The sequence below is a fragment of the Hippichthys cyanospilos genome, chromosome 13, assembly GCF_059441005.1.
Source record: "Hippichthys cyanospilos isolate Australia breed blue-spotted pipefish chromosome 13, RoL_Hcya_1.0, whole genome shotgun sequence".
NCBI classification, from domain to species: Eukaryota; Metazoa; Chordata; class Actinopteri; order Syngnathiformes; family Syngnathidae; genus Hippichthys; species Hippichthys cyanospilos.
The window spans coordinates 19,450,694-19,594,872 of record NC_142381.1 but is presented as its reverse complement, the minus strand read 5'-3'; the positions used below and the strand labels follow the sequence as shown (position 1 = coordinate 19,594,872).

General features: G+C 40.4%; 4 protein-coding genes and 1 pseudogene across 13 annotated transcripts; 2 read left to right on the top strand and 3 right to left on the bottom strand.

The window, feature by feature from the left end:
- The first annotated feature begins 3,621 nt into the window (after positions 1-3,621).
- Positions 3,622-21,270, top strand: atoh8 (atonal bHLH transcription factor 8). 6 transcript variants are annotated; one of them, XM_088431590.1, is made up of 5 exons: positions 3,622-3,919; positions 4,368-5,216; positions 5,329-5,484; positions 7,171-7,362; positions 21,006-21,270. In XM_088431590.1, the coding sequence occupies exons 2-5, from the start codon at positions 4,575-4,577 to the stop codon at positions 21,162-21,164; spliced, it is 1,149 nt and encodes a 382-aa protein (XP_088287716.1). In that variant the 5' UTR covers positions 3,622-3,919; positions 4,368-4,574; the 3' UTR covers positions 21,165-21,270. The 6 variants fall into 6 exon arrangements, with proteins under 6 accessions (XP_088287716.1, XP_088287715.1, XP_088287712.1 ...); XM_088431589.1 differs by having other exon boundaries at positions 4,143-5,216; XM_088431586.1 differs by having other exon boundaries at positions 3,622-4,271.
- A 13,472-nt stretch (positions 21,271-34,742) lies between these two features.
- Positions 34,743-46,327, bottom strand: tmem129 (transmembrane protein 129, E3 ubiquitin protein ligase). Of its 2 annotated transcripts, none has more exons than XM_088431531.1 (7): positions 46,074-46,327; positions 45,242-45,300; positions 42,551-42,808; positions 39,257-39,417; positions 39,003-39,162; positions 38,844-38,916; positions 34,743-35,000 (listed from the first exon to the last, which is right to left on the bottom strand). In XM_088431531.1, the coding sequence occupies exons 1-7, from the start codon at positions 46,276-46,278 to the stop codon at positions 34,816-34,818; spliced, it is 1,101 nt and encodes a 366-aa protein (XP_088287657.1). In that variant the 5' UTR covers positions 46,279-46,327; the 3' UTR covers positions 34,743-34,815. The 2 variants fall into 2 exon arrangements, with proteins under 2 accessions (XP_088287657.1, XP_088287658.1); XM_088431532.1 differs by having other exon boundaries at positions 34,743-34,960.
- Positions 46,328-55,818: 9,491 nt separating this feature from the next.
- magt1 (magnesium transporter 1) lies at positions 55,819-68,960 on the bottom strand. The gene is made up of 10 exons (XM_088431147.1): positions 68,813-68,960; positions 68,318-68,487; positions 68,065-68,182; positions 65,803-65,943; positions 61,088-61,228; positions 60,904-60,993; positions 59,669-59,732; positions 59,052-59,126; positions 57,982-58,072; positions 55,819-56,011 (listed from the first exon to the last, which is right to left on the bottom strand). Exons 1-10 carry the CDS (start codon positions 68,891-68,893, stop codon positions 55,996-55,998), a joined length of 987 nt encoding a protein of 328 aa, XP_088287273.1. The 5' UTR covers positions 68,894-68,960; the 3' UTR covers positions 55,819-55,995.
- On the top strand, positions 68,442-115,510 carry fbxo38 (F-box protein 38). Of its 4 annotated transcripts, none has more exons than XM_088431141.1 (21): positions 68,442-68,539; positions 70,994-71,225; positions 71,630-71,763; positions 72,087-72,250; positions 76,486-76,651; positions 76,893-77,168; positions 80,953-81,046; positions 81,266-81,396; positions 85,896-86,066; positions 86,166-86,308; positions 86,896-87,118; positions 92,992-93,147; positions 93,330-93,473; positions 94,731-95,366; positions 95,553-95,653; positions 102,707-102,809; positions 102,933-103,099; positions 104,490-104,635; positions 105,231-105,334; positions 113,926-114,039; positions 114,131-115,510. In XM_088431141.1, exons 2-21 carry the CDS (start codon positions 71,092-71,094, stop codon positions 114,307-114,309), a joined length of 3,486 nt encoding a protein of 1,161 aa, XP_088287267.1. In that variant the 5' UTR covers positions 68,442-68,539; positions 70,994-71,091; the 3' UTR covers positions 114,310-115,510. The 4 variants fall into 4 exon arrangements, with proteins under 4 accessions (XP_088287267.1, XP_088287268.1, XP_088287266.1 ...); XM_088431142.1 differs by lacking the exon at positions 68,442-68,539 and adding an exon at positions 69,048-69,073; XM_088431140.1 differs by lacking the exon at positions 68,442-68,539 and adding an exon at positions 69,801-69,923.
- Positions 115,511-134,435: 18,925 nt separating this feature from the next.
- Positions 134,436-136,480, bottom strand: LOC148414164 (uncharacterized; annotated as a pseudogene).
- Between the last annotated feature and the right edge of the window lie 7,699 nt (positions 136,481-144,179).

The following is a 144,179-nucleotide window of genomic DNA, read 5'->3' as shown; positions in this document are numbered from 1 at the left end:
TATCCCCTGCCTTTGCTCGACGACGCGTTCTCTGCACTGCATCAGGCCCACATATTCACCAAATTGGACCTTCGCAGCGCTTACCATCTTGTCTGCATCAGAGAGGGAGATGAGTGGAAAATCGCATTCAACACGCCACTCGGGCACTTTGAGTATCTAGTCTTGCCATTCGGACTCACCAACGCGCCCGCTGTGTTCCAGAACATGGTTAATGACATCTTGCGCGACATGATCAACCTGTTCTGCTTCGTGTATTTAGATGACATATTGATCTTCTCCAAAACCCTGCAGGGTCCTACAACGCCCGGTTGTCCTCTGTCCCGTTCCTCGAGTTCATTGTGGAGAAGGGCCAGCTGCGAACCGATCCAGCCAAAAACCAGGCTGCGGTCGAATGGCCCTCTCCTACATCAAGAAAATAACTCCAAAGATTCCTGGGGTTCGCCAATTTCTATAGGCGATTAATTCACAACTATAGTATGCTGGCTGAACCCCTGACAAAACTCACTTCGAGCAAAGTACCCTTCACGTGCTGCTCCGGGGCCGAGGACGCTTTTCGTCACCTTAAGACTAGAATCACGAGCTCCCCTGTTCTCTTGCGCCCGAATCCCAAACTCCCATTGAGGTTGACACGTCCAACTCGGGAGCACGCGCGATTCTGTCCCAGCCATCCCCTGAGGATGGCAAGTTACATCCATGTTCATCTTCTCATGTCGTCTCTCGTTCGTACAACAAAACTATGATGTTGGCAACCGAGAACTCTTGGCGGTTGTCCTGGCATTGGAGGATATGGAGGCACTAGCTGCAGGGCACACCCCAACCTTACAACCATCTACTCGGATCACAAGAATCTCGCCCACCTCCAAACAGCACGCTGTCTAAACCCACGCCAAGCCAGGTGGGCTTTGTTACTCACTCGGTTCAACTGTCATCACCTTCAAAACAGGCTCCAAGAATGGCAAACCAGACACTCTGACTCGGGTATACGAGGATGAAGCCTGTGAGAACCCCCAGAGACCATCTTTTCGGGTGAGCAAGTCATTTAGGCCCTCCAGTGGGAGCTGGAGGAAGAAATGCAGCAGGTAGTCGGATCCGGGCATGCAGATTGTCTGGTCGTCTAAACCCACACCAAGACAGGTGGGCTTTTTTACACACTCAGCATCACCTTCAGACCAGGTTCCAAGAATGGCAAACCAGACGCTCTGACTCGGGTATACGAGAACGAAGCCTGTGAGAACCCCCCAGAGACAATCATTCTGGGCAAGCGAGTCATTGGGGTCCGACGGGAGCTGGAGTCCAGCAGGCAGTCCGGCCGGCAAGTTATTTGTGACCCTGGGTCTCCAAACTATGGTGTTGCACTGAGAACACAGTTCCAAACTGGCATGCCATCATGGGATCAGCCGGACGGTCTACCTGGTCAATCAGCAGTTCTGGTGACCGGGCTGGTGAAGAGACGGTACCGCCTGTACCACTTGTGCTCGAGGCAAAGCAACCACTAGCTGGGCTGCTACACCCGCTACCGGTCTAGTACCGACCATGGTCGCACATAGCACTGGACTTTGTCACAGTCCTGCCAGTATCACAGGATAAGTCCACCATCATGCCAGTGGTAGACAGGTTCTCCAATACGGTACTTTTCGTGGCCCTCAAGGGCCTCACCTCTGCCCTGGTGACAGCACAACTCATGATCCAGTATGTGATCCGCCTGCATGGCATTCCCACCAACATTCTCTCAGACCGAGGACCAGTTTGTTTCCCGGCTGTGGAAAGCTTTTGGGCGATCCATGGGGGCATCCATGAGTCTGACATAGGGCTACCACCCTCAGTCCAATGGACAGGTCGAGCTCACTAATCAAGCACTTGAAGCCTCACTCTCGTCGTGCCTCCTCCTCCTCCTTGCCTGGTCGACAGGGATCCAGTTTACGCAGTGAGAGCTGTCCTGGAATCCCAGCACAGAGGGAGAGGGTTTCAATATCTTGTAGATTGGGAGGGGTATGGACCGGAGGAGCGCTCGTGGGTCCCGCAGTCGTGGGTCTTGGATCTGGGGTTGTTGGCCAATTTTCATAGGGATCACCCTGATAAACCTGGGGTCCACCAGGGGGTGTCTGTTGGGGGGGGGGGGGGGGGGGGGGGGGGTACTGTTGTCTTTTCTGCTTTTAAGTTGTGCTTGTTGTGTTTTCTGCTTTTATGTTTTACTTTTTGTTTAGGCTGAGTTCACAGTCCTCTTTTCATAAAGGATGCCTTTTAGGCTGACTTCACAGTCCACCGCGAAGGCTTTTGTAACCGGCTGGCGCAGGAGAGTTTGTTGCCGGGTTATTGCTTTGCAACGCTCCAAGTATCCACGCCATGTCCCTTGTTTTATCATCCCGCGTTCTTCTTCGTCGAGACACTTTAGATTTGTATGTGACTTTGATTTGATACTTTACCTTTTGGGACTGTTTTTGTTTCCACGCCTGGCGTGCACTTTCAGTGAATAAACTATCATTGACTATTCATGTCCTTGTTTGGTTAGCTGGGGTCCTGAATCAGCTCGGGTTCCACGGTTATTCATAACACTAATGAACAAAGTAATGGGCATATGTCCATCTTGTGTACATGTTGTCCATATTTAACCTGCTGTCCGCTGCTGGGAGGGGGCATTGTAATGCATTGTGTTACTCTCATTTGTAACAAGAACATTATTACTTTTTTTTGTGTGTTTAACATATTACATTACGTTCCAGCAAAAGTAATGCATTACGTTACTTTTGTAATGCATAACAGTAATTACATTACCTTCGTAATGCATTACTCACACATATATGTGTACAAATATACTTGGGCCCCCGTGTTACGAGATTAATCCGTTCCGCTGTTGGGCTCGTAAGGCAAATTCACCGTATGGTGGGTAATCCAAACCTATGTTAAATAGCTAATGCGTTTACAACCCAGGTAAAAACATTAAAATTGTACATATTAAAAATTGGTACCAAAATAGTATAGTAAGTGTATACACTGTAATATACATGTATACAAATAGTGGCCTAGGCTATGCTAGCTTCGTATTTCTTGATTATCTCCAGCATTGTTTCCAAATAAATCATGTTCTTACTTCTCTCTTTAAGCAATCATCTCTCTTAAGCAATCTTGGGACCCATGGCTACCCCTTTCAAGTTGGAATTAAGCAGTAAAATGCACTATAAATACAGTTTTATAACCACTCACGACAGAACAAAGCTTTACCATTCCGCAGTTTTGAAATGAGTGAGGCAGACCAATAGCAGACCAGCATCTTCGTCATGTGGCGGCAACAGAAAATAAGTGCAATTACCTAAATACGCCTGCAGGAGACAAAACAACAAAAATACAGGGAAACTCGTAGGGTCATTAAAGTTGTTTTTGTCTCAAAGCCTGGAAAATGCAGTAAAGTGGGGATGAAAAAAATCAGTATTCCACATCACAACATGAAAAAAACGTAAGCCAGGGACGCTGTAACACAGGGGTCCATTGTATTCTCAAAAAATTTATATTCATTTTTTAGAGAGAGAGAGACAGAAAGACAGACAGACAGACAAGAGAGAGAGAGAGAGAGCAAGAGAGAGCAAGAGAGAGAGAGAGAGAGAGAGAGAGTGAGAGAGAGGGATGGAGCCAGCCAGCCATTCAGACGCCAAGCAGGGAGCTTCAGGTTCAATGTTTGCGTGACTGCTCCTCGCATTGCTCTTTTCCGGATGGGCTTTTTCTTCCATAGAGATCCCGGACACTTGGATTCAACGCAGAAGCGCTATTAATGGATTTGTTGTCTTTCAGCATCTACATGGGACATAACGATACCTGCCGAATGGGGGAACTTAGTGCATTTTACTGATGTCACCCCATTCTGACCTGTCACTGATGACACTGTAAAATGCTCATCACCCGTCACATCTTCTCTGGATGTATTATGGTATAATTCATTTCTAACATCAGACTTGTGTTATTGATAACATCTAACTTTCATGAGAAGTTTGTCTTGCACTACTTTAGTTTCGGACCAGCAGCTGCAGCTTGACTACTGTTCCTGTGCGTGCGTGTGTGTGTGTGTGTGTGTGTGTGTGTGTGTGTGTGTGTGTGTGTGTGTGTGTGTGTGTGTGTGTGTGTGTGTGTGTGGGTGCGCGCGCACTCAACAGTGTGGGTTATTCACAGTCCTGCTATGCAGACTGGCTGGAGCCACACTCCGACAGTCACAGCTTCATTGTAGCGTGTGCGTGTGTGTGTGTATGCACGTGTGCTCGCCCGCACCGCTTCCCAGAGAAAAAGTAAGAGAAAGGCCGCCGCATACTGAAGAGAAAGCTGTCTCTCTTCACGCTGTGATCGTGGGGAACGACTCATGCGGACTCACATATGTTCCACAGCTTTGTGCACGAGTGCGGCTTGTTCAGGGTGCTGCTATGCAGACAGAGCGGAGCCACACCAAACCTGCTGCTAAAGTTCAAGTAGCACATGACGGTGCAGCCGCTGTCAGCTCAGCACAGCGATCAAAGTTACGTTTGCAGTTTCAACAAATCACAACATTGTTTTCATATGATTTCTATTGACTAATTACAGTAATTTCTTGAAAAATGAAGGACCCCCATCCGCTAACCAATAACTGGATTAAATCCCCCTGCAAAGACTCACTGATTATTCCAATGCAAGGCTCTCACAAGAAGTTCAAGAGAAAGTCTCGTGAGCCTAAAAAAAATGTCATCGGCTTTGATTCAGACATGATGAAAACATACACAATGGATCCATCGGAAGGGGACTCGGTGGAGGACATGCACATGGAGCCTTGCAAAGTTGACATGTTGGCGCCACTCCAAAGACACCTAACAGTGTCACACAAGGCCAGCACTACCGGGGTTCTATCAGGAGTAGCCACCGTCATGATTGCGCCACCGCAGAGCGGTGCTCTGGACATGAGGATCGGGAGTGGTGTCAGTTCCAAATTATCACAGTTTCCCAGCTCTCCGTTCACCAATCCAGAGATTATCCACTGGCCCGCTGCCATATCACAGCCACTCTCAAACAGATTCAAGCCAGGGCCCCACTCCGCTTTCCCCGTAACGACCTCGCCCGGCAACATTTGCAGCCTTTCACAAAATCACCAAACCTTCTCCAAGGAATCATCCATGCCGGGCCAAACTAGAGCTCGGTCCGTCTCCCAAACCGCTTTGAGCACACAAGGCCATGAGTGTTTCGAACATCAAAGCCAGTCCTCCAAGGTACAGTGAAAATGCTCAATTTCTAATGGCTGCACTTTTGACCAAATGATGCTAAGTCTTGACCACATGATAACTGGTGGATATGACATATTCTTTCGTCCTTTGCTTCTAGGAGTCTTCAAGAAAGCGAGTCAGACCGAGCGGTGATGCAACCGGACATCTTCCGGAGGTCAAAGCTATCCAACAGACGAGGAGGCTCTTAGCTAACGCCCGTGAGAGAACCCGAGTCCATACCATCAGTGCTGCTTTTGAGGCCCTAAGGAAACAAGTGAGATTGAATGCACACAAACATGAATGGCTACAGTACTACGCCCCAAAAAATGTTTTGTCATCGCAGTTGGCCTTTGCAAATTCAGCATTTTGCGCCACATTATTGAAAACCCATTGAATAGCAACATCACAATCACAGAGTTACATTTTTTTGTGAACCATGGAGACTGGACCAAAAAGCTTTGCTGGGCCGCATGCATTCATGTTAACAATGCCCCAACTCGCTAAAGTCGTCTACACACGGGATGTAGGCTGTAAAGCATGTCGTGCATTTTTTTGTAACAAACAACTAGATAGCAACAAGCTTTTTCAGCTACTAGTGTTGCTAAACAGACTCAGTCCTGAGTCAGTAATCATCACCTCCATAGCGGCAAACAAGCTACACCTGACAAGTGTGGTTTTCACACAGGAATGAGAAGACATGCTCATTGTAAGCAAGCATAAGACAGATAACTAGCCAGACACTGGAATTATAGGTGGTCCAGTCCACTTTTCACAGACATCTGTCTGGAACTACATTACAGCAGAAAAAAACAACAACTTTCCAGTTTATGTGAAGAGACCGATTATGTATGTTCATGATCTCTCAAATAATTAAGGAACAGCTGTAGTAAATATGTAAATCAAGTGAAAAATTTTATGTACATGTAATATATGTATAATTGTTATACATATATCTTCCAAGAAAATCACACTTATCTATCACTTGTGAGCAACAGTATTTGCAAAACAGGCCTGCGGGCTACTCATTTGATCCTCACAGGCTATTTGGTGACTGTGGTCACCACGATGGTGACCCCTGGACTATAACTTGAAAAATATATTCATTTACTCACATTCATATTCCTAATATCTTTAATATTATTTGTTTGTTTTCACCATTGAGTTGTTTTGCACAAATATCAAAAGTTGTTCTTAATGTGGAGAAATTAATTCGAAAAACTGCTCCTCAAGAATAACAAATTAGTTGGAGTCTCGCAGGGTCTGAAACTTACAAACTAATTTTACTAGGGTAAAAGTAATCGAGCAACACTTCTTTTTGTGTATAATAGTTTACCTTTGCTGAAGGGGCCTTTTTTCCAAATCGAATGTCCATGGCTTGGGAGCTATGCTGGGCAAAAAGCCGCCATTTAATAAAAACAACGTCCAGGTTACACTGAAGTACTATTATATTGAAGCAAAGCAGTGCAGTATTGATTCAAATGCTCAGTAATAGACTTGGTGGGCCATGTTTTACTTGTGTTTGTTTGCTAAGTGATCTGAGCAATTTGGATGCTTGGTTGTTTAATTAGGAAACACATGGCCAATTGTGTTTGTGCCTCCTGCTCTGACTGAGGTTTGGAAGGAGTCTCGAAAAAGGATGATCCATTTTGTCTCTGGTCACTTTCTGGAAATATAGTCACTTGCAAAAAGGTCTAAATACTTTGGAAATAGACCAACAGAGTATGTTGGCAACACTGATGAATCTTGAATGAGACAGGACCACTCACATAAAATCGTTTGGTTTCATAAGTAATTTGAGTGAACGTTTTTAGATTGGACGAATGATGTAGTGTTTTAGATTCATTTCATGTTGATCAGCAAACAGTAAACTTTTCCTTTTTGCCTAAGAGCAAATGAAACCTCGTACAATTATAAATTTGTAAATGACTTACACTACTGCTCTGGCATAATTGAATCGCAGGTGCCTTGCTATTCCTATGGACAGAAGCTATCCAAGTTGGCAATATTACGGATTGCGTGCAACTACATCCTGTCCCTGGCTCAGTTGGCTGAGCTGGACTACAGTCCTGACCATGGCAGTCAAAGCTTCACTCAGTGTGTTGAGCAGTGCACCACGACCCTGCAGGCTGAGGGCCGGAGCAAGAAGAGGAAGGTGAGGTTTCATTTTCACAGTTTTGTCGAGTCTCACATCCTGCTAAATAATTGTTGGCCACACTCGTTTCATACATTTCCATGAGCATGGAGTAATGAGAGAATCAACACTGTGCCACATACAAATCAGCAATTTTCTTTTCTTAATGATTACTCTTGTTGAAAAAATATATATGGTAGATGAATTTATAAGAATGGGCAAAAACCTCTACTTATGCGGCCCAAAATAAGCCCCTTTGAATTTGCTCTTCTGCCTGTCCATCTTGCAACATTCCCAACATGGTGCTGACTCATCTTCCTTGATTAGCCCTTGTTCCTCATCCTGTATAGCAATCTTTTGACTGCAGTTGAGTGTCTTTTTGTCACACTTAGCAGGTCCACTGCATCACACTCACCTTATCTCCTGATGTATTTCATTTAGAAATAAAAATAGAGGTCTGTTTCATCTTTATGGCAGTACTATAACACTTTTCACACACGTGAAGCTGAAGTGACATGAAGCTGCACCGTTTGATTCATTTCAGATGGTCTACATCTTTCTTGGTTTCTATTGAAACGTTTGCCACTCTTCAGCTAAATGTTATTAGGCTACAGCTTGATAGTAGAGTAAATAGGATTCACAAGGGTGAAGTGAGAGACACTGCTACCTGTTACAGTATAAGAGAACAGACACCTCTCTGTTAATTAAATATATTTGTGGAACAGAAAGGAAAAAAAAATCTGAATTACGATTACCAATTTAATATTATTTAGACATGGGTGTCGCCATGTAGCATTTGACATTATCTTTTTGCTGCTTTTCCGGCTGCCATGTAATGGTTTAGTTTACTTAGCTGACACTGTAGTGGGAACGCAAACCTGATCGAGAGTTGCAAAAACATACTGTGCTAAACAGAAATGAACGGCTGGGCAGAAACGCGGTTGAAGCCCATTTTATCACTATATTTACTCACACCACACTTCTGCTCACTTTTTGGTTGGCTTGTAAGTAATCCATTTGGAAATGTTAATTGACTGCCAGGCTCCCTGTAGAACTTTTTGGAACGTTTATGGACTGGCCAAAATTGGCGCACCCTGGATTCACCCTGGATTGTTTTCAGTCAGCTGAACCTCTTAAAGAGCAGGGAGGGCCTATCTCATTTATATTTCTTTAATGAGCACTATAGCTTACCTTCATTGAAGTGTTCAGAATGAACAGAGATATATGGACTGGGTTTTTGGTTGAAGTGTCATCAGCTCTGCTGATTTTTGATATCCGCAATTTGTAAATGCTCAATCTTCTCACTCTGACTGATACCGGTAAAAAGTGTTGGGAGCAGTGGTTGGCCGTCAGGGTTACCAAGGCCTTCTCTGCTGGCCTAACATAACCTGACATTATTATCATAATTAACTATAATAATTATAATATCTATAATGAAAGTCAATTCCATTTTAAATTCATGTTTACGAAATATATATATTACAGTGGACTCCTGTGTTACAGCGTTCCTGGTTTACATTTTTTTCATGTTGCGATGTGGAATACTGAGTTTTTTCGTCCCCTCTTTACGGTATTTTCCTGGTTTTGCGACAAAAACAACTGTCATGACCTTAGGGACTTGGCTGTTTTTAAGTAATTGCACTTAGTTTTCTGTTGCTGTTAATGCATCCATGCAACGCGTCATTACAATGCTGGTCTGCTATTGGTCGGCACCTCCTCGCGGAGATGGTGGTCCTCACTTGTTTCAAAATGGTGGAATGGTAAAACGTTCTATTGTGAGTGGTTACAAAACCGTATTTATAGTGTATTTTACTGCTTAATTCAACCCATGGTTTAACCATGGGTCCCAAGATTGCTAATGATGTTAAAGAGAGAAGTAAGAAGATGATTTATATGGAAACGAGGCTGAAGATAATCAAGAAATATGAAGCTGGCCTAGCCTAGTCTACCCTTATTAGGGAACATGGGCATAACAAGCACCATTCAAAGGTAAATAAATCCAACCGAGTCATAAGATCGCCATCTAGAGGCCTCACGTTGAACGTGATGTGAGTGGATGCTCAACAAGCAAGCTATGCGGTGTTGGCTTTGCCTGAATACGTCAGAGGTAGTGTAGCTATTAGCTAACCTGTCCCGACTTGGCCATATTTCTGACTGGGCGTGAGCTAACCCTAGCAAATAGTTCTGCTGGGAATGCCTTTTGTTTGCAAAGGATTGATTTGGTGTTTGGAGCTACACTGGATTTGCAAACTTCAATTGTTTAACCAAGGCAGCAACGAGACACCAAAGCACGGCCGGACACACGCGCTACGGTGCTTTTAAAAGCTTCTTGGGACGCCCGAGGATTGCTCTCTCTCACGAGTGTTTCCACTTCCACCTCAAGAGATTAGGAGATTCGTTAGGAGTGTGCTGTACGTAGAAGACATGGTGCCGCTTCCCATAATGGTTTCACCAGCGTTTGGAAACCATGTCAGCAAGATCCCTGTCGCAACTAACATTATGACAAGGTAAACTAACGCTTATCATCATTGTACAATTGCTATCAATAATAGTCTATAAATGGTTGTGGTCAATGTGTATCAAGATGAAGCACACAAAAACTCTCTTTAAACAGTACGTTAAACACAATAAAGATGATGAAGGCTAGCTGCTAACGTTAGCCCCACCGAAACCATCTATTTTTGAAACGTCTGTCCCTAACTTAGCCGACTGAACTTGAATTTGAATATTAACATTGAAATTGTGGAATGCACTAACAGTTTTTTCGAAAATATAAACAAATAACTATGCAGTGAAGCTATGTAATAGGGATTCAAATATATAAAAAAGATTCTGTATCGTGTCATGTCTTTAAAGGTTGACTTTTATTCTTTTTAGGCTTAAACCAACCTTCCACTGAATGTGTAATCTGCGTAAGGAGCTACCTTTAGAATGCCAAATCCGTATTTCCAGTTATGTTGGTGAGAGTAATATAAAATAATGCAATAGTACTGTAATGCATTAATTTCAAATACAGTAATATTTTGATGTAACTAATTACTTTGAAATTACAGTATTAAGTAATTTAGTGTTGAAAGGACTTGTCCAACACTGCCATTAAACGGGATATGTTACATTGCCGCTCCTACCTTGAATATGGCCAAACACCTGACTTGGGCTGCAACAGTTCAGGTGTTGTACTCGATTACAACATGTTTTCATTCAACTCCAGCGGCATCCTTTTTTCTGACATTTTTGGTCATATTCTGAACTGTATTCCTCAAAGGTAGTTTAACTACGGCGGTTCCAAAGTACAGTATATGCAATTATTCTCTTTTAATTCAAATGTAATCAAACATACATATAGCAGATGCTCAAGAAAATCTGTAGACTTGCCAATATGGAATAAACATTCTTGACTGGCGTACTTGCAAGTACCAGTAAATTCAACCACATTTGCAAGTACTTGTAACTATAGTATATTTGAAAGAATTCAAATATGTTCGAGCATACTTGCAAAAACAATACACTCAAATGCATTTTCAAATACATTTGAAAGTATTTTTAAGGCATGTGCAAGTTCACACATTAACATTTGGCCTACATTATACTTACAGGTTTGAAAATTAACTTCGCAAATATTGTTCATTAGACATTTTTAAGATGTCACTATTATGTCTGTTAGGCATTTTTTTTTTCCCACAATGCCACAGCATATGTGCATGTTCAAGTCAGTACAATGGACCCTCGGTTTACGAGATCCTTGCCTTACGTTTGTTTCACCTTATCCTCTTTATGCCATTTATTTTAGCCTTACAACATCAAAAACAATAACTTTTTTCTCAAACATGGCGGTCAGTGTGTGTGCGTGACCGCACTCTTACGTCACTACACGTGTCACTGCTTAGGTCACTAGAATGCTGGTCAGTCTTGACTATCTTTATTTGTTTCTCACCCCCAAATACACACCACTCATTTACCGTGTGAAGCCATCAGTGAAAACCATCAAAGTGTGGCCAGAGGTTGCGGACTCGGCACTCCAGGACAGGTTTATTGACATGGACTGGGGCGGGTTTTCTTCTCAGGCTAACATTGGCTTACACGCAGACATTGACTCCTTCAACCACTCAGTACTAGAGTACATAAACACCACAATTGACAGTGTTACTATGGAGAAACAGATCACCACGTACCCTAACCAGAAGCCATGGATGAACAGAGACGTGCATTTGCTGCTGAGAGCACGGGACCGTGCATTCAGATCGATGATGCTCAGGTCTAAAACTTGTCGAGAGTCAAGCCCAAAGAGGGGCATCACAAAAGCCAAGCGCGAACAAAAGCTGAAGGTGGAGGAGCATCTTTCTCATTCTGACCTCCGACGCATATGGCAGGGCATCCAGGCCATCACTGATAATAAGACCAGGGTTTCCACCGCCATTACACTGTCCACCGGCGTGCCACAGAGCCCATTCCTGTACTCCATTCCTGTACTCTTCACCCATGACTGCAAGCCTGTGTATGGATCCAACTCCATCGTCAAGTTTGCAGATGACACTACAGTGATCGGACTCATCACCAGCAATGATGAGTCAGACTATAGGGCAGAGGTTCAGTGCGTAGCTGTGTGGTGCACTGACAACAATCTGCTCCTCAACACCAGCAAAACCAAGGAGCTCATTTTGGACTTTAGGGAAAAAGGAAGGAGACACACACATACCCATCCACATCAATGGCATAGCAGTTGAACGTGTCTCCAGCTTCAAGTTCCTGGGGATTTACATTTCCAAGAACCTCTCCTGGACTACAAACACGTCCAGCTTGGTCAAGAAGGCTCACCGATAACTCTTCTTCCTAAGGACACGTAAAAAGAACCACCAGTCTGCCGACATCCTGAACAACTTCTAGAAGTGTGCGATTGAAAGCATCCTAACCAACTGTATGGAAAATGCTCAGTCGCTGAGCGCAGGCAATACAAAGGATGGTGAAACCCGCACAATGCATCACAGGGACTCCACAACCTGCCATTGAGGATTTCCAGAGGAAGGGATGCCTACACAGGGCTCGCAGCATCCTAAAGGACCCCTCACATCCCTACCACAGTCTCTTCCAACGCCTGTCCTCCAGAGGGTGCTTCTGGAGCCTCCAGCCGGTTCATGAACAGCTTCTTCCCAACAGCTGTTCCACTCCTCAACTCTACGCCAATGCTGAAATAACATATCTTGTACATATTGTCCATACATATATTTATTCATCTATATACTAATAGCACACCTGTATAACGTTCATAGCACATCATATATTCTATATACTGACAGCAAACTGATAGCACGCCTGTATACTGTTTACACATGTATACTGTTGAAAGAACATTACATATTCTAATAGTTCTACTGCATATTTGTTTACACTTTATCTGTAAAAATTCAAACAATCATTCTGTCTATACTGTGTAAACTGTACATAGGGCACCTGCTGCTCCTTGCACTTCTGATTAGATGCTACACTACATTTCATTGCTGGTATTTATGCATGTGTAATGACAATAAAGTTGAATCCAACCTAATCTAATTTATTGTGCGTTTTAGTGCTTAATTCAAACGTTAATTGGTTAGCCATGGATTCCAAGATTGCTAGTGATGTTAAAGAGAGAAGGAAGAAGATGATGAGAAGATGATTATGGAAACGAAGCTGGAGATAATCAAGAAATACGAAGAAGGCTAGACGAGGCTAGGCAAGGCTACCCTCACTTGGGAATATGGCCATAACAAGCTTGTCACGTCACTCAAAGGTAAATAAATCCTTTATATATTTTTTTCTTTATGATGTTATTTAATTGTATACATGACTATTATATATAAATAGCACTTACTATATATAAAGTTTTATTACTAATTTTTTAGTATGCATTTACAATTTTTATGTTTTTTGCCTGCGGTTTTACACACATTAGCTAATTAACAATACATTGGATTGGTTTGGATTGCCCGCCATATGGCGAATTCGCGTTACGATCCCAACCGTGGAAGAGATTAATCTCATAAACCAGGGGCCTTTGTACTTCGTAGCATGATGGGGAAAAACAATGCATTTTGTTTAGAATTTGGTCCACAAGAATGTTTGAACACATTTGCATGTATTTGAACATATTTGCAATTGCAAATACAGTGGCATGAAAAAAAAAAATCTGAACCCATTGGAATTTCTCATATTGCTGCAGAAAATCACCTGCAAACAGGATCTCATCTTTTCCAAAGTCACATAGATAAATAAAACAGTGTCTGCTTTATTTAAAACCACCTAAACTTTCAAAGGTTTTCCAATTAGAATAACATACAAACAATAAAAAAGGGGAGAAATAATGGTTTGGGCCTGTTTTGCTGCCTTGGTATCTGGACAGCTTGCGCTCACAAATACAGCCAACCCCCTAGGGTCATGACAGTTGTTTTTGTCGCAAAGCCGGGAAAATATCGTAAAGAGGGTACGAAAAAACTCAGTATTCCACATCGCAACATGAATATGATGTAAGCCAGGGTTGCTGTTACATGGGGGTCCATTGTACACGTTTACAGTTTGGCCTGATAAAAATCCTGACTCGAACCCCATTGAAATGCTGTGGGATGGACTGAAGCAATTTCCGAGAGAGGAACGGTCCAACATTGATCCTGATTGATGTGGCAAACTGATCTGCAACTTTACAAAGCATCAGGTTGAAACAACCAGCTATTCAATGTGATACAGTTACTTATTCCTCTCCATTGTGACACTGTTTTTGTGATATCATCATTAAAAATATCAAAACTAATAAATATCTTGGTGATTTTAGTTCAAGCAGACACCGTTTTTTTTCATCTAGGGAGCTGAAATTTCAATTCGATACGGCACAGCCACTTACTAGCTCTCACACTGGTAGAAGTGTGCCATCCCTCAAGTAAAATGAAAATTGTAAAAATACTGCATTAGGGTTAAAGCTGATTTAATGCAGAAATGTGAGAAATCATAAAATGTTCAGTTATTTTTTATGCCACTGAATGATCCAATAGTATAATTAAGCTCAACATTGTTAGTCCTTTAGATGAAAAGTCTTGGAGGCCTTTCCCCCCGCTAGCAGGCTGTCTCTGTGTGCATGCCAGTGTGTACGCGAGCACGTGTGCGTTCTCCCAGACACCAGATGTTTAGAGTGGAAGGGAAGTGGAGCTGGCGCCATGAAGGGCAGAGGGCAGTGAAAAGGCACACAAACTTACCATACACACACGTATGCACACCCATGCACACACACACCCGCACACACGTCTTCCTCCTCTTAACCCCCCCCTCCCGGGTCTTTTGACCAGCTGCTGCTGCCTGACAAACTGATGATGACTATGTTTTTCCTTCCCTTGTTTTAAAGTATGCTGAAGCAGATGGCTTGGAGAGGTAGAGTGGGGGAATCTGTTGGAAAAGCTGCTGGGGAATGTGCCAAGTGTGTGTGCGTGTTTGTGTGTGATGAGGAACTGAGTGCATGTCTGGCAAGAATGACGTGTTTTTTCATTAATTTTCTCAGAGACGCTAAGTTTGAGTGCACAGCTCAAAAGGAAAATCATATTTTGGTTTCTTTTTTTTTCCCTTGTCATACCGTCATAGGCTCAAGGAACTTTAACATCTTTAAGTATATACTGAAGAGCCTATATTGATTGTGTGTGTCTGTTTTTTTTCTCCTAATAAAAAGCAACACAGGTCTCCTCGGCTGAATTACGAGCCAATGTGCTTTATTCAACAGCCCTTCACTTATTTTTGCCCATCTTCATCCTTCAAATAACAGTATAAAACCTTTGCTGCTCAGTATCAAGCATGAAACATACAGTTTAATTGATCATAAGCAGCTTCTTAATATTTAGCAGCGGTAACGTTTAGCAGTGAAATGTCGTCACTTTAGAAACGGTAACGTTTAGCAGTGAAATGTCGTCACTTTAGAAACGGTATTTCTGGTCACACGCACTGTAATTATCATCTGATAATAAATATACCAATGTTTGCTCTATTTATCATGTTGCCCATACAGAACCTCATCAGACCACAAAAAAAATGACACCATCTCTTCACAAAACTATTAATTCACAAAATAAATACTGTAATTCCCCAAATATGATACACACTTTTTTTTACCCAAAAATATGAGTACATCTTATGAACAGTAACTTAAGTGAGCTTGCTGTGCACTTAACAGTAGATCTGTAAAGGAGAGCATTGCTGAGAACTTTCACTTTTCCGGGATGTGGCAGAGCCAATATTTTCTCCGACAGCACCTTTATTTCTTCTTTTCGACACTGCGTGTCCCTCGCTTTGCGGCAATACTTGCTGCCAAAATAAATAAATAAATAAAAGTTTTAATGTCGCAATCAAGTGGCCGATACCGTGCTAAACACTGTGCTGTCGGTTCTGCACTATCATTATCTTAGCACAGTAACTACGATTCAACAGCTGTTAAAAATGAAGCAACCAGTTGTCCCAAATTCTCCCTTCCGCCTTGGTTCCATTTTTGTATTGAAAGCTCAGCTGTGTTGGGTAGCTCCGGGTGACCACAAAGCAGCCGCCATGATTCATTGCTGCCCCCTGTGTGAGCCGTTGAACGTTCCCAAAGCTGATTGGCTGATGCGATGCGACACGCGACAAGTTAAAAATGTTTAACTTCTCGCATCACGCGTAATTGCATGCCTGTCGTGCAATGCCGCGCGTCGCTCCATTGCATCCATCGAGTCGCCCGTCGCGTCATTGCGCCCGTCGCGCAAACTCTATTGACTACAATACAAAACCATCCACTCATCGGGCTCCATCTGAACGCAGAATAAGATATTTCCATTCGGTGTGTCGCTGCTTCTGTTATTTGCGTGAATGCAAATGCATTGATTATTGCTTGAAATGCTACAGTAAGTGGCCCTGAAAGGGAGTTCATGTGAATATTGAAGTCACCCATTGTTAAAATATTACCCGCATGAGGTATTAAATCAGCCATAAATTCAGGGAATTCATCTAAGAACCTAGAATATGGACCGGGAGTAGGCTAAACAGCTACTAAATAGATTAGTGGCGAGGAGCTGGATAGCATAACAAGAACCTCAAATGTCTTGAAGGTGTGATTAGTGCTCGGATTAAGTTTGAGACCCAATTCTGAACACCCCTTTTTTACAAAGACGAGGAACTTGTGACCCCACAAAGTTTGGGGTTGAGGCCTCATTTATCGGTAAGTATTCATTTGGTTTTAAGCAGGTATGGCAGAGACCAAACACTTTAAGATTGCGATCTCCAATAAAGTCATATACAAGAAGGGCTTTTGAGGAGAGTGACCTAAAATTTATAAAACCGATTTTAAACAGAGAAAGTTTTTGAAGTCATACTATTTGAACTATTTGAAGTCATAGAGTTAGTAGTTCTAATATTAATAAGATTATGGTGCCTGGGTCTCAGTTTGTATTTTGAGTAAGTAAAACCTCATCGCGATGTTAATAATATGGGAATCAGGTTGTTAATGACTACTGCGCAAGTATTAATACTTCGACCTGGTACTATGTCACTAATCCAACCGATTGTGGAAGCATGACTACATTCCTCATTTAGCACCACCTCAGCAGAAATCTTATCACTCGGTGCTTCAGCATTAAGTGATGAAACAGTGTGTGGATTGCAGTGACCTAGACTAAGTATACAATATGTGTTGTAACAGTCCAGCCTAGTGCCGGTTAACTCTAGCCTTAACGACTCCACACCCATTCTAGAAGGCTCGCTACTCACCTGCGACCCGACATGCTCAAATGTGACATGTCATGGAAGGCTCAAACAGTAATGTTGGTTCCAGAAAGAGTGATGGCGCCTTCCAAGTTAGGGTGAAAGCCGTGCTTCTTCAGCTGGTTAGGCCGGCCCCAGAAAGAGGGCCAATTATCTACAAACTGGAAACCTTGCTCTCTACAGAAACCAGCCATAGACAGATTAAGCGAGAATAATCTGTAAAATTTCTTTACATTGCCTCTCGCAGGCAGCAGGCCAGAGACAATTACTCGATGCCAGCTACTTTTTCTAGCGAGATTACAAGTCCTAGCTATGTTCTTTTTCGTAATTTCAGACTGCCTCAATCTCGTATCATTAGAGACGACATATATCACTATATCTGAGTTACTAGTGTTATTTTCACAACGCTGGTGTCTAAGCCTCTTCGTATCAGCTCCCTAAGACTAGCTTCAATGTCGGGTGCTCTGGCCCGTGGAATACACATTACTGTGGCTGGCGTTTTAAGCTTAATGTCACGGGTGATGCAGTCCCCTATAAATAATGTGCAGGAGCCAGTAGACTGAGATGGAGTCTAAAATGGTTATGTGTCTGAATAGGCTCACCGTGGCTAGCAGGCTGCTTAGGGCTAACGGTAGCTGGACTAGCGGGTAGGAAACCCGCCACATACATGCAGGAATATCACTAAAACCGTCAAATGTCAAAGTTATAATATCTTCAGCTGATTCAATTAAGTGTGCACAGGTTAGAGAACACAGAAAGGTAATCCATTTGACTTGCCTAATTGTGTTTTTTAGCATGAACAACCAATCATAAACTTGGTAAAACAGGGATGCTGCTTGACAGGGTATTTATGGGGGGCCGTGGCTCAGGCAGTAGAGCGAGGGGTCGTCTAGTAACCGAAGGGTCGGCTGTTCGATCCCCGCTCTGTCAGTGTCACGTGCTGTTGTGTCTTGGGCCAGACACTTCACCCACCCTGCCTCCAGTGGTTGGTTGGTATGGCACGGTATGGCAGCCTTACTTCTGTCAGTATGACCCAAGGCAGTTGTGGCTACGCAATGTAGTTTACCACCACTGGTCTCACTGTGTGATAGTGCTGTGCTTTGTAAGGCGCATTTGGTTTCATGAAAGGCGCTATATAAATGTAAGCATTATTATTATTATTATTATTATTATTATTATTATTATTATTATTATTATTATTATTGTTATTACTATTATTATTATTATTATTATTATTATTATTATTATTATTATTATTATTATTATTATTATTATTATGGTAAAGCTAACTCAAACCACATCCACAAGTTATAAATTTGTTGCACGTTAAATTAAGTGTGTTTCAGATTTCCCACATTGTGAGCGGTCGTGAATGTATCGCCACTCTAATGTTAAACGTACTCGAAGCTGTTGTTTTTCCTTCTCCTTGCGATGCAGTTCATGTTCATTTTACCATAAAAACCCAAAGCTGAGCAGCATCAGCATTTCACCAAGTTTATGATTGCATGCATATGCCAAAAGACTGCGATTAACAGTTTGAAAGCGAGGGACATAGTCTCACTTTTTTTTTAAGAGTCTGGACATTCAATCCCAGATACTAAAGTACGAATTTAATTAAGTGTCAGTAAATTAATGTCCTTAATGCACTTAATTATTGATTTAAGACTTAAGTATCTGGGGTGTAATAAATGAGTCAAACGGTTTACCTTTCCGTGTTCTCCAACTGGTACACTCCTAACAGAATCAGCTGGAGACATCATAACTTTTTCCTCTTGGATTTAGTAATATTCCTGTGTGTGAACAAGGATGGACTTGGAAGGTGGTTCAGCCTGCTCGCCTTTTATTGAAAATAATGCTAAAATAACCTCAGCTAAATTAGCTGGAACAGGCACATGCTGCTAACAGCCAACTGATGTCCCCCTCCTCTGGCTCATCCCATTACGGCAGTGCTTCTCAAATAGTGGGGCGGGCCCCCCTAGAGGGTGATGAGAGTGATGCCGGGGGAGGGGGGGGGCGTGGACGACCCAAGGGAAAAGGCATTGTTTTTGTCCTGTTAAGTATAATTGCAATATAATAACATGTTTTCCTTTTTTTCAGGCACTTTGATGTACAGTGGGCCCCCGTGTTACAAGCTTAATCCGTTCAGCGGCTATGCTCGTAACTCCAATTGCTCGTATGACAGGCAATCCAAACCTATATTAATTAGTGAATGCGTGCAACGCGTGCAAAAACCTTAGGTAAAAACCTCACGACTTTATACACATATTAAAAATTAGTAACATAATCTACTGTACAGTTAAATAACATAAATACACAAAGGAAAAATGACATTTACCTTTGGGGCGTCGTGACTTGAGCTGAGGTAGATGGAGGCAGAGTGGAACAGAGACGAACCCGCAGAATTTTTTTTTTTTCTTAAACGAGAACTTTTCTTAAATGAGAACATATCACCGGCGATTTCCTTCTCTTGAATCCATAATAGAAGAAGTCTCTCCATTTTGTTGTTGACCAAGGTCCGTCCCCTGACAAGGAAAGTCTTGCCCTTAGAAGATTGCCGAGCGGTTACGGCCATACTCACTAGAAAGGTTAACGATGCGTGCGCCTCCGTCGTATTTTTTTATTATCTCCTGCTTGTTTCTGTTGTCATCATTCTCTTACTTCTTCCTTTACCGCCACTTGCAATTTTAGAAGCCATGTCTAACAGATAAAGTTTGCAAAGTCTTCACTACACACCGACCAGCTGTGCCATCAAGCTAGATGAAGGCGTTCGGCCAATAGCATATCGGTGTTTCTGTGATTGACGTGACGCCGGCCAATAGCATATCGGCATCTCCGTGACTGAGACCGTGACTGTTACCTTATAAGACCAATAGCATATCGGCGTTTCCGTGACATTCGAGAATAGTTATTTTTGTTGACGCAGCAAAGCAAAAAAAATAGTGCGGACACACTGACCGGCATGTTGGATTGTTCGTAAGACGAAAGGTTTGTGCGTAAGAGGGGGACAAAAAACGCCACGGTCCACGTTCATAAGATAAAAAATACGTAAAACAGGGAGTTCAAAAACCGGGGGCCCACTGCACTTGTTTTTTTTTTTTTCGGTTTTAGACCAAGCTGCAACCCATAAATACTGTAAAAAATAATTAACAGTTGTTGAAAGTTTGAAATGTACTAAAGGTTACAGGTTTAGGTATACTTATTCAATTTTTTAGATAATAATGTTATTTATAGATAGCGCGTCAAGTGGGGGGGGCGCAAAAAGTTTATTGTTTCATAGGCGGTCTTGGTAAAATATAAATGAGAAGCACTGCAGTATAGTAATATTTTCAAGTAAGAATATGGCTGATATAAAAATGCACATCTGGGCGTCAAAACTCGACTTCTGTGGCTGACAGATTGAATGGTTTTGATAATTTATAAATTACTCACACAACCCTACTTTTGACCTAAATTTTTGTAGAAAAAAAAAGTGTCTTATATTTGCTTAGTTACGGTAATGGATATAAACATCCATTTGAACAATTCAAACCAAATACCTGTATATCCTGAACTTTGTTCTGGCTGTTCTGATGTTAAAGGCATTTCAAACATTACTTCACATCTACAAGTACAGTAGGCAAATATCCTTATGTAATGGTTTTCCTATGGTGCAAATATCCTTATGTAATGGTTTTCCTATGGTGCCCTGCATGGTAAACGACATCTTCCTTACATGAACTTCTGTTTTTGCTGCTTTATGTGTATAATGAGTTTATTTTAGATTTTATTGTATTGGGGTTAATGAGTTAAATTTACTGCTGGAGGCTATTTGCAGCACCAATGTTAATGCACAGACCTTTTTGTCTAGGTTGCTTTTTTCTAGGTTGTTGTTTTTAAATGTGTGGAACAATTCAGTTAATCCCAGTCATTTTCTCTCGACAGCTTAGGAGGATGCCAGAAGATATTTGAAGACTTTTTCAAGAAGCTTCACTCCTGTACTCCTAATGCTGACTGTAAGAGGCATCACCATTTCATTGCCATTTGAAGAGCCATCTATCGCACCATTTGACAGTTTTAATAATGAAATAGAATTAACAAATGTTTGAATTGAATATTTAGAAAGCATTTTTTATTCAAGTATGCTCTAGATGAAAAAAAAAGGACTACAGTGTTTTACATTTTACGATTAAATAAAATGCCTGTGTGTTCTGATATCTAGTGATGAACATGATGGTAACTTTTTATCGGTGGGAAATTTAATTCCAACATATTTTGGATTACAATACTTTAGCTAGCAATTTCAACATAAAATATGTTCTATATAAAGGATTTTGACTGTGTTTACATTAAAATACACTTAGTGTGTTATTGTTGTTTTCCCTTTTGTTATGCACTAAATGACAAGGTCCTGATTCCTATCAAAATAAATGTGAATTTTAAAATCAGAATTGATCCTCACAACGGAAGGCCGTATTTTACAACATAAAAATTCAAAGCAAACAATAAAAATGCATCATACATGTGTTTGTTGCCATGGAAATTATTGCCCATTAGTGTTGAAATCATTCACTAAACAGATGTACAGTTGTGTTCTAAATAATAGCAGTCCAACATGAATGACCTGTTTTTCGTAAAAATTACATTGTTGTGTGGCAAATAATTTACCAGTTGCTGTTGTAAGGTCATACAAAACAAAAACAGCCAACATTCATGATATGCATGCTACTGAATCTGTGTAATTGCATATTGAATTGAAGGGGCGTGTTAAAAAAATAAGAAAATAGCAATGTGGTTCATTTAGTGCTGTCATTCATTCTGTGAAAAAACAGGTGTGAATCAGGTGGCCCTTATTTAAGAATGAAGCCAGGCCATGTTGTGCATGCATTTCTCTCTGAAAACCTGAGAAAAATGGGTTACCTTTACTAAAATGTTGATTAATGAAGGTAAAATGTGTAAAGAAGTGCAGAAAATGATGGGCTGCTTGGCTAAAATGATTTCCAATGCTTTAAAATGGAACGCAAACCCAGAGAGACAAGGAAGAAAACGGAAAATTGCCATTTGAGTGGATCAAAGGATAGCCAGAATGGTGAAAACTCATCCAATGAACAGCTCCAGGATGATCAAAGAGAGTCTGGAGTTACCTGTTAGTACTGTGATAATTAGTAGACGCCTGTGTGAAGCTAATCTATCGGCAAGAAGCCCCTGCCAAATCCCACTGTTAAAAAAAAGACATGTACAATTTGCTAAGGAACACATTGGCTGGCCAAAAGAGAAATGGAGACAAATTTTGCATATGGATGAGAGTAAGATTGTTCTCTTTGGGTCTAAGGGCCATAGACAGTTTGTCAGACAACCCCCAAACACTGAATTTAAGCCACCTACAACTAGAAGCATCATGATATGGGGATGTTTCTCTTACTATGGTGTTGGACCTATTTATCGCATACCAGGGATCATGGATCAGTTTGGATACATTAAAATACTTGAAGGTCATGTTTCCTGATGCTGAAGAGTGTTTCAACAAGACAGTGACCCCAAACACACCAGTAAGTGAGCAGCTTCTTGGTTACAGACCAACAAAATTAAAATTATGCTATAACCAGCCCAATCCCCAGTACTTAATCCAATAGAAAACTTGTGGGGTGACATTAAAAGTGCTGTTTCTGAGTCAAAACCAAGAAATGCGGAGGAATTATGGAACGTTGTCAAATCATCCTGAGTTGGAATATCTGTTTCACAGATGCCAGAAATTGGTCGACTCCATGCAACACAGATGTGAAGTGGTTCTCTGAAACAGTGGCTATACGACTAAATATTAGTTTAGTGATTCATAGGAATGCCGAATCCTGGATATTTTTCAATTTATACAGTAAATATTTGAGTTTGTACAGTAAAGTGCAGACACTGCTATTTTTTTGAACAGCACAATGTTCATTTTTCTTCTTTTTCTGTAATTGGAGAATTTCTGCTTTTTTCTGCGTGTTTTGATTTAGAATATAATGTGCAGTGTTCCCAATGCATGGAAATAAAAAAAAAAAAACTATTAAGTCTTTCGGGCTTTACTCAATTTTTTTAAACAGACTGATATAATTTTGAACACAACTGTACTGACATGTTTGGTTGGGTTTTGTTGTTTTTAGGGTTGTGTGGGGTTTAGTTCATTTTCTTAGGTGCATGTTGGTTTCCCTTGCGGCTGCATTCCTCTCTGTGTCTTGTTAGCCTTATCTTGTCCATCTGCCTGTTTGCCTGCCCCCCTGCCTTTCATTTCCCCCCAGCTGCTACGTGTTCCCTCGTCAGGTGTGAAGTTTATTTAAGTCCCCAGTTTGCAGTGAGTTCTTGTCAAGTCATTGATTGCTTCGTTATTCATATGTCATTCTGCTAGAGTTTCTGCCTACCCCATTCGGATTTCCGTAAGTTCATTTCCATTTGGTTGTACTTTGTATGGATTTGCTTCAGTTATTCCTTTTCTTAGTTTGTTATTAAACCTTCATTTTTTTTTAGCCACAACCTCCCAGCCTTCCTGGCTTTTTGGGTCCCCATTCCACACACTCCTCCACTCGCCATGCCCAGTCGCGCCAAACGTGACTTGTACAGTATTACATGAAAATGATCACTAATTTGTCTTATTAGTACTTACTGTAGTGCACAAGTGTCAAACTCCAGTCTGGGAGGACTGGTATCCTGCATATTTTCCATGCGTCTTTTTCAAACACACCTGATTAAAATAATTAGGATCATTTTCAAGCCTCTGCAGCGCTTGTCAATAATCTCATTTAAATCAGGTGTGGTGGAGATGGAAAACCGTAAAATAAGCAGGCTTGCGGCCCTTGAGGACTTGAGTTTTACACCTTAGTTTTAGGTCATAGGTGTCAAACTCCGATCCTGGAGAGCCGGTATCCTGCATGTTTTCCATGCGACTATCTCAAAACATTACCTTATTCAAATGATAAGGATCTTTGTCAAGCTCCTGCAGAGCTTGCTGATTAACTAATCATTTGGATAAGATATGTTGGGGAGAGAAAACCGGAAAACATCCGGGATACCTGCACTCCAGGACTGGAGTTTGACACATGACCTAAAGCAAAGGTGTCAAACATGTCCTCGAGGGCCACAATTCCTGTATGTTTTCCAGGTTTCTTCCCAACACACCTGACTCAAATCATTAGTTCATCAGCAAGGATGAGCACAACCTTTAAACACAGCTTTCAAATTTGACCTTTGCTCAGAGCCCATCTACATGAAAACACGCCGAAGCAAACTTTCCGAATGCCCAAATTGCTCAGCTCTTCTACTCTCCAGGCAGTTATGTTCATATTTGTTAAAAACTCACTGTTGATCATTCTTTTTCAATTCCGCAGTGCGTAAACAGAGGAAATAAATGAATAAATAGCTCCACCCCTCTTCTTGTTCGGTGTTACTGTTACTGAGTCACATTCGGCATGCTGAAGCCAGCGCCGATTTGGACAACTACTTTTCTCTTTTTATCTAAATGTGTTCTTTTTTGTATCCATGGACTTCTAAATGGTTCATAATTTTTTTCACTCTCTAGATTACTTTACTTTATGAGCAAGAGGGAAGAGCAAAACTCTCTCTTTAGCGCGCAAACAAAGCACCGTAATTTCCCCAAATATGAAGGTCAGAAGTATGGGTGCATTCTATAAACAGTAACTTAACTTTTTTTCGACACCATCTTAGGAAACTTATCAGCCACATATCTTGACGCACAGATGTGTATTTCTATATCAACCATATTAATACTTGTGACTGTAAATGACTCTAAAGAGACGAGCTAGAGCATGGGTGTCAAACTGTGGCCCGCGGGCCACATTTGGCCCACCGTGTAATTCCATTTAGAGCTGGCCTGCCGGTATTATAAAGCGGTGGAGCTGCTTTAACACCGCATTCACCGCTAATACTACAAATCCCATAATGCTCTGCTGTTTTGGCGCACCAGCCATGCCCTCTCCTTTGTGTCAGTAGCGATCCATGTTCTGCGCAACGTTTCGACTGAAAGCCGGCCGGCTCACCCCGTCTCACCGTGCCTCTCTCCCAGACGTGCTGCGCCCTCATACTACAACAGTGCCACTGTGTTACCCCTACCAAAAATGGCAATAAGGAAGGGAGAAAACAGAACTTTTTTGGACAGGTGGGAGACAGAATACCTGTTCACATATGTAAATGACAAATCTGTTTGTCTCGTGTGTGGAGCCAGCATGTCGATAATTAAGGAGTATAATATGAGGCGACACTATAAAACAAAACACCAGGACAAGTACAAAGACCTGGACACGACTCAAAGAAGCCAAAAAGTAGAGAAGATGAAAAAAGGTTTGGATTCACAACAGAATATGTACAAAAAAGCCACAGCACAAAGTGAGGCTGCTGTAAAAGCAAGTTATATCGTAGCATAAGAAATCTCCAAATCAACCGGACCATTTAATGAGGGAGAGTTTGTTAAAAAGTGCATGCTGAAAGTTTGTGACCAAGTGTGCCCAGAGAAAAAAGCAGGCCTTTTCAAATGTAAGCCTGAGCAGGAACACAATAGCTGAGCGCACATGCGATCTTGCCACCAATCTACATGGATGGAAAAGGGAAAAGATCTTGTTGCTTTTTCCCTTGCTGTGGACGAGAGCACTGACGCGTCAGATACTGCCCAGCTGTTAGTCTTCATCCGCGGGGTCGACTCAGATATGTGCGTTACGGAGGAACTTTTGGGGTTTAAATCAATGCATGGCACAACCACGGGGAAGGAAATCTTTGAGGTGGTATAAAAATGTGTAACTGAAATAAACCTGCCGTGGGATAAACTCGTGGGATTAACCACTGATGGTGCGCCACTGATGAGAGGAAAAAAGAATGGACTGGTGGGCAGGATTCGTGAAAAGATGCGGGAAGAGAATTGTGCAGGTGAGGTATCTGTTTAGCACTGCATCATACATCAGGAATCACTGTGTGCTGAAGCCCTTCAGATTGGCGGTCCCCAACCCCCGGTCCGCGGACCAGTACCGGTCCGTGGATCAACTGGTACGGGGCCGCGTGGGCTGCACCCGAAATAATGTTTTGGAGATGATTGAGTTTAATGTACATGCACACCAAACGCAAACGAGGCGAAAAAGCGGAGAGTTTTGTATTGTAGTCAATGGAGTTCGCGCGACTGGGTGCGAATGTGCGTCGGGCGACGCAAATGGAGCGACACGAATGGCCGCGCGCGGTCATGAGAAGCGAAATTTTGCCTTTCACTTGAAGTTAATTTTTTTTTACTTTTTTCGCGTTACGCGTCGCGACAGCCAATCAACTTCGGGAACATTCAACGGCTCACGTAGAGAGAAGGAATGAATCATGGTGGTCACCCGGAGCGATCCAACACAGCCAGCTGAGCTTTCAGTACAAAACAGAGCCAAGCAAGAGCACTCACCTGGCTTGTAGATAGGCAGAAGCGAGAACTTGGGACAACTGGTATGTGCAGTGTTTGCTTCACTTAACAGCTGTTGAATCGTAGTTACTGCGCTAAGCTAACGATAGCGCAGCATTGTCAGCACGATATTTAGCACGGTCTCGGACACTTGATTGTGACATTGAAACTTTTATTTTTTGTCAGGCAAGTATTGCCGCAAAGCGAGGGACACGCAGCGTAAAAAAAAAAGAAGAATAAAGGTGTTGTCCGGTGAAAATATTGGCTCTGTCACATCCCAGAAAAGTGAAAGTTCTCAGCAATGCTCTTCTTTACGGATCTACCGTAAAGTGCACAGCAAGCTCGCTCCACCCCTCTCCCCTCTCCTCACGCGACAAAAAAGTGGACAAAAAGTACAGTGACAGAAAGCCCCGCGAATGAGCGTAGCGGCGCAAATTTTTGCGTTCGGTGTGTTCATACGTTTGTGCTTGATTTTTTTTTTTTTTGGCGCCGCCTCTGGCAGCTCGGTGTACTCGGCACTGAGTTTAGTCAGCGATTTGGCGACTTTGATGGTCAGAAATGTAGATTTGAACTGCTTAATAATCCCTTCACAGTTGATGTGGAAAAAGCACCAACTAACCTCCAAATGGAAATAATAGAACTCCAGTGTGATGACACGCTGAAGTCAAAGTACGATGCTGTTGGCGCCGTGCAGTTTCCACAATTCATGCCTGACACAATGCCTCAGCTCCGCAGCCAAGCTGCTCAATTGCGCTCCATGTTCGGCAGCACTTATCTATGTGAGCAACTTTTCTCCTCAATGAAGATGACGAAAACGTCTCACAGATACATCTGACTGATGAAGACCTTCGTTCGATAATGAAGGTTGCCTCAGCTCAAAGCCTGAGCCCCGACATTCATGAACTAGCATCCAAGAAAAGATGCCAGGTATCTGGCTTGGGCACATCAGATTAGATCAGTGTGTCGCAAACTGAGCAGTAAAAAAGGTCTGGTTGATTTATTCATTGTTATTTTATTTTCAGATTTATTAACTTGTGGAAAATGTTAATATAGTTAATATACAGTGATCCCTCCTACCTCGCGGTCTCAGATATCGCGGTCTCAGTACTTCACGGTTTTTTCCAGGAAAAAAAATATTTCAAAATAAAAAATCATTTAAAAAATGTGCAAAAATGTAGAAAAATTGAAAAAAGCACAAAAGTACATTATACCGTACTGTATTAACCAAATAACGAAGTAATATCAGGTAATAACTAAGTTAAGAATTGTGCTGGAACTATACGTGTTTCATTTACACAGTTTGATTGTTCTGTTTCACATTATGGGTTGATGGGGTTATTGTTTTGTCCTTTAGTGCCACCCTGTGTTCATTTACATTATATGCCCAAGAGGCTCTGCCGTACGTCAGTTGAAGATCGCCGTTCTATAGTTAAACACCTCGTTCGTGGCAAAGTTGAGAAATTATATGTCTGTGAGTACATGTTGTCATCCTTGTGTTGTTTATGTATCCAAACGATGATAGCGTGTATATGTTCAAGTTCTGTTTAGATTTGCTTCCTCTAGATAGTTAGAACAGTTGCCAAATGTATTAGCTTGTTAGTAGTGTATGTGTGTGTGCAAAAGCTAACTTCTCAGATGTTGCTAGTCGAACGAGTGTTGTAAGTATGTTATGGTGTGTAACGAATGTTTGATCAATGTGAATATTGTAGTTAGAAAGTAATTATATTTCATTTCCATGTTTATTGCAGTTTTACAGAAAGAGAAAGAGAGAAAGAAACGAAAATGAGTATTGGTTGTAATTAGCTGTACAAGCCAGGAAAACACGTAAAGGACTTAAACTTCAAGCTTTCATTGGACCAACTCAACTCTTGTTAGCTATCTGTCTAGTTTGACAGCGACGTCAAACGAGGACAGAATAAGAATTCTTCAAGCGTTAGAGTTCGTGACGTTTTTTTATCTTATTTTGAAATACATGCTTTTAATTTGTCGGGTCGCGTTGCATTTTCGTTTCCTGTTTTATATTCTCTGTGCGTCATTCGGCTCGTTACGGTGACGTAGTGAATGACAATGTAAACTCATATTTATAGTTTATTATCATTTATGTTGCTAGCGCACGCGACTGCCTATGTTTAGTAAGTGATGAGAGTTTATTCTGTTTATGTGTTCGTTTGTGTAGAGGTTGTACTTTATAGTTAGTAGTTGTTGGTTGTTGCTAACCCGCTAATGTCGGCTAAAAATACAGTAAATTCATAGATTAAGTGTTTATATGTTAGTTTACTGACTTTGATTGTTGTTGATTTGTTATTCAACAGATACTAAATGATACACCATACATGAGCCTAAATAAATGTGAAGTTCAACGTGATGACTTGCGTACTCTTTCACCGGAGTCTTGGTGCAGATAATCTCTCTCGAGTCAATTTGGTTAGTTGCCTTTTTGGAATTTTTGCTCACTTACAATGTATGTTGTCACTGTTTCAGTCGTTCTCCTGCAGAATCCGCTCTCTCGTTGTCTTGCCTCAAGGCAATGAGGCGTTATGGAGTTTGTCGGCACACGGGCACATTGTGTTGATGTTGTGTCATCAAATACTGACACTTGCTGGACGTTAAAAATCCCTGCAGGCAACCGACTTGAAAAAATGAACTGGCCTAGTGTATATGAGGGGTTTCACTAGACCTAAAAAATTGGGAATTATGACAGATTATTATAAAGTATTAAATATAATGAATGATCTTATGTCAAATTTAATAAACTGTTTTTAGGTTAAATGTCTTTAGTAAAATGTCATTTCGCCCAATGTAAATCGATGGGATTTTTTGCAATGCAAAATGAGGATTTGTGGGAAAAGGATATCATTTAGAAAACAGGTGTCAAAGTGAAGGCCCGGGGCTGATTTGCTGATTTGACTTCAGGTTTCTGACTAAAATACCAAAATTGCAAGTTGTCTTTAACTTTTAAAAATTTGGGGGAAGAAAAACAAACATTATCTTATTCTCCAAATCTCTTTTGAACAGTTTTTGCCGGCTTCTGATATCAAATCTTGGTAAATGTGTGATCAACACACTTAAAATGTATTTGAATTCAAAGTCATTCCGGCCCTCTGAAAGAAACTATCACCATTAATGCGGCCCAAAATAAAAATGTGTTTGACACCACTGATTTAGAATAAGAAATATACATGCAGTCCTCTCATGAATATGCAGAATAATATGAAATTGGAAGTATCAAACTAGAAAAACAATTATTTATCTGAGAAGTGAGGAAAGTGCAAATCCCGCAAACTCTTTCCAGATTGTTCCGGTACTTTAAAGTCAAAGTCAAGTTTATTGTCAATTTCTTCACATGTGCTTAACATACAAAGGAATTGCGTTTCTCACTATCCTTTGCGTTTTACATGTACAATAACAAAGTGCAGGTGCGCAAGACGAGACAATCCTAAAAACTAAATTCTTATCTATAGTAATGTGCAGTATGTTAGGGCTACTTTGCCTAGTTTTGCTGAACTAATAACTGAAACTAAAAACTAAATACAAAAAAACAGGTATGGCAAGGGTACCGCAAGACAAGACATAAGTAGCAGCATACGACAAGACAATCCAACAGTACGAGACAAATTGCAAGGTAGTTGTTATAATTCTAAGTGTAATCGCTAGTGCAATAGAAGTATAATTATAAATAAATATGGCAGCAGCAAGTCAGCACATTTTGCAAGTACATGAGCAAAGTTTGAGTTTAGGTGTGTGTGTGTGTGGGGGGGGTCCGATGACCTAAACTTCGCCTGCCAGCTAGGTGTTTCTTCTGGCTGGCCTTCCTGTTATAGTCAGTGCAGCTCCCGCCCCACACGGTGATGCAGCTGGGGAGAATGCTTTCGATGGTTCCTCTGTAGAATGTGGTCATGATGGGTGGCGTGGCACTTGCCCGCTTCAGTTTGCGCAGGAAGTAGAGACACCGCTGTGCTTTCTTGGCCAGAGATGCAGTGTTGGTGGTCCAGGAGAGTTCATCGCTGATGTGCACCCCCAGGAACTCTCCACTGCAGCACCATTGATGGTCAGTGGGGGGTGTTGGGTGTGGCCTCCCTGGAAGCTGACGACCATCTCTTTGGTCTTGCTGATGTTTAGCAGGAGGTTGTTGTCTTTGGACCATCTGGTCAGAAGCTCCACTTCTTTCCTGTAGTGGGTCTCATGGCCGTTGGAGATGAGGCGCACCAGTGTTGTGTCGTCAGCAAACTTCACGAGGTGGTTGGAGCTGTGGGTTGCTGTGCAGTCGTGTGTCAATAGGGTGAAGAGGAGGGGGCTGAGCACACAGCCTTGTGGGGCCCCCGTGCTCAGGGTGATCTGCCTGAGATGTTGTTGCCAACACGCACCACCTGGCTGAGGAAATCCAGCAGCCAGTTGCAGAGTGAGGAGCTGAGGCCCAGTTTGTCCAGTTTGCAGGTGAGTTGTTGTGGTATTATGGTGTTGAACGTTGAGCTGAAGTCTATGAACAACATTCTCACATATGAGTCTTTCTTGTCCAGGTTGGTGAGTAACGGGTGGAGGGCAGAGCAGATTGCGTCGTCTGTGGATCGCTTTGCCCTGTAGGCAAACTGATACGGGTCCAGGCTGGGGGGCAGTATGGATTTTATGTGTGACAGGACTAGTCATTCAAAGCATTTCATGATGATGGGTGTCAGCGCCACCGGACGATAGTCGTTGAAGCAGGATGGGAAGGATTTCTTTGGCACAGGTATGATGGTGGCAGCTTTGAAGCCTGATGGCACAATGGCGTGCCTCAGGGAGGTGTTAAAAATGTCTGTAAAAACATCTTTCAGCTCCTCTGCACAGTCTTTCAGCACCCTGCCAGGGATGTTGTCTGGACCTGCTGCTTTCTGGGTGTTGGTGGCGGAGAGTGTCCTCCTCACGCTGGCAGCAGACAGGCACAGAGGCTGGTCGTGCGAAGGTGGTGGTGTTTTCTGTGGGCGGGTGATGTTCTCTTCCTCAAAGCGTGCAAAGAAACTGTTTAGGTTGTTGAGCAGAGTGATGTCGCTCTCACAGCTTTGTGGTGCAGGTTTGTAGTCTGTGATAGCCTGAATGCCCTGCCATTGGCTGTGTGCATTCTTGCTGTCCTTGAAGTGAGAAGTTATCTTGTTTGTGTATTCTTGTTTGGTTTTCCTGATGCCACGGGACAGGTTGGCTCTCGCTGTTCTCAGGGCTGATTTATCCCTAGCTTTGAAGGCCTTGTCTCTGGCTCTCAACAGCCTGTGGACGTCTCCTGTTAGCCATGGCTTCTGGTTGGCCCGTGTGGTGATCCTCTTGACGTGGGTCACGTCGTCCATGCATTTGGTGATGTAGGAGGTCACTGTGTCTGTGTACTCCTCAATATCTGTGATGCCGTTGTAGGTGGCTACTTCCTTAAAAATGTCCCAGTCTGTTGACTCAAAGCAGTCCTGTAGGGCTGAGGTCGCCTCCTGTGGCCACACCCTTACTTCTTTCAGTGCAGGTTTGATGACTTCACTCTTGGTCTGTATGCAGGCATTAGCATAATAGTGAGGTGGTCAGAGGTGCCAATGTGGGGGAGTGGGGTGGCTTTGTACGCTCCTTCGTGATGAGTGAAACACAGTCCAAAATGTTATGTCCTCTTGTTGCAAAGTGGATTTGTTGATGAAACATGGGGAGAACAGTTTTGAGATCAGCATGGTTGAAATCCCCAACAAAGATGATGAAGCCGTTTGGGTCTGCTGATACTGTAAAGATAGCCTGGTACAGTTCTTTCAGTGCTGCACTTCTGTTGCTGTTGTTAGTTGGGGGGATATAGGTAGCGACCAGCAGGATTGAACTTATCTCCCTTGGCGAGTAGAAGGGGCGACACTTCACGATCATGAATTCCTCCAGAGGTGAGCAGTGTTTGTATACTACAGTGGCATCCCGGCACCACGCTTCGCGGATGTAAACACACACGCCGCCACCGTGCGACTTCAACCTCTCTGAGAGAGTCCTGTTGGATCTGTAGCATGTTAGCTGCTCTAGTTGTATAGCGGTGTCTGAAATGTTACTATTTATCCATGTTTCAGTGAAAACTAACACACAACAGTCACTCTTCGGTTTGCTGATCTCAGAAGTCGGATATCGTCCATTTTGTTGTCCAATGAACGAATGCTCACCAAAAGGATAGATGGTATGGCCGGACGAGTTGGGTTAGCCTCTAGCCTAGCTCGGATACCTCCGCGCTTGCCCTGCTTCCTCGTCCTGGCGCACCGCTTCCGGCGCCTCCTTTCCAGGGGAGGGGTAGCAGGCGAGTCCAGTGAATTAGCAGGGCGGCGTAGCATCCCCAGTTCCCTTAGCGAATTCTCCAGTTCTGTGTTTAAAATTTGGCAAATTTTGCAAGTGCATGAGCAAAGTTGGGGGGGGGTCCCATCGTACCAAGCAGTCATTTGTTGTCTGACAGGTAAATTTGAATTGGAACGAATGGGACTGTCTCCCATTAGGAATGCCTGATAAAATTCCAACTGACAACAAATGGGACCCCTACAAATCATGGGGGTTGGTCTTTGTGTTCCTGACAAAGAAGATCACAGCATGCAAGCACACCTACACCCTCCACTATCACAAACTGATTGTTTGAATTGTTGCCAAGACCTCTCCAAAACCCTAGGAGAGCAATGGCTTTTGTATCAAGTGCCACCCCAAATGAATAAATAGGGAGCAGAAAGGATCTGTAACCAGACCGAAAGGAGATCTGACAAGGTCAGGTTCCTGTCCGCTCTTCTTGCAAGTTTGTTCCGAGAATTGCCACAAGAGGATGACCTCAAGACTTGAATGCACTGGTTAAAATGGGTGATCAACATCACTGTTCTCAATCAAAAGTCTATGTTATTACATTAATACTTAAGCTATGTTTGTTTGGTATGTACTGTTAACAAATGCAGTTTTTATTTTTTTATTTATTTTAATATGTATTGTATCTTGTTGCAGCCTGGCTGTCAAATGTCAAAAGTCAATGTGGGCCCCCTGTTTGCCCACTTCTTTTGTAATTTGCCCTTTTGGTCTCTTTTTGTTCCCATGCTTGCTGTGCGCTTGTCAAATAAAGTGACATCGACTGAACTCTCCTCGTGTGTCTGGTTGGGGTCTTTAACCTGCTCGTTCACTATGGCAAAAATAAGCTTGCAGGAAAAGTCTAGCTTGGTTTATACCTGACGTGCCGACCGGCACGCATTATGCAGCACTTAATACTCTGAGCAGTTCTCCCCTGTAGTCAGATGATATTCTTCCATACTATAGGTGGCAGTAAATTGATTCCGCAGTATACAAACAACACTACTCTATAACAGAGGTAGAGAATCTTAATCGATTCAAACTATCTAAACAAACCCCTCATCTCTCCCCAAATGGTTCTCGTCAGGAGTTGTTCACGGTATTTAGAACAGGATATTCATTATCAGACTAATCATGAAGGTGTTTTTACCGACGAACTTCCATAAGCAATAGTTCATCTGCCATTTGTTCTTTAAAAAAAAAAAAAAAAAAAACTCCGGAAGATTTGCCTTGCTTAAAATTTGTTCCGCGTGGACTCCGCAGGGAGGGGCGTGGTTGCCAAAATTATTTTTATTTTATTATGTTATTATTGCTATTTATTTATTGCTCAATTATGGAATGTAGTCTATTTCTCTGGGAAGTAAACAGACTAAGAATTTCATTGTATGATATAACTATACAAAGGACAATCTCTTGAAATAACGTCATTTTGAGGTGTGCATCTTAAACCAACAATTGAAGACAGAATAAAAGTGATACAAATGAAAGATGGATAAAGCAAAGTAAAATACATTATGCAAGAAATTGATGTAAGTATGAAAATGAATGCTTATTTTAGATTTGGTAATTTCTTTTTTTTGTTTTTAACTTTGGATGGTTTGTTTTTAACTTCGGTCAGATTGTAAATTGCACAACACGTTTTTTATGTTTATGTCCAAGACACAGTTTTGCTATGGTGAAAAGCCCCCTGTTGTGAAAAATTTCTGGCTGCAAATATGATTTAATTGTAGCGGTGTTCTAGTATATCAGAAATTAACATTACTCACCAAATACTCATGTCATGTCATGTCTCATGTCATGTACTCACCAAATATTGTAGTATTTGTGTTAATTAGACTAATCAAACATTCCTTACAAAATGTCAGACTCAAGTCATTTCTGCATCACTCCACATATCACATAATTAATGTTCTTTTGACTGAGAGTGTGCATATTCAATGTACGTACGGGACCAAACAAACATCCAGTACACAGAACCAAGTGCAGTCATTGAATAAGTTATTATTCCTTCATTACTGTTCTCTCAACTGAGATAGTACATTTGCTGTGCATGTTCAATGTATCAGACAAACATCCAGTACACAGAATTTGGCTCGACATGTGGGGCAGGGGACTCGACTGGACAACCAGGTCTCGGGTCTTTGCTGGTCTTGTCGGCTGATGAACCATCGACCCAGACAGGACAAACACCACATGGGTCTGCAGAAACATTGCTCGCATTCAGGCTCAATGTCAGCTCCTACCATAAAACAGCAGTTTCTGAGTTAGTCTCACGGAAAAACACATAGGTTATTTTTATCAAACAGAGTATGAAACAATGTCAAATGTCAACCCGAAAGGAGAAAAGCATTGAAATAAAAAACAATCAACCATTGTGTCTCTGCCTCGACAATATGTGTGAGCGTGTGTGCCAACTGCCTTGACAACAACTGCGTTTGCCCTGTGTGCGTTTCATGACTGACATGGCACGTCCCTGTGGGTGTTAAAGCAGGAGTTGGGGTGGAAATAGATTACAATTCCACAGGGATGTGCTGTGTAACTTATTAGACGCACCCCGTCACAAGTTGTCAACAGACAGGCAGAGGAGCAGACGTTCACCAGACTGTTGGAAATCTCTTACCTAAATTTCTTTTATAATAGAATGGCATTTCAAGTATAAACTCTCCAGGGTTATCATGTTCGATCATGTACAGATTAGACTTTAATTCAACGTCTGGGCTGCTTCTAATGTGACCGCAGCTGCTCGAGACTTCAAAGGGAAGTCACTTACTGTACAGTGTATGAGGTGTAATCATTTAAGACTTAAGTAAATGTGTGTACTGCAGTAGTTCCATGTCCGAGGAGGGCCCGTGGCAAGTGCATTTATAGTTACATCGTCTGTGTGGCATGCAAGAAACCGTCACAGCATGTCACTCCGCAATACAGTACTGATAGCTTTTCTTTTTTCCCCTAAAAAGTCTGAGAAAGATCGAGGGCGCGAAAATCAAAGCGCGAAGTAGCAAGGGATCACTGTACATATGTGTACATGTACGTGTGTGTGTGTGTGTATATTTGTGTGTATATTTGTGTGTATATACAGTTTTTTCTTGAGTTACTCACATGAGTACCAGGACGTAGTGTTTGGTGCTCACCCTTTCTTTCATTAGAAAGTCTGCCTCAATGTCATTTTTGAGGTCTTTTCCCTGCTTTGCGACAAAAACAACTGTCATGACCCTAAGGGGGTTGTCTGTATTTGTGATGCTTTGTCTCCATCTGCAGGTGTTTTTGGTTAATTGCACTTATTTTCTTTCGGCTTTCGGCTTTAAGAGCCGTGATATTAACTCATCAACCACAGCTGCACTTTTTGAACTACTGCCTTTCGCAACAGCTGCCTTTCCGTCTTTCATTAGTTCAGTCGATAAGCTCACAAATGATTTTAATACGGTGCTTTTAAATTCCCTAAACTCTCTAGCGCCGTTGAGACTTAAAACTCGGCCGAAGAGACACACTCCGTGGTTTACAGATGAAACGCGTTCGTTTAAATTGTTAAGTAGAACTTGAGCGTAAATGGCGAACAACTAAACTCGAGGTTTTCCGTCAGGCCTGGTGCGATAGCTTGCTGAAGTATAAAGAGGTTCTTAAGTTAGCAAAAACAAATTACTTTTCCAAAATGATTGGTCTTAATAAATACAACCCAAAATATTTATTTGATACGGTAGCAAAGCAGCAACACAACAGCAGCAGATTAATCATTGTTCCCTCCATTCAGCACACGATTTCATGTGATTCTTTACTTAGCGGATTCAGCTAATAAGGGACAAAATAAAAATGGCAGCGCCACTTACCCCCTGGGCTGTGATTGCTGATGCTAGTTCGGACAATCAGGTTCATGAAAGTCTGGTAACCCTGTCCCAGTTTGATTTAGTATCCCTGGAGTGTTTTACACACCTGGTTAATGCAGCAAAGCCGACAAACTGCATGCTCGACCTGCTTCCAGGCAAACTCGTTAAAGACTTATTCCCGATCTTAGGGTCATCTGTCTTGAATATTATGTGTCGGAGTTATCAATAATGAGAGGCTGGAGAAAAGCCAAAACTCTGAGTCAAACACGATCTTTTGCAAACGAGGGAGAGAGCACCAGGGTCTTCCGGTGTTCAGGGGCTCTCCTTCTCGTTTTATTACAAAGATTACAAAGAAGGCGGTTACAAGTTTCAAAATAATACCATATAAGGGATTGTTTATGTCTAGTGTGAGTGTGTGTGTATATGAGAGTGAGTGGGTTGAGGTGTGCAAGTAATGTGTTTTTATATGATAATATTTATACATATATACAATTATTCCATCATTATAAATCTGTCGCTCTCTTCTGGCATTGTACCTGAAGCTTTTAAGACTGCTGTCATTCAACCATTACTTAAGAAACCTCACCTAGATCCTGAAAATCTCTCTTATAGATCAGTGTCACATCTACCGTTTATTGCAAAAATTCATGACAAAGTTGTATCACAACAGCTTAGCGATTTCATGATAGATAACAATAGATTTGAACTCCTTCAGTCAGGTTTTAGGGCCAACCACTCAACTGAGACAGCCCTTGTAAAAGTGACGAATGATCTTAGCGATGGATTCCAATGTCGAATGCCCTATATTCATCAGCAAGACATTTCTTTATTTAAAAACATTTTAAAAAGCAAAATTACACGAAAAAAATCTTTTAACACTCAATTCTAAACATTACTTTTATCTTTTTGTCAGCGAGATTGTGTACAGTATGATTCTGGATTTTATAAACCCAGAAGTTAAAAATGGTGTAACTCCAAATAAGCCTCTGGTAAAAATGGCCTAGTATGATCAGTGTTGAATTGATACAACGCTGGTAAATCACTCAGCTGAGTATGGTTCTTCACCACTTGGTGGTGCTGTTACTTGACCATTATTGGTTGACATTAGACTTTTTGAAGTAGCACAATAAAATGCAACTGCAAAAAGGGGCAGTGATGGGCTGACAGCGGTCTGACGGACATCTGACCTCATGGCAGTCTTGACAATTACGACGACGGATGAAAATTGCACTTCAGACATATTTAAAATTTGGGGTATTCCCGTCATAAATCGGTCCGTCACCTAACTAGGCGTACATCGGTGATAGTACTACCCAATACTGTTGTAATACTACCACAAAAATTATTAATTTATTAAAGATATAATAATATTATATTATTGTATTTATTATTTTTAATAATAATAATGTCATATAAGTACAGTGGGCCCCCGGTTTACGAGATTAATCCATTCCGCGGATGGGATCGTAACGCCAATTCGCCGTATGGCAGGCAATCCAAACCTATGTTAATTCACTAATACATGTCAAACCCCAGGTAAAAACATCAAAATTGTATATACATATTAAAAATTGGTCACAAAATACTATAGTAAGTGCTACCTATTCATAATATACACGTATACAATTTAATAACATCATAAATAAAAAATATATAAAGGATGTATTTACCTTTGAGTGGCATAGGGAGGTTGTTTTGGTCATGTTCCCTAGTGAGGGTAGCCTCAGCTAGGTTAGCTTAGCCTTAGTATTTCTTGATTATCTCCAGCTTCGTTTACATATAAATGATCTTCTTACTTCTCCCTTTAACATCACTAGCAATCTTGAGACCCATGGCTAACCCATTGAAGTTTGAATTAAGCAGTAAAATGCACAATAAATATGCTATTTTAAGCAATAGAAGCAATGCCGTCCGTAGCATGCCACCATTTTGACCGTGACGCCGACCAATAGCAGACCAGTATCTTCAGGAGTCGTGACGCAGACCAATAGCAGACCAGCATCTGAGTGACGCGTTGTGACGTGTTGCAGCGCAGTAGTTTGATGGTACCAGAAAATAAGAGCAATTACCTGAAAATGCCTGCTAATGGAGACAAAACAACACAAATACAGCCAATCCCTAGGGTCATAACAGTTGTATTTTCGTAAAGTGGGAAAAAAGTAGACTGGGGGTCCACTGTTTTGATAAAAACAGTTACTTCAGGTCCCTGGGATAAACCTGCTCAGCAAAAAAAGTAAAAAATATTTCAAGCCTTAACTTACCATCTACATGACAGAGTCTGACCAGCTTGGTGGTTGCTGGCACCTGCAAACAGCCAATACATGGCTCCACCTCCTGTGCATGCAGAGCAAACACAAAATATGCCTTGTTTATGTTTTTGAGCTTGGCAAACCTCCACTAGCAGTGGTGAAATAGTGTACCTGTCCACTGGGGAGTGAGTAAGGCTGGTTGAGGTCCACGTGAATTCGGAAGGTTTCCAGGAAAAGTTCACTAAGTGTTTGGTGAATCACTACGTTAGCAGAGTTCCTGATGGGGGCATGAAGTTTTTCCCTGAGCTCAGTGTACTCAGTAGATTTCAACCTGGAGGGAGGGGGTGCATAAAATGAAATGTGAGTATCCTTTATGTATGGTACATGTAGTGGTCTATCCAGTAAATGGTTAGCACTAGTCGTACCTGATATCAAATGGTCTAACAGCAGAGTTGATGCTGTGCACTCTGAGAGTGAGCAGCTGTATGGAAGAGGCTGAGTCCGGACTCAGTTGGTGTTGCCTAGACTCAATCACAGTAACATGACAGTCACTTTGTGCAGCTATGCAGATGTTGTATGTAGTCACCTGTTCAAAACAAAAGTTATACAGTACAGTGAACGCTCGTTTATCGCAGTAGATACAAGCCTGCCGCGATAATTGAAAATCCGCGAAGTAGTGCCCCCACTTTTCATAATAAAAAGAAAAATTGATTTTTTTTTTAACGTGAAAAGTCGTCATGCTATACATATTAACACAGATATTACTTCAGTACACATATTTACTTAAACCTTAAATTATAAAACCTTATACACTGTACAGTAGTGAACTTGTTGGAGTGAGAGTGAGAGAGAGAGAGAGAGAGCGAGAGAGAGACTGTTCCGCTGTGCTGGAGCACCTCATCCACAAAGCAGCTCAGATCAAACAGCGTCGGACTCATATGGCTCAACAATGTGGATTTTATTTTTCTTACAACTCCACAACTGATCGTGGCAACTCCAAAACTATAAACTGAACAGTATTTCTATTAATGCGCCGTCGAAGCCTGCCAAAACAATGTAAATAAGCAGTCCGCTCAATGTTGTAGGTGTCCCATGACATGCCCGCTCCAACCAGAGCGCACAAGGGACCTCCCGCTGCTTATACACGCATGGATGCAATGCACTCTTATGCACATCAACCCAGCGGCAACAAGGAATTTGCAACAAAACTGTTCCCCTTTTCTTTTGAAGTCTCGCGGAGCTACGGTCATATTATCAGCAGCCTGAACGTTGTATTAAAGTCTAATCTGTACAGAATTAAAGATTATTACAAAAGAGAGTTTACTCTTGAAATACCATTTCAAGAGAAGTGCAGATGCGGGCATACCTATTGCCGCCCCAGCTCAGCACAAGTACATTGGAGTTCAACCCGAGTGGACGAGAAGGGAACCACCCTTCACCTTTGTGTATAAGGATGGGTCCTGACTGTTGTTTGTGCTTATGCACAAAACAGCAGTTCAGAGCACGCTCCTCCGACTTATCTGCTCACACAGACAAACAATGACCACCCCCCCCCTACCCCCCCCCCCCCCCCCCCCTCGATCTCAACTCAAGCGTTATTGGACTTCTGTGCTTGTCATGGATATTCTATAACAAACACCTTGTTCAATCATAGGGGTGTCCATATGTGCATCTGGCACCAGGACACCCTAGGCCGCTGTTCGATGCTCAACTTTTGGTCGTTCTATCATGTTTTGGAAACTCGGGTGAAGAGTGGGGCGGAGCTGTCAACTGATCACCACCTGGTGGGGTGTTGGCTCTGATGGTGGGGGAGAATGCCAGTCAGACTCAGCAGACACAAATGAATAGTGAGGGCCTGCTGGGAATGTCTGGCAGAGTCCAATGTCAGAAGGAGTTTCAGCCCCCACCTCCGGCATAATTTCTCCCACTTCCCTGGGGAAGGTGGGGGACATTGAGTCTAAGTGGACCATGTTGTGCGCCTCCATTGTCAAAGCGGCTGACCAGAATTGTGGCCATAAGGTGGTCGGTGCCTGTGGTGGCGGCAATCCTCGAACTCACAGTTAGACCCGCTGGTCTAACCTTGGGCACTGTCCCCGATGTCCACGCAATGTTGTAGAGGCCTAACTAATTCACAGTTAGACCCGCTGGTCTAACTGGAAGTGGGAAAAATTATGCCGGAGGTGGGATGCCATCAAGTTGAAGAAAGAGTCCTATCAGGCCTTTTTGGCCTGTGGCACTCCAGAGGCAGCTGATAGGTACCGGCTGGTCAAGCAGAGTGCAGCTACAGCGTTCATTGAGGCAAAATTCCGGGTGTGGGAGGAGTTCGATGAGGCCATGGAAAGCGACTTCTGTCAGCATCAACTAAATTCTTCATCCAACGTCTCAGAAGGGGGAAGCAGTGCACCATTTACATGGTGTATAGTGGAGATGGACCGCTGCTGACTTCACCTCAGGACATTGTGAGATGGTGGGCAGAATACTTCAAAGACCTCTGATGTGGGCTGTCCCATCTCTGGGAATGAGGTCACTGAAGTGGTCAAAAACCTCTGTGGTGGCAAGGCCCCAGAGTGGATGATATTAGCCCAGAGTTCCTAAAGGTTCTGGATGTTGCGGGACTGTCCTGGTTGACAGGCCTTTACAACATTGTGTGGACATCGGGGACAGTGCCCAAGGATTGGCAGACCAGGGTGGTGGTTCCCCTTTCTAAGAAGGGGGACCGGAGGGTGTTTTCCAACTATAGAGGGAACACACTCCTCTGCTTCCGCAGTAAAGTTTATTCAGGGGTGCTGGAGAGGAGGGTCTGTCAGGAAATCAAAACTCGGATGGATGAATGGATGGAGGGATGGATGAAACTCAGTGGAGGTATGGAGTGGAGGCATGGCTTATGGAAAAATTTGAGTTGTCTTTGTTTATAAAGAGCATTAGGGCAGGAAACCCTACTTCTGTTTACAGAAAATTCAGATTCATTAATTGCCGTTTATGTCAAAAACATAGAGGAGAGTGTTTCAGCATTACCACAAAACAAACAACAGTTGGATGAGATGCAATAGTGGTGCTGAGTAAGTACAGGTGCAGGTAGGTGTAGTGCAAATCAGTCCTGAAACATCTCCCTTGGCAGGGGGAAGGGACCACCTCGGTCTGAATACAGTCGTCTGCCAATTTAAATAGTTAACAAAACACTTAAGAGTTAACAAAAAAAAAAAAAACACTCCACAAAAATGACAAAGGACTTCAAGGAAAATAAGTGAAGTACCGTCATAAGTTAAAACAGTGGCATCCCTGCTATCAATTCATGCAAAACCTCTCGTAGAAAATCGTAGCAATTACAAGTGTTTTGGTAATAACAATTTTGTTTGCATTGGAACGAAATAAAAAGTAAAGACAATAAAAGCCAAATGTGGTCATTCCCCACAAGACTCCAAAATCTGAATGAACAAAATTATTGGCATCTCATTCAGTTTTTAAGAAAATCAAATTGCAAGCCCGCCATATGCCTTTAATTTGCCTGAGGCAAGTGGCAACTAGCAGGTGCTTGGCAATTTAGAATTCACACTTGTATTCAGTAAAATTGAGAAAAAGAACAAATACTGTAGGTGTTGGCTTTTTTTCCTCATATTTTTTTCTTCTGTTATTTTTATGTACCAATACTTGAATTCTAACAGATTTAACTATCACTTTTTTTCAGTCTGTGTTTCACAAGGAAAGATAAGGAAACAGACCTTTAAAACCCAGCTGTCAGTGACAATAAATCTTGCACCGGGTGCCCCCGTTGCAAACTTGTCTGTGCGTCTGAACTCTGTATTGATGCTACTAGCCACTGAAGCCCAGTTGGAATGAGGAGGCTGCACATGGGCCTGCAGGGTTCTGCTGATGGGGTGGTTGTTCCAGTGTCTGCAGCACCAAAAGAAGATGAGTATACAGCTGGCCAACAGGACGCAGAGAGAGAGGACAACAAACACCTTCCAGTTGTCACTCATCTAGTGGGAAATAACGTCACAACACAGGGTGTAGTTTATCAACAATTGTTTTGTACAAATTAAAAGCTGGGATAGGCTGCAGCTCATCGTAATCCTTGTGAAGATAGATGGGATTGCTAATAGTTAGGAGAGTGACCTAGTGCAATGATTACCAACCAAAGTCCCACGGGAATTTATCCAATTTCATGTAATTTTCAGTATTGAACAGGTTGGGTATGCTTTCTCTAATCTTATGTTAAAAGGTTTGATTTATTGCGGATATAAACAGATAACTGTATTTTCCACACAATAAGGCGCACCTAAAAGTAACAGGGTAATAGTAGGGCTGCACGATAATGGCCAAAATAATAATCATGATTATTAATCATGATTATTCATCATGTTTGGTCAAACATATGACCATAATGCTAATTTTTTAAACAAGCAGTAAATAAACAAGTTTTCAAGACTTAATACTTACAAATAATAATAATATAAAATAAATAAAGTAAATAATTACCTTCGGAGTGCAAACCAATGGAAAAATGAAGCCTACTTAGATCCAAGCACATCATTTACTTTTAAGCGAATTTTAGTCATTTAGCAGTCAAAATGTAATTTTCAGTCATTTCAATCCAATTTTTCTCAATTGACAGCTAGCTCTGCAGAAATTAGGAATCATGCAAACATGTGGGAAACATTGTCCCCTGGTGGTAGGGTGACAATGTGTTTGATTTGACAAGTAAGGTAGTCGGCTTTTTAAATGTTAATATCACCGAGGATCAGCTCAATTAATTGTGGCAGCCAATATCGTGATCGCGATTAAAATTCCATTAATCATTCGCAGGGCTTTCTGTCGCTGTTGTACTTTTTGTCCACTTTTTTGTCTTGCGAGGAGAGGGGAGGGGAGTGGAGCGAGCTTGCTGTCCACTTTACAGTAGATCCGGAAAGAAGAGCATTGCTGAGAATTTTCCCTTTTCTAGAATGTGACAGAGCCAATATTTTCACCGACAGCACCTTTATTCTTTGCGGCAATACTCGCCTGCCAAAAAATAAAAGTTCCAATGTCGCAATCAAGTGGCCGAGACCGTGCTAAATATCGTGCTGACAATGCTGCGCTATCATTAGCTTAGCGCAGTAACTACGGTTCAACAGCTGTTAAGTGAAGCAAACGCTGCACATACCAGTTGTCCCAAGTTCTCGCTTCCGCCTTTCTACAAGCCAGGTGAGTGCTCTTGCTTGGCTCTGTTTTGTATTGAAAGCTCAGCTGGCCGTGTTGGATTGCTCCCAGTGACCGCAAAGAGGCCGCCATGATTCATTCCTGCCCCCTGCGTGAGCCGTTGAATGTTCCCGAAGTTGATTGGCTGTCGCGACACGAAATGCCGAAAAAGTAAAAAAAATTTAACTTCACGCAAAAGGCAAAATTTCGCTTCTCGTGACCGCTCGAGGCCATTCGCGTCCATCGCGTCGCCCGACGTGCATTCGCGCCCAGACACGTGAACTCCATTGACTACAATACAAAACTCTCCGCTTTTTCGCCTCATTCCAGTTCGGTGTGCACGTACCATTAAACTAAATCATCTCCAAAACATTATTTTGGGTGCAGCCCACGCGGCCCGGTACCAGTTGATCCACGGACCACCAGGGGTTGGGGACCACTGCCTTAGAACAAACGCAAAAAAAAAAAAAAAAAAACCAAACCTGCATGTACAGCACTGCTCACTGCTTTAGTACCATGGAAGGGGAGAGGTTAGGACATAAATGCACAGAGCCATGGACGTAGAGGAGGAATAAACAACCCGTTTGAACATCTCAAGTGCAGTCAACACACGTATGCTAGCCAATACATTTAAAGTTTTCTTAAATATAATTGCTCAGTGAGTTCCATTTATTATTTTTATTTTATTTTTAAACTTTTCTTTGTCAAAATGAAGCAAAAACACTTAATGCACTACCTCCGACATGAATTCAGCCATCATTAATTTTTTTTATTTTTAGAAGAAAATTATATTTACTGTCCCAATACTGAAATGCTTTAACTATGACATCATTTGTAATGTATCGCCAATCCCAGTTTTTATTTTATGAGTAAAACAGTAATGTTTAAAAATATGGGAAGGAAAAGGCTCTAATATAGCCAGCCTATTTTTAGCTCCTTTTAGTGGACGGTTCCTGAATGTATGGTTCCTAAAAAGACTAAAGTCCTATCACTACAAAGAATCACTCGCCACAACGATTCATGTATTAAAGCTATATTTACATCAACCTTTGTTTGCAATAAAACTATTATCATGAAATGCAGGCAGCCTGTGTTGCCACAGCTTTTGGTATTTCATAAACCAGTGTGAGTGAATACGGTAGTTTAATTTAAATGGTTGTCATGTGTTAAATATTAGAACCAAAAATACAGACTTTCTTTCTGACACAATATCAAATGTTCATAAGTCGGTCTACCTGGTGAAAGGGTTTCAGATATTTCTCCGGAGCAGCAATACTGATTCCGATGTAGTAACCTGCAGATAGACAATAGTGGACAACACAGACACATAATGAAAACATTACAGTATTTTTCATGTGCTCCCCCAATCACTATATATGCACGATCAATGTGATATACACTTAACAAAAATATGAAAGCAATTTCTTGCTTTAGGTCCCATTTTTAAGAGATGAACTCAAAGATCTAAAACTTTTTTCTAAATGCACAACATAACAACGCCCCTCAAATATAAATAAATATAAATCTCTGACACTGAACACAAGATAATCCATCCCACCTAACAGGTGTGCCACACCAAGATGCAGATTTGACAGCATGAGTAGTGCACAGGTATGACAGGCCACAATCACAGTTATCTCTGGAATATTCAGTTTTATCACACAGCACAATGCAACAGATGTCCTGAATCTGACATCACGGTTTCTCAGCGTTCTGACATCACGGTTTCTCAGCGTTATCGACAAATGACCCATCCCAGCGGGTTGACCATATGACGTTTACAAGCTGGGCCGTGATTGGTTATGAACCCTGCGCATGTCCTGTCAATTTCACTAGACAGCAAGAGGAAAATACGACTGGGTTATCGACTTATGATTTAAAAAAAATAAATAAATAAAATTCAAATGGCGAAGTAAGTAAGGTATACCACCAGCAGTCAAACTGAGCAAAGCATGTATTGTATACGTCAAGAGTAGAAGTAGTAAGTATAGGCTGACTTAGAGTTACGGCAGCGCAGCAGTGACAATATCTTTATAATAACGTTTTTAAGCGTGTAATAAACGGTACCGAATGGTACTGCAGAGTGAACCAGCAGGGTAGTGCTACTCCTCCTGATGTGGTAATGTACGAAATCCATGTCTTCACTTCCCAACCAAGACGAAAACAAGTTTTGGATAGTCAAACCGGCCGAACGAAACTCATTGGGCGTAAATATGAAGCACAGAGAGAAAGCTATGTAAGCTAAAGTGAACGTTAACTCTGGGTTTTGCATATTAAGGGTAGTTGAGCGATTCCAAACAACTGGGGTGATCGTCGCCGCTCTTACGTCACATCCGCTTATGTCGCAGCAACTTTTCGCTATTCCGCCTCTGCTTGCTTGTATGCATGTATTAGTACAAGCATGACTGTGTATGTATGTAGTTTTGTTGCCTACTGTTTTACTTAAGTATTTTGACTCTTATCTCAAATTTACCTAGATTGATCAGGTGAGGATGAAGTCGTCCATAGAATTATTTAGTCGTTTCTATCTATCTATCTATCTATCTATCTATCTATCTATCTATCTATCTATCTATCTATCTATCTATCTATATATATATATATATATATATATATATATATATATATATATATATATATATATATATATATATATATATATATATATATATATATATATATATGAGGTTAAACAACACATTAAAACAAGCAACTATTCTCCTCATTTATTAAAACTTGTGATTTGTGTGCTTTAATATTTTTGTTCAACACAACGTTTTATTGTACTCACTGAATGCATACGCCTGGCGGTTGTTCTTATATGCACTGTCCTGCTTTGTATTTGTAAGAAAGAATAATAAATTTGAAGTTGTCTTTTAAAAGTTATTTAAATCCATCCATCCACCCATTTTCAAGAGCTGCTTATCCTTACAATGGTGCATGCTTACTGATGCCTATCCCAGGTGACTTTAGGCAGCAGGTGGGGTGACACCCTGAACTGGTTGCCAGCCAACTGCAGGGCAAACAGAGATAACAACCATCCACACACCCATTTACTCCTAAGTACAATTTAGTACGTCCGATAGACCTGCCATGCATGTTTTTGGAGTGTGGGAGGAAGTCGGAGAGAACCCACACAGGCTTCGTGGAGAACATGTATGATACATTCATGACAAAAATTGCAGACAGAGAATTTCTGTTTGAATGGTTTTAATCACCGAGTCCTGCAGACACTTTTAAACCTCTTACATCCCGCATATTTTTGAGAAAATACTCAATGTCATTATTTTTTTCAAATTTGAATACAAACTTATCTAACCGGCCATAGTCATGGTCTCCACTCATTCTCATTTCTTTGACAAGTCTTTTTCATTCTTCCTCATCCATGGAGAGAATTTCGGGGTATACGAGCCTTCCTTCAAACTTCCTGGTTCGACACCATTCAGCAGCTGCCATGCAATCTTTTATTACCTTGTCCTGCAAGAAACATGGTGAAAACACTCTTTGAAAATTGATCTCGTCATTGTATGATAAACACTTTCTCATCTTCACATCTGGACAATGTGCAACTGTGAATAACATTGAAGGCAAAATAAATAAATTAAAAAAAAAATAATTACATATGGATTTTAATTTGTATGAATTTGAATAAATATGATAATAATTTCCCTATTTTTCCCAAATGTTTTCAATTTGATCCCTATGATGGTAATGCAGTTCGTCATTCTGCTGTTGTCTTTACTGACTTGTTCTCAACATTACTGTTAATTGTCTCTTTTCATTTGATAGCTGCTCAGCCCAACTCCGAAGATGGGGCTATGAGGTACATTGACGGGGTTTTGAGGGGGAAAGAGGAAAAACTCTGGTAGCATGACTTGTATATATGACCTTTGACCTTGTGGTGTATTTTGTATGATGTATTACAAATAAGAAAAATTATAAAAAAATAAAATAAAAATATTCAACTAATGAAAGAAAACTATTTTCAATATGTAACTTTGATGATATCTCGTGAATGATAATATTTGAAGTTAATTTTTACAATAAACTGCCACCTTGCCTAAAACAGAATTAGCTGGACTACAAACTAAACGTGTAAAGTTGTCTGCGTGCCAACAGTAATAAATGTTATTTTCTGATTATATTAATCCTTTTGAATAGTAGATATTCTGAATGCTAAAATGTATCAATTGCCTTATTGTACTTAGCTGTGGGAAGATAGTTTTTTTTTTTTTGTGATATAAAAATCTGACCTCGACCATGCCTTCTGTGGATGTGATCTCTCCAGGTCTGTAAAAAAATGAGAACCACAACTCAAATGTTCACATGTCTGAGCCAAGACTAAAGCAATGTAGTAAGATGTACACTTGGTCCAGACTTATGGTTCTCAAATGATCTGGACTTCAGAAGTACACATTCAGCCTGGTACCATGACATATTGAACTCCTGAAGCCACGGAATCAGTACCTAAAAAAAATGTTCCATGGATAACCTGTCAAGTACAATTCTATGGATTCTTGATGCCTTATATGTTTGTGTATTTTCCCTAAAAATGCCAAAGCACACAGGTTATTAAATGCAAATGTATGTAATTTCATAAGTGTGTAGCTACGTGTAGCTGCCTGCTAGAAAACATGCTGCATTAACTGTGGGAAAAGTAGGTACTGTACATGTGGCACCTTCAAATGTCTGCTGTGGTGCTGTAACTACATTTTATATGTGTAGCCATGGACAGTAGAACCACTATTGATTTTAATGTACTGTATATGAGCAGTTGTATGATCCATATTTTTCTCTGTAGCTCACCTCAGGCAAAAGTACTTCAGTGAGGTAGAGCTGATTTTCAGCAGGACCTCTGGCAGGTGACAGGATTTTGTCCAATCTTTGTATAATATCTTCCGTCTGGGTTAACAAGGTAATATGGGACATAGGAAAATAGTTTATACCATCACACATAAGGTAAGTGAGAATGGAACGAACACCTAATACCTGTTGCAGTGTCACATTTTGATCTGGAATGGCCATCACACTTTAACGATATACATACATATCAAAATCTGTACCTATGATGTGGAGGTAAAATTGTTTCAAGATTTCAAATAAAAAACACAATTTCAGTCATTGTTTTTAAACTACTGCATTCCTCCTTTGGTTGCATGGTTGTAGATGTTGATAACACAAACTAACATTATATTTTAAATGACAAAATGACACTATTTTATAGGCGGTACCTTTATGTCATCAAAGCAGGTGACATGTTGACTGTAATATTTTCTCAGCGCAGCATCAACTCCCCTCCATTTCCACAGATACATTCGGTTTGGATAAGATTTTGCCATCCAGAAGTTTTCTTTCCAAATCCTGCAATAATATATAAATATAATAGTATGGGGATTTTGACTGCTTAAAAAAATTGTTAAGAAAATATATATCTTTTATCAAGAAAATACTTGTGCAGATCACAGAACACCCTAACATACCTTTATTTCGTCATCTGTCAGAATGTCCTCTGCATTTGCATTTTCCAGGATTTCATCTCTGTCAGAAGAGTCAACAAGATTGGACCAATATAATACATGTCTGTCTTGGCAAGCTAAATAAATGGAACTCATGGAAATGTATACAGTTTTTGTTGTTGTAGTTGACTACCTACAACCACACTGAAATAGTAAAGGCATTAGTGATAACCATCGACATACTCCGTAAAAAAACATAACTACCACAAACTTAGACGAGAATGTGATGTGCTTACATGTTGTAGGTGGTGGTGCATCCACAAAAGAAATTCTTAGTCGTCCAATCCCCTTCCCCTTCCCCCTTTTCGCTATAGAGAGATTTTACTCTGTTGAGTGAAGTTGAATATTTTTTCATAAAAAAAGGAAAATGCTGGAGCGGCATTAAAAAAATCAATTTGTCCATCCATCCATCCATCCATCCATCCATCCATCCATCCATCCATCCATCCCACCACCAACTTAAAAAAAAACTTTATTTTTAACAAAGCAGTAATATACAAATTTGGCAACAAACAGTCTTCACATAAAAATTGGAAACGATCAAACAGTCCTCACGGCATTGCGATTAATAAATAAACAAATAAATAAATACATTTTTAAAAATTAATCAATAAATAAAGGAAGTCAGTTATAAACATGCTCTCCTGCTGTGGTGAGGACGATACCGGCGTCAGCAGGTGGAATGAGGAATGAAACAATATCTCCTGGGGAAAAAAAAGAGGAAATGAAAATAACAGCTTAAAAAGTACACTGTATTATGTCTTTTGCTCAGTCAAGTCCAATGTAAGAAATTGTCCATGATGATAAAGTTTTGTCATTTGTTTTGATTTAGGAAGACATTTGTTAAGAGATTACATTGAAGGGACCAGAATTCTACATCAGCAATAACAGTCATACCAGTACAAATGAAAAAAAAAATACCAAAGATAAAATAACTCCAAAATCAAAATATGTACAGTGTACAATAGTGGCGTGTGACAGAAAAAAATAATGCCAGGGAAATCGCAAATCTAAACAAATAAATTGCAAAACTTAAGCTTGAAACTATTAACTATAAACTTGAAACTAGAAATGTGCAATTCCAGAAGAAATTGCGTGTGAAGGCGAAAACACTGAGGGGAGAGGCGTTGAATGGTGAAATGATGTGGAATTTTTGAATGGCTTGATTCTGTGAAGTGTTTTCAATATTACAAAGTTGGAACGGTTTGAATAGGCCGAAAAATGTAGAAGATACCAAAAAAAAAAAACTGAAAAAAAGTGGAATTGGGGGATATTTTTGAATTGTAGGAAATGGAAAATGGAATTCATGAAATGGTGGGAATCGTGGTGTAAATTGGCGAAGTCATGGCGAAGAAAAAAGGTTACAAAGTTTTGGTGAGAAGGGTGAGAAGATTGGGAATGAATGAGGAATTATTGGTAATAATATTAAAATAGTAACAAATTATTGGAATGTGTGAATATTAGTAAAGGAATATAAGAGTTTGAGCTTAAAGTAGTTCATTAGATGTTGCTACATTCTGTGTATGAGAGTGTGAGACTGTAAAGTGAACAAAACAATATGGGGTGCAAGGGAGTGTAAGAATGGAATGTTTCAGAGCAAGCGGAGCTTGTCGCGGGCACGAGATGACCTTGGCACCTGGTGGGAAACAACTTTGAGGAAAACTACAACCAGGAGGAGTAAGCAAGCGATTCTGCAGGGGAAGAAAGACCAATGAAAGCAAGCTAAAGTTAACTGCAGTATACACATAGCCAATAAAATAATGCCAGGATGCCTTTGTTGATGTGCCATTTGCATATTGTGTAGTATAACTCATTGCTGGGCAACTCGGATGAGAGTACGTCTGCTGATGGCAACAGCGGTGTACAGGGCTGTATTGAGAGGGACCCGAGACCCAGGTGCTTGTATTAGATCTGCGTGTTAGGAATAAATCCACTCGTGTGTGAAAATGCCAGCTTCCTGATACCTTTCTATTGCAGAACGAGCGCGCAAATTGTTGGATGAGTGACAGTTGGGTAAGGTCACAAATTGGAGTCAGATTACTAACTTGAGTTCATGTTAATTTAGAAATAAAATTCCAACAATACTCAAGTACACATTAGAAACATTCTTCTTTTTACACGATTATATAGCCCTGACTTTTATTGTTACATTAATCTGATCCTTTAACTTCTACATCGTAAGGTACAATATTTCAGTATTTTTATTTTTGCCCGTATGTGTGTGTGTGTGTGTGTGTGTGTGTGTGTGTGTGTGTGTGTGTGTGTGTGTGTGTGTGTGTGTGTGCCCCGAACGTCCCAGATGTCACGTTCTGCCTGAGTTACGTTCTGCTATGGGTTTTGTTGTAGAGATTTTGGGTTGTTTCTTTAGCCATTTAGTTGTATAGTTTCTTCCCCGCGTCTGCCTCACCTTTCTGTCCATTAGTTTTATCTTGTCCACCTGTTGCCTGTGCTTTCCTGCCCTTCCGTGTCACCCAATCAGCTTCCCTTGCCTCTTGTCTCTCCCAGCTGTTTCGCGTTGTCTTCTTAGTAGCCTCGTGTATTTAAGTTGCAGCCTTTTTTTATGTTAGTCGTCGGATTATTGTACCTCGTCAATTCGTGTTCCCTGTGCCTGTGTACTCGCCCTCCATTCTTCCCCGTGGTCCCATTAAGACTCGTGAGTTATATTTCGTTCCTCTTTTATTTTGCTACTTTGTCTAGTTTTTGTCTTCTGCCTTGTTTTATTATTAAAAGAGCATTTTTGTTTGAGCACACCCTCTCCTGCGTTTTTGCGTCCCTTTCCCTCCACCGCCTCACGTCGCCATGCCACGACGTGACACCAGACCTCTGGACACCAATCACACCTGTGTGTTCGAGGTTGAGCATCGAACAATGCGTTCTGGAGGACTTTACCCCCACTCCTATCTTCGATGGCGCTTTTGTTATTGCCCCGAGTAAGTCCCTGACTGTCTAATCCTCAATAGTACGTATTATAATTTGTGCCCTATTGATACTTTGTCTTTGTTTTACTGACTATCACAAAAACAAATGATTGCATTAGGTGTTGACCTCCCGGGCTGGCTCTACAGAAAGTTGCTCTGAATTTTACTTGCCAATCAACCTATGTGAAACTACATTCCTTCATGATAGACAACAATAGATTTGAACTCCTTCAGTCAGGTTTTAGGGCCAACCACTCAACTGAGACAACCCTTGTAAAAGTGACGAATGGTCTTCTCTTAGCCATGGATTCCAACATCTCATCAATATTTTTATTGCTTGATTTTAGTGCCACATTTGACACTATTGATCATCATATTCTTATAAAACGTCTTAAATCATGTGTTGGTATCTCGGGATCAGCACTTTCTTGGTTCAGATCTTACATCCTGGGAAGGATGCATAGTGTCTCTTATGGCAATGCGATTGTTGCAGGTACCAGGTCGCCACTGGACCAACAGATATATGTATATTTTCCTGTAAACAGGTTACAACTGTTAGAGAAATGGAGACAGCGAAATGCACACTGCTGTTTTCACCGAATCTCCGGCAATTAAAGGAGACCGGCTGCACATGCGTATAGGGCCTCTCACACACCATCAGGATTAGAAACAGGTAAACATTACTGCCACCTGGTGCACAAACATGTACTGCTCTTGGAGAGAACACAAAAGAAATTTACTGAGACTGATTCTCAAAAGAAGATAAAAAAAAAATGGACACACTTTCAAAATACTGAAACCAAATAAAACAATCACAACTAATGTGATGACGCTTTAGTGGGCATCACACGATCTCTGAATCTTTCTCCGTCTCAGGTGGTGTCCCGCAGGGGTCAGTACTTGGTCCCTTACTGTTCAACATGTACATGATTCCTCTTGGCGATATAATACGTAAACATGCTATTAGTTTTCATCGCTATGCTGATGAGACCCAACTCTATATGCCCTTAGAAATAACAGAGCCGTGCAAGTGCAGTAAACTGGAGGCCTGCCTTGCCGAGATTGAACAATGGATGTCTTCCAATTTTCTGCTTCTCAACCCTAGTAAAACAGATGTTAATTATTGACCCTCCTTATCATCAGTAGTTCTGCAAAAAATCTCGGCATGATATTTGACTCAACTCTCTCCTTTTGAACACATATCAATAACATGACAAGAACGGCGTTTTTTCACCTCCGCAATATAGCTAAAATTCACCCTATTCTTTCACTTAGCGATGCATAAACATTAATTCATGCATTTATGTCGCGCCTAGACTATTGTAACATTTTGTTTTCTGGACTTCTCATGTCCTACATTAAAAGCCTGCAGTCTGTACAGAATGCAGCAGCAAGACTATTGACAAGGACGAGAAAGTTCGATCATATTACTCCGATTCTAGCCGACCTGCATTGGCTTCCAATACACGTGAGATGTGATTTTAAGGTGCTGTTAATTACTTATAAAAATTGTACAGTTTAGCTCCTTCCTATCTCGTCGACTTAGTATCACCATGTGTTCCGTCCCAACAACTTAGATCACAAAATGCCGGTTTGCTATCGACCCCACGGGCTAAAAAGAAGTCCGCGGGATCAAGGGCATTTTCCATTCGCGCGCCAGTCCTATGGAATGCCCTACCTATGGAAGTTTGCGCAGCCACCTCAGTAGAAATCTTTAAATCCTGACTAAAAACACATTTGTATTCAAAAGCATTTAGTTAATTGAGCCTGTCTGCAGCTTTCCTTTTTCCTTGTTCCTGCCCCCCTCTTCCGGCTGGGAGAGGGGGCTAGCTAGATGGTGAGGGTTGACTTTACCGCCTCCATTTGGTCCTGCGCTGATCGACCATCGCGGGTTAGGAGATCGGCCGTCTGCGGTCCACTTGGTTGGAATGTGGGATGGTTCCTGCCCAATGGCTTTGCCTGATATCAAGACATCACTGCACTATATAGCACAATGTTTTCTATAATCTATATTGTTTATGTGTATGTCTGTATTTGGTACATGCAGCATCCACTTCAACCTGTGGGCCTGGAAGGGGGCTCCTCCCACATGTGGTCCCTTCTGGAGGTTTCTGATTTTCTCCTAATTGGGGTTTTTGAGTTTTTCCTTCCCCTTCTGGGAGCTTTGACAGGGGATGCTGTTGTGTACCTTACACTGAAAAGATGTCTCTGTACGACCTCTTTTTTCGAAAGAGGTCTCCACATGACCTCTTTTCATCTGTGAAGCCCTTTGAGATATTGGTGATTTAGGGCTATACTAATAAAATTTGATTGATACATTTTGATAGGTTTCATTTTACATCTAGTTTGTATCAACTAGTTTAAATATGTATCTATATCTGCTGCTAAGAAGAAATTAATACTGTAAACCTATATTCTAATAATTCTGAACATCAAACAAAACTCAAAAGAGCTCTGTTGACATTTTAGCTTTGACATGATGTTACCAGATATCACTCTGGCCATGGCATGAAAGTAATTGTGCATATTGGTCTGATATCATACTAAAAAAAACGTATTGGATTATGTAGGCCTACTTCCAAAATCTCTGATATTTCTCTCATTTACAAGGTCTTCAATGTATTTTGTATTTATTTTATTCACCTGCAGTACATTCTTATGTTTGAGGTTGAATTTATATGACCCAAAACTTTACTACTACTACTACTACTTTACTACTTTAAGTCACTTGTTAAAATTTCATACTAAAAAAGCTGAACTATCCTGATATAAATACTATTGGACATACAGTATGTGAATATGGTCAAAATCGTTGAGACACACGTTAAAGATTTCAAGATAGACAAGATTTGCATGTTTGCCTAGATTTCTCACAAGGTTCTGCAACCCAAAAGGTTAAAGTTTAAGGACTATATTATGTTAACGAAAAGCTTTTTATTTTTTTTGTGGATTAACAAAAGTTAAGCACACAAAGCATTTTTAGTACAATGTAAGAAAATTCATCAACTAAAACGATTCACAGATTGAGACCCACATTTGTTTATTTAAATTTATATATGTATCTTTTAATGTATCTTGTATAATTTTAATTATCTGTAATGTTGGTTTTTAACAGGGAAATACATTCCATTTATGTGAATAATTTCACGTTCAAAACCCCATTTTTGCAAACTTCTTGCTTCTATGCTTTGTATACGTTAGATTCCATACATAATGATGATTAGTTATCAAGAATTTTTTTTTTAATCAAAATCTCCAAATTAGCAAAGTACTTTAAGGAACTGGAATATGAGGCATTAAAAAAAGAGTAACTGTGATGACTGCTTCCTCCTTTTTACAGTATAATCACCACTTTTAGTCAGACAATAACAAAGAAAGTCAAGGTTTCTGGAAAGCACTTTATATGTGTGAACAGTGTACATATACACATCCTTGGCTGAACGGATCAGATTAGAGGAGGAAAAAGTCTGACAGAACCAACACTGACATTACTCCAAAGGTAAATAAAATGTATAGTGGAGGCACTTAAGGTCAAGAAGAGGACGCTGTTCAGTTTTAACTCATCAGGAAGCTGGAAAGGAAGCATAGAGATTTTCACTAAACTGTATAGCACAAAGGACATTTTTAATTCCCAACTTATAGAAGAAGGATGGCATTGTGGCTCATTTTGGCTCATGGGCTGCATAGAGATCTATCTTCAAGAGTGCAGAGGAATTAAAATCATGCTATATAACTCAAAAATAATTAGTGTTAATTATATGTAGATTTTTGCTCTGCATGCTGGCCTGGTCCCAATTGGCCCCTAAATAGCAAGGGTAAATATATAGTTAAAATGTAATTTAAAAAAAAATTAAATCAAGATAATGTTCAAATATCAGTGACTTCCTTTTGGGTCCCCTATTTATCACAATATAGCATTTTCCCCTAAATTGTTCAAGAAATACATATTTTGTAAATAACACATAATAAATGAACAATTAAATACAATGAAAGACAAATATCCAGAGGAAGGAACATGCCCCAATCAAAATCTGCAGCTGTGCAACTTCTTTGCAAGGATTGCAGTAAAATGCCAAGATTTCAACATAATAAAATGGTGCTTGTAATGTCTCAGTGTTAAAAAAGTTTGATGTCATGTTAAATACATTGGTGCTGTGTGCTAACAGCGAGCTTCAAAAAAAGTACATTTAAAAGGAAATATGAGACTGTTCGATTACATTACAACAGGGAAGCTGAATTTGTAGTTGTAGTGGGGAAGATGGCGACCCCCCGCCCATTGGGAATCTTCGGGGCGATGGAAGGACTTTACCTGCACTGAGCAGTCGCAAGACGAAGCTAGATGCTAATGCTAACGTGAATGTTCTGCTTAGTCACTGAAGCAGTCATTAAGCTTTTTGGCAGAAGTGTGGCAACTGGTGACTTCGGCTTGAAAGTTGCAGTGCTGAGCTTTGCATTGTTTGTAAAAGCTACAATGTTTACTTACAGTAATGTTCTTTGCAAGGCACTTCCTCGTCTGTAGGGGAGGCCTGAGTCAGCTACCGAGCATTAGCCTGAGTTGTGGCTGACAGCTTGGGACAACATGCTTGTTAACCATTCTTTCTATTTTGTTGCAGTGCTGAACTTCGCATTGTTTGTCAAAGGGCATTACAGTATTATAAGCAGCAGACTAATGGGTTTGGTCCGATTCAGTTTTTCAAATGCTTCACGGAATCATCTTGCAAACTGGATTAATCCTCCTCGAGGGCAGCATGTTTGACACCCCTGGTATGTGTGTGTTTTTGTTTTATTTCTTCCTTTATAATTTGCTCAATTATGGAATGTAATCTGCTTGGAGAAGTGAACAGAATAAGAATTTCATTGTGTGGTATTACGATGCTTATGACAATAAAAGGATTTTGAATCCTTTAATGTCATGATCTGTGTTTTGTTGTGGGTTTTGGGTTGTTTAGTTTGTTATAGGTTCTCTGTGTTTTCTCCCGCGTGTCATTACTGTAGATTAACCTCACCTGTCGCCCGTGTGTGTCCTCCAGGCAGCTACCCCGCCCCTTGTTGTTCCCAGGTGTCTCGCGTTTTCATTAGTTCTGTTAGTATTTAAGCCCCAGTGTTTTGCCTCATCCCTTGTCGGGACTTTGTAAGTCTTACCCTCGCCGTCTTGCCTCGCGCTGCCCTGATCCCGTCCTTCCCGTGCTGCCTCCCGTTCTTTGTTGCCCCCAGTAAGCTTCAGTTTAGCGTTTTTTGTTTGTACTTTGTATTTTTCGGTTCTTTCAACCCTGCCTTTGTTATTAAATTGCCCTCTCTAGAGCCTACCCCAGTCAGTCCTGCTTTTTATTGGTTCCGCCTTTCCCGCATCCCGCACCTCCTCAAAATGGCATGCCCCACCGTGACATTTACAGTAAATGGGGAGCTACAGCTCTTTTGTACTGTTTTCATGTTGGTTAGTGAGAATAATATACACTTGATACACAAAATTGAATCAAAGTACAACAACGGGCAGTACATTTGACACCCCTGGTACAGAAGCCAAACAATAAAAATGCCTACCTATATGGATAGCCATGATACTTTGCCCTGAAAATAGACAGCAGCCAGCTGAAGAACAGCACCACCAGAGTAATACCTGTAACACATATAACTGACAAACACAAATGAATGAGACGATTGTGTTTATAGACTAAAACACACTACAGTGAACATAGAAATGTAACAAAATACACTTGTCATGATACAGTAATTATCACGGCACTATGAGGAGGTCAGCAATATAAAAAGGTCACAATACTGTATAAAAATACACAATGTTGTATGATGAATATTGTGTGATGTCTCAATGAAACGCAGTGTATGCATTATTCTGAAGAGTGGAAGCCATACGACAGACATTTGTTTTCATTAAAATATAAAGAACACACAAAAGAAACTTGCAAAAGAAGCAAGTAACCACTGGCATTTGGCAGTACATCTGAGGTGCGTTCAATGACCTCACTGTACAAAATCTAATACACACATGGAAAACCACCTTCAAAGGGGAAAAAAATGCAAACTGGTATTCAAACACATTCCAAGAGGGATGTGGCAATAGTTCTTAATTTATTTGATGAACCAAAATTAGAACAGACACATGTAAACTCAGGTTGCAGGGAAAACAATTTTTTATGGGGGTAACTACATGAGCACAACATCGGTGCTGTACTCGCCGCTCTGACTGGGGAAATGGTGCACCAGTTCGTCAAATAGTACAGATGGAAGCAGTTTACGAGCTGCTGCACAACGCCGCTCCTAACACACACACTCTCAGAGTATTGCACAGGTGTTGCAGTGAATTTTTTTGAGCAACCACTAGTTGTTATTGTCGCTGTCACAATTATATGACGTCAAACAATACAGTGCCGCCGCATTTTTGCCAACATTGGTACAGTAACACTGACGGGTCTGTAATGTGGGCCAGTCTGAACAAGGCCAGATTGGATTTGGAAACGTCGTATAAACACTGTGGAAAGTCAGCTCTACAAAATCAAATTTGAGGAAGAACCTCAATTGGAATCAGATATGCCTGAAATCTAAGACAGCCTAAAGAGCTGCAGAGGCAGTTAACTAAAAAAGCATGTACATACTCTTCCTTTTTCCAATGTCAATGTCAGAGGTAGCGGCTTCACACAACAGCACTATTCCCACGGTAACTGCAGCATCTAGCAAAAAGGATGGAGGTCAAGGTTTGGTCACTTTAATCAATGGGTGGGCAATTAACTTCCCAAGCAGCCATGTGAGAATGGTTGTTGAGGCCCACACAACAACACAAACATCAATTTTGCCTCTTTCTTAAGCTTTTTATCTAGTACTGTAATTTAAATTACATTGTTATGTTTTAACAGGCTGCTACTTTAGTATATAAGGTACTCAGCATGTTGTTATAATTAGGAATCAAATTGTGGACACAATTTTGAAAGGGAAGTCAACCCAAAAAGGTTCCTAACTATAATGTGTAATGGGTTCTTTGCAGGCCCACTTGTCTGAACACATATTAGACCACTGTTCTGACTGATAGTGTTTGAGGAATATACATTTAGCAGCATTCTTTTTTAATCTATCGCAGGGGGCAGCTATTTTGAAAATGGCATCAAAAATGCCATGTGAATTTGTCAAACTACCAAAACTGAGAACACAGGTGACCGTGATTACCTGAAAGATGATATCACACTAAAAACAGAGAATGCACACAGGTAAAGGATACTGAAGAGTAAGACGATGTGTGTCTCGGCCACAAACTGGGCCTGACTACTGCCATGGATATAACTCTGGGATGGAAAAAACAGCATCATTTCAACAACTTGAATCATTTAAGCTTACTAATCATGACTACTCATACCTCATTCACTGCCAGCCATTAGAAAGACTTTCGACAGTTTCAATTTTCCACACAATACTATGTTCAATGATTACATATGTACTGGATCTACCAAATGAAAGGACAGACTCTTTCTAATCAGTGGTTTCAAAAAAGTATATGAAGTACAGCCGTTTCTTTCTCCCCGTGGACTCACAAACTGTGGTGACCTCATATATAAAATGGAGCATTGTTGTCTTTTAACTGGTGGTTTGGCATCATTTAAGTTGTTTTGACAATAGACATAGGAAAAGAAGATTCAGATACAGTGGTGGCTCAAAGAATTAAATAAATTAATTCCATGAAAGTTTCCATAGCGTGACTTTTTTTTAAATCTTGTGTCCAGTTTGACATGTAAATGATCTATTTCAAGCCAAGCAAAAAAAGTACAAAATCATGGACCCTATCATTTTAAGTGAGTCAGCATCCCAAAGCATAAGAGGAAGAAGAGAACAAATGGCAGAAAACCATCATGTACCAACGAAACAGCAGAAAACCATATGAAGTAAATGAGATAAGACCTTACTATACAGCTTCTTAAAGTATGAAATACACTTGCTGGTCCATGGACTAGCGAAGGTGGTCCTCGAGGCTAGGAGGGTGATCGGGGACGTTATCCAGCACCAGCAGACATTTCAAAGGGAGTCACTTCTCTAGCAGATATTTCTTCATGGCCAGACCAAAACAAAGGTTGACCCACTCTTTGAAAAACTACGTTGTTACAAATGTTTCCGCATAAACCCTCCACATTACAGGAGGATAAATGAATAGCATCGGGGAAGGCACTAACCAAGCGCAGGAGAGCAGGACAATGAGATGAATACAGTCACCGGCGAGCAAATATAAAAAAATTTTCATACCTACAAATTTTTTCAGATCATAGGTAAAAAAAAAAAAAAAAACCTCATTAGACGTCATTTTATATATTGAGTTTTTTTTTCTAAACTAGGACTTCCATGTACCGAGATACCATCGGATACCAAGAAACCACTGTACTCCCCTACCAATTTCAGTTGAAAAAGTACTGACAAGTACACTTGTCAATAGCAGTGAATGAGTTGAGAAATTTGTAGTCATCTTACGATCTGGCCAGTATTGGGGTTCTTGTGTGCATATGGGGGTCCTCTGATGTGGTTCCACATCTGGCCAGAAGTCATGATCAGGACAAAGCACTGAAAGAACGATTTTTGTGGTCAACAGGCCTGAGTACACTTATTAAAAAATAAATATGAGTTCTGTGTACAAGAGACATTTATTTATAGTTACCAGTGCAGAGAAAGCCCAAACATTGTTGTTGAGGAGAAACTCCAAATTGTTCCTTCGGAGATATGCCAGCCCACCAATAACAGCAAGGAGAAAACCAAGAAGGAGAGGCCCAGCATAGTTGGGAGGACGAATGACTCTTATCTGAAAACATACATTTAACATTGAAAATGCAGACAAATGTGGCAATGCTACAGTACAGTAAATACATTTATATTATATGTATAATGTGGAGCCCCAGTTTACGACGTACCTGCCTTATGTTTTTTCACATTACTATGTGGACCGCAACATTTCTTTGTCCCCTCTCTGCGCCATTTTTTTTCGCATTACGACATAAAAAAAAGAAAAATTATCTTCTCAAACATGGCGGTCAGTGTGCGCACGTGTCTACTCGGGGAAACACGCTCATAAGTCACTAAACGCGTCACTGCTTACATCACAACAATGCTGGTCCGCTATTGGTTGATGTCACCACTCCCCAAGATACTGGTCTACTATTGGTCAGTGTCACGGGTCACAAAGGTGCTGGTCTGCTATTGGTCAGCACACAGGAGTGAGTGTGCTTTCATTATTGTATTTATTGTGGATTTTAGGGCTTAATTCAACCTTGAATTGGTAAACAATGGGTCCCAAGATTGCTAGTGATGTTAAAGAGAGACGTAAGAAGATGATTAATAAGGAAACGAAGCTGGAGATCATCAAGAAAAACGAAAAAGGCTGAACTAGCCTAGGCTAGGAAACCCTCACTAGGGAATATGGCTATATCAAGCTTGTCACGTCACTTTGAAGCTAAATAAATCCTTTATATATTTTTTATTTATTATGTTATTTAATTGTATACATGTATATTTTATATAAGTAGCACTTACTATACTATTATACCAATTTTTAATATGTATATACAATTTTGATGTTTTTACCTGGGATTTTACACACAATCCAAACGCATAGGTTGGATTGCACGCCATACGGCGAATTCACATTACGATCCCAACTGCAGATTGATCTTGTAAACCATAATACAGTGGGCCCCCGGGTTACGAACTTAATCCGTTCAGCGGCTACGCTCGTATCTCGAATTGCTCGTATAGCGGGCAATCCAAACCCATGTTAATTCGTGAATGCGTGCAACGCGCGCCGAAGCCTTAGGTAAAAAGACACACTGTATACGTATATTAAAATTGAGTGACATAATCTGCTGTACACTTACATTATATAATAAATACAATGGATAAATAGCTTTTACCTTTGAAACGACAAGACGTGAGCTGGGTGTAAGCAGAGGGGGGCAGAGTCCAACGCTCAAAGTTAACACAGCGATAGATAGGCTATTGGTCTTACAGTGTTACAGTAACTCTTTCAGTCAGGGTGCAAATCACGCAGATACTAAAACATCATCCTCTTATTTCTTTCTTTACCGCTGCTAGTAATTTTAGAAGCTATGTCTAACAGATAAAGTTTGCAAAGTCTTCACAACATTCCGTTTTTCACTAATTTTCTCTCCTTCCTTCCATCCTGTCCCATCAAGCTAGATAAAGGCGTTCGGCCAATAGCATATCGGCATTTCTGTGATTGACGTGTGACGCCGGCCAATAGCATCTCCGTGAGTGAGACCGGGTGACCTTAATCGACCAATAGCATATTCGCATCTCCGTGACTGACTGATAATTATTCGCACTTTTTTTTTAAACGGTTGGAATGTATTGACAATTAATTTAAAAAAAAACACACATTTAAACCAATGACAATTCTTTGTCCTGCAATCGGCACATTTAATTTCATGTCAGCTGTTTTTCCCTTTAGCTGTACAAACACTACACTTAAATGGTAATATATTTAGACACCGTGAGTGAGACAGTCAGTGTGACGTTGTAAGACCAATAGCGTTCACGTTACTGCCACAAGTATCTACTGATGATTGAAGATGTCGCTACTGTTGATTTTATTGACGCAATTAAACGAGAACATTTATACATACTCAATGGCCGGCCTGACGAATTGCTCGTAAGGCGAGAGGTTTGTTCGTAAGCGGAAGACAAAAATTATATATAATATATATAATATATATATATATATATATTATATATAATATATATATATATATTATATATAATATATATATATATATATATATATATATATATATTATATATAATATATATAATATATATATATATATATATAATATATATATATATATTATATATAATATATATATATATATTATATAATATATATATATATATATAATTGTACAGGAATATGTTGATTCCTGCTAAACATCGCTGCCTGTCACACCTCCTCTAGTGCCCATTGGTCAGCTGCAGGGTCATCAGCCAGAAACAACCATTCACCAACGTTTCGCTCCTTTAATTCTGGAATGTCTCCTGGTGGAAGAGCAGTGACGGGGACGTCTCCCTGTCACCCCCTTCAGCTGATGGATGTTGTCCCCTGCGGCTGTTGTCCGGGGTTAGGTGTTTTTTCCCCAAGTTTTCTCATTCCTCCTGAGCTAAAAGCTCCCTCTCTCAGCCTCCTCTGCCAGGTCCTCAGTTGCCTTTTGGATTCTACTTCCAGTGAGTCCCATATCCCTCAGAAGGCATGTGGTTGATGACCCCATGAAGCCACGACATCAGACCTCCACTGGGCAGACAGGAGCCCTTCAGGCCGCCTCCTGGCACTCAGCAGCCAGCTCTGTGTATTTGGCCTTCTTGCGCTCGAAGGCGACTTCGATCCTCTCCTCCATGGGTACTGTGAGCTCAATGAGGATCATCGCTCTTGCCTTGGCTGACCACATGACTATGTCTCGCCGCAGGAATATGGTGGTGATCTCCTTGGGGAGCTGAAGCTTCTTGTTAAGGTCAACCCTCATGCTCCATCCCTGGTCAGGGGAGTTGTTGTTTTCCTTGTTGTTTTCCTTGACCTGAAGCTTCTCTGTACCCACCCCTTCCGCAACAAAGATGGTTGAGTCCTCTGCAGGTAGTGGTCCTCTGCTTCCCTGCCGACACTCCACCAGCACTTCGGCTAGCTTCCTCAGGACTTGGTCATGGCGCCACTTGTAGCGGCTCTGTGAGAGTGCGGTCTTACAGCCTGATAAGATGTGCTGTAGGCTTATGCCACGTTCAGATGGAGCGCGAAGAGCAGACAGTTTTGTATTGTAGTAAATGGAGTTCGCACGACGGGCGCGATGACGCGTCGAGCAACGCGATGGGCGCGATGACGCGTCGAGCAACGCGATGGAGCGACGCGCGGCGCGTAATTACGTGTGACGTGAGAAGTTTTTGAACTTTTTTGTCGCGTCGCATCAGCCAGTCAGCTTCGGGAACGTTCAACGTCTCAAGCAGGGGGCAGGGAACGAATCATGGCGGCTGCTTTGCGGTCACCGGGAGCGATTCAACACGGCCAGCTGAGCTTTTAATCCAAAATGGAGCCAAACAAGAGCACTCGCCTGGCTTGTAGAAAGCCGTAAGGGAGAACTTGGGACAACTGGTATGTGCAGCGTTTGCTTCCTTTTTTTTAACAGCTGTCGAACCGTAGTTACTGGGCTAAGCTAACAATAGTGCAGCAGTGACAGTACAGTATTTCGCACGGTATTGGCCACTTGATTGGGACATTGAAACTTTTTTTTTTTGGCAGACGAGTATTGCCGTGAAGCGAGGGACACGCAGTGAAAAAAAGATTAATAAAGGTGCTGTTGGAGAAAATATTGGCTCTGCCATATCCCGGAAAAGTGAACGTTCTCAGCAATGCTCTCCTTTCCGGATCCACTGTAAAGTGCACAGCAAGCTCACTCCCCTCCCCTCGCGTGGTACTGTTGTGTGAAAAGGGAACTTCATCTTGACCTCGCAACAAAACGCCTCGCGTAGAGTGTAAAAGACGCGCTCCATCTGAACGCAGCATTACGTTGGGAGCACTGCAAAGCGTACAACATTCCTCCTTTCTGAAGGTGGAGGTTCCGAGGGCAGGGGAGCGTGTCGTAGGTTGCACGGATGATGAAGCTGAGTCTTGCCTGTGGGATCTTCCACATGTCTGACCAGCTGATGTTCCTGCTTGCGACTCCCTCCCAGGTTGTCCAGCTTGAGGGTAACTCAGACCAACCAAGATTGACTTTTCTCTGCCGGCAAAGGAAGGCTTGGCGTACATTCACATGCTTGCAAACAGCGTTCGCAACTCAAGCGTCCCCGCCTGCTTTTTATTCATTCAGCAAAGCATTGCACATTGCAAGATATGACAAAAAGAACCAGCCGCGCGCCACCAACAGCTGGGCCAAGGACCCAGCTCACACTTTCCTGTGTCAACATCTTTATCTAAAGAATGGGGCGAGATGAACTAGGACTGCATAGATGGATAGCAATGCACACTATTCTAGACAAGAAATAAACACGTAATGATAACAACCTAATATATGATTCCTTTCACAGACAGCCAGGCCAAGCTTTTATTTTTATGTCTATTAAAAACACTTGAAACGCTTGAAAGCATTACTGTGTTTTGCCCTGATCCTGGAAAGATTTTGTCTTCTTTTCATCTTAAATTTTAATGGAGTTAGCTTGATGACCCCAACTTAAATCGCCTCACTTGTTCATAGTGTAAGAGGACAGCTGCACTAGAGATATGCTTTTGTAAGGTGTTCAATTTTTCTGTTTTACTTTCAGCTATTAAAACATAGTTTGACATGAATAACAGTTAGCTCAATAAGATTTTAGTTTTTCACATACCTGCACATTAGTTCGGTCCGCCACCCACCTTGCTAGCTGTTCAGCTGCAAAGCCTTTCACCTGGAGCTCATAGTTATCGGACTTACGGGGCTTCCCTTTAGCAGGGAAATGGAGAAACGTCGGCGCAGAGTTCAGATTAAGCTGCAACAAAACCACAAATTTATCTATTCAACACCTATTTCTGCATACGCTTTTCAATTATCATGCACTTTTCAACAGTGATCTCATTCAAACATTCATGCCACAATGGGTTTTGTTTAACTTATCACACAAGTGCACCTGGGAATCTGAACACTCAAGCAGCATTTGGCAACTTCAGGTTTGCTGCCATTTAGGTAAATCACACATTACAACACACAGAATTTCCTCTTGGACTTTTTTTCAGCGGCAGGGAACCGTGTTCCGGAGCTTGATGTGTTTGACAACAGCGACACCAAACAAGTGAGGGATTTACTTGATGTAAATGCAAATGAGCATGTGCATGTACTATTTTGTTAATGTCAAATAATGGCGGCATGGTGAAAAACTGGTTGGCACATCCACCTCACGTGTTTAATGAATCAAACATCAGTTTGATTCGGGCTCCAGCTTTTCTGTGTGGAGCTTGCATGTTCCTCCTGTACCTGAATGTTTTCTCCGTGTACATTAAATACTCTTAACTTTTCCCTATGCTGTGTGTGAATGGATAGTTGTTTGTTTTTGTGTGCCCTGCGATTAGCTGGAAACCTACCAGCACTGCGTCTAATGAATGAATGTCTGACTGTCTGTATGGATGGATGGATGATCTTACATGCAGTCAAACACTTCTTCTCGTGATAGAATAATTGTAGATATAGTGATTATACATTTGCTATAAAATATTAATGCGTGCAATGAAGAAATGCTTTGCTGTGTGAATGATTGTGGTTAGGATTATAATTATTATAGTGACTATGAATTTACTATAAAACTGCTGTGGTATGTTCATGGTATGCTGTGAGAATGAGTGCACTGCTTGTGGGAAAAAAAAAACCTGCCTTGGTATTGTTTTGTCTCAAGCAGAAGGAAGGCCGCTCAAGCCTGCCAGTTGGAGCGGTCCCGCAGCTGTGACTCTTATTGATGTCTCGCGACGCATATTTCATCAGAATGTCTCACTACGCAAAATATTTTATCAGAATGACTTGCTATGTATAATATTTTATCATACACGCATTAGTTTCTCACCCACATGCTCACACATAGAATGACAAGTACACAAGGTTCCGGCCATAGACTTGCATTTTTTCCTGCCCCTTGAGGCTGACAAAAGCATGCTGGACAGTGGCCTTTGAGGACGGGATTTGGACACCCCTGTTCTAAGTGTTCATGAAGGGCCCCTCTATTCTGTCAAAGGCTTTGGCTGCTTGTATGGCCAAGAACGTTGCTCGAGTATTATATGAATGATCAGTGCATACTGTAAGTCGTCAAGTAACCGCCGTATATTACAAAACAAAAACCTGCTTGCCCAGTCAGACTTTTGGTGATGGATTTTTGGTCAAAGCTGAGAAGGGAGTTGACAACGGGCCTTTAACTCCCAGGCTCTGTATTCTCTTTGCCCTTTTTTAATAAGAGGCATATGTTTGCTTGATAAGAATTTACAATGGAGGTCTGTTATCATTCTGAGCATAAGCGGGGAAATAAATTTATGATTACAGCATTATATTATATTATATTATATTATATTATATTATATTATATTATATTATATTATATTATATTATATTATATTATATTATATTATATTATATTATAGATTAAAACTGTTATGGTCACGTTGCCTTCTGGAAAAACCTCTGGGTTTTAAGGTGATTATTTAATATTGTAAAATTGTTAAAAGCTCTAGAAAGTTGGCTTTTCATTATACAGGCCCTTTTGGTGGAATTAAAAACATTAGAATTAGAAAGTAAAGCAAGTAAAAGATGATAGGTAGCATGGACCAAGTTCAAAGCCCAATTACCACTAGAAGGTCCAGCATTTGTCTCTTTACCTATAAAGACCACCGGGTGCCAATTGACACCAAGGATTTTAGCTTTAAGATGCATGCGTGATGCTCCCCCCCCAGCAAGACAAAGTTGGTATCCAACTTCTCTTCTGTTCAATTTACATAACAAAGTTTGCCATTCACAGGTGATTCAGGATGTGAGCTATAATCCTTGGTGCCATTTGGCACTCCGGTGGTCTTTATGGGTAGACGTGCCAAATGGCACCTCTTTGGTCTTTCTATAGTGTTAACTCTCGTCTTACCATCTGAAAGACATCCGATCCTTCATCGAAATCGACAGATGCAAAGAAGATCTTGTTTGTGAAGGCAGAGGAATAACGCCAGGAGTTAGCGAGTACTTGAAATTCTTCATCTGCTTGTCTGAAATGAAACACACATTAGAATTCCTATTCCACATTTACCTTATTTGGGAGTGTTCAGAGTTTGTCATGGATTAATATGCAATTGCATTTTTGACACGTGGCTGAAAAAAACGAGAAAGAATATATAACATACCTGCAGACACCGCACTGCCTTTGGGGTTGCAACGCTGTAAACATGATGACAACAGAGTAGTTTCTGGGAGGAGCCTTTACATAGCGGCGAAATTTATCGCCGTTCATTCGAATGATTGAACGTTTGGAAGTCCACTCCATCATCTGGGACACTTTCTCCGAAAGGAGTGTCTACACAGAAGATAGACAACATCAAATAGTCAGCCAATAATTATAGACAAAGGTAAGTTACTGTCTGGGATTTGTCTTCCAGATCAAAGAGTCTAGTACAATCGCAAAAGGTTGGAAACATGATCAAATCCTTTGTTTAAGATCAGTTAAAGAGCGGTCCATTGTGATTTATGCTGCAATGTAATCCGGATTTTCCGCTGAATGATCGTTAGCCTAACTGCTAAATACAGTAAGAACACCAGATACGTTATTAAAAGCATTAAAACTGGCCCATGGATTGTATATATATTTCCCACTCAGTCTTCATGAGAAACGAACCACAAACCTCTTTCTTCTTCTGTGTATCAACTGAGTCATAATAGATTATGACAAGAATAAACAATGAAAATAAAAGTTTTGGACGCATTCTGTCAAACTATGCCCAAAAGCCCCCTGTCAACTTTCTATTGGTCCTCCTTCTTCTTCTATTCTCGAGCTTCTTCTATGGTGGTTAACGGCTGTTAATACAGATGAGGACATACGATAGCTAGTGGTTATCTATGCCTATGTGACGGCCATGTTGGTTGGGGCGACTTTCCCCCAAAAGGTATTGATAATGACATTGACAACAATTTGTAAAGTGGTAATTTTCTCATTAGATTTTCTAAAGATGTTTTTAGCCTGGACCGAAATGTATGCTAACGCTACCATATTTTTTAAAGTTCTTTATTTTATTACATTAAAACATTAAAAATGGCCGTCGTCTATGACGGCCGAAACCTACCATTCGATTGATTTGCGATGTATACACTGTGGATTCGGAGCATTTGCTTCCTATGAAGTTCCTGTTTAACGTGCTTCTAGCAGCAACCGGATGCAATGGCCAAAAAAGAAATGGGAATCATTTTAGGCCGTTTTATCTGAAATATCCACGCTCTTCATTCACTGGTTTTAGATAAAACATCTAACTATCATCATCATCATTTATTTTAAAATGTTACTTTTAATTATGGGTTTACATAATTAAGTGTTGTATGGACTAATTCAAACAATGTATATAAAGAAAAATAGGATAAAAATCAGTTGATACCTCCAAGGACTAACAAAGTAGTAACAATCACTTGTCAGTAATAAATGATAGTTTATTAAAGAATAATAGAACTCGTCGTTATATGTGTGATTGCAATGTTTTGAAGGAGGCAGTTTCTTTGAAGCAATGTTTTCTATATATACGTAATGCCACTTTGCAGAACAATAACTACACACATTTAGCGTGCGTATCGAAGAGATAAACAAAGGGGCGGGGCAAAATGCGACCCACATCCCGGAAATGACTACAGTTCACAGTGAGATGGGAAGTGAAGTTGTGTTCGTATTCGATCAGTGATACGAGCATCTCCGATATGCTTACGCGATGACTGAACAATATAATCGTGAAGTGAATAGCAATAAATCAGGTATGTCGTTAAATTAACGTCAACGTGACACCGTTCAGATCACTTTTTCTTGTGTATACATTTTAAACTATTGGTATGCTAACTAGAAGCTAGCTTCGACGAAACTCAGATTTTTATCTATAAAATTAATCAGACAGTTGAAAATAGCGCTACTTACTCTTTTGTCCCCACACCACGAATTGTTCTTTAAAATCTGCGTTCGTCTAACGTAACTGTTCTTTATTCAGTCGGCAGTTTCAAGCAATACTTGAGAATTTCTGGGGCGCACCTCATGCTATGATGCTCGCACATCTGTTTACATTTGCGAGAGAGGACCCTGGTCGTCAACCACCCACGAATAAAATTTCCTCATGCGTTTACTTGGTTTTATTTGTTGTTGTTTGTTTTATATTTGTTGGATTAAGCAACCTAACACCCCAACTATCTCGGAATACGCCTTTAAAGTATGTGACGATAACAAAAACAGAACAAAACATCAGTTAATCATTACATACTCGGTAACGAAAGACTTACAAAACCTACTGTATAGCAGATGGAAAGAATATAGAACGTGAAGCCCAACTATATCTAGTCCCACTAAACGTATTCGGCAGATAAATAAAATAAACAGACAAATCGCTAATCATGACAACACTCAAAAGAAAACTATGCCACAGGGAAAACGCTGTGTACCCTTTTAGAGGACCTTAATTTCTGCTTTTAGTAAAGGCGTACTACAGGTAATTTTTATTTGTTGAAAAGATTTTTGCAAAGAGCACGTTGCAAAATTTACTGTAAATGTATCCATGTTTGCTAACTAGAACATTGACAAGCACGGTGATAAATATAAGACAGCAGGCCACATACAGAAACTGGAAGTATGCTGTTGAGTTCTCTTTTGCATTTGTAACTTTTGCTTGCATAAACACATGAATTGTAACACGTCAAATCATGCTACTCATTTTGTGAACCTATCCTACCAAACCTAATGACTTTTTGAAGTTGTTCATTTATGAGTTCAAAATAAATGCACTTTCATCACGGTCGCTAATCTTACCCTCTTCGCATTTTATTCTTCTGTAATTTTGTAGTTCAAACTTTGAGTGCTGTCTGAGAAGTAATCTTCAGGCCGTGCAAGTGAGCAAATTGATTGCCTCCGAAATTGAGGCTTACAAGTAAAATTAAAGCAATGGGTCCAAGAAGAAAAGCCTCGAAACTTCAACCATTAGGGGCCAACTGTGGACTGGAAGTGCCTCTGAGGCCAATTGAGCCCAAAGATTATATCAATGAACTTTCTCATGAAGTTCTCTGTCATGTATTCAGGTAGGCTTCCTTTTTAGTTATACTTTTTATTTATTGTGTTATACCTAATATATTTCCAACTGCTGCATTTTATAGAGTAAGTTAATATATTTTCAAACAATTTTTTTCTTGACAGAAATTATGAATTCGTTCTGTACAAATACCTATTGCTTCTTTGTTGGATCAAGCTAAACAACTTGCCCACATTATACTTAAAAACAAGGTTTAAATGTCATGCATGCAAAAATCTTTTTATTACTGCTCCTCGGGAACTATTACTAAATCTCTCAGGCAAAGATAAGCGTGTAGTTTTCCACATTTAACAAATAATACTTGGTGAAAATCAGAACCCTTGCCAGTCATTTCTGATCTTGTTAAAGCTTTGAAAATTGTATTACAGTTGAAGGACATGATCTTATTTTTAGGTATCTTCCTATGAAGGACATCATATGCATGGAGTGTTTGTCGAGAAAGCTAAGAGAAGCTGTCACCCTCTACTTGCGAGTGATCAAAGTCGTGGATCTTTGTGCTGGTCACTGGTGGGAATATATGCCTTCAGGTAAAACCTATCTATGCCAAGTCACAAAGGCATGCTCAATTGTGTCTTGATCGGTGTGGTATTTTTCAACATGCAAAAAAAGTTTTTTCAAATGTATCTGTCCTGGGAAAGAGCAGTTTTAGGTACTGGGCACACTTCAAAATGGACAGAAACACAACAACCTAAAGTGCGTAGGTTGGAAACTGTATTGGACCTGATCTTTCAAACTATTCACACCAATCCCTCATCAATTTTAACTTTCCCCTCATTAAATATCAGTGTTTGATACTAAACAGACAAGCAGGTTGACAAGAAAATATTTTTATTGGATATTTTTAATACAGGTTTTACAGATAGCAGCTTCATACTCCTTTTGAAGAAGATGCCTGACCTAGAGCAGCTATACGGACTTCACCCCAGATACCTTGAGAGGAGACGAGTCCGAGGCTACGAGGCATTCAGTATACCTGGCGTGGTGGAGGCACTACAAGCATGTCCCAGTCTGCTGGTCAGTATAAGTGTGTAAATTTTCCTGTGAAAAAAATAACTAAAGTTATGAGGGTCTTCAGGGTATGAGTTCTTCATGCCAATTAATTTAGAAATATCCTGTCAAACTTGCCAAATTCTCTCCTTAATGTGCATCTTATGTCTGTTTTGCTTTCTGAGTACTGGTCCTCCTCTACAGTTTGATTGATTTTTTTTTTTTTTTACTTTTGGTTTTATGCTTTTGTGGCACACAATGAATGGAAAAACAACCCAAAAAAAAAGACAGCTTCAATCCTCATCTACAGCAACTTTCGAGGGAAAAAAAAAAAAAAATATATATATATATATATATATATATATATATATATATATATATATATATATATATATATATATATATATATATATATATATATATATATATATATTTTGCGACGTGGAATACTGAGTTTTTTCATCCCCTATTTATGACATTCTCATTTTGCAACTGTCATGACCCTAGGGGCTTGGCTGTATTTGTGTTGTTTCATCTTCATCTGCAGGTGTTTTTTAGGTAATTACACTTATTTTCAGCTGCCGTCCCTGCAACGTATCACTACAATTCTGCTTTTGGTCGGCGTCTCCTCACGGAGATGGTGGTCTGCTATTGGTCGGCGTCACTTGTTTCAAAATGGCGGAACGGTAAAGCTTTGTTTGATTGTGAGTGGTTACAAAACCGTATTTATAGTGCATTTTACTGCTTAATTCAAAGTTGAAAGGGTTAGCCATGGGTCCCAAGATTTCTAGTGATGCTAAAAAGAGTAAACAAAGGAAGAAGATGATTTATATGGAAACGATGCTGGAGATAACCCTTATTAGGGAATATGAGCATAACAAGCGACACGCAAATGTAAATAAATCCCTTGTGTATTTTTATTTATGATCTTTTCTGATTGTATACATGTACATTATATATATATATGTAGCACTTACTATACTATTTTGATACCAATTTTTAATAAGTACAGGTATGTACAATTTTGATACTTTTACCTGGGGTTCTGAACGCATTAGCTATTTAGTGGCCTTACGACCCCAAACGTGTGTATATATATATATATATATATATATATATATATATATATATATATATATATATATATATATATATATATATATATATATACACACACACACACACACACACACACCGTAATTTCCGGACTATAGAGCGCACCTGATTATAAGTCGCAACCCACTACATTTTAGAGGAAAACCGATTTTGTACATACACAAGCCGCACCTGCATACAAGCCGCATATGCCCACATTAAAACATGTAAACATATTTACAAAGAAAGACGGTACACAGAGAGAGTTTTCAAAGTTTTAATAATATAACTTAACAATAATAATATAACTTTCTTCCCAAACAGTGCCTATGACAGGGCAGTAAAACGGTAGCAACACGCTAGCAACATGGTAGCAACACGCTAGCGGCATGGTAGCAACACGCTAGTAACACAGTATAACAGGTCTGGTAAAACAGGTCTGGTAAAAGAACATACTGGTAAAAATCACGGCAAGCCGTCTTCATCTTCCTCCTTTGAACTGAAGCCTGTGACAGGGCAGTAAAACGGTAGCAACATGGTAGCAACACGCTAGCAACATGGTAGCAACACGCTAGCAGCATGGTAGCAACACGCTAGTAACACAGTATAACAGGTCTTGTAAAACAGGTCTGGTAAAAGAACATACTGGTAAAAATCATCTTCCTCCTTTGAACTGAAGCCATCAAAGTCATCTTCCTCAGTGTCGGAATGAAACTGTTATATAGACGTCGTCACACACTCCCTGGTCATCCAATTCTCCCATTCAACACGGAGCGCCACTTTAAATGCACGATTCACACTAATGTCAAGCGGCTGCAAATACTTAGTTGTGCCCCCAGGAATCACAGCTGGAATGGAATTTGTCCTGCGTCATATGCCTTTCTTTTTGCATTTTCCATGATGAGGGTATGTTCACGCTAATTTAATTTATGCACAAGACAGGAAGTTGCAGTCTTCCTCGACGCATATATTCCACCGGTCTTAATCTTACCTTTTCTACTCGAGCGCCCCTAGCGGCCGTTAGAAAAATTACATAAATTGGCCGCATCACTGAATAAGCCGCAGGGTTGAAAGTTTTGGAAAAAAGTAGCGGCTTATAGTCCGGAATTTACGGTATATATATATATAATATATATGTGTGTGTGTGTATATAAATATATACAATATATATATATATATATATATATATATATATATATATATATATATATATATATATATATATATATATATATATATATATATATACACACACACACACACACGCACACACACAGTGGGCCCCCGTGTTACGAGATAGCTATTGCGTTTAGAACTCCAGGTAAAAACATAAAAATTGTACATACATATTAAAAATTGGTACCAAAGTAGAATTCGTCATATGGCAAATTTGTCTACAACCCCAACCGCGGAACGGATTAATTTCGTAACATGGGGGCCCACTGTATGTGTGGTATAGAATATATATATTTACATATATATAAATAAATATATATATATATCATTCACTACGTCACCGTAACGAGCCGAATGACGCACAGAGAACGTAAAACAGGAAACGGAAATGCAACGGGACCCGACAAATTAAAAACATGCATTTCAAAATAAGATATAAAACGTCACGAACTCTAACGCTTGAAGAATTTTTAACATGGTTATTTAATATTACTTTGTTATTTGATTAATACGGTACTGTATAATGTACTTTTTTGCTTTTTTCAATTTTTTGTACATTTTTATACATTTTTGAAATGATTTTTATTTTTCCTGGAAAAAAACGCAAAGTACTGAGACCACGATATCTGAGACTGCGAAGTAGGAGGGATCTCTCTCTCTCTCTCTCTCTCTCTCTCTCTCTCTCTCTCTCTCTCTCTCTCTCTCTATATATATATATATATATATATATATATATATATATATATATATATATATATACACAGTAGGCCCTTACGAACTTAATCCGTTCAGCGGCTACGCTCGTAACTCGAACTGCTCGTATGACGGGCAATCCAAACCTATGTTAATTCGTGAATGCGTGCAAAAACGTTAGGTAAAAACATCACGACATTATACACGTATTAAAAATGAGTAACAAAATCTACTGTCCAGTTAAATTAAATAACATATACAAAGGAAATATGACATTTACCCGTTGGAGCGACGTGACTTGAGCTGGGTGGAGGCGGAGGGGAGCAGAGACCAACCCCCATAGTTAACACAGTTACGCTGATATGCTATTGTTCTTACAATGTCACAGTCACTGTTTCAGTCACGGTGTCAGTCACGGAGATGCTAAAACATATCATCCTCTTACTTCTTCCTTTACCGCTACTAGCAATTTTAGAAGCTATGTCTAACAGATAAAGTTTGCAAAGTCTTCACAACATTCCTTCCTTCCGTTTTTCACTCATTTTCTCTCCTTCCTTCCATCCCGACCAGCTGTGCCATCAAGCTAGATAAAGGCGTTCGGCCAATAGCATATCGGCATTTCTGTGATTGACGTGACGCCGGCCAATAGCATTTCCGTGAGTGAGACCGGGTGACCTTAATCGACCAATAGCATATGGCATCTCCGTGACTGACTCCGTGACTGACACCGTGACTGAGACAGTGACTGTGACGTTGTAAAAGCAATAGCGTTCACGTTACTGTCACAAGCGTCAACTGCTGATTTTGTTGACGCAGCTAAGCGAAAATATATTTGCATACACAATGGCCAGCATGTCGGATTGTTCGTAAGACGAAAAGTTTGCTCGTAAGTGGGGGACAAAAATCTCCGTGGTCCACGCTCGTAAATCGAATTGTTCGTAAAACAGGGTGTTCGTAAACCGGGGGCCGACTGTATGTATGTGTGTGTGTGTGTGTATATATATATATATATATATATATATATATATATATATATATATATATATATATATATATATATATATATATATATATATATATATATATATATATATATACACACACACACTAAAAGCAACCCCAGACCATACAGTATGTTGTGACGACCATGTTTGACATTGGGGATCGTGATATGACAGTGATGTGCAGTTTTACTTTTACACCAAGCTGTTCCTTTTTTATCTTTTAAATGTAACAACATAGAATTAAACTACAATAATAAAATAATAATAATAGTGTCATGTTTATCTGTATTTCAGGGTGTTGAGACTTCCCACCTTGAGCTGGTTGAAGCCATTTGGAAATATATGCCACAAGTTCACATACTTGGGAAGTTCCGCAATCGTAACGGGGCATTCCCAATTCCTGCTGAGAATAAACTGATCATCCCCATTACTGCAAAAATCCAGACACTTCACCTTGTGGGTGAGTTTGGTGTTTCACACCAACGTTCTAGTAAAACAATTTAACCAATATGACAGAAATATAATTGACTGATAGTATTTCTTGATCATGAAAGTAATCTGTATGCCTACTCCTGCTTGTCCTCTCGAATCTTATTAAAAAGATAAGACTCGAAACAATCTTAAGTTTTCTACTCAAAAAAATATGGTACCTTGTGAAAGTGCAAAATAAGTAAACTGTTTGATATTTGCTTTGGTTTTAGGTGTAAATGTCCCAGAGATCCCTTGTGTTTCCATGCTGCGTCACCTTTACCTAAAGTGGGTCCGTCTCACCAAACCTCAGCCATTTAAAGAGTTCCTCTGTGTGAGCCTGAGATCCTTTGTCATGCGGAACTGTGCAGGTCCAACCAGCTCCCTCAAATATGTTCCCCTGGTTACTGGGTTAGCTTCGGCCCGAAATCTTGAGCAGCTTGAGTTGGTGAGAGTTCCCTTCCTTGGAGGGCTCATCCAACATGTAGTGGAGGACAGCTGGAGATCAGGTAAGGAAAATAGAAACCTGAAACTGAATTTTTTTATACATACACATACACTAGTTGTGGGAATCTTTGGCTGTCTCATGATTCAATTCGATTCTGATTTTGGGGTCTCCGATTCAATTCAGAATCGATTTTCGATTTAAAATGATTTTTGAGTCAAAATGATTCGATTCAATTACTTAAAATGATTTCTGCTTCAATCCATACAAGTGCAAAGAATCATTATACAGTGGGCGCAGGAGAGCTCGTTGCCGGGTTATTGCTTCGAAACGCTCCAAGTATCCACGCCATGTCCCTTGTTTTATCATCCCGCGTTCTTCTTCGTCGAGACACTTTCGGTTTGTTTGTGACTTTGATTTGATACTTTACCTTTTGGGACTGTTTTTGTTTCCACGCCTGGCGTGCACTTTCAGTGAATAAACTATCATTGTAATGCATTGCGTTACTCTCATTTGTAACAAGAACATTATTACTGTTTTTTTGTGTGTTTAACATATTACATTACGTTCCAGCAAAAGTAATGCATTACGTTACTTTTGTAATGCATAACAGTAATAATTACATTACCTTCGTAATGCATTACTCACACATATATGTGTACGAATATACTTGGGCCCCCGTGTTACGAGATTAATCCGTTCCACAGTTGGGCTTGTAAGGCGAAGTCACCGAATGACGGGCATTTCAAACCTATGTTAAATAGCTAATGCGTTTAGAACCCCAGGTAAAAACATCAAAATTGTATATGCATATTAAAAATTGGTACCAAAATAGTATAGTAAGTGCTACGTATATATAATATACATGTATACAAGAAGAAAACATCATAAATAAAAAATATATAAAAGATTTAATTACCTTTGAGTGCTGCTTGTTAGGCCCATATTCCTTAAGGGTTATCTCCAGCATCTTTTCCACATAAATCATCAAACAATACAACGACAGCCAAACCCCTAGGGTCATGGCTGTTGTTTTTGTCGCTTAACCGGGAAAAAAACATAAAGAGGGGATAAAAAATTTCAGTATTCCACGTCGTAACATGAAAATAACATAGGCCGGGACGCCACACGGGAGTCCACTGTACTATTTTTCATTTTTGCAAGACAGAATAACAAAGGGAGATAATGTACTTTTTTTAAAGTTTTGATTTGTAATGGGCTTCCCTTTTTCCACAAAAATAGCATGTTGACAACTGCTATTTTTTAAGCTAGCTGTAACCTGAATAACTTTTATGGTATAAAATAGGATGAAACAAAAAAAAGAACAAGATACATTGTCATTTCATATTCGAAAATATTATTTTATTAATACATTCATATTATTATATTTTTAAACTGTTGCCCAAATGAAAACCATTGATACTTATCAGTACATTTATGATATACAAAATATAAATATGAACTTTTCCAAGTGAGCAGCTAAATTGATAGTATGAGTAAAGGTAAGGGGAAAACGTCGGAAGCATTTTCAGTCACAATTTTTTGTAACATATCATTTAGCACAGTAGAGAAAGTATTTTTATTCATCACAATTTGACAGAAATTACCTTGAACTAACATCATGTCATGTCACTTAGGCTTTTAAATATGATCTTAACAATTTAACAAGCAATATTATGCATATAGGCGTTGTCTCTGTACGAGTTCAATACAAATCTCGAACGGCAAGGATTCGATCATATACTTTTCCCCAACACGCTCGAAAGCTCACCAAGGTTCCTGTTTTTGGCAAAATAAAAGCATAGCAAAAGTTATCTAGAACAAATCAATTGAAAGGCAAAGCAGAAACATATTTTTCTAGCCTTTTTCTAGCCTTTAAAGCTTTGGTTCTTAACCTTGTTGGAGGCACCCTAACCCTAACCCCACCAGTTTCATATGCTCATTCACCGAACCCTTCTTTAGGAAGAAAATAAAATATGATTTTTTTTTTACTGGTATACGAAGTGAATTGTGCATTCATGTTCTTGTTCAAATAACAAAATCAACACAGTGCATGGTAAGAAATCTCAGAGCAGACTAACCGCCGACTAACTGCAGACTAGACTGAGGGGTGGACCTCTGCCCCAGAGGCTCCACCGAACCCCTGAGACCGACTCACCGAACCCCTAGGGTTCGATCGAACCCAGGTTATGAACCACTGCTTTAAAGGGAGTACAGTGGGCCCCTGGTTTACAAGATTAATCCGTTAGACGGTTGGGATCGTAATGCGACTTTGCCGTATGGCGGGCAATCCAGACCTATGTTAATTCACTAATGCATGTAAAACACCAGGTAAAAGCATCAAAATTGTATATACTGTATGTTTAATATGTATATACATATTAAAAAAATGGTATCAAAATAGTAAGATTTATTTACCTTTATGTGACGAACTTGTTATGCCATAGGCTAGCTTAGCCTTCTTCGTATTTCTTGATTATCTCCAGCTTCGTTTCCGTAAAAATCATCTTCTCTCTTTAACATCACAAGCAATCTTGGGACCCATGGCTCACCCATTCAAGTTTGAATTAAGCAGTAAAATGCACAATAAATAGTTATTTTAAGCACTCAAGACGCGATCCAGTCCGTAGCATGCTGCCATTTTAGGGAGTCATGACGCAGACCAATAGCAGACCAGCATCTGAGTGACGCGTTGCAGCTCAGGCAGTTTGACGAGAGCAGAAAATAAAAGAAATGACCTAAAAACGCCTGAAGATGGAGACAAAACAACACAAATACATCCAACCCCATGGGTTATTACAGGTTTTTTTTGTCGTAAAGTGGGAAAAACAACGTAAAGAGGGGACGAAAAAACGTCGCAGATCACGTCGTAAGCTGAAAAAAAACTATAGGCAGGGATTTTGTAGATTACACTGTATGTGTAATTTTCTCTTTGCACCCGAGGGACCTTTATGGGCATTACAATAAATGCAGCGATGCACACTCCTCCCAGCTGTGGTAGGTAGCTATAACAGGCATGGCAACCCCCAGAGGAATGGCACCCCCCATGTAATATAATTCAATGAAAATTTGACCTGTGATTATATTAAAACATATTGTTGTTAATTAAGAACACATTCATTTGCAAGGTTTTAAGATTTATAATAATTTAATGTATTCATTTTTAATGAAAAACGGTATAAATCTTAAGGTATATTTTTAATATCTGTATAGTTTTTATATATACAAATGTATTTGTATAGTTTTTAATATCTGCGTATTTTTAAAGCTTATTGGTATTATCTGTGTTCTTTTCTAGCACCTAAAATAAAAAATAAAAGAGTATATGAAATAATAACATGGTTCAGACATGTGCTAGTCCCCAGCAACTGTCTTCAATAAATAAGTTTAAATACACGAGCCAGATTGATCGATCTGCTGATCAGACCAGTGATCGATTATCTATTTATATTTATAATTTTTACTCACTTATCTGGGCTCGTGGTAATATATTGATTGTGTAAAGCCTTGTATACAGTATATATCAGGGGTGTCCAAACCCGCATTCCCCCGACACACCTGATTCAAATGATCAGCTCATCTGCAGTCTCAACAGAAGCCTGATAACAATCCTGATCATTTGAAGCAGTTGTGTCGGGGAAAAAAAACCTGGAAAACATGCAGGACAGCGGCCCTCAAGGACCGAGTTTGGACACCCCTGATATACATTATACTGTCAAAAGAAACCTGAGTTTTCATGCTCCATTTTTGGGCAAACGTGTTAACAGCAACAGAAGGAATACTGATTCTATTTTTGTTCTGACATTCAGTAACTGGTCAACAAAGCTAATTGTAATATGTCTTTTCAGGAGGATTTCGGAACCTTCACACAATTGTGTTTGGAGCCTGTAAAAACGCCCTGGAAGTGGACTTGGGTTACCTTGTCATCACAGCTGCTCGCAGGTTCTTAGTTATACACCTAACACAATAACCACTCGTCGTCAATACAGTGCACGTGTTCATCTCCATCTTGAGAGCAGTCGTCGTTTAATTTTGAAACTTTGTAAGATTTATTTATTTGGTGTATAAATGCAGTCATCATTGAAACATCAGAGGACATTTCTGGTCTGATAAATCTGACTTAATCCCAAATACAGTATACCCCTCATTGTGTTTTAACAGACTTCATGAGCTGCGTATCCAGCCATCACTGACGAAAGATGGAGTGTTCTCAGCACTCAAGATGGCTGAACTTGAGTTTCCTCAGTTTGATACCCTTCATCTTGGATACGTGGATGAGTTCCTGCTCCAATGTTAGTTCATGCTTAATTCAATCTCCATTCTTAATCACGTCATGTGAATATTTGTTTTATTACACCAAATCCCAATAACAACATGGTGGTATAGCACTGTGGGTTCTATTTCGCCCCTACAGATGGACAGGAATAAAACACGGAATAAGCCTTTGCGCAAGCGCAGGACGATAATGCATACCAACAAAATGTCAATAGTGACACTGGGTGTCCATATAAAAGGCAGTGTCACTTGGAAGTCCCTGTCTCTCAGAACCTTGTAGCGTGTTAGTTTGGGTGCCATATGTGTTTCGTGCTTTTTGTGGTCTTATTTTTTTCAACGCTGGTCAAAAAGTTTCACTTACACTATTCAGCTAATCATATGCATTGACAGTGCTCGCATACGTTCCCTGCATACACCGTGCAGGTTAACTCACTAACAAAGGGACATAATGCTAACCTCTTTTTGTGGCAAAACGAACGAGCATCGACACATCCACTCTCCAAGCCAAAGTAAAAAAGAAATGCACTTCTTTTAAAATGGAATGGCTGTCGGAGTATATGCAAATAGAAGAACAAGTAGTGAAAGTGGGTGAGATTTTTTTTGTTTGTTTGTTTTTCACAACTTGTGGCTCGTTTATTACCATGCCGACAAGTGCAATACAGTATACACTCAACTAGTGGACAGGTGTGCCTAAAACTGTTCACAATAAAAGGCCACCCTGAAATGTGCATTGTTTTTTTTTTTTTTTGTTTTTGTTTTTTTTTGCTTTATTGTGATCTGGGGACTCAGAACCAGACATTATCTGGTGTGACCGCCATTTGTTTCATGCAGTGCAACAAATCTTCACATAGAGTTTATCATATTGTTTATCAGTTTATCAAATTATCAGATGTCTGTAGCATAAATTTGTCATTTCCCATATCCCTAATTTATGTGGGTAGTGTGTGTGTGTGTGTATAGATACATATGTACATACATATTAAAAATTGGTATCAAAACAGTATAGTAAGTGCTACATATATATAATATACATGTATACAATCAGAAAACAGCATAAATAAAAAAATATAGAAAGGATTAATTTACCTTTGAGTAGCACTTGTTATGCCCATATTCCCTAGTAAGGATAGCCTAGGCTAGGCTAGCTTTGTATTTCTTGATTTTCTCCAGCTTCGTTTCCACATAAATTATCTTCTTGCTTTTCTCTTTCACATCACTAGCAATCTTGGGACCCTGTTATGGCTAACCCTTTTAAGTTTGAATTAAGCAGTGCACTATAAATACGGTTTTTTAACCACTTGCTATAGAACAAAATTCCACCATTTTGAAACGAGTGAGGCCGACCACTGGCAGAGCAGCATCTCCGCCCATATTCCCTAGTAAGGATAGCCTAGGCTAGGCTAGCTTTGTATTTCTTGATTTTCTCCAGCTTCGTTTCCACATAAATTATCATCTTGCTTTTCTCTTTCACATCACTAGCAATCTTGGGACCCTGTTATGGCTAACCCTTTTAAGTTTGAATTAAGCAGTGCACTATAAATACGGTTTTGTAACCACTCGCTATAGAACAAAATTCCACCATTTTGAAACGAGTGAGGCCGACCACTGGCAGAGCAGCATCTCCGCCCATATTCCCTAGTAAGGATAGCCTAGGCTAGGCTAGCGTTGTATTTCTTGATTTTCTCCAGCTTCGTTTCCACATAAATTATCTTCTTGCTTTTCTCTTTCACATCACTAGCAATCTTGGGACCCTGTTAATGGCTAACCCTTTTAAGTTTGAATTAAGCAGTGCACTGTAAATACGGTTTTGTAACCACTCGCTATAGAACAAAATTCCACCATTTTGAAACGAGTGAGGCCGACCACTGGCAGAGCAGCATCTCCGCGAGGAGATGCCGACCAATAGCAGACCAGCATTGTAGTGACGCGTTGCATGGATGCATTGACGGTAACAGAAAATAAGTGCAATTATCTAAAAACGCCTGCAAATGGAGACAAAACAACACAAATACAGCCAAGTGCCTAGGGTCATGACAGTTGTTTTTGTCGCAAAGCCAGGAAAATACCGTATCGCAACATGAATATAGTGAACCTTCGTTTATCGCAGTAGACACGTTCCGAAACTGGCCACTATAGCTGAAAATCCACGAAGTAGCACCCCCACTTTTCACATAAAAAATAAAATAAAACAAAAAAATAAATATTTTTTAAAATTATTTTACATGTGAAAAGTCTTCATGCTATACATATTATTTAAGACAAATATTACTGCAATACACATATTTACTTACATCTTAAATTATTAAACCTTATACATTGTACAGTAGTGAACTGTTCCCGTTTCATTTGAAGTCTCACGCAGCTGCAGTCATATTAGCAGCAGCTCGGATGTTGAAAATAAAGTCTAATCTGTACATGATTAAAATTATTAAAATAGTTAATAAAATAATTGAAGTTTAGGCTCAGTATAAGCCTTCACGGGCCCAGCACGCTTGGGAGCTATTGCAAAAGTTTAATATGTAATGGAAAAAAAAAAATCCTTGAAGTCGTGAATCCACATAATGAAAAAAAATCCGCTATGTGGTGAATCCGCAATAGTGCGACCACAAAGTAGCCAGGGTTTACTATACAGTGGACACCCGTGTTACAGCGTCCCTGGCTTACATTTACTGTATTTCGTGTTTCGATGTGAAATACTGAGGTTTTTCTGGTCCCCTCTTTACGGTAGATCCCCGAATTTGTGACAAAAACAACTGTCATGACCCTGGAGCAGGGGTGGGCTATTACGGCCGGTGTCCATCATGTTTTCCGGTTTTCTCTCCCTAACATACCTGATTTAAACCATTAGCTCATCAACAAGCTCTGCTGGAGCTTGAAAATAATCATAATCATTTGAATCAGGTGTGTTTAAAAGAGAAAACGGCCTTAAAAAAAAACATCATCTTTGTCACTACGCCTCAGATTTATATTGATTTATATTGCGGACCGGTGGACGTATGGACGGGGTATGGTATGGACTTTTTGTCCACTTTCTTTTTAATCGCGAGAGGAGAGGGGAGGGGGGCGAGCTTGCTGTGCATTTCACGGTAGATCCGGAAAAAAAGAGCATTGCTGAGAACTTTCACTTTTCTGGAATGTGACAGAGCCAATATTTTCACGGACAGCACCTTCATTCTTTGCAGCAATTCTCGCCTGCCAAAAAATAAAAGTTTAAATGTCGCAATCGAGTGGCCGAGACCGTGCTAAATATTGTGCTGACAATGTTGCGCTATCGTTAGCTTAGCACAGTAACTACGGTTCAACAGTTGTTGAGTGAAGCAAATGCTGCACATACCAATTGTCCCAAGTTCTCGCTTCCGTCTTTCGACAAGCCAGGTGAGGGCTCTTGCTTGGCTCTATTTCGTATTGAAAGCTCAGCTGGCCGTGTTGGATCGCTCCCAGTGACCGCAAAGCGGCCGCCATGATTCATTCCTGCCCCCTGCGTGAGCCGTTAAATGTTCCCAAAGTTGATTGGTTGTGGCGACTCGAAACGCTGAAAAAGTAAATAAAAAATAAATTCACTCGAAAGGCGCTTCTCGTGACCGCGTGTGGCCATTTACGTCGCTCCGTTCGCGTCCATCGCGTCGCCCGACGTGCATTCGCGCCCAGTCACGCGAACTCCATTGACTACAATACAAAACGCTCCGCTTGTTCACCTCGTTCGCGTTCGGTGCACGCGCACCATTAAACAAAATCATCTCCAAAACATTATTTCGTGTGCAGCCCACGCAGCCACGTACCAGTTGATCCACGGACCGGGGGTTGGGGAACACTGCCCTAGAGGGTTGGCTGTGTTTGTATTGTTTTGCCTCCATCTGCTGGCATTTTTAGGGAATTTCACTTATTTACTATTGCCGTCTAACTGCTTCCATGCAACGTGTCACTATAATGCTGGTTTGCTATTGGTCGGCGTCTCCTCACGGAGATGCTGGTCTGCAATTGGTCGGCCTCACTCGTTTCAAAATGGCAGAACAGTAAAGCTTTGTTCAATTGTAAGTGGTTACAAAACCGTATTTATAGTGCATTTTACTGCTTAATTCAAAGTTGAAAGGGTTAGCCATGGGTCCCAATATTGCTAGTGATGTTCATTTATATGGAAACGATGCTGGAGATAATCCTTAATAGGGAATATGGGCATAACAAGCGCCAAAGGTCAATAAATCCTTTCTATAGTTTTTTATTTATGATGTTTTCTGATTGTATACATGTATATTATATATATGTAGCACTTACTATACAGTTTTGATACCAATTTTCAATATGTATGTATTTAATATAGTATTCAATATGTATTTACAATTTTGATGTTTTTACCTGGGGTTCTAAACGCATTAGCTATTTAACATAGGTTTGGATTGCCCGTCATACGACAAATTCGTGTTACAACCCCCAACTGTGGAACGGATTAATGTCGTAACACGGGGCCCACTGTATATGATTACTGGAGTTAATGATTAGTTAATGTCTTCAAATATAGGTAAGATGAGTCATTCAGAGCTGGTCAAGTATGGCCTGGCCGATGTGGTGGAGAACCCAGGGATCATCACTGATATTGGTATCAAAGTGGTGAATGAAGTTTTCAGTAATATAAAATACCTGCTCATCTACAATTGTCCTCACCTTCATAACCCTCACCACTGGATAACAGGTAAATAATTTTACTTCCTTTGAAATATTCCTTCCACATGAGAACACATGGCCTATAAATTATTTAGTGTAACAACACTGCTACGTTATGTTTCCTCAGATCAATCCAGATGGAACCGACTTGTTGATCTCACACTTGTACGCTGTCATGCTATCAAACTGGAGTCCTTCTCTCAGTTCATTGAAGCGCTGCCCTGTTTAGAGTTTATATGTCTGGACCAGATGTTTCGAGAACCACCAAAGGTAAACCAGTCCATTCACATGTGCAGAGTCACGTTACCCTAATCTTAGAAATTTGTGCTTGTAATACTCAGTATATACTGTTCAGTCGAAAATATGAAAGAACTGAGTGAGCAGATGCATTGAATAAGTATATAACAAGTCATAAAAGTCCTAGTATAGAACACTTGTAGTATCAAATGAGCATTCCTAAGTTTACCCAGTTGTTTGACATTTTTGTTGTTCTTAGTAAATTTTAGTGCACTACTGACATTTTTGTTCTTCTTAGTAAATTTTAGTGCACTACTAGTATAATGTATAGCAGTGATGAGGACTGCAATATTAGGGACTTACTCTAGTCCTCTAACAGTGTAGTTTTGCCAAAAACTTGCATTTGCCAAAAACTTGAGACTTGATTTGGATATGTGAGTCAGTCTTGGGACTTGGCTTGATATAATGACATAACAGACTTGATTGCTGGATTGATTGAGAAAAAGTATGATGAGTGCAAAAATGTATCTTATAGATTGCTGACAAATGCTTAAAATTTGGTATTTGTTCAGTACACAATAAATGACTAAATGGTAAATACCCAAAATTGCAATTGTCAGGGGTGCGCCAGAGTGGGCCTGAGTGCAGGAACTGGTATTGGAGTGTCTTCAGCTCTGGTCAGCAACCAGAATTCTAACAATGACAACAACAATAATAATCACCACCACCACAACAACAATGAGGCCAATTTGCCTCCGCATCCCCTACCTCCACACCAACCCCCTCCCCCTCCACCACCATCTCCCCCTTTCAACATCCAAAGACAACCGCAGCAGCACAATGGTAAGTCCCAACGACATTCCCGTGTTAAGTTATAAGATACCACTTTAACAATGTCTTAAATTCTTTTTTAATGCATTATATGTAATGGACTCTGTGATGATAAGCGGCTCTAAAAAACTAATGGATATATGTATGTAATGGGTGCATGCATAAGCATAAAATAAGACGCTCATTTGACTGTTCTCCAGAATCTATTTGCTCTGAAAGACAATACAGAACAGCGTTTGTCTTGGTAATTTCTCTTCAGCACATTTGCTTCCCTCAGCAAGCAACACTGCAAACGCAATAATTTCTTTTCCAAAATTAAAAACATGTATCATTATAAAATGGAAAAAAAATGTAGTAAACATGTTGTATTACTTTATACAAAGCTATATAAGAATTATTTTCACATTTTGTTTCACACTGCTTAAAGCATAGGCCTCAAACTCCAGGCCTCGAGGGCCGCAACCCTGCATGTTTTTGATACTTCTGTCATAAACACACCTGAATCAAATTATTAGCTCATCAGCAAGTTCTACAGGAGCTTGAAAATGGTCTTAATCATTTAAATCAGGTGTGTATAAGAGAGCAGTAACGAAAACATGGAGGTTTGTGTCCCTCAAGGACTGAAGTCTGAGACCTATGCAGCTTAAAGTATGTAATATTTAGGCACTTATTCATTTTGAAAACCACTATAAATTTCAGTGAGATGTAAATGAATGTGTTCTATCACACCAACATTTTCATATAATATTTCTATCTAATCATAGGTCTAGTAATTGATATGAATACTAAGAATTACTAGAGATGGGGAGCGCTGCTCAGATTGAGGACATCATGTTACTTTTAGCTACAGAAAACAAACTTTTGCGAGCATAATTCAAATCACATTTTGGATGTTTATTTGCATCTTGTGTGCTACTGAGCAAGTTTCTGGTTTGTATGCCAATTGCAAAGAAAAAAGAAAAAGGGTATGCCAACCATAAATAAAAGAGGGAAGGGGGATAACGTGGAAGGTCGCCGTCAAAAAAACATATGCATGTTTAACCATTCATATCCGTGAAGGTTATAGCTTGGTGAGTATAAGTCTAAATTGTGTGCTTTTGACTTGTTGTCGTGTATGACTAAAATGTGTGTTTTATATTGTTTTTATGTGTGTACGACTCTAAATTGTGTGTGTTAGAATTGTTTTTCGTGACTACAAATCAAAAACCTGCCATCATAAAGTCTTCTGAATACAACTCTCACTTGCACGGATACGACGCTTCACTACACACAATTCATGTCTGTGCATGAATCTCTCATGTGGATTGCCGTTTGTGGATACTGTAAACTCTGTTTTCTGTGCACACATCTTTATGTGGATTGTTGTCCGTTGGTACACATCTCCTTTTCTGTTGGTTTGAGTTATATAATATAAATTGAGATGTCACACCAAGCTACCAGCTACAGTAAGTCGATCTGTGAGCCATCTGTCGTGCTTGCACGAAACGGCAAGGAATACAGAGCCTTCAATAGCTCACCGCATTTTAATGTTAAGGATAATGCAGCACATTTTTAATGATGGTCAAATAAAGTTTTGTTTTCCATTTGTGGCCATTTTGGGCCAATTGCTTCGAAAATGGCTAAAATTTCTGGAAGCTTCTTTAACAGCTAGGGACAGCTCTTGGCAGAAACAAACACAGTAGTTGAATTAAAAGAAGCCTTCCCTACAAAAAACACTCGTGTTAGCAGAATATGTTACGGCATTATTTCCAACAAAAGAAGCGAGCAGACTGAACCAACGTTCAAGTCCATCCTTGTTCACATACTTCAGCTAATTCATTTAAGAATGGCAGGGTATAGAGCTGAGTGCTGCAGTTAGAGAACACTGAAAAGCATTCCATTTGACTTGTTACTTAATTGTGGTCTTTTGGCATATACACAATTATAGTCTTTGTGCAACATAGATGGTTTACAACTTCAGGTATTTATTGTCACGTTTCTGTCCATTTTTGTTGTGGGTTTAGGGTTGTGTTGTTTCAGTTATAGGTTCTCTGTGTTTCCCCCGTGTGTCGTCACTGTAATTAACCTCACCTGTCGCTCGTGTGTTCCAGACTAGTGTTTCCTCCAGTCATTTTCCCCACCCCTTGTCGTTCCCAGGTGTCTTGTGTCTTAATTAGTTTTGTTAGTATTTAAGCCCCAGTGTTTTGCCTCGTCCCTTGTCGGGTCATTGTACGTCTTCCCCCTGCTGTCTTGCCTCGCCCTCCCTTGTATCCATTTTTCTCGTGCTGCCTCCTGTTCCTTGTTGCCCCAGTAAGTTGAGTTTAGCATTTTTTGTTGTACTTTGAATTTTTTAGTCCTTTCCAACCCTGTTATTAAATATCCTCTTTTGAGCCTCGTCCCAGTCTGTCCCGCATCGTTTTGGTTCCACCTTTCCCACGTCCCACATTGCCTCAAGTCGCCATGCTCAAACGTGACATTTATGGCAAAATCAACTTGAGCAGCATCACAAGGAAAAAGTAAAACATCTGCTTGGAGTGCATTCAATGTTACCCTGGAGCTGCCTTCACCGACTGGTCACAATGTGGGAAATCTGAAACATGTTTAAGTTGCACATTGAACAGAAGGACAAACAATGTTTGGTTTCTAACAATTACCATAGCTTTTAAGAAGAAAGGGTGTCTTTCAGGTTGCAAACCATGAGGCTTCTACAAGGTTTGAGCTAACGGCCTTCGCACGTTGACCTAGAGTGGAGCCCGTGCCATGGTGCAATTTAGTGTGAATTGTGTCTCTCTCTCTCACTTGGTCAACTACCTGCAAAAAATATATAACTAATGGATATGAACACAGGAAAATATGAATTTACAAAAATAAGATTTATTCTGTTTTGCAATATTTTCACATTGTTGCCAAACAATATGAGAATTGGACCCTAAAATTAACTCTTTCAGTGCCAAGCATAATCTGAAAAGGCAACCCCTAGAGTGCCAGCCGACTTCCAGCATTTTGACGCATCTCTCAAGCCTCTACTGCCTTGAAAATTAACTTTATCACCAAAAAGCACATTTCTACTGCATTTCAGCCCTGCCACTAAAGGACCAGCTCATGCCATTTCAATGACACACAGGTTACACCTACATAAACAAAGTTGTGGGTGTTGATGAGGACAAGGCTGGAGCTCAATATGTCATGATTGAGTGACTGGACATTTTAAAAGGAAGATGGTGAATGACACCATTGTTCATCATCTGTCATTGTTACCTGCAAGGAAACACGCGCATCTATCATTGCATTGCCCAAAAAGGGCCAGTCAGGGAAGTCTATAGCAGCGAGTAAGATTGCACCTCAGTCAACCATCTATCGAATTATCAAGAACTTCAAGGAGAGAGGTTCAGTTGTTGCCAAACATGCTCCAGGGCGCCCAAGAAAATCCAGCAAGCGCCAGGACCTGAAGGTGTTTCAATTGCAGGATCAGACCACCACCAGTGCAGAGCTTGCTCAGGAATGGCAGCAGACAGATGTGAGTGCATCTGCACGCACAGTGAGGCGAAGACTTTTGGATTAAGGCCTGGTGTCAAGGACCTCAGCAAATAAGCCACTTCTCTCCAGTAAAACCATCAGGGACAGGCTGACATTCTGCAGAAGTTACAAGGACTGGAGTACTGAAGACTGGGGTAAAGTCATTTTCTGTGATGAATCCCCCTTCCGATTATTTGGGGCATCTGGAAGAAGGCTTGTTCGTAGAAGACAAGGTGAGCGCTACCATCATTCCTGTCTTGTGCCAACAGTGAAGCATCCTGAGTCCATTCAGGTATAGGGTTGCTTTTCGGTCAAGGGAGTGGGCTTTCTCACAATCTTGTCTAAAACTACATCCATGAATAAAGAATGGTACCTGAACGTCCTCAGAGAACAACTTCTCCTAGTCTAAGGACAGCTTGGTGATGAAGAATGCCTTTTCTAGCATGATGGAGCACCTTGCCATAAACCAAAAGTCATTAAAAAATGGCTAGTGGAACAAAACATTAAGACTTTGGACCCTTGGCCAGGAAACGCTCCAGATCTTAATCTGATTGAGAACTTTTGGTCAATCCTCAAGAGGCGGGTGGACAATCAAAATCCACAAATTCTGACAAACTCTACGCATTGATTATGCAAGGATGGTCTGTCATTAGTCAGGATTTTGGTCCAGAAGTTGATTGACTGCATGCAAGGGAGAATTGCAGGGGTCGTGCAAATATTGATTTAGTGCATGAATTCTTCGTAATTCTCAACAAAGGTTGATACTTATGAAATGCTTCTAACTGTATTTTATTACACCATAGAAACATCCGACAAAAACACCTAAAAACCCTGAAGCAGCAGTCTGTGAAAAAAAAATAGTTGTGTCATTCTCAAAACTTTTGTCCATGACTGTATACTCTATAACTACATTACAATAGTGTCATCTATCCATTCAGAAAAAAGAAAAAACATTGTTAAGAATTCTTGACACTGACAAGTATTTTACAGGACGAACATTCTCATCCATGGCACTGAAAGAGTTATGGGTGCGTTCTATGCAGAGGTTTGTCCTATATTTGGGCCTCCATTCGTCTTTAACATCCTGTGGACTTTTCTTTGACTTTGCTGCAGATGGGTTCTGATCTGACCAGTGGAAGAAGAGCAATAATTGAAAAATGCTTTCTCTCAGCAAAATCAAATCACTGCACCTAATGTGCCACCAAGTGTTGAAATTCCTGTCATTTCAAGTCATAATAAAATGAATGCAAATATTCACATCAAACCATAATTCTTCAATAATTAATTAATTTTAGGTGGGTCATATTAAAAAGACCAGTGGGGTGGATTTGGCCCGTGGGCCATCGGTTTCCCACCTGTGGTCTAACCGGTAAGTTTTTCGATAGCATAAAAAAAACGCATTTACTTGTTCAAATGTAATCCAGATATTACCCTGCTATTTTGCTGATCAAGATAGATATTCTTCGTTTTAATGCGGTTTCCGCCAAAATCGATCACCCAAGCCCCTCTCCTTTTTTTTTTCAAACCCTTATGGTGCTATACATGCTAGCTAGGTTATCATAGTTTGGCAAGTGAGGTCTTTTCTGTCACCCCTTCTAAGTTTTGCTATTAATAAATATGTATTCATCAGTAACGTAATATAAATTCTTATTGCAAACAGTGATACCTAATCACTTATAACTGTGGATCCTTTAGACCAGGGTTTCTCAAACTTTTTGGAGTCAGTGACCCTTTTTTAGAAATTACATTTTCAAAGGGCATCCATTACAAATGCTTGTGGAAACAAAACAAACAAACAAACATATAACAATAACACAAGTGCTCTTTTTATTTACCAACCTATTCAATTTGACAACAACTAAATTTGTTACTTTAAAGCCATAGTGGTTTACAAGATAAAAATAGCAAATTGCTCGCCTCCTCATAACAAACTGGGTCAGTTTCCCTCAAACAGGTTGCTGCCAAATATTTACTGAGTAATGAATCAAGCTAATGACGTGGATTACGTGGGTCTATTCAACAAATAACAAAATTAATAATTTAAAAAAATATATATTAAACTGCTTGAATTGCTTGCTTTATTGATTTTTCATGGACCCCCTGCAGTCAGGCAACGGACCCCCGGGTGTCTGCAGACCTTACTTTGAGAACCACTGCTTTAGACTAAAGCCATCACGTTAGCACCCCACATGCACACATACACACACGGGTAAATACAAATACAAAGCATTATTCAAATGTACATGTGCTTCATCTTTTTGTGGATTTTATTGACATTAACAAGCCTTAGAAAAAAAAGTATTTTCACAATTGAATGGCAGCCTGCACTTGTTTGTAAATTAAGCCTTTTTGATGACTCAATTGCGACTTGTTGTAATTTGTTCTCACAGCACCAATGGAGGTCAACGGGATAGAGGATGAGGAGGAGAACACACAGGCTGAGCCAGAAATTGAGGTGAAAGGGGCTGCCATGGCAGATGAGCTCACAGGGCCCAGTCAGCAGGCTGGTTCACAACAGCCTCCCGATGGTGATGAAGAGCAAGCAGGTTTGTTATAATTAAGGTTTGTTATAATCAAGGTTTGTAATAATTAAGTTATAATTAGTGTAATGTTCAAACACTTATCATCACACTGACTTATTAGTCATTGAGTTAATGATTGTATATATTCCCTTATACATACTCAATAAATATGAAATTGTATTGGCAACTTGTTATACCCTTTCTAGGTCCTAGTGGTTTGGTCCAACAGTGTAGACCACCTAAGCCCCCGCTAGTCCTGTCTGATTCAGATAGTGAGGAGGAGGAGGAAGGCCTAGTTTCAAGACTAACTCCATCAGCTTCCTGTTTGCAGCGACCTATTTCTTGCCCAGGTGTCCACGCAATACAAATTACTTATCATATGTTGCAGAATTTTGCCATAACCCTCCCGAATATTATGGCGTTAAATTTGTGCCACAATTACAGGCGCGCAAAAAAAAAATTTGAGTGGAGAAAATCAAACTGAGCGAGCGAAAACAGATTTTGAGCGCAAGAAAAAAACTATTGAGTGCGTAATAATAAGAGTTTGAGCGCGCGCCGATGGATTTTGAACACAGAAAAAGAAATTACTCGCTCAAAATTCCTTTTTGCTCGCTCGGGATAGCCCTCTCTCGCTCAACATCTCACTCTCGCTCACGATACTCCTCCCTCCCTTGCTCAACATCAAGCTCTCGCTCGCTCAAGTCGTCCTCTGCGCTCGCTCAGTTCAGCTCAGACGTTACGTTTGTGCCACAAAACCAGAGCTGGTAAAGCACATTGATTGACAGCTTGGTATCCAATGAGATTGCTTGTACGCTATCCGTTGACGTACGCTCGTTTGCCCTGTGTTCACTCGGAAAGGGCAAACGAGAGTGCATCAACACGGACTTGGGCTGGAGAATTACTTTTCATGTTATTTTTATTACGGTATTGTATCATTTGACAGAAATACCTTTTTAGTTTTTGTACTTTAATAATATAAGCCCACCTCCTCCCGCCCAAGTCGATAAGACGCACTCTCGTTTGCTCGTTCCGGGTGAACACAACAAGCAATCTTATTGGATACCAATCAATGTGTGTTTACAAGCACCGATTGGCTGGTTTTGTGGCACAAACGTAACGTGTGAGCAGAACTGAGCGAGCGAGAGCTCGATGTTGAGCAAACGCGATGTTGAGCGAGGGAGGGAGGAGTATCGAGAGCGAGATGTTGAGCGGGAGAATGCTATTGCGAGCAAGCAAAATGGAATTTTGAGCGAGAAAGTTCTTTTCAATAACTTTTTTTCTGCGCTCAAAATCTGTTTTCGCTCGCTCAGTTTGATTTTCTCTGCTCAATTTTTTTCCCGTGCGCTTGTAATTTTGGCACAAATATAACGCCATAGAATATTGGTTGTATTTAAAGGTAGCAATTTATTGCTTGTAAACCCATCCTTTAGTACGCCTTTTCATTCTTTCTTCCATATACACAATGTTCATGTGTCATTTTCTTAAAAAAAGGTTAATGTATGTCCTTTAACAGTGTGTGAAATGATCAGCCATATAAATAGAAATTATGTGCTTTGATCATTAAAATGTGTCCATTCCGTAATCTTAATCTAGCTATGTGTTTTCAGGTAAAGGAAAGACTCCCCTGCGGTGGACTAATAACGTGCCTGTATTAACATCTGTGTCAGGGAATCGGGTGAAAGCTCCTATCCCAGATGGCCACTGTGAAAAGAGTTGTCAGGTGACCAGTGAACAGATCAAAGCTGACATAAAAGCTGCATCTGAAAACAACCGGAAGACTAGCAGTAAAGGAGTTAACACAGAATCAGAGGCAAAATTGGAGCCTGATGGCACAGCGCAAAGCACCAGTGTCAATAGGGCAGCAGAAAGGACTAGGGCCGAATGTGTCGGCACGATTGACCCTGGGGTGGCCACTGGAACCGAGAGAGTAAATAGTTGGGGTAGCAGAACTAACGGGACTTCAGAAAACCACTTTCGAGCAGATACTGGTGACAGGAGCACCAGGGAAGTTGGATTAAGGCAACCTTCAAGTACTGCTAGTGTAGCACATCTGGAATCCAGAGTTTCTGATGGAAAAACCACACCAGGACCATCTGCTGGTCAGAGACAAAGACGAACATCTGTTGCACAGCGTTCAAGTTGTAAGCGAACTCAGGCCAGTGATGAAAACTCCTCTGTACCCAGACGACCTTTGACCCGGTCCTGCACTCGTATGTCCTCTGTATCCTTGATGCCTGAAGCAGGTAATTAAAAATAATTGAAAAAGATCATCAAGATTATCTGGGCACAATGAAGTTAAATTCTGTTTTTCAAACATGTCAAAGCCAGCAACATGCTTCTGTGAACTAAGTTGACTGATAAAGATGAGTTAAGTTGCTTAGGTGCATGCATATGTCTTTTTTTAATATTTGTGTCTTATTTATTAATAGATCTTCCGAGAACCAGGCCTCGGGTAGCAACACGGAGAAGAAGAATGGCTGACAAATCAACCAGCACGTCAGATCCGGTGACAGAGGATGACCACATTCAGGTAATTTATGTGTTTTCACTGTGACTCGATAGGACCCCCGGGTTACAGCGTCCCTGTCTTAGGTTTTTTTTTTTCATGTTGCGATGTGGAATACTGAGATTTTTCCGTCCCCTTTTTACGGTATTTTCCTTGCTTTGTGACAAAAACAACTGTCATGACGCTAGGGGGTTGGCTGTATTTGTGTTGTTTTGTCTACATTTGCAGGCGTTTTTAAGTAATTGCACTTATTTACTATTGCCGTCTAACTACTTCCATGCAACGTGTGACTACAATTCTGGTCTGCTATTGGTCGGCGTCTCCTCACCGAGATGGTGGTCTGCTATTGGTCGGCCTCACTTGTTTAAAATGGCTGAACGATTAAAGCTTTGTTCTATCGTGAGTAGTTACAAAACCGTATTTATAGTGCATTTTACTGCTTACTTCAAACTTGAATGGGTTAGCCATGGGTCCCAAGATTGCTAGTGATGTTAAAGAGAGAAGTAAGATGATTTATATGGAAACAAAGCTGGAGAGAATCAAGAAATACGAAGCTAGCCTAGCCTAAGCTACCCTTACTAGAGAATGTGGGCGTAACTAGTGCCACTATATTTTTTATTTATGATGTTTTCTGAATTTATACATGTATATTATATATACATAGCTGTAACGGCGGGAGGAGAGAGGACCCAAGAGCACGCAGAACTGGTAAGGGCAAATGCAGAACGTTTATTTAACAGAAGGTGCAGGTGGTCGTGGGAGCCGACGAGAGCGTGGCGAAGAGGTCTGGGGGGTCCCGGGGTCAGGAGAGCTGGGGTTTGGCTGGGAGCCAGGCAAAGGGAGTGAGACAGGAGGGGGGCTCGGGCAGACAGGTTAAGACGGCAGGCTAGCGGGTGGTCAGAGGCAGGCAGGGTCGAAATACCAAAGGTCCAGACAAGTCGGCAGGCAATCGGGTGGTCAAGGACGAACGGGGTCGGAGAACAGGCAGGCAGGCAGGATGAATCGCTGGAAAGCTCGGCGTGGCATTGAGGCAATCTGGCAGGTTGTGAATGGAAGTGACCGGGCTTTATACTAGGCGAGTGAGTGGTTGCAGGTGTTAGTGTTTGGGCTAATTAGCTGGAGGGCTGAGCAGGTGAGGCTGGGAGTGAGGTGGCTGAACTGGTGAACTGTGACACAGAGCACTTACTATACTATTTTGGTACCAATTTTTAATATGTATGTACAATTTTGATGTTTTTACCTGCGGTTCTAAACGCATTAGCTATTTAACAAAGGTTTGGGTTACCCGCCATACAGTGAATTCACGTTATGACCCCAACCGCGAAACGGATTAATATTGTAACACGGGGGCTCCCCCTCTGTGTGTGTGTGTGTGTGTGTGTGTGTGTGTGTGTGTGTGTGTGTGTGTGTACATATATATACAGTGGGCCCCCGGGTTACGAACTTAATCCGTTCAGCGGCTACGCTCGTATCTCGGATTGTTCGTATAGCGGGCAATCCAAACCCATGTTAATTCGTGAATGCATGCAACGCGCGCAGAAGCCTTAGGTGAGAACATCACGCTGTATACATATATTATTATTGAGTCACATAATCTACTGTACAGTTTCATTAAATAACAAATACAAAGGAATAACGACTTTTACCTTTGGTAAGATGTGACTTGAGCTGAGATAAGCAGAAGTCAACACTATAAACCAGACATGCTATTGGTCTTACAGTGTCACAGTAACTTTTTCAGTCAGGGTTTTCTCTACTTCCTTCCATCCCAACCAGCTGTGCCATCAAGCTAGATAAAGGCGTTCGGCCAATAGCATATCGGCACTTCTGTGATTGACGTGTGATGCCGGCCAATAGCATCTCCGTGAGTGAGACCAGGTGACCTTAATCGACCAATAGCATATTGGCGTCTGACTGATACTGACTGATACTTATTGGCACGTTTTTTTAAACGGTTGGAATGTATTGACATCTAATTGATTAAAACACATTTAAACCTGTGACGATTCTTTGTCCTGCAATCGGCACACTTAATTTCATGTCAGCTGTTTTTCCCGACGTGAATTGAGCTGAGTGGAGGGGAGGGTGTGTGTGTTGTATTAATTAGGCACCATACTTATAGCCTGTTCGAACATTAGTTCACTCTTGGTTTCAACTCACAGTATTGCAACAAGGGCGCTGTCCCAAAGCATGTCGGGAGGTTGCCGTCTAACATGACATGCAGTTATGTAGAACGACCATTAAACAGCACTGAATTTCCACCCGTAAAAGGATGCAGAGATTAACGCTTAATGCCAACACGGCAACGCAAATAGGCTATTGGTCTTACAGTGTTACAGTAACTCTTTCAGTCAGGGTGCAAATCACGGAGATACTAAAACATCATTCTCTTATTTCTTCCTTTACCGCTGCTAGTAATTTTAGAAGCTATGTCTAACAGATAAAGTTTGCAAAGTCTTCAAAACATTCCGTTTTTCACACATTTTCTCTACTTCCTTCCATCCTGTCCCATCAAGCTAGATAAAGGCGTTCGGCCAATAGCATATCGGCATTTCTGTGATTGACGTGTGACGCCGGCCAATAGCATCTCCGTGAGTGAGACCGGGTGACCTTAATCGACCAATAGCATATTGGCGTCTCCTTGACTGACTGATAATTATTCGCACTTTTTTTTAAACGGTTGGAATGTATTGACATCTTATTGATTAAAACACATTTAAACCTGTGACGATTTTTTGTCCTGCAATCGGCACACTTAATTTCATGTCAGCTGTTTTTCCCGACGTGAATTGAGCTGGGTGGAGGCGGAGGAGAGGTTGTGTGTGTAGTATTAACTAGGCACCACACTTATAGCTTGTTCGAGCGTCGGTTCACTGTTGGTTTTAATTCACAGAACTGCAACAATGGCGCTGTACCAAAGCATGTCGGGAAATCGCCGACTAACATGACATGCAGTTTAGTCTTGCAACCATTAATTAGCACTGTGTTACCATCCGTAACAGGGTGCAGAGATTAACGTCTTGAGTTAATATGGCAACGCAGATAGGCTATTGGTCTTACAGTGTTACCGTAACTCTTTCAGTCATGGTGCAAATCACGGAGATACTAAAACATCATCCTCTTATTTCTTCCTTTACCGCTGCTAGTAATTTTAGAAGCTATGTCTAACAGATAAAGTTTGCAAAGTCTTCAAAACATTCCGTTTTTCTCTACTTCCTTCCATCCTGTCCCATCAAGCTAGATAAAGGCGTTCGGCCAATAGCATATCGGCATTTCTGTGATTGACGTGTGACGCCGGCCAATAGCATCTCCGTGAGTGAGACCGGGTGACCTTAATCGACCAATAGCATATTGGCGTCTCCTTGACTGACTGATAATTATTCGCACTTTTTTTTAAACGGTTGGAATGTATTGACAATTAATTAAAAAAAAACACACATTTAAACCAATGACAATTCTTTGTCCTGCAATCGGCACATTTAATTTCATGTCAGCTGTTTTTCCCTTTAGCTGTACAAACACTACACTTAAATGGTAATATATTTAGACACCGTGAGTGAGACAGTCAGTGTGACGTTGTAAGACCAATAGCGTTCACATTACCGCCATAAGTACCTGTTGATGATTGTAGATGACGCAATTGCTGAATATGATAACGCAGGTAGGCGAGAACATTTCTACATACTCAATGGCTGGTTTGTCGGAATGCTCGCAAGACGAAAGGTTGCTCGTAAGCGGAGGACAAAAATCTCCCTGATCCACGCTCGTAAGGCGAATTGTTCGCAAATCAGGATGCTCGTAAGCCGGGGGCTGACTGTATATATATATATATATATATATATATATATATATATATATATATATATATATATACAGTGAGCCCCTCGTGTTACGAACTTAATCCTTTCAGCGGCTATGCTCGTAACTCGAATTGCTCGTATGACGGGTAATCCAAACCTATTTTAATTAGTGAATGCGTGCAACGCGTGCAAAAACCTTAGGTAAAAACATCACGACTATATACACATATTAAAAATTAGTAACATAATCTACTGTACAGTTAAATTAAATAACAAACATAAAAAGGAAAAATGACATTTACCTTTGGGGCGACGTGACTTGAGCTGGTGGTGGGTGGAGGCGGAGGGGAGCAGAGACCAACCCGCAGAATTTTTTTTTTTTTCTTAAACGAGAACTTTTCTTAAACGAGAACATATCACCGGCGATTTCCTTCACTTTAATCCATAGTAGAAGAAGCCTCTCCATTTTGTTGTTGACCGAGGTCCGTCCCCTGGCAAGGAAAGTCTTGCCCTTAGAAGATTGCCGAGCGGTTACAGCCATACTCACGAGCAAGGTTAACTATGCATGCGCCTCCTTCGTATTTTAAATATCTCCTACTTCGTTTCTATTGTCATCATCCTCTTACTTCTTCCTTTACCGCCACTTGCAATTTTAGAAGCCATGTCTAACAGATAAAGTTTGCAAAGTCTTCACAACACTAGTCCACTAGTCCAGCTGTGCCATCAAGCTAGAAGAAGGTGTTCGGCCAATAGCATATCGGCATTTCTGTGATTGACATGACGCCGGCCAGTGGCATATCGGCATCTCCGTGACTGAGACCGTGATTGTGACCTTAAAAAACCAATAGCATATCGGCGTTTCCGTGACATGCGAGAATAATTACTTTTGTTGATGCATCAAAGCGAAAAAAATTGTGCAGACACACGTTCGTACATGTTGGATTGTTCATAAGACGAAAGGTTTGTGCGTAAGAGGGGGACAAAAAAACGTCGCGGTCCACGTTCGTAAGATGAAAAATACGTAAAACAGGGAGTTTGTAAACCGGGGGCCCACTGTGTGTGTGTGTGTGTGTGTGTGTGTGTGTGTGTGTGTGTGTGTGTGTGTGTGTGTGTGTGTGTGTGTGTGTGTGTGTATATATATATATATATATATATATATATATATATATAGACACAGTGGGGCCCCGTGTTACGAACTTAATCCGTTCAGCAGCTACGCTCGTAACTTGAACTGCTCGTATGACGGGCAATCCAAACCTATGTTAATTAGTGAATGCGTGCAACGCTCGCACAAACCTTAGGTAAAAACATCACGACTTTATACACATATTAAAAATGAAAAACATAATCTACTGTACAGTTAAATTAAATAACATATACAAAGGAAAAATGACATTTACCTTTGGGGCGACGTGACTTGAGCTGGGTGGAGGCGGAGGGGAGCAGAGACCAACCCGCAGAATTTATTTATTTATTTTCTTAAACTGGAACTTTTCTCAAACTAGAACTTATCACCGGTGATTTCCTTCTCTTTAATCCATAATAGAAGAAGCCTCTCAATTTTGTTGTCGATCGAGGTCCGTCCCCTGGCAAGGAAAGTCTTGCCCTTAGAAGATTGCCGAGCAGTTACGGCCATACTCACGAGCAAGATTAACCATGCGTGCGCCTCCTTCGTATTTTTTTTTTTTTATTATCTCCTGCTTCGTTTCTATTGTCATCATCCTCTTACTTCTTCCTTTACCGCCACTAGCAATTTTAGAAGCCATGTCTAACAGATAAAGTTTGCAAAGTCTTAACAACATTCCTTCCTTCCGTTTTTGACTGATTTTCTCTCCTTCCTTCTGTCCCGACCAACTGTGCCATCAAGTTAGATGAAGGCGTTCGACCAATAGCATATCTGCATTTCCGTTACTGACACCGTGACTGAAACATTGACTGTGACATTGTAAGATCAATAGCATATCAGTGGTACCGATTTGTGCTTGAGCAGATGATTTCGTTGTTGTAGCAAAGGGAAGTCAATTGTACGTACACATTGACTGACAAAGCGTGGTGAAATCATAGTTATAACCATCACGAATATACACACATATATTAAATTGTCATAATATACTTTGCAGTTAATTAAATTAACATGGATACACAAAAGAAAAAATGACATTTTCCTCTGGGGCGACGTGACTTGAGTCGAGTGGAGACGGAGGTGAGCAGAGACCAACCCGCAGAATTTATTGATTTATTTTCTCAAACAAAAACTTTTCTCAAACTAAAACATATCACCGGCGATTTCCTTCTCTTTAATCCATAATAGAAGAAGCCTCTCCATTTTGTTGTGGAGCGAAGTCCGTCCCCCGGCAAGGAAAGTCTTGCCCTTAGAAGATTGCCGAGCGGTTACGTCCATACTCAGAGCAAGGTTAACTATGCGTGTGCCTCCTTCGTATTTTTTTATTATCTCCTGCTTGGTTTCTATTGTCATCATCCTCTTACTTCTTCCTTTACTGCCACTTGCAATTTTAGAAGCCATGTCTAACAGATAAAGTTTCCAAAGTCTTAACAACATTCCTTCCTTCCGTTTTTGACTGATTTTCTCTCCTTCCTTCTGTCCCGACCAGCTGTGCCATCAAGCTAGATAAAGGCGTTCGGCCAATAGCATATCGGCATTTCTGTGATTGACGTGACGCCGGCCAATAGCATCTCCGTGACTGACTCCGTGACTGACACCGTGACTGAGACAGTGAATGTGACATTGTAAGAGCAATAGCGTTCGACGATGCTGTGACAAGCGTCAACTTCCAAATTAGTTGACGTAGCAAAGTGAAAATAAATGTTCTAACACACAAATTAGTTGACGTAGCAAAGTGAAAATAAATGTTCCAACACAATGACCGGCATGTCATATTGTTGGTAAGGCAGAAGGTTTGTGCGTAAATGGGGGACAAAAAACTCCGCGGTCCACGCTCGTAAGTCGAAATGTTCGTAAACCAGACTGTGTGTGTGTGTGTGTGTGTGTGTATGTATATATATATATATATATATATATATATATATATATAATTCTTGTGTTGTTGTACTGGTATGTTAAGGTTGTTTTGAGCTTACCTAAAAGATTATAGACAAATGGTGCCAGTCACACACACCAATGTCTTGGTCAACACATACTGAAATGTTGTCCGACATAGCAGGTGTCATCTGCGCCGTCAATGTCTCAAAGTAAATGACCATAGAATCATAAGAAAATATATACTTGACAAAACAGCTCTCCTCTCAACTCTTTTAGGTGTTGACACTGAAGAGTAAGAACCTGGTTGGCATCACGCTGACCAATTGCGGAATCACTGACCTGGTGCTTAAAGACTGCCCCAAAATGATGTTCATTCATGGTACAACACAGACATGTACATTGTTTTTATTTTGACAACACTCGCATGGGTGAATGTGCATGTCATGAATGTTCAATACAAATTTTCCTCTTTTTTCTTGTACCTCCCTTACATTGAGTAAAGCTACTCGGTGTCGAGTGTTGAAGCAGCTGCAAGTGGAAAGTGCTCCTATTGTGAACCGGTTTGACTATGCACAATGTAGGAAGTTAAATATGGAACAGGTGCTGGATCAGATTCTGATAATGCCTCCTGAGCGAAACCGCATAATCTACATGCGTCCTATGCACCAGGTCAGTATGCTTTTTTTTGTTTTTTTTGTTTTTTGTTTAGTTATTCGCTGAAAAAAAACACCTACTGCATTTGATGTTTTTTTTTGTGAGCCCTGTCTCAAATGAAAGTTGTCTTGTCTGTAAATATACAATGCGTGTGTGATTTTTTTTTGTTTTGTGTTAAGTTTTAGTATCCTGCTCACGGGAGTGCTTCAAGCACATTCAGAGCAAAATTACGTTTTGCGACTAGCCGTTCAAGCAAAATTACAGTAGATCAGCAACGTGGTGCCCGTGGGCACCAGGTAGCCCCCAAAGATCAGATGAGTAGCTCACAGGCCTGTTCTGCAAATAGCTTACAAGTGATGATTGGTGATTTTCTATTAATGTTCCAAACAATTATACATGGATTACATTTACATTACATACTGTATTACATTTGATATACATGTTTACTACAGCTGTTCCTTAATTATTGTGAAAAATCATTAACGTGATCGATGTCTTCATGTAAACTGGTCGCCACTCGTATTACCGGTACTCAGTACCAAAGAAGTAGCTCTCAGTTTCTAAAAGGTTGGTGACACCTGGACGAGGTTGCTGTCTCAACGAACTTTTAAACACACACAATGTTTTTGTTTTATTATATTGTTTTTATGTTCTTGAGAAGGCAAAATGGACATTACGTATCTATTAAATTAACTGCCCCATTTATGATGAAATGAGGGGGAGTGCTTTACTCTAACCATAGTGTTTTCTAATATTAAAGTCATGCTTTACTAAGTTTGCTCCCATCTTGTTCTATCTGTCGTCAATTAAAAACCTTTTGTGATAGGGATGTTGGTTACGGACATGCAAGGCATATATCTATTTGTCCTTTTATGTGCCCCCACTAGTCCGAACATGATAATCATCTCAAGATTGCATTTGCGGAAAATGATTTTAGCAACAAAAAAAAAAAAAAAAAACACTTGTTTTCATCCGTGTTCATCCATTCGACTGTCACCAGCTATTCAGTGAGAATTACGTTAAAGTGCCTTCAACTTGATTTGCGAACATCCTGTGTCAATCTTTTGTGGGTTCTGGCACATGGCGTTCACAACGGAAGCTGCCGGCACTTTGACTTCCAATTTTGGTCGACAGCTGATACAGTAGCTGGCCAAAATGGCTGCACCATAAATGGATGAGAAGGGTGGATTACTTTTTTTATTTCACCAATGCAACATTAATCAGAATGACATGTTAAGACAGCAAAGACTAATGGGACACATAAAACACATTTTTTTCTTTTTTTCTTAACCCACACTTGAAATAGTCATGGTCATTGAAAGAGTTTGCTCCTATGTTTCATGGTGCAAGTATTCTTCATTGGCTTGATGATCCCTGTGCTTAACTGGATCAACCTTCTCTTTAGATTGACACTGTGGCATTGGAACGCCAGCTCTTCCAGGGTCCTTATCCCTATCACATCGCTATAGTTCATGAGTTCAGCAACCCTCCAAATATACGCAACAAGGTCCGCATTCGGAGTTGGATGGACACCATAGCCAACATCAGCCAGTGAGTAGTAGCCATAATTTATTCTGAAATTTTTAAATGTTGAATTTCACCTGCATTGATTCAAAAAGTATCTTTTTTTTTGCCCCTCAAGTGGCAGAATTCGGATATGCATCATGACTTGACAGACTTAAAATAAATAAATAAACATGGAAAAATGACTCATCACATGGGAATAGAGCTTTTTCCAAATGTGGATAAAAATTCAGTGGGATTGGATACGAATATGAATAGTGCAATTGAATATGTAGTTTACATCCAGCCAAAAGCTAAGTAAATATTAAGGGCTTTGGTGTTGCCATGGCTATAGTTGCTATGGTAACATTTAACCTTACTGTGTTTAATGGCAACCAAAAACAAAATATGTGAAATGCAAAGTGTCACACAACATTGTATTGAATCCCAAATGTCAGGTCCTTGCGTTCAGCTGCCCTGACCACAACTGTATTGCACATCCACTCACAGATGTACGATGAGATTACAAATACACAAAGCACCATTGAAAAGCAACACATGAAATGAAAAGAAAATGCTGTTGCGGTGCATTTCGTTCTTAATAGTAGTGTGAATATTTACTCTGTTTTTGCATGTTTTGCAGGGAGTTAATCAAGTATGAGTTATTTCCAGAGGCCACCAGGACAGAAAAGGATGTGAAAAAGTATCCTAAATATCCTTGGGGCAGAGACATTTATACACTCGATGGTAAACACACTCGGACACATGTCACCTAATGCAACTTCATTCAGTAAGCCTCACTGGAAATTGGATGAGGCAGCATATTGGCCTTGTGCAGAGGCTCAGCAACTTTAAAGGGCCTCCATTATGTAATTTTAACTTTTTGAGCTTTTAACCCCCCTTGCAGTACTAGCCCCGTCCGACCACATTCACCTCCATCAGTTAGTGGTGCCCTGGGAAGATGGGACAATGTCAAATGAAAGCCACACCGTGCAGGGTACACTGCAAAAAGTGCCGGACAAAATACAGTACAAGAAAAATATATTTAAATATATTTATATTTCTGTGAATGGCGTAAGAATTTTTTACTTGCCAAAAATATTTGTCAATGGTCTTAGGCACAGTCTGAGTGTAAAAACAAGTCAGAAAATCTTAATTTAAGCAAATTGCAAATCAAATTTAAGCAAATAGTTGTCAAATAAGGTCTTAAAGCAATTTGTTTTTTAAATGGATGTGCACTTACATAGAGCTTTTCTACATTGGGTACTCATAGCGATTAGGGTTATTGACTAATTGACTAATCGACTAACTAATTGACTTATTGACTAATTGACTAATCATTTAACTACTGATGAAATAACATCAGGAGCGACTGTGTGTTCAGTGTCTTGTTCAAGGACACTTCACCGGGTCCACAATGGTATTGAGATCGATCCCACATACTCTCGGTTGCCAAGTAACCACTCAACCACTGACCCATTCCACAAGTAAAAACCTGTAGAAAAAAATGATATCCTTTAAAATGTAGCGTAAGCATTTCTTTTCCTCGTTTGAGCCTAGATTTAATCAAATGGTCTTAATATTCTGTAAGAAATAAGCAATATTTTCTCATTGATTTAAAAATTCAGGCCAGTTTTGCTAAATTCAAGCAAACTTTACCTAGATGCATTTTCTTAAATTTAAAACTGTGATAGTCATTTCAAAACAATACCAAAAATCTTCCTAATGAATTCTAATACATGATATAACTTAAATTGTTGGACATAAAAAATGTGTATGGGACAAAAAGTACCAAATTATGACAGAGAGCAAATTAGATGAGATCAAAGATAAAATATATATATAAAAAAAAAGGCTAAAGGTACAGCAGAATTTAGTGATATCTGGTCAGGATAGGACGAGACAAATCCCACCAGACAAGATTGAGTCAATGTAAACAAAATGAGATTTTTGTGAACTTTGTGACATCATGTAATGTAACATAATGCCTAAAATATATTTTCGAGTTTCCCAAATAGTTTTGTTTGCATCCACTTTATTTTATGTGGTGGCTGGCATATATATATATATTTTTTTGCAATATTTACAAACTGTCTTTATCTTATCTGACTATTTTACCTTTTTCCAAAGTTACCTCTTATTTTATTTTCTATATAGATTTTATTTACTTCATGTGGTAACTGAACTCTTCTAACCTTTGCAAGCAAACTCAGAGGAGAGTCATCAGCACAAAGAAGTTGCTGGACGTAGGGCATTGATTGGTACTACATAAGATTTGCCACATTTCAAAGTCTTGTTCAAACACCATAAGAAATCTTTTTTTCATCAGAGCAAAACACCCTGCTCAGGCTTCCTAGACAGGGGCCTCATGGAGTGTGGTGCTGCTCAGGAAAGTAAACAGAATAAGAATTTTATTGTGCAGTATTACTACGCATATGACAATAAAACTCGTGAATCTTGATGGATAGAACGAAATGTAAGAAAAGTAACACATTTCGAGAGTTTCTTCAATGAGAAGCCGGAAAATATTTATGTTCCACATTGCTTCATTTTTTTGCCCCACAGTTTGTCATCTTACAGCATCATTGCAAACTGTATTAATCTCACAACTTAGATATCTACACACAATACCCCATTATGGCAATGTGAAGAAGTTGTTTTTGTTTGTTTGTTTGTTTTTAAATAGAAAACAAAAAAGTCACATTTACATAAGTATTCATAGCCTTTGCCGTGAACTCAAAATTGTTTTGAAGTGCATCATTTTTCCACGTATCTTTCTTAAGATGTTTCTACAGCTTAATTGTAGTCCAACTGCTTTGAATTCACTTAATTGGACATGGTCTGGAAAGGCACACACCTATCTATATTGATGATTGTTTCTTGATTTTTATTTTATTATTGGCTTGACATCAATTCCTTTCTTGCACATAGACATGGCTTTGCCATCAGTGTGAGACATCTAAAAAGAATATTTAGGGCGAAGGGGAGGGGTTTCTCACCGTAATGGGTACTTAAGTAAAGTGGCAGATTCGCACTTTAGCAAACAATACCTTTTACGTTGTCTGAACACCAATGATGGAGCTGCCCTTCATGAACAACATAGACTACAGTGGTACCTCGGTACTCGACCGCCTCTATACTCGACCAAATCGGTGCTCGACCAAAAAATTCAAGTAGGTAATGCATCGGACCTCAAACAGATTTTCGGTTCTCGACTAGCCGAGCCGAGCCGAGCCGACCCGAACGCGCTCCTCGGCCCTTCTCGGCCAGCGGGTAAGCGCCAGTTCAACTCAGACCGCCAGCGGAGTAAGACGTTTGTTCGAGTATTTCTTCCCGGATTTAAACTTTTTCGTGTTGCTCTAGCCCTTAATAATGGGTCCAAAGAAAGACAGTGATAAGGGGAAGGCAAAGAGGAAAACAATGAGGACCACTATTGAACCGAAGAAGGAAATTATAGCAAAATATGAACGCGGTGTACCTCGCGTCGCAGTTAGCTAGCGTCATCATGGAAGGAGTAACTCCCTCCTGTCCTCTCCACATCCATTCCTGTATGCCATCAACCACTCTCCAAAACGTAAGTAAATTATACAAAATGGTTTATAATGCTTTATTTATCTTTATCTTTATCTTTATCATGTACTGCTTGTGCACATTTACTTGTGCACACATACTTTCCATTATTTCTTATGGGAAAATTGGTTTCGGTGTTCGAACAAATCGGTGCTCGACCACCACCTCAGAACGGATTATGGTTGAGTACCGAGGTACCACTGTACTTACTACAATGTCAAAAAGGACATTTGTTTAATATTTAAACAGTCTTTTTCGCTGAAAAGACACCATTGATCCCAATGTGCAGCAGAGGCTGGGAGGGACCATCTGCAGATTGCTAGATGAAGGGGAGAAATGGAAAAAAAAAAAAAACAACTCCACTTTGTGTGAACTACAAAACTAATGAATACATGAAAGAGCTCCCCATGATTATATTGCAACAGCGCTTTGGGATATAAAAGGTTTTGTTTAATTGTGGGCACGTTTTAAGCGTTTTAGCAGAAGTCATCCTTGGAAATTGAAAATGCTGACATGCACACATATTGTATGCATATGTGGGGGGTACTTTAATAAATTAATGGGAAGAGCTAAACAGTCAGTAAAAATATAGTATTTGGGGTATCTAACCCAACCAACAGCAGAGCTAATGATCATTATGTTGGTAAATATTGATCAACAAGCATAAAACATCCTTAAAATTAGTGTGAGGTCCATTTGTGAGATATTTGTAAGAAACGATACACAAAAAAGGATAAAAGCCATTCTTTTCCAGCTCAATCATGAGGAGAACAGAGAAGGACTATAGAAGGTCAATTCTACTATGCTCTGCCCAGCCTCTCCGAACTCTATTTAGTTGGTTCACAGGTCCCTAATTACATGAAGGTTCCAGCTCTAAAGGGGGGAAAAGGTGTACAGGGGAAAGGACAATTGCTGCGTTCACACCAAACGCAAACGAGGTATAAAAGTGGACTGTTTTGTATTGTAGTCAATGTAGTTCGCGCGACATGGCGCGATGGAGCATCAGGCGACGCGATGGACATAATGAAGCAACTTGCGGTGGCGTGCGACACTGCGCAGCGTGTAATTACACGTGACGCCAGAAGTTAAAAAATTTTAACTTTTGTTGCGTGTCACGACAGCCATTCGGCTTTGGGAACATTCAAGGTTTAGACAGGGAGCAGGAGTGAATCGTGGCGGCTGGTTTGCAGTCACTCTGAGCTAACCAACGCAGTCAGCTGAGCTTTCAATAGTAAAAAGAAACCAAGCAAGAGCACTCACCTGGCTTGTAGAATGGCGATTACGTGCCACGAGAAGTTAAAATTTTTTTAACTTTTTGTCGCGTGACACGACAGCCAATCAAGCTTCGGGAACATTCAATGTCTATACAGGGGGCAGGAATGAATCGTGGCGGCCGGTTTGCAGTCACCCGGAGCTATCCAACGCAGCCAGCTGAGCTTTCAATACAAAAACGGAACCAAGCAAGAGCACTCACCTGTGCCAAGATAACGATAGTTACAGCACTGTATTTAGCACGGTATCGGCCACTTGATTGCGATGTTGAATTTTTTTTTTTTTTTTTTGGCGGACGAGTATTGCCGCAAAGCGAGGGACACGTAACATAAAAAAGAAGAAAAAACGTGCTGTAGGAGAAAATATTGGCTCTGCTACATCCTAGAAAAGTGAAAGTTCTTAGCAATGCTCTCCTTTCTGGATCCACTGTAAAGTGCACAGCAAGCTCACTCCCTTCCCCTCGCGCGACAAAAAGTGACTTCACAAAAGTGATCATTTTGACCCCACGGCAAAATGCCTACCTAGCGTAGAGCGTAAACGATGCTCTTTGTCGCATTCGGCGTAAACGCAGCATATGGCCGGAACCCAGTGTACTTGTCATATTATGTGTGAGCATGTGGGTGAAAAATTAGTACATGTATGATAAAACATTATGCGAAGCAAGACATTCTGGAAAAATATTTTTTCTGCAAGATCTTTTGAGAAATCATTGATGGAAATGGCAGCTGTTTACAGTAGCGCCCCAGCAGGCAGGCTTGAGGGGGCTTCCTCCTACTTGAGACAAAACAATAACAGAGCATTTTTTTCTTTGCAAGCAGTGCATTCATCACACGGCAAAGCATTTCTTGATTGCAAGCAGTTATATTTTGTAGCAAACGTATAATCAACTATATTTAGAATCCGACGCCCTGCTCCGTTTGCGTTGATTAGGTGATGGATATTGAGAACAGGTGCGCAGCCGGTGTTTCCACCCCTCACTCAGACAGGCTCGTCCTGCAATAAGATAAATCCCCGCTTGGAAACCGCTGAAAATGGCTGTGCACAGACTCCTCCCATCCAACCTGATGGACCTTGAGAATTACTGCGAAAACGATTGGACAGAACTGCGTAAAGATTGGTGTTTTGAGCTTCTGGAATCATATTAAAAAAGACTTGAGGTTGTAATTGTTTTCAAAAGTACTGTAGACCAACAATTTATGTTGAGAGGCTGTGAATACTTAGGTACATGTGAGTTCTTAGTTTTCAATTTTTTAATTTTTATCAATTAAAAAAAAAAAAGTATTTTTTTTTTTTCACATTGTCATGGTGGGGTATTATGTGTAGAGTTTTTAGGTAAGAGATTACGTGACACAAACGTCTGCTGCGGTAGGCCCTATCTTAGAGGAAGAAAAAAAAATTCATTGTGTAGCGGTACTGCGCATATGACAATAAAGCTTTTAAATCTTGAATTACGTAATTTAATACAGTTTGGAATGAGGCAGTAACATGACAGTGTGGAAAAAGTGAAGCGCTGTGAAGATTTTCCTGATGCACTGAAAATGTTTGTTCCAAGCATCTTAGAAAATAGTCATTGAGAGTTTGGATTAATCCTCTTTTATTATGTAAGAAATGTTGATTAATCGGTTAAAAGTTTTAATCACTTAACCTCACCAATAATTAACGATTACTAGATGTAATGTAAGTTTGCATATTAATGAAATAGTGGGTTATTAAAATGAATGAATTTTTAGTTTATGAGATGGTACTAAATTTTACACATTGTTCCCTGAAGACATTTGACTGCCAATGTTGGAAAAATGTAACAACTTTATAATTAAGAAAATGCTTTATCATGAACACAATTATCAGTGCATCTTTTGCCTCCTTAGTACCGCAACCAATAGCATCCCTTTTAACTTACAAATCACTAAATCAACCAAAAATGTAAGCTTTTCCAGCAAGCCACAGCAGATGCATGAAAGAGCCACATGCTGCTCCTAATAATAAGGAGTTATAGCTCGTCCTATAGTATATGTACCTGGTTAACTAGTAGTGTTGGGCAATAATATCAATATATTACTATATGAAGTGACACAGTTGGTTGGAAATGCAAATTCACAATATGGCGGGCAATCCAAACCTATGTTAAATAGCTAATGCATGTGAAACCCCAGGTAAAAAACATCAACAATGTATATACATTATTAAAAATTGGTATCAAAATATTATAGTGAGTGCTACTTATATAAAATATACATGTATACAATTAAATAAAATCACAAATAAAGAAAATAGAAAGGATTTATTTACCTTTGAGTGACTTGTCGAGCTTGTTATGGCCATATTCCCTAGTGAGGCTAGGTTGGCTTAGCCTTTTTTGTATTTCCCAGTGGTGGACCGTCAGGGCCAGCAAGGCCGTCTCTGCTGGCCTCACCCAAATTCATTTTTATTAAATATACATGTTATATTTTTTTTTAATTTATAAAATTGTTCTTATTCTGTTCTTTTCATATCATATATCCATTTGGTTACGCTTTTTCTAGTGTTGTAGTTTTAAGTTGGAGTTTTTAGCCAATTAGAATTCAGCTAACTTGTGCAGGCTGTATGTAATCTGCCTGCTCCTGTAGGCGCTAGGGCATTCGCATCAACACGCGCCGGGCTTCAATGCTCAGCAAGCAAGCTACATGGTGTTGGCTTTGCCTGATTGCTTTAAAGGTGTAGCGTAGCTATTAGCTAGCCTGTCCCAACTTGGCCATATTTCGGACTGGGCTACCAGGTGTGTGAGCTACCCTGGGCAAATACTTCTGTTGGGAATGCTTTTTGTTTGCAAAGGATCGATTTGGTGTTTGGAGCTACACTGGATTTGTAAACTTCAATTGTTTAACCAAGGTAGCAACAAGGCACCAAAGCACAGCTGGACACACGCGCTGTGGTGCTTTTAAAAATTTATGGGGACACCCGAGTGGATATACAGTATTGCACATCTCAGTTCGAAGGTAAAGAGAGTTCCTCAATGCGCTACGGTGTTTTAAAAAACTTTTGGGATGACCCGAGTGGATACACTGTACATCTCAGTGCCAAGAGAAAGAGACCTCCATAATGAAAAGGTGAAGAAAAATCGGTAGATATTGAAAAGCTGATTGACTGTGGCCGCTGTTTGTTTTGGTGAGTGCAAGCCTTTTCTTTGTTTATTGTTTCAATTTTAATATGTTTGTGTTCTTATATTAGACTGTGATTTGTAATTTGGACTTCATAAAACTTCGTGGATATTTATTTTAAATTATTAATTTTTTTTAAGTTTTGACAGCATCACATATAATGACAAGTTTTAGTGGCTGATGCAGGTTTATTGACGTTTAAAAGCTCCGGAAATTAGCCTGTGTAGCCCAGTAATCCGTACATGTGCGCATGAGGGCTATTTATTCAAGAGGCTGACATCACAAAAAGTGTGCATGTGAAAGTCAAGGCCCGCCACTGGAATTTACAAATCTTAAAAATAAACGTAGCCTCATATTGAGTGGTCAAAGGTGAAAAAATCGTAAAGCAGGAAAGTCATAGACCGGGGGTCCACTGTATTTTTTTTTTTTTAATCAGTCCGCTCCGGAGTGGCTTTTGTAACATGATGTTTGTCATATTATGAATCGTGTTGTACATGTAAATAATTTTAAGCACTTCAAAAACACCACATTAAATGTTATTACCTTTTGAGAGGCCATGTTCCAAAAAGCAAAAAAAGAAAGAAAACCTTTTGATATGAAGATAGCGAAGATAGTGCTTACTTCGTTTTTGCCATCATAGTAGTCATAGACTTCTGCACAGTGTTAAACTCATCCGTATTAATTTTGAGCTCCTTTATATGTTCCTGAGAAGCGCAATAACATATTCGACGCCTACTCCTCATCAACTAGCAGCCACATTAACTAGTAGGAGAAACTCACGTTGCATTTAGTTCAAATAGGAATTTTGAAATTTCAAGGTTTGTCAGAAACGACCATATCTTGAGGCTTCACTGTATTTGTTATAACAATAGTTTTCTCCTTGGTTTTTGTCGTATTTTTTTCACCAGAGTGACATCACAGATCTGTTTTGTTTGTTTCGTCACCAGTACCCTATGTTGGCACGTGTGTATTCCTGACACATCAGTGCCATCTGAAAGAGTATTCTCAACTGCTGGGGACATATATAACACAGTCTTGCTTGGAAAATAAATAAATAAATAAATTAAAAAAAAATGTGGACATGTTTTTTTTTTTAAATATTTTTTAATGTGTGCTATAGATGTCATTGATGTGTGACTTCTGGAAAAGGATAAATAGTTTGTCTTTTCTAATAATGTCCTTGTTTATTTTTCAGTCATCATCAATATATAGATGTTTTGTTTTTTTGTTTTTTTTACACAAATACTGCCCAATATATGGCCATACGTATCGCAATACGCCTTTGCTGTATTGCAATATATCGCAATACACTTTTAAAACGCAAAACCACACACTATTAACTACCCATGTCATGCTCAGGTCTGTTGGATGGGGCCCCCTACAGCATGATAACAGACTTCCCCTGGCTCAGGAGCCTAAGAGCAGCCGAGCCTAATAACTACGCCCGCTATGACTTTGAGGATAACGAGAACAGTGAGTATCATCTCTCATATATGAAGCTGGGTGAAGAATTTGTGTCTGAACAGCTTTGGGTTTTTACTGTGCTCTCTCTGCGGCATGTTAGCCACCATCTATGCCCCACGACGGAAGGGTCAGCTGTCAGCCGACATCTGCATGGAGACCATCGGGGAGGAAATCTCGGAGCGGCGACAGAGCAGAAGAGGGGTGTTCCAGAGGGTGGTAGTCCTCTTCCTCCATCACTGCGACACGCCAGGCGAACCTGTTGATGACGACTACATTTAGTACATTTTGTGTGAAGCCTGACTGTCAATAGGACTCAAATTTCCTTTGGGAAGTGACAATAAGACCTGTGGAGCACACTTAAAAGCGACTGGGGGGGGGGGGGGGGACAAGGATAATTAGACAGCAAAACAGATTCCGAATGAATGAAAAATTTTGTCTTAACCGTTTTTCCTTTTGCGTTTACGGAGATTATTGAGGTGTTTTATTCTTTTTTTCCATGACACCTTACTATGAAGTTTTCAAATACATAAAAGTGTGACAAATATGGCTTCCATAATGTTTGCATACGTTACCTATGGTGTGTGTGCGTGGGTGTGAATGTGCGTACATCCACGCTTGTGTGCGCACATCCACCCTTGTGTGCGCATGTCCACGCTTGTGTGCGCAGACACGTACATGTCTGTGTGTTTCTGTATGCAGGCCTGACTGTCCTTTGTGAGTGTTTTTATATAGAAATTCAACATTCATTCAAAACAAATGAAAGTTTCTCAGAGTAGATTATTCCTTTTGCCAGTTAGGCCTCTAGAGATACGCTTCCCATCTGAAAAGAACGTTCAACTTGCCATTTTGTTTAATGACTTGACGATCATTTAAAAATTGTATGACATGCACTGGAATGAAAAAAAACTGTGGACTCCTGCATGTAATATCTTTGCATCCATACAGTCAACTCAATTTTCAATACAGTCACTTCATGACTTAGCTGCTGCCTCACTGTTGCTCAGCTTCTGGTAATGAATACGTTAGTGTTGAATCAGTATTTATTTGATTTGTTGGAAGTCTTAAGTCGTCTAGCCCCGCTCTCCTTCTTTTTCCGTGGTTCCTTGTTCATCACTGGTCTGTAGGTGTCTTGATTTAAGAGGTCATTTTATGTCAATTTTGTTTGGAACGTATCCTTCACACCACTCTACCCACTCAAACTTGTTAAATTTGCTGTGTGTGGAACTTGATGTTTCTCTGGTGATGGTAGGGGACAGGAGATTGATAAATGTAAACACAAACAATTAAACACTGATTGGCCAGAGTAAACATATCCTTGCCCACACATTTTTGTTGTGGTTAGCTTTTTTTTGTTGTTGTTGGTAATCAACAATTGTACTAACTTTGTAGATAGTCATGTTCTACCATGCTGTTTATATGTTTATAAAGAAAAAAAAAGGCTGTTCCACATTATGGAAAATAAAACACCGCTGAAAATCAACTTACTGATTCTGTCTTTGTCACAGATAAATTATAACAGACAATTCAGTTGCCCCAAAAAATTGTTTAGCCGAAAGTATTTTATCAACCCTTTCACTACCAATTTTTTTCCCGAAAAAAAATAAACTTTTGTTGATAAATCTAGGATACTTGGAAAATTAGTTAAAAAAATTAACACTTCTATAGATTAGGTTGCAGGCCCCGGGATTTTTTGTCCCGTCGGTATTTTATAACAATAATAATAATATAAATGTGCCAGAGAAGTGAAAATGATTGCCAAACGCCTACAATACATAGTAATCAGTGTAATCTATAATAACACACATATATAGTGCATATTATCAACGTATTTCTGCAGTACTAGATGGTTAATTGACAACGCAAGCTACCTTGTTGACAGTGGGCCCGGCACTGGTTTGTTTCGTATGGAAAAGTTGCTAGTAGCTACTCGAATTTGTAAATAGGTGTGTAATGAACCGCTGGGATGCCATTTCATCTTATTGCTACCATTCCTATACCCACTGTCATTTTTCCAAAAGCGCAGGGACACATTGTCCCAACGGGAGTTAAAGAGTTAAATGTCTCATTTAAGTTAGACATCTGTGTCAAAATAAGTGCACAAATTATATTTTCATTTGGCCTATTCTTTCCATTGAACTTTTCTAATGAGAACTATACCTGTACACTATATTTTGGTATACAGTACCAGTCCAAAAATTTGGAAACTTCTTCAAATTCAAATTGAAACATGAAGTCAAGAAATTCAAGTTATTAACCTATGAAAATGTTAATCTTGAAGCTCATTTTAGATTATAAAGCACGATTCACATCTTAGCACCTCGCGGAGTGTTGGTAGATCTCTTTGCATGTAATTCAATCATTGCCAGACAGATTTAGGCCCTTGATAGAGCTGCCTGCTAATGACAGTGAGTTACTAAAAACAATACAAAGAATTACAAAAAAATAGGAAAGAGTCCCTCATACTGTTATGAAAGTTTACACTTGTAAGCATATAGGGCAACGAGTCCCCCCTGTTGCATACCTCTCACAGTATAAATGGATCTAAATCATTTGGTAGCATGCAAGCTGCTTAAGTGTGGGCACTCCTGATTGAAATTTAAAACATTGTTTTAATTTATACTGTGGCACCACTTGGGGATGTCCAGGAACTACATCGCCCAGCATGCAACACGACCTCACAGATGTAGCTGCTTAAGTCACCTGATGAAAGCAGACCTGACTTTGTTTCCAGACTTTGTTCGGACTTTGACAGATTTTGATTACTTTTATTTGAACTTTGTGACCAAGTACAATTTAATACAGTGAGCCCATGATGGAGAAATCAAAGCTTTTGATCCACTCAATCAGTCTGAGGCAATTGTGTTGAAATAGGTTCGTATAACAAAGCATTCACATGAATCTGCGTTCAGAGTATGACCCTGAAACACTCCATCAATTTGGTTACTCTCCTTCTAGTGTTTAAATTGGAGTTTTTAGTCAATCAGAATGCAGCTAACTTGTGTCGCCAGGCTGTATGTAATCTGCCTGCTCCCGGAGGCACAAGGGCATTTGCGTCAACAGTTGCAGGCTTCTGCGCTAGCGCAGATGGATATGTAAGCGGTCCGTATTACTTAATAGACCGCAATAATAGCCAACTGAGTCTGCAGGAGGGCGCTGCAATGCTCAACAAGCAAGCTTCGCAGTGTTGGCTTTGCCTGATTGCTTTAGAGGCGTAGTGTAGCTAATAGCAAATCTGTCCCAACATATTTCAGACTGGACTACCAGGTGCGTGAGCTAACCTGGGCAAATACTTCCGTTGGGAATGCCTTTTGTTTGCAAAGGATCGATTTGGTGTTTGGAGCTACACTGGATTTGTAAACTTCAATTATTTAATCAAGGTAGCAACGAGACACCAAAGCACAGCTGGACACACACGCTGCGGTGCTTTTAAAATCTTATGAGGACACCTGAGTGGATATACAGTATTGTACATCTCAGTTCGAAGGTAAAGAGAGCGCCTCAATATGCTACGGTGCTTTTTGGGAACACCCGAGTGGATACACTGTACATCTCAGTGCCAAGAGAAAGCGTGAGCATGGGGTCAAGAAAAATCGGGAGATATTGAAAAGGCTCATCGATTGTGTTCGTTTCTTTTGGTGAGTGCAAGCCTTTTCTTTATTGTTACAGATATTGTTTCAAAATAGTCATATATTGTTTCTGTCATGTTTTGGTTGGGTTTGTTGCTTTCCCCGGGTCGTGTAGTTTTGGTTCAGGTCCTTAGTTCTTGTTTACGTTTCCCTCACATCAGCCCTTCCTCTCTGTGTCTCATCAGTTTAATCTGCTTCCCCTGCCTCTCGTCCTCCACCCAGGTGTTTCGCGTTGTCTTAATTATTTTTTGCGACTACTTAAAGTCCACGTCCAGTCAAGCCAGTTGACGGGTCATTGTTTGTTGTTGCCGTTCCGCACGCCGTACCTCGCTACCATCGTTCCCTGTGTTCCCCGTGTTCCCATGCCGCTGTGTAACCCCCTCATAGTCCTCCTCGTCTCGTTCTCCCCAGTCATCCACAGTACCCATGAGTTGAGTTAAGTTTTGTTTCTCGTTCCTTTACTACTTTGTCCAGTTTTTTGTCAATTACCTTTCCTGCTTCATATGCCTATTAAACTATCCATTTTTTGAGCACACCCTCTACATCCTCCTGCATTTTTGGGTCCCCTTCCCTCCACCTTCGTACGCCGCCATGCCAAGCAGTGACAGTTTCAAAATAGTCTTACATTTTTAATTTTACATTGCAATGTATAATAAATATAGTCTTATATTTTTATTATACATTGCTTAAATGAATGAAATACAATTTGATTTTATCCAAAATATGTCACAGTACTGAATTGTGTCAAATGCTTTGAAACCCTGACCCATTTTGACACAATTCATTGATACAGTGTTTCAGAAGCAGTGTCGTGATGCTCAACACGGATTCAGTTGAATGCTTTGCGATACTGACCCATTTCAACACAATTGCTTCAAAAAGCTTTGATTTCTCCATCACTACCCGCCACGTCACAATAGTTTTTTGTTCACCAAATAATCTATCCATATTTCTTCATAAAGACTTAAATATCAAGCTTCATTTCAGGACATTTTTCAATAATGAAACAAGAAACAGAGTTCCAAGGTGTCAAACCCTAAATAAAATTACATATGTGACATCACTACGTACTGTATTTGTGATAATAAAAAGTGGACAGCCGCAGAAAAGACAACTCAAGGTTAAAGTGCGTTCTTATGATTAATAATGCCCCATTTTACTGCAATTCCGTGATTACATTACAGAAAATATGACAGAGACTACACACACGACCATGGAATTTTGGCTGCCGCTTCTTCTGCTCCAGCAATAGCAAAAATGAAAGGATGTGTTACATTACAGAGCCAAGAATGCCGGAGATGGGACACCTGTACATGTCCTAATTTTATTCCACTTCCTGCTTTTGACAATTTGGGAGCACAAGCAGGATATACACATATTCAAGTGTAGCAGGCTAGTCTGCTGCAGACAGTAAATGTAAACAGTGTGAAACTGCCCATAGTGCTATCATGTCATTGAACTTCCTTTGACACAAAACAGCAACCTAAGTTCTTTGCAGTTTGCACATGACCTAATTTCATGTGCATATGTTCCACAGAATATTTTTTAGAAACCATAAATTGATGCAACTTTAATTGAACTGAAAACACTCAATAACTATACATAAGACTCCTAACAATTAGGAGTCAATTTAGGGTTGTTTGAGCTCACAGTCGGAGCCAGCCTTCCGAGGAGAAGCACAACTACCGAATGCCCCGTGACAAAAATTAGTTTGACACCCCTGAGATGTACTTTTACTTTTGGCCCCCCCCCCCCCCCCCCCCCCACACACACACACACACACACTCACACACACGCACACACGCACATTGGTTATTTGGCTCAATTGTTTTTTTGAGTTCAGTCATGTGATGTTCACAAGCTGAAACACCCAATCAGTACTGGAATTTCATTTTCAGTCAACAGAATTGCCACTTCCTAAAATGGATCAAAAACGTTGCTGCTTAGTACATATTCCACAAGCACAATATGAATCTAAATGCCATGTTCATACAATAGTGGCCACATAGAGCATATTGTCCAATGCAATTTTGCTTCATACTCATCCTATGGCCCATTCATAAAAACAACATGTTTACAATATTCTTAAATATCCATTGGACTCTTGTCCATGAGGGATAAGGTGTACGTGCGTAGGTGTGTGTGCGCGCATGTGTGTGTGTGCACGTGTGTGTGTGTGTGTGTCCATAGTCCGCTGCCATATCTAAGGCAGCCCAGTCAGCTATGCTCCTGTAAACAGTGAACCGTGACCAAACATTACCTTATTAAGACACAAAAAAGCAGCAGCAGCAGACAGATAGAGCGCTTGTTCTGATCCAACTCATCCATCCATGTTATCTCTCATTGACATCCATGTGACACACAGTTTTGGATGCATGAAAAGGAATTAGGACCCAAGACATAGGATTTTAAAGTTTTAACACTTTTCATTTTAAAATGTGGATCTCATGAACAGGTCTATATATCCTCTTGATACACCTGACTTTTCATATCTCATTTATATCCTTTCTCTTTGTCTTTTTCACACTTCTCTCTACCCAAAACCTCTCCATGCAGACTTCCTTTCTTTTCTCACTTCATCTCTACTTGTTTCTTTTATAATTCAATGTTCTCTTTTTGACCTTCATGTACTCTTCATCATTATCTTTCATTTTTATTTTCCGTCACAATACAATGGCTGTTGTGTTGATTTAATCATCTGTTTGTCCATTGGTGGACTTCTTGATTTCGTTCTCTGTGTTCATCGAGTTGATGAACATCATCTCAATTATGGGGGTGGGCTGCTCCATCAATGCCAACGTGACTCAGACAGTTTCAACAGAATTTTTTATTTACAATTTATTGGTGCAACTAATCTGAAAAGGTCATAAAAGCACAAATCTGTAGCAACATAGTTGTGGCCTCAAGCTGGCCGACAGCAAGGAGCCGAGCAGCTGAATGGTTGGACCATTAGGGAGTGGGGTTTCCCTATGTGAAAGTACTGTATGTAATATTCATACAAACAAAGCTATAGATCAGGTCTCTGTGAAAGGTTTCAAATCATGATTCTTCCTACATTATTACTTGATGGTGAACATTAAACATTCACACGTTTCAAAAAAAGTTTCAAATAATGCTGCAGTGTCCTGATAGGAACTCCTAAATGTTGATATACTTGTTAAATGTATGTGTGTGTTACATGTATATGTGTGCGTGCTTTGATATTCTAAATTATGAGGCTCTTCGCTCTCTCGGGATAATCTGTTCCACATGCTATTTGAGTGTGCTGTCCACTCAGCTGCCCAAGCAGAAAAAGTCCAAATTTAGAAGAAATGTGAAACATGGCAAACGCTTTTTCCCCCATTGACTGAATGAAATATATCGTCTACACTCACTCCTCCTTTTTTTATATTGTATTTCTCCTCCTCATTTTTCTTCTCATCCCATCTGTTTTTCAACACTAGTCTAGACCTAGCCCCCCCCACCCCCGTCTTCCTTTTAACCTCTTCATCTTTGCTTTTCATTCGGTTGTCCTCGATCTTTTTCCTGACAGACTCCACTGGTTGAAGGCTCTTGGGTCTTCTGGCATTGGCACCATCAGTCATATGTAGAGGGGCCATTCTCTGGTGCGGGACCCACCCTCCAGTGACCATACAAGGTAACAGAGGAATGCGCGCCTTGGAAGTTCATCTGCTTCATAAGGACGACATGCAGAGGCCGGAGGGGTTACACTCACTTTTTTAGAGAACTCTTCAAGGAAGCAGACGTCAACATCTTTCTGTGACTGGGACCCTCACTCAGAGACTGTGACGAGACATCGCCATACAAGGTATGACAACACAATCTTATTTTTTGCCCAATTATTGGCAATCATCCATCCATCATCCACCTGAAACAACTTCTTGTAAAGGTGGGCAGGATTTTTTAGATTTTAGGCCACACCAGTCTATACAGTTGTACTGAATGACCAAATGATCTGCACTGAGTGCAGATGTGGACAGACACAGACAGGCTCCTTCGCTTTGATTAAGTTGGTCACAATTCTATGCAAACACTTATTTCACACCAATAATTCCTCAGCTTTTACTTTTGAGCAGTCAAAAAATTGTACCATGAACCTGGATAAGATCAGATTCAGCAGGGTCAGTTTTCACCTACTCATAGGTTTGTGCCTTCATCCTGGTGAACTTGAAACACTTTTCACATTATGACACTGCCATTGGCTGACGTTCCATCCAGAATGTAGCCTGCCTGTCACGCAGTCGTCTGGGAAGCGTTTGAGCTGCCAATCACCTTAACAGTTTTCTTACATAGTAATACATAAACAACATATGTTCTTATACTCATCCATCAAATAAGGAGTATTCTATTACTCAGGAACTGTAACTTTTGAGAAGAAACTAAAATTGGATTTGTAAAATGATTTTGAACTTGTTATAACGATCCTTTTTTTTCATATGGATGGCTCCATCCTAGAGAGAGACACACAGCTGACAAGATAGAGTACTCTGGCTTGCACCTACAATATGTGAGATCCAATTCCAGTGTTGTAGACAAAGTTCTGCCTTTAGTGGACTTGGGAGTGGTAATCTGGACATTCTGGTGGGTTTGGCCGCTACACTGTCAGTACTGCTCGCTGGCTAAACGCTGCTGACATAATAGCATTTGATAAGTCTACCTTGTTAAGTGTCTCATGTTACGTATGTTCCATTATCGGTCCTGTTATATCTGTTCTAATTTAGGTTCCTATACTTGTAAAATAAATAAATGATAATTTTTTTAAAAAATCACTGAATATGATTGGTGGAAAGGGTCCTTCTCACTATGTATGAAATATCAACAGCGGCCAGATCAAGCGAAATTTTGCCTTTCGCGTGAAGTTAAAATTTTTTAACTCTTTTCACGTTTCGTGGCGCGACAGCCAATCAACTTCAGGAACATTCACCGGCTTACGCAGGGGGCAGGACTGAATCATGGCGGCCGCTTTGCCGTCACCGGGAGCGATCCAACACGGCCAGCTGAGCTTTCAATTCAAAACAGAGCCAAGCAAGAGCTCACCTGGCTTGTAGAAAGGCGGAAGCGAGAACTTGGGACAACTGGTATGCGCAGCGTTTGCTTCACTTAACAGCTGTTGAACTGTAGTTACTGTGCTAAGCTAACAATAGCGCAGCATTGTCAGCACAATATTTAGCACCGTCTCTGCCACTTGATTGCGACATTGAAACTTTTATTTTTTGGCAGGTGAGTATTGCCACAAAGCGAGGGACACGCAGTGTAAAAAAAAGAAGAAGAAAGGTGCTGTCGGTGAAAATATTGGCTCTGTCACATCCCAGAAAAGTGAAAGTTCTCAGCAATGCTCCTCTTTCCGGATCTACTGTAACGCGCACAGCAAGTTAGCTCCACTCCCCTCCCATCTCCTCGCGTGACAAAAAAGTGGACAAAAAGTACAACAGCAACAGAAAGCTCCGCAATTGAGCGTAGCGATGCAAATTTTTGCGTTCGGTGTGCACGTAGCAGAAAACTAAATCATCTCAACATTATTTCTGCCCGGTACCAGTTGATCCACGGACCCGGGATTGGGGACCAATGATCTAGAAAATTGTATATTATCATTAAAAGGTTGGGAACTAAAGATGGGCCAGCCATGAAAGCCCAGGGATGAAAATGAGTCCCACTCAGACCCAGGCCTTTAAAAGCACGATGCTGAGTTTGGGACATTCACACAAAATTATTATATGCACCTTCCTGCATGATACGGTGCACCACTGCCCACTCCAAGCACAACGATGGATGGACATTTAATCAAATTCAAAGCTTACAGTATTATTGGTGCATATTTCTGATAAAGCTTTTGTTTCAGACCTCGTTAGAATGTTTGGGTGCAGCTAAGGTTGTGGCCACTTGATATAATGTACGATACATATCTAGATAAGCAAATAACCTAGATGTGTTAAGTCGACAAAAACATACATTATACAGGTGTAGGTTTTTAATGTGAATTATCTACAATTCAAAGATCATGATTTTCTGTTCCCTCAGAACACTGCTGATGCTCATTGGTTCACAGATGGATGATGGGAGATTTCCTAAAAGGTGAGACACACTCATGCACAGCTAGTTTTCATGTGAAAATCACTGTACAATCTGAGAGAAAACATGAGGGACTGAACAGCAGAAGTATGTTACTTGCGAAAGATCCAGCAGAATTGCTTTATTTAGATAGTTAAACATTGCAGGGGTTTGTGTGTGTGTGTGTGTGTGTGTGTGTGGGGGGGGGGGGGGGGGTTGCTTTTTGAATGTACTGGGTTGACTGGATTTTTTTTTAACTCGCCCACACCCACCCCCTCCCCCTTCCAACCTCCACAAACACACTCACACACGCCCTCCCCCTTCCAACCTCCACAAACACACTCAAGCAAACTCACCCTCACATCAGTTTCCCGGGGGAGCAAAAGAACATCATTCCCAGGGTCAATTTCACATGAGAAGCAGAGGGGAAAGCTTAAGACACAAATAGACAAATGCATTTCACATAATGTCTACTTCAGAAGATTTTTTTTTTTTCATTGTAGAGATCAAACAACTGCTTGTGTATCAAGTGTAAACTGTGCCCACTAAACAAACATCAAAATAGTGCAAAAGTGTAGTAGCTCCCCATTTAAAAGGAAAAATATCAACACTTATAAGAAAGTCACATTTGTATGTACTATGTGTGGTTGTGTGTATATTCCAATATCTGTCTATCCATCCACACACACACAGACATACACAGACACACACACACACACACGCACACACACACACACACACACAGGAAAGAGGTAGGAAAGAACAAAAGAGAACAGCATGAGTGAAATGTGTCCAATATTTTGCCCGAGTACTGTGTGTGTATTAGGCCCACATTGAAAAGAAAAAATAAAGTTGCAATTCGTATGAGAAAAAGATACATTCTCCAAAAACAATTACCTTATACTTTTTGCTGTTGTTTTCAGAAAAAGAAATGGAATGTATCATAGGGTTACCTGTAATTGACTGGCAACCTATTCAGGGTGTACTCGGCCTATTGCCTGAAGACAGCCGGGATAGACTTCATTGCCCCATGACTCTCGGTCAAGGTAATGGATGGATAGGTCATAGGAATACAGCAAGGTTGTTGGGAATTTTTTGTTCAAAGCATGTTGAAGTTTCATCATAATAAAGTATTGTTACATTAATGTTATTTTTTTAAGTTACAAGTCCCTTCAAATGGACTTGTAAAATGTAAAATGACAACAAAACAGTCATTGCATAACCATTTTTCAAATTTTCTTTCGATAAAAGAAGTGATCAGACAGAACCACGACTGGGTGAATCCTTTGACACATGCAAGGGGATTACAGTACAGCACAATTATATTTTTTTCAATGCTTCGCGGAATCACCTTGTAAACTGGATTAAACTTCCTCACTGGCGATAAATTTGTCCCTGCTGTGTGCGTGTATACGTGTGCGCGTTACAGGCAGACAGATACAGTATTGTGAAATGGTGTAGGTTTCCTGTATGTGATTTACAGAACAGGGAGGGGGAAATAGAACCATATAAGGAAATATTTGGTTTAACAGAAGAGATAGCTTTCTGGCTGTTATCACACTCTTGTATAAACATACACAAACATTCTCTCTGGCACACATACAGTCGTGAGTCTGCTTTATGATGGAGTTTCAGGTTAACTTTAATGACATGACAAAGCAGTTTTTCAATGTGCAGCAGATGGCTCTCCACCTGCTTTCATCTCTGAAGATGAAGATGACAGGGGACCAGTGGTGAATTCAACTACCCTGGTAAATGCCAAGGATTCTGCACAGAGTTCTGTGGGTGTTGGGTTCTCATCGTCCTCATTGAGTTGGTTTCTAACCGCTTGAGCATTGTGCAGTGCTCCTCCTGTTCCTCCTTGAGCAGTCAGAGGTAGCGTTCATGTTGAGTCGTTGATAGATGGGGTGATACAAGGACAGTTCAACTGTAAAGTGGAACGATATGATTGGGTTCCATTCAGTGGCATTATTATTTGATAAACAGTGGTACAGTACCTCTACTTACAAACGCCAGGTTACGAATTGCTGTGGCGGAAAAAAATTATCTCTAGTAACGAGAGAAAAGGCGACATTGTTGGCATGTAATATGAGACACGAAACACCAGTGCTCATGCCAGTACGTTATCACAACCCTTCATGGCTACCATTTTGTTACAGCTAACACATGTATAACATAGCACTTTGGGTGCTGTTAGCACGTCGTTAGCATTTATGCAATGACAGCACACAGGAAGCACTTCTTATGACCCTAAACTAAACTTAAGCAAACTTACATGTTCGAAATAATCCCAAAAAATAAATATTATTGCAATGTAAAATAAAAACGTACAAATTAAACATCCAAAAAAGGTGTATCTCTCTACACTCATCAGCAACATACCAGCACCATCTCAAGGCAAATAAGTAAACTACATTCACTTATTGGGAGTGTATTTTATTATTCTTTACATCATATATTTTGGCAGTGGTGAGCACGTCTACCTCACAGTTAAAAGGACCCAAGTTCAAATCCATCTGGCTCCGGCCTTCCTGTGTGGAGTTTGCATGTCTTCTGCGAGCCTGCGTGGGTTCTCTCTGGGCACTCTAGCATTCTCCCACATTCCAAAAACATGCATGACAGGTGTATTGAACACTCTAAATTGTCCCTAGGTGTGATTGGGTGCGTGAATGGTTGTCTCAGTGTGCCCTGCAATTAGCTGGCAACCAGTCTAGGGTGTACACTGCCTACTTGCTGGAAGTCAGCTGGGATAGCCACCAGCAAGCCTGCAACCCTTTTGAGGTTAAGCGGCTCTAGAAAATGGATGATATATTTTGATTATTATGCACTAATGTCATTTTAATATGTATTTGTTACCGTTTTTATGTATTTTATAATTTGATTATATTAATTTAAAGTGTTTAGGAGCATTTTTGGGGGCTTGGAACAGATGCATGTATAAAGCGTCTCTACTTATGAAAGATTCACATTACGAAATGATTTTCGGAACGAATTAATTTCGTAAGAAGTAAAACTGAGTTTTTTTCATTTTATATACATAGGAATTCACTTGTTAGTAGTTTAAATACAGTATCTTCAAAGTCACTGTACAGAATATCGCTCTGGTAAAAGACGATTTGATGTGTAACCTCCTATTTTAAAATGGAAAAATTTGATTCAATGCACTTTTGTAATCAAAACTGATTTTGTGACAGTTTTGTTTTGTTTTGTTTCGTTAGAGTTGGTTGTCTCTGTAAAGTCTACTCCGAACGAACAAGTACTATTTTACACATGAAAGGTACAGTTGTTCAACATCTATGCTTGCTTTGCACATTGAAAGGCACAGATTAGCAGCGAAATACTTGATGTGTAAATATCGTCCCAGTAAAAAAGCTAAAAGATCAATATGGATGACTATGTTATGTGATCCCACATCGTCCATATTTTTCTGAGCACTTGGGAACAGGATGCGGGTTTTGACTGGATGTGACATTCACACAAAGAAGCTGAGAGAGGGCAGATGTGTTTATTGTTAGTGCGTATGTGTACTTCCTGAGAACAGAGCTTCAGGCTTGAGAGATTGCGAGAGAGGCCTTTTTTTCTTAATATGGACATGTTGAGCCCAGCTAGACGCAGATGAAGCGGCGCCCGGCCCCCTTCCCTCTGCTGCCTTTTAAGTGAGCCCCCCCCTCTCCGTGACTAGAAAAGGGAATGTATGTAGGCAGCTGGAAAACGGGAGGTGGGGGTTGGAGGTTGGCTCGTAGAGAGGGGTGACAATCTATCTGTGGGAGCAATACAGTCTGAAAGAGGGAATGTTTATCCAGTGCACTGATCCCATTTTCCATGATCCCCAAAATAAAAAGGACAACTATGACCTTATATGGGGCGGCACAGAGTTTTCAGTTGAACGCGTTGGGTCAGAGTTTTCCAGCAAAACACCGCTGCCTGTCCTATTTATTCGAAAGGCCACTGCCAGGCTGAATTGAACATGGTATTTTCTTTGATCAGGGGTTACCATTGAGATGCGCTGAGGTTCTTCAGTGACAGATGCATCACACTGAGTTGGGTAAGCCTCGGGCCATTTGACAATAGAATACAGTTTCAAATTGACTAGTAATCACTTTTCATGATACTCACAGTCTTTATATGTGACAGTGAAATCAAGCACCTGACATTTGACCTTTGAAAGCTAATGGACTCCATTGTCAGTCATGTTCTGTCCATTATTTGTCCTGAATGTCTGCTGGCAAGGCTTTTGTCTGGTGTGATTACATTTGTCCATGCTTTTGAGACTTCTCATACATACTGAGATTACGTACAGCTGTCCAACTTAACACTTTCATTCCCATTGAGATAATGCGTCCCTGCACTTTTGAAAAAAATGGCAGTCTGTATATAATAAGTGGCATCCCAATGCTTCATTACACACCTATCGCCAGAGTCTCGTGCAGGGGTCTCCAAACATTTTGAAAGTAAGAGCTACTTTTTTGGTACTGACTAATACGAAGGGGACCAGTTTATGTAAAGACACCGATCATGCTAATGATTTCTCACAATGATTAAGCAGCTGTAGTAAATATATAACATTCCTAGAAAATCACACTGTTCTATCCCATGTAAGTTATTTGCAGAACAGGCCTGCGGGCTACTCATTTGATCCTTGCGGGCTACCTGGTGCCCGCAGGCACCACGTTAGTGACCCCTGTTCTAGTAGCATGTAGCAACTTTTCCATGCACAACAAGCCAGTGCTGGGCCCCCTGTCAACAAGGTAGCTTGTTTTGTACAATTTCTAGTACTGCAGAAATATATGGATATTATGCGCTATATATGTGTGTTACCATAGATTACACTGATTACTATGTATTATAGGTGTTTGCTGATCATTGTCACTTCCCTGGCATGTTTACATTATTATTATTATTATTATTATTATTATTATTATTATTATTATTATTATTATTATTATTATTATTATTATTATGCTGTCTGTAATGAAAAACAGTCTAAATCTTACCCACTGTCCCTTTAAAGGGACTGTCCCTTTAAAGGATTTACCATTGACTGTAGCTATAACAAACACAGCCTCCTCCGGAGAAGTACCATCCCCCATGTAATATGATTTAATGATAACCAGACCTATGATTATCTTTAAAACATATGTTGGTCATTAAGAACACATTAATTTCCAAGTTTTTGAAATTTACAATAATTTAATTTATTCCTTTTTAATTAAAAACAGTCTAAATCTTACATACTGTCCCTTTAAAATGTAGTTTGTTGTCATTTGTTTCTCGAAGAATGTTTGCTCATCTTTGTTTTATTTTTTACATTTTTATTAACAATTTTATTAGCTTTAGTGTTAAATAAGGAGAGTAACAAGATTATTAAAAGGTCATGAAATATCAAGCAATAAGCAATACCTAAAAAACTAAATATGAACCCCAAATCTTTGGAGACAGCCTGTATTAGCTAAGAATTTCATGATCGTGAGATGCAGTTTCAGTTAGTTTTAATTTAAAAAGAAACATGTTTTGGTTTTATTTATTTTCATTCTTTTTTTCCCTGTAGTTTGTTATTCATTATTGTTGCATATACACAATGCTATTGCTAACTTCCACCTCACTAACACTCACTGACAACACTCAGTCAAGTCCAACGAGACCACCAGATTGCTGTATATCATTACATACTTATGGTTGTCAGAAAAATGCTATTTTGTATTCACAGTAAAATGTGTGCTATGTTTCAGGTGAGATGTGCATGTAAGCAGATAAGCAGGTGAGTGGCAAACAGACACACGCACACACACATTTTTGCACTCAATATGAGGCTATGTTTATTTTTTAGATTTTAGATTTGATGAGCATTGCACCGCCTTCCTGCAGTGAGCATCCACTCACATCACATTTAACGTCAGGCTTATAGATGTCTATTAAGTTATAGAGGCCGCTTACATATCCATCTGTGCTTGCGCAGAAGCTCGTGCTGTGTTGATGCGAATGCCCTGGCTTCTGGTTAAGGCAGATTACATACAGCCTGGTTAGGTGAATTCTAATTGGATAAAAGTCCAACTTAAAATTACAACACTAGAAGGAGCGTAACCAAACGGATATAACATGACATGAAAAGAATATGGACAATAATTTTATAATTAAAAAAATTATATATATATATATATATATATATATATATATATATATATATATATATATAGTAAAAATGAATTCGAAATGAAATTGACTTTCATTATAGTTATTATAATTATTATAGTTTAGTATGATAATGTCAGGTTATGTTAGGCCAGCAGAGAAGGCCTTGCTGGCCCTGACAGCCCACCACTGATAAATTCTCCTCAGAGCACTTGAGGAACTTCATCCCCAAAAGTCATGAATGTGTGTGTAACATGAGAGGGGAAAGCACAGGAAGTTTAAATTATGATGCTCCACTGAGAGCTGGAATCATTTCCTGTTTATGCCTCCCGTGTGTGTGTACTCCCTCTACTAGTACTCCCTCTCTGAAGGTGCTCCCTCCCTGTGGCCCATGGTGCAGTGCTGCATCTCTGGTCAGTTGCTAGTCTGAGATGAAGCACTGTAGCTCGGGACGGAGGATTGTGTCACAGACGGACACCTCCACCAGGCAGCCCAAGAAGCATGCAAGGTTTTCAACTGGGCCTTATAATAAGTGGACAGCTGCATTTTTGAATAATGACAGAAAAAATGTATTCCAGCATGAAGAAGTAATATTCTGGATTGAGACAAATTGCTGTGAATGATGTGGAAACATTCAAAAGAGAATTAGCTTGTATTAAAATGAATGATTTGGGGGTTTTTTTGCAATCGAGATGATCATTGTTTTATAATATGCTGCTTTTTTTTTAATTATTATTGAATTTAACTCGGCATCATTTGCCCAGATTACAGCTACAAGAGCTTGAATCATTTGAGAGAATTTGAATTTTAAGGGTGGTGGTACATTGGAATACTGTTTAGTACATTTACCTCACACTTCAGAGGTCCCGGGTTCAACTCCAGCTAGCCTCTTCCTGTGTGGAGTTTGCGTGCTCTCCTCGAGCCAGCGTGGGTTCTCTCCGGCTCCTCAAATTTCCACCCACGTTCTCCAAAACTTACATGATGATGATGTATTGGACAGTCCAAATTGCTCTTAGGTGTGGTTATTAGTGTGAATGCTTATTTGTCTCAGTGTGCCCTGCGATTGACTGGCAACCAGTTCAGGGTGTTTGTAGACAGCTTGGATAGGCACCAGCAAGCTAGCAACCCGTGTGAGGATAAGTAGCTATAGAAAATGGATGGATGGCTGATTATTGACAGTATTTGTTTTTTCTTTAAAAAAATAAAAAGTCAATAGACAAACATTTTTGTGTAGAATCCCCCACCCACACACACACACGCACACACACAATTTCCATTTCCTCTCTCCTGGGGTCCAGTTTTCCCAGGAATCCCTTGAAGCATCGAAAGGGGGGATTCCTGGCAATACTGTTCTTAGGGGTGAGTCCGGGCAACAATTTGTGTGAGGGTCAGAGGTTAATAAAATATCAGGGTGCGACAAAGTCAAATGAAGGGTAAGTTTTGTGTTGAATGAATGATTACACACATACATACACACACGCACACACAATTATTGTTGTGTTTTGTTTTATGGCAAAATTGACAGAATACATGGTTTAATAAAGTATCATGATCTTAATCCATCCGTGTAGTGTTTAATTTATGATTTGTTGTAATTTAATTGTTGTTGTGTTTAATCTGTTTATCAATATAATGCATGATGTCATTTTGAAATCGACTTGTGCCAATAAAAAAAAAAGCTCAGATACATGAGGACTCGTCAAACATTTGGAAAAATCTTCCATTTGCTGATAATTTTTTTTTTTTTTTTAATGGAGATTCTTCAAAGTAGGCACCTTTGCAAGGTAACTGTTTTGCACATCATGGTATTTTCTTCACCCGTTTCATGATGCTTTCTGGCCAAGAATGACTTTGAATTGACAGCTGTGTAGTTTCAAGGAAATAGCTTGAAATTTCTTGAACTCTAAATCTGGTTGAGACAGTAAGACTTTTCATTTTCATTAGTGCTGCCTATACAGCTAACATACAAACAAATGAGGCCGTGCTTCAATTTTTACTGGACTCATAAGGAAAAGATTTTTAGACTGCTGATTTCAATTTTGCAGGAAAAAATTAGGAGACGCTGTTTTGCTATAATTCCATTGGATAAACACACCCTACTTTCTCCTATTTTTACATCTTGTCAAGATAATGGCCATTTGTCTGTCTATTTAAGTCCATACGATGCTTTGGACTCCAGCTAAATACATACAACTGAAAGTATAGTGGACCCGAATGTTCATTATATGTTGTGGATATGTTATCTTGTGCAAGGTGAGCTCTATAATGTGAAGGTACTATTGGTTAGTGTTTATGCTTCTAATCTTGATGACACCCAGCATTTTGCAAAACTTAGCCATTTGCTTCCTGATTTAAACTCTCTTTGGTTAATTTTGAGCTGGGAAAGGCTGTGAATACTACTGTAATTCTCCAAGTATAAGACACACCTGTGTACAGGACGCTAAGATAGAAAATACCATAATTTGACCCCACAATTAATTTTGGGGTCAAATTATGGTATTTTAGATCCTAACGTTTATAGGATGCACCAACACTAGCAAACAATGTACGTAAAACCTACAGCAAAACAGAAAAAATGTCTTTCTAAACAGCTCATATCTTTTTTGTGTTCATATCTGTACGTTAAATATTTGTTCTGGGTTGAATGTTTCAGATTTCCCACATTTGAGCGGTCAGTGAACGCAGCACCAATGTAACGTTGAATGCGCTCCAAACAATGGTTTTTCCTTTACCTCACGACGCAGCTCGAGTTCTTTAATACCTAAAGTTGTGCAGCATTTGTGTTCCACTAATTCTATGATTGTGTGTATTTGCCAAAAAAAATGCAATTAAGAAAAGAGTCAAATGGAATACCTTTCTGTGTTCTCGAACCCAGTGGGTCTCAAAGCAGACCCCAAGAACCTGACTGCAGGGGGTCTTTAAAATAATTTGAGTTATTCATAAAAATATATATTCGTGTAAATTCATTTTATTTTACATTAAATTGTGAATGTACTATTCATGACTTATTAATAAAGCAATGAATTCAACCAGTTTATTATATTTTTTAAAATGTAATCATTCCTATATTGTCAAAATGTGTTTTGTGTCTACAATTGCTTGCTAACGATGTGATGAAGCCAGCATAGCTAAAGCAGCATTTTATTTTATGATGCTGCTTTTGACTAAATCATTGGCAGAAAGCTTTTTTGGGGAAATTGACCCAGGTTGTTATAAGGAGGCATGCAATTTTCAAATTTTATTTTCTAAACTTCAGTATAGCTGAAGAGTAAGTAACAAATATACTTGTTTACTTTTTTTTTATTTCGTTTCCTCCAACATTTGCAATGGGGGTCTTTGGGAAAATGTGCTTTTTAAAAGGGGTCTCTGATTCCAAAAAGTTTGAAACACCCTGCTCTAACTGATGCACACAGGGTCCAACCTTGGCCACTCTTAAATGAATCAGCAAGAGACATCATAACTTTTTCATGATTCTCTCGGTTTTAGTAATATTTCTCTATGTGAACAAGGATGAAATCGGATAGTGGTTCAGTCTGCTTGCTTCTTTTTTTGAAAATTATGTCATAGCAACTTCAGCAAACACAAGCTGCTGTTAGCTGCAGCAAACACTTGCTCCTCACAGCCAACTGACATTTGCCCTCTAGCTTGTCCCATTACGGTAATTATTGGAAGTAAGAATACAGCCGTGAGAAAAATGCACTTCCCTGAATGGTGTCAATAATATATATATATATATATATATATATATATATATATATATATATATATATATATATATTCATCTTCTACCGCTGTGTTCCGGGGTCGGGTCGCAAGGGCAGCAGCTTGAGCAAGGAAGCCCAGACTTCCCTCTCCCAGCTGAGAGACTTAGTCCCTCTAGTGTGTCCTGGGTCGTCCCCAGGGCCTGCTTCCTGTGGGACATGCCCGAAACACCTCACCGGGCAGGCTTCCGGGGAGCATACTAACCAGATGCCTGAGCCACCTCAACTGGCTCCTCTCAACACAGAGGAGCAGCGGCACGACGCTGAGCCCCTCCCGGATGACCGAGCTTCTCACCCTATCTCTAATGGAGCACCCAGTGGAAGAAACACATTTCGGCAGCTTGTATCCGGGCTCTTGTTCTTTTAGTCACGACCCACAGCTCATGGCCATAAGTGAGGGCAGGAACATAGATCGATTGGTAAACGGAGAGCTTCGCCTTTCGGCTTATCTCTTTCTTCACCACGACAGACCGGTGCAGAGTCCACATCACAGCAGACGTCCATCTCATGTTCCATCCTATCCTCACTCGTTAACAAGACCCCGAGATATTTGAACTCCTCCACTTGGGGCAGGACCTAATCCCCGACCCGGAGAGGGCATTCCACCCTTTTCCGATTGAGAACCATGGTCTCAGATTTGGAGGTGCTGCCAACTGCTCCAGTGAGAGTTGGAGGTCACAGCCTGAAGAAGTCAACAGCACCACATCATCCGCAAAAAGCAAAGATGCAATGCTGAGGCTCCCAAACCGGACCCCCTGAACGCTTCGGCTGTGCCTAGAAATTATGTCCATAAAGATAATGAACAGAATCTGTTACAAAGGGCAGCCTTGGCGTAGTCCTTCTATAGGTCCACAAGGCACTTGTAGACTGGTTGGGCGAACTCCCATGCACCCTCAAGGACCCTGCCGAGAGTGTAGAGTTGGTCCACTGTTCCACGGCCGGAACGAAAACCACACTGCTCCTCCTGAGTCCGAGACACGACTTCCTGACGGACCCTCCTCGCCAGCACCCCTGGATAGACCTTACCGGGGAGGCTGAGGAGTGTGATTTCTCTGTAGTTTGAACACACCCTCTGGTTCCCCTTCTTAAAAAGGGGGACCACCACCCCACTCTTCCAATCCAGGAGCACTGTCCCCGATGTCCATGCGAGGTTGCAGAGGCGCGTCAGTCAAGACAGCCCTACAGCGTCCAGTGCCTTCAGGAACTCCGGGCGGATCTCATCCACCTTCCCTTGCCACCAAGGAGTTTTTTGACCATCTCAGTGACTTCAGCCTCAGAGATGGGAGAGTGCACCTCGGAGCCCGAAGACTCTGCTTCCTCTGAGGAAGATGTGTCGGTGGAATTGAGGTGGTTTTCGAAGTATTCTTTCCACCGGTTTACAACGTCCCAAGTTGAGGTCAGCAGTGCCCCATCTCCACTGTACACAGTGTCAATGGTGCACTGCCTCCCCCTTCTGAGACGCCGGATGTGGGACCAAGATTTCCTCAAACCCGTCCGGAAGTTGCCTTCCATGGCCTCACTAAATTCCTCCCACACTCAAGTTTTTGCCTTAGTGACCGCTGAAGCCGCACTCCGCTTGGCCAGCCGGTACCTGTCAGCTGCCTCTGGAGTCCCACAGGCAAAAAAGGCCCGATAGGACTCCTTCTTCAGCTTGACAGCATCTGGTGTCCACCAGCGGGTGTGGGGATTTCCGCCACGACAGGCTCAGACCACCTTACGGCCACAACTCCGATCAGCTACTTCAAAAATGGAGGCACGGACATGGTCCACTCGGACTCAATGTTCCCTGCCTTCCCCAGTACTCTGGAGAAATTCTGCTGGAGGTGGGAGTTGATACTCCTTCTGACAGGGGACTCTGCCAGATGTTCCCAGCAGACCCTCACGATACTTTTGGGTCTGCCATGTCTGGGCGGCATCCTTCCACACCATCGGAGCCAACAGACCACCAGGTGGTGATCAGTTGACAGCTTCGCCCCTCTCTTCACCCGAGTGTCCAAAAGATGTCGCCGCAAATCCAATGATACAACTACCAAGTTGAAAATCAAATTGCAGCCTAGGTTGTCCTGGTGCCAAGTGCACATATGGACACCTCTATGTTTGAACATGGTGTTCGTTATGGACAATCCGTGATGAGCACAGAAGTCCAATAACAAAGCACCACTCGAGTTCAGATCGGGGGGCCGTTCCTCCCAATCACGCCCCTCTAGGTTTCACTGTCATTGCCCACGTGAGCATTGAAGTCCCGCAGCAGAACAAGGAAGTCCCCGGAGGGTTAGGGTTAGCTCTCCAGTGCACCCTCCAAGTACTCTAAGAAGGGTGGGTACTCTGAACTGCTGTTTGGTGCATAGGCACATACCGTCCCCACACCTGAAGGCGGAGGGAGGCTACCATCTCGTATACTGGGGTAACCTCAATGTACAGGCGCTAATCTGGGGGGCAATAAGTATGCCCACGCTTGCTCTGCGCCTCTCCTCGCAGGCAACTCCAGAGTGGAAGAGAGTCTAACCCCTCCTGAGAGGAGCCCAAGCTGTGTGTGAAGACAAGTCCGACTATATCTAGTCAGAATTTCTCGGCCTCGCACACCAGCTCAGGCTTCTTCCCCACCAGAGAGGTGACACTCCATGTCCCAATAGTTAGCTTGTGTAGTTGGGGATCGGTGGGTCAAGGTCCCCACCTTTGCCACCACCCAGCTCACTTCACAGCCAACCCCTATGGCCCCTCCCACAGGTGGTGAGCCCATGGGAGGGGGGACCCACACCATCCCTTTGGGCTGAGCCCAGCCGGGCCCCATGGGTGCAGGCCCAGCCACTAGGCGCTCGCCAATGAGCCCCACCTCCAGGCCTGGCTCCAGAGGGGGGACCCAGTGACCCATATCGGGGCGATGGAAACTCGAATCCATTTATTTTATTTGTCATAAGGGGTCCAATAGCCGTGTTTAGTCTGGAACCTCACCTAGGACCTGTTTGTCATGGGTGACGCTACCAGAGGCATAAAGCTCCCGACAACTTAGCTCCTAGGATCACTGGAACACGCAAAGCACTTTGGGCCGCTAAAGATAGACAAAGCTGGAAACGCTTTACGTCTTCAATGAATATGCGCGTGCCGTCGCGTCTGACTTGATGACAGCAGCGTTAATGATTTTCCCGGAAGCCCCTTTCGCGACCCTAAATAAACTCTGCTAGCTGACGGATTGAAAATCATCCATAAATTAACACTATTGCTCTGGTGGACTTAGAAATAATATTTAGCCATTTCAACCGAAATACAAAATATAGAAATCGAACAGAACAAAATTAGGTTATGTTTCAATACAACATCGTCCTCTTCCGGCGAATGCACGGTATTTCTTTGCCAACCGCCACATATATATATATATATATATATAATATATATATATATATATATATAATATATATATATATATAATATATATATATATATATATATATATATATATATATATATAAATATTTAAGTTACTGTTTATAGGACACGCACATACGTACCTTTGGCCTTCATTTTGGTGAAAAAAAACCTCTTATATTTGGGGGATTATGGTAATTAGGTAAATGTGATTTCTTAGTTTTTTTTGTTTTTAATAAAATAAAAAATAATTGTGAAGAAAAAAAAAATCACACAGACATAATGTGATATTTTGTGTGTACATTTCAAATCATAATCAGCTGTAAGATAAAATAACATTCAATGAGTGCATTGAGAAGTGTTTTTAAGGTTTTTATGTCTTAATAAAGCTAATGCAGCCACTCTTCAGTTTGTGGATGTTAGTTAATTTATGTAAAAAAAAAAAAAAGTGCCATTAAACAACACACACGCATAGGAATCCTACTCAGGATAGGCTGTCCGGAGGATGAATGAATGAGTGAATGAATGAGTGATTAACTTTTCACTCCTATATAAACACGTGGTTTGAAACACTTACTCCCATTTACAATCCTGTACAAACATTGGGTAAATGTGTTTTATGCATGATGCATTTCCCTTCCAAAGCGCCTTGGCTGAAAAGCCTTTTTTAAATCTATATAAATACAGCCACTGGGTGGCAGAAATGCGTTTGGTAAGAGATCAGCAGAGCTTGTGACAGCAGATATAGTGGACCCCCGGTTTCGAGATGAATCTGTTCCACGGTTGGGATCGCAATGCGAATTCGCCCTGTGGCGGGCAATCCAAGCCTATGTTAATTAGCTAATGCGTGTAAAACCCCAGGTAAAAACATAAAAATTGTATATCTATATTAAAAATTGGTATCAAAATAGTATAGTAAGTGCTACTTATATATAATATTCAGTGGACCCCCGTGTTACAGCATCCCTGGCTTACGTTATTTTCATGATGCGACATGGAATACTGAGTTTTTTCATCCCCTTTTTATGTATTTTCCCAGTTTTGTGACCAAAAGAATTGTCATGAGCCTAGGCTGTATTTGTGTTGTTTTGTCTCCATCTGCAGGGGTTATTTTCAGTTGTCGTCCCTGCAGCACGTAAAATCTGGTCTGCTATTGGCCTCATTTGTTTAAAAATGGCAGAATGGTAAAGCTTTGTTCAATTGTGAGTGGTTACAAAACCGTTTTTATAGTGCATTTTACTGCTTAATTCAAAGTTGAAAGGGTTTGCCATGGGTCCCAAGATTCCTAGTGATGTTAAAGAGAGAAGTAAGACGATGATTTATATAGAAACAATGCTGGAGATAACCCTTATTAGGGAATATGGTATAACAAACGCCACTCAAAGGTAAATAAATCCTTTCTCTGTTTTTATTTATGATGTTTTCTGATTGAATACATGTATAATATATATATGTAGCACTTACTATACTAGTTTGGTACATTTTTTTAATATGTATGTCCAATTTTGATGTTTTTACCTGGGGTAGCTATTAACTATATAGTATGTATTATTGGTTAGCTATTTAACATAGGTTTGGATTGCCTGTCACACGGTGAATTCGTCTTAAGAGCCCAACCACAGAACAGATTAATCTTGTAACATGGGGGCTCACTGTACATGCATACAATTAAATAATCATAAATCCAAAATATATAAAGGATTTATTTACCTTTGAGTGACGCTTGCTATGGCCATATTGCCTAGTAAGGATAGCCTAGGCAAGGCTATCTTAGCTTTCTTCGTATTTCTTGATTATCTCCAGCTTCGTTTCCATATACATTATCTTCTTCTCTCTTTAACCTCACGAGCAATCTTGGGACTCATGGATAACCAATTCAAGTTTGAATTAGGCAATAAAATGCATAATAAATACAATGTTGAAAGCACTCTCACTGGAGACCAAGTCTTTAGGCAGCAATCTTTGTGATGCCGTGCGACGACCAATAACAGACCAGCATCTTTGTGACCTCATCACGCTGACCAATAATTGACCAGTATCTTAGGGAGTCAAAACACCGACCAATAGCAGACCAGCATCGTAGTGATGCGTTGCAGCGAAGGCAGTTTGACGCCAGCAGAAAATAAGTGCACTTACCTAATAACGCCTCAAGAGGGAGGCAAAACAACAAAACACATCCAACCCCACAGGTCATGACAGTTGTTGATGTTAATCGTAAAGCGGGATAAATGCCTTAAAGAGGGGATGAAAAAACTCAGTATTCCACATCGTAACATAAAAAAAATGTAAGCCGTAAACCGGGGGTCCACTGTACAAAGAAAAGACTTAAGAGGAAGAGAAGGTGGCTCGCAAGTTGTTAAGATTGATTACAAAACATAGGGAAAATTGAGTGTGTGAGGAATCTCGAGTGCTCATAGAGAACCCACACAGGCTCGGGGAGAACATGCAAACTCCACACAGAAAGGCAAGAGTGAGATGGATTTCAATTCCCGGAACTGTGAGGCAGACATGCTAACCTCTGCGACACTGCGCTGCCGTTTTTGTACAAATACATGATTTTGTTATCCTTTTGATTGCACAATATCGCACTCATGTACACTTTTTGTGGCGTTTGTTATATTGTAGAAAGAAAGCGTTATTGAGTTCAGTGCTTCTCAAATCATGGGGTGGCCACCCCTAGGTGGGTGTTTTTTTTTTCCTGCTAAGTCAAACATTTAACTTTTATAAATGCCCTTAAAAAGGTATTTAAAAGTTGTTGAAAGTTGGTTTATATTGTTTCTTTTGTCAATATTAAAAAGGATACAGTTATAGGTAGACTTATACACTTTTTTATGGTTGTTGTGGAAAGTACGGGGCATTCTTGGGGGAAGGGCAGATACAAAATATAATTGATTTGACTTTTTCCACTTTCTGTTGAAATGGTTGTTTTAGCATTAGAATAGAGTAATCTGTGGGCAATGGAAGATCAGTCAAAATCAAGTGAAAGAGCGGGGAGCGAAGTATGTTGCTCCAGTGTATACAACTGAGAGTAAAATAGTTCATTGTTTAGCCCTGCGACACTGGTGATCGTACAAAATGGACTACTTGTTTTGGCCACAAGGTGACGCAGTTATACTTCAAAATGAACAGTCACTTTTTGTCCTGACATACATGCCCACACAAAGAAAGCCCCCCCCCCCCCTCCCTCCCCCCCTTTCCTCTTCCAGGTAAATGACACACGCCCTAATGAAAGGCAGTAGGTAACGTGACTTCTGGTTAACAACTCAATGAAGTCATATAAAGAGAAAAGTAGAGAATAGGCTACCTACGAAACACAGATTCAAACCACCTTTGAATATGTTTAACTGTTTATTTCAATTTCCCCAACATGCATGTTTTTGTAATGTGAACACAGAACCTCTCATCTGTGAGTCAGAACAGAAGTTGAATTTTTCTAAGAGTAATCTACTACTGTTAATGTCAATGAATTATTACTTGGCAATGAAGATGATAAGCACAAAGCAGGAAAAAGCTTGTGCTTGTACATGAGTTGAGTGTGCGGCGTGCTGAGCAAGTGAAACAATTGAGTGGATGTGTGTTCAGGGAGCAGATGATGTTGTTGGCCACTGTTCTATTGGTCATTTCTTCCTCACACACACTTGACTCATCATGACTCATCAAACGGGACCATACTGTTGTGAAACTTTCTGAACAAGTTTTACAGATAAAACTACTACAACAAACCAACTCATCGGAATTTTGCCACTGTAAATGAGACAAATGTTGATTCATTTCAAAACACATCTGGTGGTTTTGGGGTGTCCATTGCTCCTCGTTTGCGAGTTGCCGTTTAAAGGATTAATACAAAAATTGGAGGAAATGCAAGATCAAAGAATGGGTATTTAAGATGTCCAAAAATGACAATATTTTATGTTTTTAAGCGCAGTAAATGAGTCTGGCATGGGCTAAATTTGACCCCTACGTATTGAATGTACCTCTCAACCTCCCATTTGCAAGCATTTAGAAGGGATGGCAGTGTGGGATATTGAAAGTCGTCATGTAATGACAATCTTCAATATTTTAGCCTCCTTTGATATCACATTTCAAAAACATCATAAAGCCCAAGTTGGGTCAAAATTTCCCTCAGGGGTTAAGATGGTGAAGTGTGAACTATAGATTAGATACTAATAGATAAGTTTTGAAAAAGTCAAGGTAGAATCCATTTAATGTTTGACTGTTCAACAAGTTAGCATTGAATATTCTTGACAGCCAAGTTGGAATCCTCACAAGTAAAGCTGGTTGAGTTTCACAGGTTCCGTCGGCTGACTTTGCAAATATGAATAATTGAATGGAACATGAGCTCACAGTTGGCTCTGTCCAAAGACTGCACATAAAGTGAGGAAAGAGGACACTGTTTACTCAGCATAAATGATATAAGACAAAATATTTAAGACAACAAGAATAAAGCCACACAGTACACAAAAAAGAACAGATGTGGATAAAGACAACAGTAATTTAGTCCATGCCATTTCTCAAAGATCTCAAAGTTGTTGAGGAGACCATGAAGGTTCGAGATGAGTGATGCATTAAAATACCTCCAGTTAAGACAATTTGTTTTTAATCATTGATCGAAGACATTTATTTGAGAAATAATTCAAGTTTGAAGGTATTGTCTGTTAATCCTATATGTGCCGTGCTTATGGAAATACCAGTACGTCCCTCCCCTGAGGCGACACACATTCACGTCTGAAAGGAGTGGCGCATTAATCCGGCTTCCGTGTATGTGCGTTTAAACAAGTACAAGGACATTTTGCAAGGCGTGTCCCTTGTGAACTTGACTGACTCACACTTCAGCTATTAAATTGCGTTACTGTGCACTTTGTGTGATCAGCACATTTTTGCTGATAAGTTGTACACTGGCCACATTTCTACCTTTTTTCTTTTTTGGAAAAGTAGTTGTCTTATTTAGACACACCTTAATATGCAAAATTTGTCAACGTATGCAGTTTGGGCTGTTTCAAAGACACACCCACGTTAAGTCGAATCACCACATACTTCAACATGACTCATCAAACAGGTTTGAAATGCCTTTTTGCATTGGTAATTTTCCATTGCAGTTGTTTAATTACTTATGGATGCCCGCCCCCACCAACAGTTTTGTGCTTTGTGCACACCCTCATGGGTGCCAAAGTTTACCTCAATTAAGTTCAATGACCTCTGAGACAGTGACAGGACTAATGGCATTCAAGGTCCAATCCAAATACCCACACCCTCTGCCGATAAAATGTGCATTTCCATCAAGGGTGCGCATGTGTTGAGTGTCCCGCTTCTCAAAACGGCTGTCAGACTGTTCCACACTGCGGCTAGGCCTGCATCGACTTGCAGCCAAAGCATATTCTTTGGAGATTTGACCAAAACAGCTGGAAAATTGTGACCTTTGGCAAAATTCCTATTCTGAAACAAATGCCTTTCAATTTTAACCTATTATCAATCCATCCACCTATTTTCTGTAGCCACTTATCCTTATTTAGGTCGCTGGCTAGCTGGTGCCTATCCCAGCAGTCTTCAGGCAGGAGGTGGGAGACACCCTGGACTAGTTGCCAGCCAATTGCAGCTATTATTGTATATTTTATTTGTTATTTTTACATATAATATCAGACGTATTGGAAGAAGGTTACATTGAAAACAGGATTGGTAGAAGCTTTTGTGACAGGAATTGGGCACCCTTGCACCACATGCATTTCTACTACATGTACACTTCAATGTAGGGTGTAGTGTGGCTATTGGGATGGAGACAAAACCTCCCCAATCCAATAACTACTGTTTCAAAAACAACAAATAAAAAGTGTTTTGGGGCATGAGCAATCTCTTAAAACATGGGTCTTCGTCCACCGGTTCGCAGCACGGTATTGGTCTGCAGGTACCAGGCCGCAGGTGATCAACTGCTGGAGCTGGCGAATGACGGCTGCCTTAAAAGTAAAGTAAGATTTTCCACATCCTATCTGTATGAAGTGGGGTTGTCTGCAGTGACGCAATAAAGACAAAACAACAGAGTCGACTGGATATAAGCATCACACTTTGGGTGCCATTGTCCTCCATCCCTCTAAGACAGACCTGGCTTGTTGCGGGAAAACAAGTTCAGGGTTCCCAGGAAATCGCCGTTAATGGTGAGTTCAACTTTTATGTGCACTTTTGTACTGTAGCTGTATATTATTTTGAAAGAATGTCTAGTCATAGGGAGCTGGCATGCAAGAGGCCTAGACACCACCAGCCTAGCGCAAACAACACTAATTACTTGGACAACATGTCAATTCTAATGATCCTAGGACGAGGAAATCAGCGATTACAATGAGGAACATACGTAGCTAGAACCTTTAACTTGGCTAAAACGGTGAGTCGCCATTGAGTAATTGTCTCTGGTCCTACTGCCTGTAAAAGGCAATTATAAGAGGCTTAGCAGAATATTCTTGCTTAACTGGTGGCTGGCCAATTATTGTAAAGAACAGGGATTCCAGTTTGGAGATGATTGGAACCTCCTTCTGGGGGTGGCTGGCTGGGCCTGCTGAGGATAGATGGCCTTCACCTTAACTGGGAAGGCGCCGTCACTTAGTCTAAAGCACAGATTGCTGTTTGCACCTTCCATATTCCTACACTAGAGCGAGTCAGGTCACAGGCGATTAGCAAGCCTGTTAGAACGGGTGTGGCGTCTGTAAGGTTAGCACTAACTGGCACAAAGCTAGACTATCACAATACAAATTGCTTTTTTTCTGGCAACTGCTTATTTTATTTATCCAATATTAGTTCAATTGATACAATTGGAAAGGGCTTTAACAGAGTTCTTTGGAACCATTAGAACTTAAATCCTGAGGTTCCAGGTTCAATTCCAACTTGCCCCGATGTTCCTGTGCGGAGTTTGCATGTTCTGCCCATGCTGGTGTGGGTCTTCTTCGGGCTGCTCCCGCATTCCAAAAACATGCATGCTAGGTACATTGGTCTGTCCAAATTACCCTTACGTGTGATTGTGGGTGTAAATGTTTTTTTTGTCTTGTTTTGTACCCTGCGACTGGCGGGCAACCAGTCCAGGGTGCCCCCCTACCACTCTAAAAGGGCTTGAATAGGCACCAGCAAGCCAACGACCCTAGTGAGGATAAGTGGATTGATGAATTTCAATTAACTTCACATTAGTGTCCCACATAGTGGTGATTCCTCACAAATATTTGTAACTTTTTATCTTTATATTTGA

What these genes read in the sequence shown, in the direction of transcription:
- magt1 (XM_088431147.1), bottom strand. Translation starts at nt 68,893, where the DNA reads ATGCGTCCAAAACTTTTATTTTCATTGTTTATTCTTGTCATAATCTAT. An exon ending in AGGCAGTGCGGTGTCTGCAG is followed by an intron (nt 68,183 to 68,317) that starts GTATGTTATATA and finishes GTTTCATTTCAG; the next exon opens with ACAAGCAGATGAAGAATTTC. An exon ending in ACCCCAATACTGGCCAGATC is followed by an intron (nt 59,733 to 60,903) that starts GTAAGATGACTA and finishes TTTCCATCCCAG; the next exon opens with AGTTATATCCATGGCAGTAG.
- fbxo38 (XM_088431141.1), top strand. Translation starts at nt 71,092, where the DNA reads ATGGGTCCAAGAAGAAAAGCCTCGAAACTTCAACCATTAGGGGCCAAC. An exon ending in GTGGGAATATATGCCTTCAG is followed by an intron (nt 71,764 to 72,086) that starts GTAAAACCTATC and finishes TTTTTAATACAG; the next exon opens with GTTTTACAGATAGCAGCTTC. An exon ending in GGATGAGTTCCTGCTCCAAT is followed by an intron (nt 81,397 to 85,895) that starts GTTAGTTCATGC and finishes CTTCAAATATAG; the next exon opens with GTAAGATGAGTCATTCAGAG.
- atoh8 (XM_088431590.1), top strand. Translation starts at nt 4,575, where the DNA reads ATGAAGGACCCCCATCCGCTAACCAATAACTGGATTAAATCCCCCTGC. An exon ending in ATCAAAGCCAGTCCTCCAAG is followed by an intron (nt 5,217 to 5,328) that starts GTACAGTGAAAA and finishes CTTTGCTTCTAG; the next exon opens with GAGTCTTCAAGAAAGCGAGT. An exon ending in GCCGGAGCAAGAAGAGGAAG is followed by an intron (nt 7,363 to 21,005) that starts GTGAGGTTTCAT and finishes TCGACAGCTTAG; the next exon opens with GAGGATGCCAGAAGATATTT.
- tmem129 (XM_088431531.1), bottom strand. Translation starts at nt 46,278, where the DNA reads ATGCAAAACCCAGAGTTAACGTTCACTTTAGCTTACATAGCTTTCTCT. An exon ending in ACTCACTCCCCAGTGGACAG is followed by an intron (nt 38,917 to 39,002) that starts GTACACTATTTC and finishes CTGCATGCACAG; the next exon opens with GAGGTGGAGCCATGTATTGG. An exon ending in CAGACTCTGTCATGTAGATG is followed by an intron (nt 35,001 to 38,843) that starts GTAAGTTAAGGC and finishes GTTTTATGGTAG; the next exon opens with GAGCTGACATTGAGCCTGAA.